This window comes from Lagenorhynchus albirostris, chromosome 11 (assembly GCF_949774975.1).
Source record: "Lagenorhynchus albirostris chromosome 11, mLagAlb1.1, whole genome shotgun sequence".
Classification (NCBI taxonomy): Eukaryota; Metazoa; Chordata; class Mammalia; order Artiodactyla; family Delphinidae; genus Lagenorhynchus; species Lagenorhynchus albirostris.
The window spans coordinates 25,030,311-25,174,489 of NC_083105.1; the positions used below are offsets into that span (position 1 = coordinate 25,030,311).

The window sequence follows — 144,179 nt, forward strand, 5'->3', positions numbered from 1 at the left end:
GAAACTTTGTACCCATTAAGATTTAACCCCCACCCTCCCACGTTTTCCCCTTTCCCCAGCTCTTGGGTAACCTCTCATATATCGTGGATTGGCCAAAAAGTTCGGTTGGGTTTTTCTGTAAGATGTTATACAGAAAAACCTGAATGAAGATTTTGGCCAATCCAGTACTTTTTGTCTTTGTGAATTTGTTTATTCTAGATATTTCATGTAAGTGGAATCATAGCACACTTGTTTTTTTGTGTCTGGCTTATTTCACCTGCATGATGTTTTCAAGGTTCATCCATGTTGTAGCATGTGTCAGAACTTCATTTGTTTTCATGCCTGAATAACGTTGTACGACTATACAACATTTGCTTATCCACTCATCTGTTGATAGACACTGTTTTTTTCCATTTTTGGCTGTTGTAAATAATGTCACTATGAACACTGGTATACAAGCATCTGTTTGAACCCTTGTTTTCAATTCTTTGGGTTTTATATACCTAGGAGTGGAATTGTTGGGTTAGTTAGTAATATTATGTTTAACTTTTTGAGGAACCGCCAAACTGTTTTCTACAGTGACCGTACCATTTTACATTCTCAGTAGTAATATATGAGGTCCAGTTTCTCCTCGTCCTTGCTTTTTAAATTTTCTCCCATTATATTCATTCTAATAGCTGTGAAGTGGTGTCTCATTGTGGTTTTGATTTGCATTTTCCTAATGACTGGGTGTTAAGCAGCTTTTCATGTGTTTACTGGCCATTTGTGTATCTGCTTTAGAGAAATGTCTATTCAAGTCCTTTGCCCTTTTTAAAATTTGGTTGGATGTCTTTTTGTTGTTGAGTTGTAGGAGTTCTTTATATATTCTGGATTAGACTCTTATGAGGTATATGAGTTGTAATTATTTTCTCCTGTGGGTTGTGTTCACTTTCTTGATGTCCTATTGATATATACAGAAGTTTTTAATTTTAATGAAGTCCAGTTTATTTTTTCTTTTGTTGCCTCTGGTGTTGGTGGCATATTTAAGTTGGTATTGCCAAATCCAAGAACATGAATATTTTCCCCCATTTTAAGAGTTTTATAGTTTTAGCACTTACATTTAGGGCCTTGATCCATTTTGAATTAATTTTTGTCTGTGGTGTAAAGTGAATGTCCAACCTTATTCTTTTGCATATGAGTATGTAGTTTTCCTAGCCCTACTTGTTGAAAGAACTGTCTTTTTCCCACTGGATGGTCTTGGCATCCATGTTGAAAATTAGTTGACCATAGGTATGAGGGTTTATTTCAGGGCTCTCAATTCTGTTCTCTCAGTCTACATCTCTGTCCTTCTGCCAGTACCGCAATGTTTTAATTAATTGTAGCTTTATAAGTTTTGAAATCAAGAAGTGTAAGTCCTCCACCTTTGTTTTCCTTTTTCAAGATTGTTTTGTATATTCAAGGTTCCTTGAAATTCCATGTAAATTTTAGGATGGGATTTTCTATTTCTGGGGAAAATAAGTTTCTTTGGGATTGTGATAGGAATTGCATTGAATTGGTAGATCACTCTCGGTAGTACTGTGATCTTAACAATATTAAGTGCTCTAATCCATGAACGTGGGATGGCTTTAATTTCCTGATATTATTTGTAGCTAAAAGAATAAATGGTAATTTCGTTTTTCCCATTCTCCTTACCTCCCTATCTCAGTACAGAATGACAGATAGAACTTCGTATTTAAGAGATCACAGGACCACTTTTCAAATCCATTCCCTTCCACCCAACTCAACCTCAATAAGTATATTTGTTTCCTTAAATATCTGTGTTTAAATAAGATTTATATATACATAGTGTGTCTCGATGTGCAATATTTAGCTAGATAACAATTCATTTTCCAACTTATACCCTATAGAATGGTGGAATTTGGATCATCCCAAGTAAATGGAAGTAAACCAATCCACTTGCCTCTTCACACCTTTTATCACAAAGTATTTATTGAACAAAAATAACAGTAAAAATGATACATATATGAAAGTTGAATGAAGATTTGCAGTCATAGAAAAGATGTGTACAAAGAGACCAACGTTTAGGTTACAGATCTATAAAACTTTACCATACATAGCATTTTAACACTGATCAAGCAAACATATAAAAAGGGGGAAACAAAGTTATTTCTTACGTTTTTTGAAACCTATTTTCTGACTAAAATAATTGTTTAAAAAAACAAACCAACCAACCCAACACACAGAATGAGTCAGAGCTATAAGTGTTATACTTCAATACCTCCATTTCTCTATTTGTGTTATAGTGAGTTTTTTGATCCATCGAAAATTATTGTATTTTTCCATTTCTAATAAGTGGAGCTAGAGTGTATGTTAATCATAGTATTTGGAGGAAGGGAGTTCAAGAATCAGATTTACATTCAACATTTACATTTAAAATAATATTTTTGGTTGAGGTTTTTGCACATTGACTTAGTTTCTCTGTGAGAATCTTGAATTTGAGGTGTGCTCTTATCTGACAAAACAGGGGTTTTTTTTTAATGCTCTTTTTTTGTTTTTTTCTACCTAACATACAGCTTTGGACCAGTAGTTACCTATAGCTAGGCATGGGGAACTAGAACTGGACTGAGCACCAATCATTGTTCTACCTTTAATGAACTATGTAGCCTTAGGCAACTCCCACTTCTCCTGTGCAGTTGTCCTTACCTGGAAATGGTGGTTGGATGCATTCTCAAAGGCCTCTTCTAACATTTTATGTTTGGTGAATACCAGTCCCCTGGACCAGCTTTTATTTTAAATGTACAGAATTATCCTTAGCCTATAAGGGAGTGACAGTAGTGTCTATTTGGAGATTTTTGGAACCAGGCCCATTATTTTATATTCAAAGATGCATATTGGAGTGTTTGGATTTTTTTCCTCAGATAAGGGCATACATCCCCAAACACAGAGATGCTCAATTCCAATTGAAAATCTCACTTTGTAAGTGTCAAAACAAAATTTTAGATTTCCTGAAAATTCAAGAAATATTTGTTTTGGCAACCTTTATTTTTTACCCTTTCTCATAATCCCTGCCATTTAATGCCTCATTTGGATCAATGAATTATTTAGCCACATTTCAAATTGGTTTCTGTTACAGTTAAGGATGATAATTAACTTAATCTTGAATTGGAAGCACTGGGCACTTTCCAGTTCTTTTATCTTACATTAGAACTTTACTACTTCATATACAGAGTGGCACTGTAGACTAGTGCCTGGTGATTTTTTGAAGGAACAGAAAATATGTTTCTATTATCATTGCTCTAAACTACACTGCACAGAAGAATTTACTGCTGAGTATTCCAAATTGTTATATAATCAGTTCAGTTCCACAATGATGAGGCTCCTGAAGAATTTTATATTTCTTTGATCAGTTTTCCTTCATTCTCACCATAAACAGTAATACATAAAGCAGTGTATCCTACACCTCTCAATTTCCACAAGCAAGGCTATACCTATACACATGAAGACACCTGGTGTTACAAAATTGTTTCTACAAAATTGTTTCTTTGTTATTTGTATTCATCACCAGTCTGTGAACCTCTTCCAAAGCATAGGATTTTTAAATGTTAATTATAGTTTCAGGGGTTTAGAGAAACCCTAACATAATGATACAGTAAATGCATCAGAGAGGTATGATTCTCTATGGAAAACTGGGAGAACCAGGTTAATTTTTTTAAACAAGAATGTGCTAAACTAGGAAATATTCCAGGGGCATGTATAGAGTGAACTTTATAGCTTTTCCAGCTCAGGTTTTTGTTTGGAAGGAGTCTAAAAGATTGTAAACAGGAAGCTAGCCTTTCAACGTTCATTTCTCAAAAAATGCACTTTAGAATATTTTCTTTTATGAAAGTTTATTGTCTAAATATGGCTTAGTTTTTTTCTTATAAAAACATTACTTGGACATTATATTCACTGAATTTCAGTTCAAAAGAGGTCCTAAGGCAATTCTCATACAGTTGAAAGCAAAAAAGAATATGAATCTGCTTTCATTATTGTCTACTTGTGAAAAATAATGAAATTCCACTAGAGAGCTGTTTGATACTAATTTTTGTCTTTCAATTTCTCTTAATACTAAAAAATATATAAATCATTTACATTAAACTAAATGCAAAGGAAGGCACAGCTGGTTATAGTGTATATAAGCACAGTTCAGCATATGCAGAATTAAAGAGGAAAAAAGCTTCACATCCTTATTAGTTACATTGAAAACCATTAAGAAAAGTTCTTCACTGTCAACAGTGTTCAACACTTAAGAGCTAAGAAGATATAAAAAACAAAAACATTAAAATTCACTTAATGCAAAACAGATTTTCATATATACTTGAATATAAAAACGTTTTTAAAATGGTAACATAAATCTAGACCATCCATGTTATGAAAAGTGCAAACCAAATTAACAGACGGGTTTCACAACGTCCTTCTCATGACACAGGTAAACTAGCCCATGGGGACAAATTTGTTTCATCAGTTAATGAGTCTTTAATTGTGGCCAGATGTCATCAGGATTTCTGAGAGTTCGAAGAAAGCAGTACTGGAGAAGCAGCTCTGTCCAGACTGGGGATTGGCACTGGCATGTGGCCATTAAGCAGTGTCGGGAACTGTAGTGGACAAAAGATTTTTTAAAATAGTTATTGCAAATCCATCGGGAAGACCTGAGTTCTTTACATTCCTAGACAGACCACAGTGGATCAGTTCTCTCATCACCCCTGTGATTGATAGAGGTCAGTTGCCAATCATTTTACAGAATGTGTGATTGGAAGATGACAATGAAATCAAGGGTTACATACAGCAAACAGAGGCTAAGGCTTAGGAAATGTCCCTAATTATTTTATGTGCCTAGGCTACTAGAAAAAAATATGTACTTTATATGTTGCTAAAGTATGTTCTAATACTATTTCTAAAAGATTCCAATCTACTCAGAATGATAATTTGCTTTAAATATTAAGAAAAATTAATTTTGAAAACCAGGAAACTGACTCTTTGCATGTAAATCAGTAACTTCTCATACTGTATTTTGAAATTGGCTGTCAGTTTTCCAGAGTACTACAATGATGCTTCTCGGTAACTGTTAAAAATGAGGAAGGTTCTTATCTTTAAAGATATTATTTTCTAAATCTTTTAAGTATTCTTTCTAATTAAAATGATAAACAATATCAAACTGAGTAGAGAGATCACCCATAAGTGCCAAAACTTAAGGACTAAAGTTAATTTGTCTTGTTGGTAACTAGGATGATAAATAGGACAAAGGTATATGATTTGATACCTTTCAGGTCTAAAATACAGCAGCTATACTCCCATTTCATTTTAACGAAATAATTAAAGACCTTTTAAAACTGTTGGAAACTAGGTTTTCATTGTCCAGGATGCTGTGTGTCACAATGCTCCTCTCCTGGGCTGTCTTCTAGTTTAATTCCTATTTAGTCTAGATAAGCTAAATGTTAAACTTCACTTCATCAGTAAGTGTCAAACTACAGAGCCAGGCATGTGTTAGAAGTACAATATTTGTAGAACAAGTAAATATATTTTTGCAATTTTCAGACTATTTCAGTAATTGTTATGTGTCTAGTCCCTTACAGTTTATCAGTGGTTGTCATTTCATTTGATATCTAGAGCCTATAAAAGTTCGGTTATCCCCATTTCATGGATGAGAAAAACGGATTTCAGTTAAGTTCTGTTTGGCTGAAGGTCATAGCTTAGAAGCAGTAAAGCCAAGTTTAAACTCTGACTGAAGGATACTGTGCTTTCTGTACCAAACTGCCCAACTTATTTTTGTCAGGGGTTGGGGGATGGTGCTCTTTAATTACTATTCCAGTTTCTTTAATGGTTATATTCAAGGTTTTTGTATCTTTCCTGACACTTGGAATTTTAATGTTACATAGAATTTTATCCATTTCAGCTGGGTTATCAAGTCTATTTGCATTTAGCTTATATTCTTTTTATTTAAGGCATGCTCCTAACTATTCCCATTAAGAGTGAACATTGGAAGAAGAGCAGATTTTGAATTTTCATTCTTTGAGTTTATTTACATCTTCTCTCAGTTTTTGTCCATCTTATTGGTATTTTCAAAAGAATCAGCTTTGGTTTTGTTACTGATTTCTGTCCTGTGCTCTTTATTTCTATACACTCAGTTGTCATAGTTTCTTCTTGGTTAGCCTGGCTTTTCTGACATATTTCATAGTCCTCTTTATTGCCCCACCCCCCCCCAAATCATCCACACACAGTCCCTTTTCTTAAATTACAGCATTCCCCAACTTTTGTCCTCAGCCTTCCTTTCTCCTATACTGGACTCAACAAACATTTCCTGATGTCAGTTAGATATCCCCACCAATGCCGCTTCCCCACTCACTCTTACGTCAAGAAGAGTGGTGTTAAGGAGCTCAACCCTAAACATGAATCAGGGCTCTGCCACTTATTAACATGTGATCTTGGGTAAGTTGAGCAACATCTCTGGGCCTTAGTTATCTTTTCTTTTTCTCGTGAAATTGGTTATATTTTCAAATAGAACTACTGGGACTATTAAATAAAAAGCCATGAAAAAGTGTGCTTAGAACAATGTCTGGCATACAGCAGCCCTCAAAAAAATGGTAACTGTTGTTATCAATAGCATTCCCAGTCTTCTGATCACTGAGTAATCCTTGCCTCTTCCTAATTTTCACTACCTACTTCTTACACTCAACTAAGTCATCCTCTCAATTTTACCTCTGGAATGTCTTCTAAATATACTACTGTTTTCAACTGTTCTTATCTAAAAGATGATTCTTCCCTCAGAATTTGGAATAGTATAAATTTCCTCATGTTTTCCTGCCCCTTACGCTTTCTCTTCTGTCCTTTCTCCACACTGTGATATCAGCGCTATCTTTCTAAAATAGAGATGTTATGCTATTTCCAGCTTAGAAAGCCTTCCATGGTTATCACTTAACAACTCCTTGGTATGCTATTCAAATCCCACAGCTGCTTTTCCAACCAGTCTCCTATCACCCAGTTCCTTCCAGAACAGACTATGTACTTTCATATCCAAATGATACAGATCTATTCATTTAGAATATACTTTGCCAAAATCCTGTCCCGTCTTCCTAGCTCAGGTGACACTTCTGCCTTGGAGCTTCTGTCCAGTCCCCAGCTGGAAAGAGCTACTCCTATTGGGTTCCTGTAGCACTTCGTTTACACATCTATTATTCACATATTGTATATCCCCACAGTCCCTGCCTCAGAGCATTGCAAATATTTGCTGGGTTAGATTTGTTGAATTAAAAATTACAGAAAACATTCTCAATTGAAAATTACCTTGTTTCAAGATATAGCTGTACCGACTAGGTGTATTCCAAATCTGATCAAAATCTGTTTCAGAAGTGGAACAGACATCCTAAAGACAAGCTTAAAATGCTAAACAGTCCAGTTGTAACCCATCTCTATTTATAAATCCAGGTTGTATATTTAGATTTAGCACAATGTCTTTGGCATCTCTCTCTTCACTAAAACGTGTCTAGATTCCAAAGCATACCTCTTCTAGAAAGGGTGATATATCTTCACTCTCCTTCCCTTAAAATTTTCAGTATCTGCTCTCAATTACTATAGTAATATCAGGGGACCTTCTGTGGCAGAACCCCTCAGCTCTGTCAACTGTTACCCTAAGGATTCTGATCTTTTCTGATCATCATAGCAGGAAATCTGCCAGCATCATTTAAAACTTACTATAGGCCAAGTCTAATTTGTTTCCTCCTCTAACACATTCACATAGCATATGTGATAGAGGCTTGCTATTTTTAAAGAAACTTATTTTCATTAGTTTAAAAAGGGGCACTGTTGATAGTAATCTGAATTCTGAAACCCATCATTTGAAATGTCTTAATTATTAAAAATCAAATTCTTCTTCTTCGTCTTACCATGTTGTTTACCATTTTCAAAACTGCTAATTTCAGCTTTCACCAGCTCAATGCTCTTATCATAGGAAGAGTAATAATACTCTAAAAGGTACAAAATTGTTTTTCCTTAGTCTCGTGGATCCCAATCCCAAAAAGAGGGCCCAAGGCCATGCGACCTGTCAGCCATCCAAACCTGGTTGCACTTTCCTTTTCAGGAATTGTTTTGCATGGTTCCAGGAGAAGAGGACAGGTCCAGTTTGTGAAATCAAAATTCTGAGCAGGTAGCCTTTAAATGCAGCATTTCTTCTGCAGAATTCTAAATGTCAATTAGGAACCGCTGGTCCTCAGTGGTTCTCAAAGTGTGGTTCCTGGAGCAGCAGCATCACTAGGAACTTGAAAGAATGTTTTTATCAGGCCCCATCCTAGGCCTTCTGAATCAGAAATGGGGGGTGGGGCTCAGCAAACTGCATTTTAACCCACCCTCCAGCTGATTCTGTTGCACGTTAACTTTGAGGACCACTGGTCTACAGTAGTGACTGAAGAGGAGGGATATGCCGATCTCCCAATTCCCAGAGCTCCTGATACCCTACTAATGTGTAGAATCACTATGGACACGAACCACTGTTCCTGTTGGGAGTAACGGGCTGGAAAAGGTTTAGTGTCTAAGGCAAGAGATCTCAAAGAACTCCCAACCAGCAGTTCTCCATGGCTTCCTTCGGAGGTCACCAAGCCCTGCACCAGTCAGGTGGCAGAATTCCCAGTAAGGAGGGAAGTAAGAGTCCGTTCATTATTCACAAGTATCTAGGGAAGCCTAGAGAGGCCCTGTGTTAGGTTCTAGGATTAGAGAGTAGTATTACAGTCCCTACCGCCATGGAGCTGGCTGTACGTATGCACCATACAACTAACTCCTTTCTGCTCTACTCGGGAACTCTCTGCTGCTCCCATCTGGACACTTCCAGGAAATAAGGTCTGTTAGTTCCCCCACCAAAAGATTACTAATCTAATCTAAAACTTGCCTAATACTGCACTTGCTCACTGGTTTTTGCTCACTATTTCTAGTTTTTGTTTCCTTGCCTGAGTTAAAATGGCTAAGAATCACCACATTGGCTGTGCCTGACCATATCCTCAGTTTCTTGTGATGAGACGAAGGGCCAGGAAGAGAAACCTGATTACTCCAGGGATATAGTCACATCATGACACCCTACCTCAACCCTATTAGGAAACCAGAGAAGCAAGATAGTAATCAAAACCTCTTTAGCTCCACCTTTCTCCCAATGAGACCCTAAATACCAGCATGTACAGCCCATGGCACAGAAGTAGATATTAAACTTGACAAGCAAAATGAACAACTCAGAAAAGCACTGGAGGCCTGATCTTTTCAACACTTAACTTTCTTAGACATCTCTTGATGAATGCTGAGGCATCCATTCCTTAGTCAGCCAGTGATACTTACTGTGTGCCAAGAAATGTGCTAGATGCCAGGCGCACACCACAGCAAACAAGATGGCCTCTTGAGGGCCCACAGTTTAGTGGGGAGATTGCGAGATGAATACAAAGTGGCAAGCGCTAGATGCAACGAGAGCAAAAGAACCACAACTAACTTGGGGTAAGCCATGTTGGGGGGCGGGGGCAGACGTGGGATGCAGGGTGAATGAGAAAGACCAGGCTAGAATCAGGTCAAGAGGGGGTTTGTACTTTATCCAGTTTCGCTTCATCCTATCCCTAGGATCCCTCCTATACTACATTCACATATTCAAACAGTGACATCTTGGTCACTGAGTAATTACTTGGTCACCAAGTAATCTTGGAGAGTAATCCTCTCCAAGAGGAAATACTGATTTCCACACAATAGCAAGTGATGCTACTGCAGGATTCTAGTGTGGGAATGACTAATGAATGTGCTTACCTAGTACAGGGAGTTTTACAAGATAAAACAGCGGAGGCTTAATTCATTTTTAACCAAATGACCTGGAAGCTTTTTTTTTTTTTTGGAACAAGAACTTGATTCTGATTCATAGAATTATGCAGGTAACTTTTCTATTACAGTTTGGAGAAGCTGTTCACTATTTTTCAATTTATTTTGTGATGTCACTATGTTGACTAATAGATTAGTATTTATTTATATATTTTTATTTGTATGTATTAGTATTAGTCTTTTATGAGATTTTATAAAATACAATTAAAAATTTTTTTTCCTTAATAAGTTTCCAGTTTTCATAGTCAGTGAAAATATCCAAAACACTTCAAGAACTAACTGTTCTATTTATGGGTATCTGACGTGAGAACTCCACCTCAGTGAAAATACGTGCCTCTGAAGACAGCCTTTTGCAGCCACGTGAACATGAATTCCTTTTGGAAACTTAAACAGTGAGCTCTGCCCTACATTTAGTGAAAATATTACCTTGCAGGATTTACTGGGGAAACACATCCCTTAGAAATTCCACATTTAAAAGTTCGTTTCCAAATGCTCACCTGGAACAGCGTGTTTGGCCCTTGCAGCCGGGCAGGACTCAGTGGAGCAACTGGACTAAGGCTGCTCCAGAAATGTATGCTGGACAGCAGTGGGCTCGGGGTCAGAAGCAATCCATTTGGTGTCTGGGAAAGAAGCACACACACAGTTTTTGATACAGGTACCACCTGACTCCAGCTGTGGTCAGTAGTGTGGCCAGGGGCATTATTAGCCACAAACCAAGAAACAAGCTTCACCATTTTAGGAAAATCTGACAACTTTGTTATTTCTGCAGGGCTGTGCAGCTTAATTTATTTCAATGCTAACTGTATGAGCAATTTTATAAAGGAAGAAAGTATGGAAACGTTACCTTCCTTAAGCATTCTAGTAGAAAACTCAAGTCCCTAGCAACTTTTGTCCAGGTGCTCTTCAATCTCTTCAATCCTCCTCACGCATTAAACAAGATTTATTGTACAAGTAAATGGGATCCCATGAAAGGGGATTTATCTATATTTTTTCTTATCTATATTTTCTTATTTTTCTACAGTGGACATCCATTCCTTTGGCTACACACACACACACATTTTTTAAAGGGCCTCCCAAGCTTCACTTTCCCTATCAACAGCCCTTTAATACTTCAGGATCTGCTGCTAAAATACCCTGTAGCAGCTTCATCAAAAGCTCTGAACTGGGTTTTCCAGATTTCACTCCGGATACGGGGTTCATGAGAATTCATCTCCCTGGCAATGGTTTGGAGGGGGGAAAAAAACAAATCCTTTCTTGTCAGATTGGGTATAAAGCCAGAACTCTGGGCTTCCTGGGAGAGTGCCAAGGATTGCATTTGCTTGCATACACGCAGCAGGAGTCCTGGCCTGCAAGCCAGCCAGAGTGCAGAAGAAACAACACTTACCGCCCCAGCTGGCAAGTCTGCATAGCTTTTATTCTCAGCGGAGCCAAGCGCCCTGGCCAGGGTGGTTTTGTACCTTAGCTGACTAGGAGGGGCCCCTCGGTGGTTCTGTGATGTCGGTAAGGTGCTCTGTGTAGGAAGAACGACAGCAAGGGCGCCAGCATTTCAGATTGCATCATGCTAGATGCTGACGTGCTCTTTTTTCCTAGAAGTGGCCTTAGCAGCTTCGTTCATTATCCAGAACATTTAGCTTAAACCTAAGTTGAAAGGTCTGCTCTGTTCAGTGGAAAGGAGACAAACATCCAAAGGTTCTCAAACAAGCTGCTGAAAAGACTCAAATTATTTGAGTCTTTGGTTCTACAGCATTTCCTACATATTGAATGACCTATGAGGTTACTAGGATAAATACTTGTTTTGGATAAGTTTCCCATTTGTTCTAATTCAAGGCAATTTCACAAACCTGCCAGGCCATCCGGCCTAACGGTTCAGGCTTAGTGTCTCCGCATGGGCTCTGCCAGGGTTCCAATCTCAGAACCACTACTTACTAGCTAGGTAACCTTTCTATGCCTCAGTTTCCTAATCTGCAAGACAGGGAGAAAAATGCCTACTTTTTTGACATTACAGGATTGTTAGGAAGCATAAATGATCTATGTAAAGCTCTTAATATGTGCCTGGAGCAATGCTCAGTAAGTGTTCAGGACTGTTATCATTAGTAATTAATTAAAAGTGTACCTGAGGAACTGCATTTCACCTATTCATGGGAGAAATCCTCAACTGTATATGGAAAAGTACTTAATGTTCTGAAATAGACAAACCAACCTAGTCAGCTGGTGCTTTAAGGTTCCTCTCAGTCATGTTAGGGTCAAGTCCACAGCTCAGGTGACCTGAGAACTAGTATTTGCATGTTACTCTGAATCCAGGTCCCAACCACAGTGTGCCACATTGACATTTACTAACCAATGTGTCCAGGGCCTCCTAGTTTACCTACCAATGAAAGTCTCACAGCTCTAAAGAGACAGTGAATCTGCTAAACTACAAAACATAGCCAGCTCCCTTTCTCTCATCCATGGCCATAAATATATATCCATTTCTTTTTAATCCTCTGAGCAACATACGAGGTGTAGAATATATTTTCATAGTCTAAAATTCATACCCATGTCTGAATTTGAGATGTTTTGCATATTTGTTTCTAAGGGATACAGGATATACTCAGAATACAGTAGCCTTCTGTTTCTCATGTTAAATACATTCGAAATGTCTTCTATAATACATGCAAATAAATACTGTAAAATGACTTCATTCACTCCTCTCCCTCCCATCCCTGTTCTGCCTGAAGATCCTGTGGCCGTAGAGGAAAAAACTGGTTGGTTGCTCTTTTAGGGAAAATTCCTATAAAGCCTGGCCTGGGTTCTCTCTGGTATCATGTGAGCTTTCACAGCCTCTCTCCACAAGCACCTTGAGTCATGGAGGGTAAGCTGAGCCCGAGGTAGAGGCTAAAGAAAGAAGCCACCAGCAAAACGCACGCTTCCTCTTCCTTCACTGAAGAATGTCTTAGCAAATGAGCTCTTCTGAATGGCAGATAGGGACTTATTGATCCTGGCACCTGCCAGGGAAGGGGATGCCCTAGGGCCTAAAGGCAATGGGTGTTCATTTTCAAGGGGAAAGACCCTCCTCTCAGGACCTCGTTTCATCCTGCCCACTCAGTTCTTCTTACACTTAATACTGAGTCTTCTAGAAAGCCCTCATATTTGAGCTAAACCTGGTGAGCGAACATTGTCCAGACACACCCCTCCTGAGTGCCCTCCTCCTGGATCATGCCCTCTGACCATCAAAATGCCCTCCACCTCCTCAAAGGAGATTCCTGATTTCCCCTCAACCAGACGGCACAAACTCACCATCTTCTTTCCAAATCCAGTGTTTATGACACATCCATTTCTATCAACAGGAGCACCATTTACCCACTCAACAAACACTGACCGAGTACACAGTATGTATCAGGCGCCAGAGAAACAATGGTAAAACAAGACACCATCCCTGTACTCACAGCCCTGTCTACAACCCCGTGTCCAGTGTTTATGACACATCCATTTCTATCAACAGGAGCACCATTTATCTACCCACTCAACAAACACTGACCGAGTACATAGTATGTATCAGGCGCCAGAGAAACAATGGTAGAACAAGACACTATCCCTGTACTCACAGCCCTGTCTACGACCCCGCGTCCAGTCACTGAGGCGCAAAATGCCTTCCCCTCACCCCCTGCCACACCCTCTGGGCATGGCCTGTGGACACTTCCTGGAACTGACTCTCCTGTTTACCCCCTCATTTCCAGTCTTGCTGCATCCGAGCCCCTATCAACTTAGGTGGCAGCTGCCTCTGATCTCTCCCTTCCCGTCTGTTCTGAGCACTGCCACTGAATCAGTCCCCTTAAGACACTGTGTTTAGTTTCAGGGAAGAAAAGAGTACAACCTCCCTGGCCATAATTCTAGGTTCCCCCATAGCCTAGTTTCATGTGAAAGCCCCCCCCCGCCCCCCGCGCATGCCCCCACCCCCAGCTTTGGTTGAAGTGTCCTGAGCACCACACGATTCCAACCTACTCGTTCTTCAGCACTCATTCCAGAACTGTCCTGACCACTCAGCCCATGGTCCCCTGGGCTAGAGCCGTTCCACAAGTGATCGCATCTGCTTCTGCAGTTAGTAACCTTCCCTTGACCATCCCCAGCCTCTCTCCTTAGCCCCAACTGCAGCTGGGTGTTTCCTCCTGAATGTCCTTCAGGCTCCTCAAACTCAGCACAGCCCAAACCGGACCTGTAACCTTTCCCCATGAGCTTCTTTCCTTCCATGAAACTCATACTCAACTTCTGGCTCTCCCCTAGCACCTCCACACCCATCACCGAGTCCTGTTGGTGGCAGTCCCTGTGTCCCCCAGAACCATCGCTTTTCGCCTCATGCCACTGTCACAGCCTTAGGTCCTCATTGTCTTTCACCTAGAATTTTACAGTCACATCCTAACTGCTTCCAGCCTCTCCCCTCCCTAATCCACGTCATCAGGACGGTTTCTAAAACACAATTCTCAACTATGTCACTCAGGCTCCATCTTCCACCACTTCCTATACCTTTGGAATGTATCCTCCCCTCTTACTGAACTACTGTTCTGCCCTAGTGCACAAGGCTGTTGCACATCTTTATGCTTTGGCTCAAGGTGTTCCTCTGCCTACAGTGCCCCGTTCACCCCATGTGCCAGATAAATTGCTGCTGATCCTTTAACACCCTGCCCAAGTGTGATCACCCCTTCCACGAACACCTTTTCAACACCCTTCCCCATCCCCAAGAAAGTTAATACCTCTTCCTTAGTATTCCTTTTATACCTAAGAATTCCATTTGTACTGTGTCTGGGATACTATATTAACCAACTTAAGTTACGAGTTCCCTCCCAACTAACGGACTATCTAATTCACGTTTGCGCCCCCGGCTCCAAGCAAAGCCTGTGACACATGATAGGTGCTCAGTCTGGGTTTGTTGAATTGAACTACATGTTCTTTCCCCCTTCTGTTCCTAAGGTACTTCTCTGCACTGTGTATCTGGCTCTTGCCGTGTGCCATCTTGTGCGTGTGTATGCCTTGTCATGGCTAGGTCCTAAGGTCATAAAAATAGGCACTTGTACTTTTGGTGTCCTTCCTGTGATTTGCAAATAATGCTAAATAATTACTTGTTGATAGATTCTAACAGGAATTTTTGTTTCCCTTGACTTACACCTTCAACAGCTATTAATTTCCCATCAAGAGTCTAAATTCCTCAGTGAGTTCCCAGGGCTCTCTATAATTTCACACCACCCCACGTTATATATTGCCCTTATTCTTTACCTACTGGACAGCAAGCTTGTAAGCTCATGAGAACAGGAACTGTGTCTGTCTTGCTCACCTCTGTATCTCCAGGTGCCTAGCCGATGGTTGGGCAGGTTGTAGCAACAAACATCTCTAATCTTAATCTCCCATGGATGCCAACAGAATCCATGACAGTGCCATTTTGTGGTTTAAAAAAATCCTCAAAAGGTTGACAGTGAACCTCTGGAAACTCCTAGAGTTGTCTGAATTCAAATAAAAACACGGTTTTAAGAACTTCCAAAAAGAAGTAGAGTCACACACAAGTTTGTGTAGCACTGAATGTGCTGATCTGAAGGGAAAGAGGACAAAGAGGAGAATTCCTTATTGGTCCAGGGGAGCTACGGTAAGAGTTAGGGGGAAAAATAGAATAAGGGTAGAACCGGGGAGAAGTCGGCAGATCCACAAAGGATCTACAGGAAAGACGGGCCCCAGGGTGGAGAGAGGGAGGGCGACGATCACACTTGTTCATCTTAGGCAATCCAGAGCTGGGAGAAGCAAGAACCTTCAGCTGGAGTGTCAAGTCACCCAAAAGTCTACCGATGACATCCTCCACTGAACAGAGCCCCTAAAAGGACATCCTCCTTCTGTAGGGCCAGTATGGAGAAAGCTGCAGGCTGAGCTAGGGCAGTGTTACGGAGTGGGATGAAGGGAAAAAAAAACAAACTTACTTCCTTTTGTGATCATGGCGAAAGAGACAATAAGATGCAAACCACTCCGGAGCTGAGCCAGGAGGCAGTCTACCCACACGCTCCTCACCACACGCATCCATTTTCCTCCCAATTCCCACCTTATGATCTGGGCTCAAGGTTGTCACATCCATCAGTAAATGCAGGAAGGAGGTTTTAGCATTTCAGTCCTCAGCAAGCTGTCTCTACTCAGTTAGTGTTAACCCAAAGCCGCTACTAATAAAACAGCCCGGGGCATGCATGCTCAGACTCTGATGTGAGTTCACGCCCTGGTGCCCGCACGTATCTGAGTTCAACATCTTAGACATCACGTGTGAGATGAACAGAGGCCTTGGCATAAATGGAGGGACGTGCAATGAGCCAGCCTCCGATTCTGAACTAACTTTACACTGGTAAGACAGGAGGAGGGAGAGACCTAACAGAAGAGGCAAATGGAAGGAAGAGGGACAGGTGACACCCAGATGCAGAAGATACAGGGAATCAGAAGTTCCAGCTGGCACCCTCTGGGCTTCCATGGTGCCTGGCTGGAAACCAGGAGGGTTTCACATCCTGGCTCCTCCCCCCACCCCCATCGCAATTTCTGTAGCTCATGCCATCAGAGATAACATGCTTGTTTTTCTAGCAACAGCCCGGTATGACCTCGGTGGCCGAGCTCCAGCTACCTCCCTCCTCGGTGCCAGCTGGCTTTTGTGTTCTCATTTGTTTCTCACAGTCCACGCTGGGGCTGCCTCGTGGTGATCATCGTGTCTGTCTACATTTGTCATCGTTTCTCAAAGACTCATGAGACTAATCTCAACTGCATTTTGTATGGGTGCCAGCAGATGCGCCCCAAGTTTTCTTGATGGGAGTGGCGGTTCCGATGTTGGGGGAGTGGCAGGATGCCGATGCTTTTTCATGCCCGTCATGCTGTAGCTTGAAATTTCAAATCTGAATTTGGGCCTACACGAGGTATGTGGTTTCATGAGGTCCTTCCTCGGGGGGCACTGTAACCACAGGACCCTAAGCAGGCTGAGAGATGCTTAATCCTACCCTTCCTCCTGCCATGCTTCTAGCTGAAACTAACTGGGAATTATTCTTGGAATAAATGAATCAGTAAAATATAAATCATTCTTGGAGTAAATACAAGTTCCTGGGAACTTCATTTTCAGGGTATCAAATTATTACAGCACACTTTTATCTCTTTTAAAGCTAGCCACGAAGAAAGTTGATAGGCGGTCCCCACAGGTAACCAAATGTTTCTGCGTACACACTGCACACCCCACAGAAAGTGCAGCTTCTGCGACAGAAAGTGCTAAGGGAGGAGAGAAGCCAGTGAGCCGGGGAGTGAGGCACCACTGCTGCCTGTGAGAGAAACGCCCCACGCTCCCTTGGGTAGAGGAACCCCCCCAGAGTTGACCTGGGGGCCAACAGGAGTCCTTTGCTCCCGTCCCTGGGGGCGATTTCAGGGAGATGGGCTCACCCCTCAGTTTGAGGCCCAGTGGACTTCAGGAGAACTGCTGAGGGAGCTGATGCTGTTTCTGACTGTGCACTGGAGGGAGAACCAGGGGCTGGTGGATTAGTTTCTGGGGCACCTGAAACAGCTCCTGTTCTCTGAGAATCCAAATCCTACACTGACTCGAGGCCCCCCCAAAATCCTAAAAGACTCAAGGCTTGTCAAGTCGAGATAAAACCACTTGACTCTCCTGTCTGCTCTCAGAGAACCCACCTGGGGGAACACCCCACCCCTGGGTCCTGCCCTTCCTCTGCTCTCTCTGGTTTCTCCCTCCTGGCCTTACCTCTCCCTCCCTGTCAGCCACAGGCGCTCCAGGTACAGAGCTGAGCCCACTAGAAGGTGAGGGGATCTCAAGTCCTGAGACTCCGCCATCTCCCAAGGGCAGCCGTTGACTCCTTTAGCTCTGAATGGCTTCAGACACTACCTAGCCCCCAACGCCACCCCCTCACACCTGATCCAAGGCCCAGCCTGCCACTTCCCCTCCCCTGTCCTAGTCCAGACCCTGCCCTGTGCCTCTCTCTCCCCTCGGGAAGCGCCCTCCCACATCTTGGACGTCATGGCGCTCGTTCACAGGTCGAGGCCCCGCCCTCACAGCCTGGGAGGACCAGCCAGTGCATCTCCCTAAGGCACAGGTCCTCTGTTAAACATCTGGCTTTCCCGTGCTTCCCACTCCCTGCTGGCAGGCCATCCTAGTAGACGCCGTCTCCCAGTCCTGAGCTTTGCATCCATTCCTCCACATCCACCCTCTGTCCCTAACTCGTGTCACTGTCCCCCCTCCCCTCGGCCCAGCCACACATCCTCAGTCCCGCTGCCCGGAGCCTCCCTAAATTCGCTATGTCCAGGCCCATAACCACAGGGCTAGCCCGAGCCGCTTTCCTCCCACGCCCGAGCCGCTTTCCTCCGACGCAACTACAGGACTGGCACGTGTTCAGAGACGGTGATACACAGAGAAAGCAGGGACCGAAATCAGAGTTGGCCTGGGCCTGGCTCTAGGCCTCTCTACACCTCACAGCTGGAAACACAGAGGAGGCCGGGGAGGAGATCCTCAGATTGCACCCCCTGGCCCGCTTCTCTGAGCGACATCGGAAGCCGCTGTGCCTGAGCCATTTACTCAGCGGTCCTTAGTCACTGGACAGTTTTGCTTGGTCAGGAAATGCCCCACGTAAGAGCACACACGCGAGCCCTTAGCCCTCCCCTCCGTGGCAGCCTGCCGTCACCACCAGCTCACAAGCTGAGTCGACACGAAATCCCTGGGCCACAATCATCTGGGAGAAGCCATGGAGAGGAAAATGCCCAAGAGCTGCTTTCAGTTGTCTGCAGACTCCACGGACGTCTCATGATCAGGGACAAGTGGGCATTTTCCCAGGGCACATGCCGAGAGCATTTTACTTAAAGAGCATGGCTTCTGGAGCGGACTAACCGGGTTCAAGTTCACCTCTGTGGCCTATTAGCTGTGTGACCTTGGATGAGTTACTTTACCTCCATGCCTCATTTACCTCTGTTGGGAAAATGGGACAATAATAGTATCTCCTTCACGGGCCTGTGATGAAAAATAACTGAGACGGTGCATGGACGGTGTTTAGAACAGTACCTGGCACACATGAGCAGCTCAATTATGCTGCCACTAATGATGGTGACGGCAAGGACACCTACAGCGATGGGGACAGAGGCAGGGGACAGAGAGCTCCTACCCACCTCAAGCATGACCTCACCCTGGTGCCGCAAAGTCACATGATACTAAAACCTGCCGGTTGTAGCCAGCTCTCTTCCCACGGCCGTTATCCCCTTTAATCCTCACAACAATCCATTGCACAGATGTGGAAACTGGCTCAGAGAGCAAGTACCCGCAGTCACGTTTCCACCCAGCAGTGCAGCCAGGGACTGAATCCAGGTCTGTGACCCCAAAGCCAATGCACTTAACCTCTGCCACTGAAACGCATCCAGTTTTCCAGAGGAAGCAGAAGTAGGTTTACCAGTACCTGCTCTGCGTTTGCCCTGCAGCTGCCAGCTGGACAAGGGTGAGCATCTGAATACCGTATTTAGAGGAAAAGGCCGCCTTCATGTTGGAGTTAGTAGCACCGAAGACTTTTCCTGCTCCATGAGTTTGCTTTCCTCTCCCCTATGCTGTGGACCTGGGCTTTCTCAGACTAGCACTGTTTTTTACTGAAGCTTCTCTTTCTCACCGTTTGATGTGGCCCCTGCATTTCTTATTAGAGACTACAGGACAACCCAGCTCCCCACTGACGACTGCAATGGCCGTACTGGTTAGCATCTATTTCCTTATTAACAGAAAACAAATGGCTACATACCAAGGGCCCCCCAGAGAGGATTCTCCCATAACATTCTCATAAAGCCCAGGCGCCTTCTGAAACGTCACCGGCCTGCTCAGCTTTCCCTAGGAAATCACTGTTTGGATCTGCTTTGACGGCCAGTGTGCGTATTCCATCTTACGATCGCTTTAGGCCCCTAAAAGCTAGAAACCAATCAAGCATCCCACTGTAGCCAATACCCTAAGCCTTTCCTCTTGTGTATGCTCCCACCTGGGCATGGAAAAGTAATTTCCCCGCACAGTGACACGGTGACTTTGCCACAGGGACCCTCGGATTATCCTTTGAGGGGCAGAAGGAAGTTGCTTCGGTTGCTCTTTCCTCCCTTCCGCTAAGCCACTGAGTCTGGGGGCGGCCAGGATGATGGAGACGGCTCTTACCTGGGCGGTGAAGAAGGCTGGGGTGAGGGATCCCGAGGGAAGGGCCGGGCTGTTGAGGGCAATGGAGCCGATATCGGTGCCGGAGAGCACCAGCGGGGGCGCGGAGATTTCCAAGCCTTTGGGTTTTTTGGCCTTTGGGGGAAGAGATGGAGACCTGGTCTTGGAGCCCGATGACAGGTTCAAGGGCTCTAGGGAATCCGAGTCATGGCAGGCGGCCTCCAGGAAGAGGCTTCTGTGTTCGGAAGGGAGGGGCGAGTTCGGGGACAGGGACGGGGACCGAGAGGAGGAGGGTGACGCAGACGAGATGCTGGCGGCGGCGTTTGGCAACATTAACGAGGAGATCTTGGCGGAGACGGACGAGGCCAGGAAGGCCTCCGACGTGGAGGGCAGGGACACCACGGGCCTGCTGATGTGCTTGTCGGTTTTGTTGGTCACAAACCTGATGACAGTCCTGACTTCTTCCACGGGAGGGCTGTCTTCCGGAGGCTCCTCCGGTTTCTCCGTCTTGATGGCCTTGAGGGACTCGGGTGGGTTCTGCAGGGAGTTGATGGTGAAGGACGAGTACAGGCCCGAGTGGATGTACTCGTTGCGGCTGGCGCTCTTGAGGGCGGACAGGCCGTGTCTGTGGGCCTCGCGGCTCTCGGGGGGCGCCTTGCACTCGCTGTCCTGCAGCAAAAGGCTCTCCCGGCTGATCTCCACCGCGTGAGGGTCCATTTTCAGTATCTCCGGGAAAGAGACGAATTTATACACAAACTTCTGCCCGATCACCTTCTTGATGATGTTCTGTGAACACAAAAGCAGACGTGGAAAAGATGAGCGCATCAGAGAAACTGGTAAGAGGCTCATTCTTGTGGGGGACCTTGCTGGCAGAAGCACTGAAACAGTCCTGAATGGCACATGTCAGCTAAGGCGTAATGGAAGGAGGACTAAAGCTGAGGGCAGAAGAATCTGATTTGCATTCCAGTTCTGCTAATTACAAATGGTGTGATCTTCGGCAAATGGGTGGTCATTTTTAGTTTCCTCATCTGTGAAGTGAGGATTATTATACCTAAGAACATAGTAACAGTTGCCAATTATTAAGCACTTACTCTGTTGCTGGTATTGTTTATGCATTAGCTCATATAATCTGTACAGCGATCCTAAAAGAAAGGGATGATTCAACTCCCATTTTAGACCTTAGTAAAATAAGCTTAGAGCGTTTAAATAACCCACAGAGCCACATGGTAGGTAAGTGGTAGAGGCAGCATTTCCTTTACCATAATATAGTATTGTCTTACCTACCTCTGGGACTTGTGAGAATTCAATGAAATAATAATGGGAAAGCATTCTGTAAGCTGGAAAGCATTATAGAAATGTAAGTTATTATCACCAAAACACCACAGTGTTTTCTTAAATCATGCAGCCATTTTTTTCCTTTTTAATTCTCTGCCAAGAAAGCCGCTGGAGGAAAAAACAAAGCGTCTACTTGGATGTTCACGACATTCATACAGTATTTCCAGTTGCTGGTATCTACTTCTGGCTCTTCAGTTTATGGCTCCCATCCTCAAACATTAGGATGTAAATGAAAACCAATAATCATTGCAAAAGTTTCCACCCCCCATTGGGAGAACGGACTTCATTTTAAAGGCTGTACTGTTCTTGAGATTTATTAAATCTGAACATTAGCAAAGTCTATCAAATGTTTGCTGGGCCCGGGGTACTCAAGGCAGACAAAGATGGTCTCCCTCAAGCACAGAGAGGTAGCGGCACCGTCCTGTGGGAAGAGGACTTCCTTACAAACTGTTCCTCTTAAAACCTGGGTATGGGGGCTTCCCTGGTGGAGCAGTGGTTGAGAGTCCGCCTGCCGATGCAGGGGACACGGGTTCGTGCCCCGGTCCGGGAAGATCCCACATGCCGCGGAGCGGCTGGGCCCATGAGCCACGGCCGCTGAGCCTGCGCGTCCGGAGCCTGTGCTCCGCAACGGGAGAGGCCACAACAGTGGGAGGCCCACGTACCGAAAAAATAAAAAATAAAAACCTGGGTATGAATGAGGGTAAAAAAAAAAAAATCATTTGGGGGAGAAGAGCTTGAAAAGTAGCTGCTGTTGAGCATCTACTCTGTCCTGGGTGTTATGCACAAGTGATCCCATTTGAGCTCACATGAACCCACTTGTAGGCTGGAAGGTATCATCCTTATGACGTAAGCTCAGAGATGGGAAGTGATGTGCCCAAGGGCCACAAGATCTACTAATTCTAAAGCCTAAGGTTTTTCCCATTTCCACACAAAGTTGGAGGGAGAGAATCAAAGAGCCCCCTTAGTAGAGACGACGTTTTAAAATTAGTTCATCTCAAATTTTTAAAAACTGAGATACAATTGACATATAACATTAGTTTCAGGTGTACAGCATAATGATTGACATTTGTGTATACTGCAAAATGACCACCACAGTAAGTCTGGTTCACATCCATCAACACACACACACACATTTTTTATTTCCCTTGTTATGAGAACTTTTAAGATCTACCCTCTTAGCAACTTTCAAATATATGAGAGGAAACTGAATTAAATTTTGATGTTCATCTTGTGATCATTTTGGTGTATAAATATATTATGCTTTTGCTTCCCCTCTTGTTACATTACAACCTCTGCTAACTTGCCTTTGTCCTCCTTAAATGCATCCTCAAATCCCAGAAGTGAATTTATCCAGCAGTCAGGAGGGATGGGCATAATCACCAAGCCACTGAGATTTTCAAGGAAGAATTCTTCAGGGCAGGCATCTAAGGGAGGGACACACAAGGTCCCCAGGCAGCACCAGAAAACCCAATAACGCGAATCCTGGCGAAACTTTGCTCAGTACCAGCACACAGGAGGTTCAAACCTGAGTACGTGAGATTCAAAGCTGAACAGTTCCAGTGCATGGCATCCTGGCCTGCAATTTAACCCACCAAATCCCATTTACTCCATCTGACCTCATTTTCACACTCGACACTAGCAAAACTGAAAACCACTTAGAGAAACTTCAGAGAGATCTAGTAAACTTCAGAGTTCCACCTGGGCCTAACTGGCATCATCTCTGCACACCAGGCCTGAGTAGACAACGCGCCTGAGAGAAATCAGCTCCCGAAAGGAAAGGGTTAAATAAGGGTGTTACTGGTGCCACCTGACCCATAAAAAGAAAGCATGCTTGCCTGGTGTGTTCCTCTGCTAAACTTCTAAGGTATTTTTGTTTCCCACTCATAATATTCTTCTCCCTGGAGGAAAACTTCATTTTATTCTCAGCCAGTTTGAACACTCATCTAAACTGAGTGAATCATTAAAGCCTAAATAATTACACAGAAGAAAAGAGAAACTGTATGGGCTGAATCCTTTCTTCTGCCAGGTCTTGGAAATTTTTTTTTTTTTTAACAGAACCAACCTTTAATTTTATTATGGGTATTCAGAACATAATGTCTGAGCAGGGATTACGTTCACAAGCAAACCAAGAAGTCATTTGGGGCTGTGATAAAAATGATAAAAGTGGTTGGAAATTGAAAGGCAATCTCAGATAGAGAGCTGGGCCTCAATGTGTTAAAAAGAACATAAGGAACAACCCACACGACTATCAACTGAGAAATAAACAAAATAGGGGACAGTCATACGATAGAATGTCATCCCGCCATAGAAGGGAATGAAGGCACTGGTACAGCTATAGCACGGACACACCTTGAATGTGTTCTGCTAAGTGAAAGGAACCAGACACGAAAGGCCACATATTGTATGATGGACTCTGTCTACATATACAATATCCAGAAGAGACAAATCTATAGAGACAAAGTGGACGAGTCGTCTCCTAGGGGATGACTAGGTGGGATGGGGGAATCGAGGGGTGACAGCTGAAAGGTAAGACATTTGGGGGGGTGGTAGTGAAAATGCTCTAAAATTGATGATGGATGTACAGCTCTATAAAGACACTCAAAGCACATTGACTTGTATGCCTTAAATGGGTGAATTAGCTGGTATGTGAGTTATACTTCAGTAAAGCTTTTATTTAGACAGAGAACGTGAGGAATCCTTTTTCTCGGCTTTACTGAGATATAACTGACATATAACATTGTGTAAGTTTGAGGTGTACAGTGTGATCTGATGCACGTATAGATCACAAAATAATTTACTTAACCACGATAAGGTTAGTTACCACATCCTTCACCCATGTAATTACTATTTTGTTGTTGTTGTTGTGAGAAGATTTAAGGTCTACTCTCTCTGCAACTTTCATGTATATATTACAGTATCATTAACTCTAGCCACCACGCTGTACATTAGAGCCCCCAAATTTACTCATGTCGCTGCTAGAAACTGGTACCCTATGACCAACATCTCCCTGGTTCCCCACCTCAGCCCCTGGTAACCATCAATCTACTCTGTGAGTTTCTGTGAGTTCAGCTTTTGTGGATTCCACATGACTGAGATCATACAGTATTTGTCTTTCTCTGACTGACTTATTTCACTTAGCATAATGCCCTCAAGGTCCATCCAGAACATAAGGAATTTTAAGAATTTTGGCAGGCTTAAAGGGAAGATGGTGGGAACTTTTGATGGCTGGATGGCAACTACCATAACATGCTAACCCCCACTCTGAACAGAAAACAGAAGACACTGCACAGGGCCCTGAACTCCGCTGATGCAGTAAGGGCCCTTCAGCAGCTGCTGCCTTCCTGAGGAGAGCTGCTTGGACACCAAGATAGTTTTTTTAGGGAAAGGCTACATGGTGACAGGGATGGAGACAACTGAAGGAGCTGACGACCGAAGGAGAAACAAACAGCTTTTGGAAAGAACCAGGGAGGGTCTTGCTTCTCTAGAAACCAACAGGGAAGATGGATTAGATGCGGCTACCTGGACAATTTGAAACCTCTGCAAAGATGGAAGGCTGGGAAGGGCTGGGAGGAGGCGGGAGGGTGGGGTGCAGGAAGGAGGTCAGAGTGTGCAGGCCAGCTGTTTGGGAGCCCAACTCCACACCGGGAATATCTGCTCACATGAGGGGAGCCAGTGAGGAAAGCCCCCCACCAGGATGCCCAAGGCCAGAGATCTAGGTGGGTAAGTGGACCCAGAGGAGGTGGGTACCTGGCAGCTGAACTGACAGCCCCTTCGTACCCGACTTCCAGGGCAGACCCCAGGAGTGTACTGGGGGCATGTGTGTTTGAAGATCTCTCTGTAGCCTCCAAAGGGAGGTTTCCCTGCAAGAGTCTGGCCTATGAGGGGCTTGCTGAGAAAACGCACAATACAGGGAAATGACATCAGGTAGTATTTGCGGACTATTATCTATGAGGCTGTGTACTAAGAACTTGACCACCTTCAAGTCATTTAATCCTCTGAAAGATTGGAGCTGTTATTATTCCCATTTTAGAGATGGGCAAACTGAGGCTCAGAGAGTATAGATCACCCCCAATCACGAGTGTGTACTTGGGCAGTCTGACTCCAGAGCACTTGGCCACAACGGAAGGTGACACAAGACTCGGGCTGACACAGCCCAGGACACGAGAGCACTTGGGGATGGGCTCTTATTATGAAAAGTGACAAGGATATTTAGAAGAAGCCTGGTTTTTCCACCCCTTCCTCCCAGACTCACACATATTTGTTGTTTACGGTTGCCTGGTAACCTGACAAACGCTGTCTGTGTCCAGTTGGGCCGAGTTGACTCTCAAGCACGGTTTCAGGGCAACAGTTGCACACATCTTCCCTCCACATGTGGAGGACCAGCCTCTGTTCATAATTTCCCATCGAATGTGTATTCACAACCAGGGTGGACTTCTGACCGGGCATTCCGTGTGAGGTTACAGGCGGCAAGGACGGGACCAACTTCAGCGACGGGGGAAAGCAACATCCACTCAACGCACCCCAAGCGGCAGTTCCAGCAGAAGTGGAAGCTCGGGTCCCCAAACCACTCCCTCCATTACCACTGCCCAGTGGGTGTTTTAAGACTGCTGGGGCCTACAGGGCAAGCAGTCCATCTGGGGCAGGACTGTGGCCGCCTTGTGCAAAGGAACCCTTCCTGACGCACCAGCTACCTGTGGTCCCATGAGAGTCTCCCTAGGTTATTTCACCCTAACAAGACAGACAGTGCTGAGAGAGTGGGTCCTGTTTCCACTTCCCTCAGTGTCACCTGCTGCCCTGAGGGTTCCAGGCTTACACATAGGTGTGTCCATGGGTGTGTTTAAATATGTGTACATTACACCTAACTCTGCCTTCTCCTCCCATGGAAGAAGAAGGAGCTTGTGTAAATAATCCCATACAGTGGAGAACTCAGACATATGTCTATTAAGTATTATGGTTGAAAAAAAATTACAGTGCAGGGTAATGAAGAGATGCTTGTGGAATTGAATTTACTGTCTTAATTTTGATGTTATGAAGGATACCATTAAGTTCGCTCCATGTTTATTGAATGAATGACTCTCATTGTGGAGAGAACTGACTGAGGCAGGAAGCCAGAGGCTTCACCCCATGACAGACAATTTTCCACGGCTAATTCCCAGGCTGGTTAAAGCTCCACGGGATGCATCCAATACGTATACTTTCGCATCTGCTTTCTTGCTGGCATTTTTAAGTGGAAAACTCCCAGACAGACGCTGGGGGCTAATGCAAACCTCCACAGCCTCACACCTTCTGTGAGAGCTTAATAAACTGTAATTCCACGTATCCCGGCAAATATCTGTTGCCTCTGTCGGCTCTGGCCTGGCACCCCAATTTTTTTTTTTTTTTTTTTGCAGTACGCGGGCCTCTCACTGTTGTGGCCTCTCCCGTTGCGGAGCACAGGCTCCGGACGCGCAGGCTCAGCGGCCGTGGCTCACGGGCCCAGCCGCTCCGCGGCATGTGGGATCTTCCCGGACCGGGGCACGAACCTGTGTCCCCTGCATCGGCAGGCGGACTCTCAACCACTGCGCCACCAGGGAAGCCCGCACCCCAATTTTGATGTAAGGTCATGCTTGGGGCTTTCCTGTGCTCGGACTTCTTTCCCCAGCTCTCATTCCTTCCCGGTGCTGCCCTTCCCTCGGGGGTTGTTCCTGACCCCAGGAGGAGCCGGACCAGCTGTGGGTTCCCCATCAGTAGGGCTGCGGCTCCCTTCATCCTCCACCATTTCAGGGCTCCCAGTAACTGCAGGACCCCTGCCCCCACCATCCCCGATTTCACAACTTTCCTATCGTGTTCTCGAAACTGAGAGATGTCTGCGGCTCACGACAGACAGCCCATCCTTTTCTGAACCCAACACTGGCAGCAGGGCTGGGTACAGAGGACAGAGTGGTGGATCTTTGCATAAATTCCCACTTGACCTGGCCACCAGGGCTGCCACTGGGATGACAAGGAGCGGTTCCAGAGTCACGGCCTGAGGTCAAATGCCACCCTGTCTCTTATCAGTCATCTCCTCATCTATAAAATGAGGGGACCGACCTCGCATCCACCTTGCAGGACTGACTGTGTAATCCACGTAACGCTTAGCAGAATGCCTGCGACAGCCACACGTGATAGGCCCACATTATATATCAGCTCTTAGCATTATTATTTTTACACTCCCATGGAAGCAAAACCGAAACAAAATGTAAAAACCACCCTCTATCAGCTGTAATGACAACTGAAGAGTTCAAATTAAGCCTCTTAGAAGGCTGTACTTATTCCCACGGGTCTGGGTGACCAGTTGGGTCGTCCGGCAGACAGAAACACACCTGGTTTACACATCTCGACCAAGGAGGGGAAACATGATGTTCTATTTAGTTGGGTTAAGACAAGAAATAGACGCGAGGCTTCAGTCCGTCATGCCTCGTGTGGCCAGCACTTGACATCCACTGTGAAGAAAACCTCACACACGCCAACTGATTCAGGACTGGGGGGAAGAGAGGCCCTCCCGCAGAGAGCAGCAGACGCGAGCAACTGGGGAATCCAAGCGTCCCGCTCAGAATGCTCCAGCAGCTTCAGCCGAGATGCCGCACGTCCAGCCTGACAACTGGTGCAAACACTAACCGGACACCCCAGCCAATCTCGTTGTTCTCTGATGCCTCTCAGAACAGGAAACGCACTGCCCAGGCTGGAGGGAGCAGCCCAGATCCATGGCGTCTGCTGTGGCTGCGGCCCTCGGGGAGGGTGATGCAGGCAGCTGGCCCTGGGCGCCTGTCACCGAGATCCTGGGGCGGGGAAGTGCGAAGGATATACTTGGGGGACTTTCGTCTGGCCGGGGTAGATAGCCTACCTGAAAGGAACCCGTGGCCAGAAAGGGCAAGAGAAAGAAGCAGGCATTTGCGAGGGTCTGTCACGTGGTGTACGTGCACTGCCTGGCAAGATGGGCACTGTGATCCCTTTTTTTTTTTTAATTTAATTTTATTTTTTGGCTGCGTTGGGTCTTTGTTGCTGTGTACGGGCGGGGGCTACTCTTTGTTGCAGTGTGTGGGCTTCTCATTGTGGTGGCTTCTCTTTGTTGCAGAGCACAGGCTCTAGGCACATGGGCTGCAGTAGCTGTGGCTCGCGGGCTCTAGAGCACAGGCTCAGTAGTCGTGGCACACGGGCTTAGCTGCTCTGCGGCATGTGGGATCTTCCTGGACCAGGGCTCGAACCCATGTCCCCTGCATTGGCAGGCGGATTCTTAACCACTGCGCCACCAGGGAAGCCCCTGTGATCCCATTTTTAAGATGAAAAAGTCGAGGCTCTTGGTTGGAAGTGAGGTTATACCCAATTTCCCAGCCCACAGGGGTGGGTTCAATACTGGGTGAGCCTTACGACAGAATTCCACAGAGGTCTTTTAGAGGACAATACATCATTAACATTTCCCCATGTCTTTAAATTAAAATTAGGGGGAAAAGCAGCATGCCTGGGAGGCTTCCGTTATTTTAGTGAAATCATTTTACATGTATCAAATAAAAGGAGAAAAATTAACCTTGAAAGGTGTATAATAAAATTTGACAGAGGTAGGATTACCACTGATTTGCAAATGTTTTTGCTTATCTGCATTTTCACATTAAAAAAACTATGTTTCATATGTTCTGCTTGTCAAATTAAGAGAAGGAAAGCTGGCTCTGAAAAGCTCAGGCACCCAAGATCACGTAGCTTGTAGCTGGAGGAGCTGAAGTTGGAACCCAATTCTACCCAGAGCCAAGACCAAAGCCTTCTGTGTTCCACCACCACACCCTCTCCCAGAAAGCAGCTGAGCTGGCTGAGAGGCTGCTGCTTAAGCCAGGCTGCCAGGACCACGGGCTCTGCATTCCAGAGGAATCTCGGGGTAACTGCGGCGAGCCTGGGAAAACCAGCTCCACGCTCAGGAAGCTAGGGCACTTCTAGCTCCTCCTGAGGAAGGCCGGCCTTCCTGAGCTGTTCTTTAACCCCACTAGAGCTGCCTCTGCCCACCTGCAGGGCAGAGGAGGTGCCTGCTTTGATGGGACACCCTACTTGAGGCACCGGGGACCCAGCGGTCCCACCACAGCAGGATGGACATCAGAAGCCCACCTCTAAGTGGGTGACACCCAAGGGTGACAGGAAAATAACGGGAAGCTGATGTCCACATACAGGGCCTGGTTACGGTCCCCGCCGAGCAGCAGAAGGGCTTGGAGGGAGCACGGAGGGTGATGGGCAACCCCTCCCAGTATCCACAGGCCTGAGCAGAGCTGCTCACACAAAGAGACAGGCCCAGGGCCTTGACGGGCCAGAGGCGAAGTGCGACCAGCACTGGGATGAACGGACCCGGGTTTGAATCCCAGCTTCACTACTTCCTATGACCTTGAAAAGGTACTGAACTTCTGCCGGCTTCGGTTTGCTCACCTCAATTCAATGAGTTAGAAACACATTTAATATGAAATGTTGATATTCTCAAAGCAACATTTTTACATGAATTTAGGAAAATGAATTTTAAACAATCTTCAAAACACGATAAAGGATGGTGGTGTCTTTGAAAAACATACAAACGAAGTTAAGAAGGGACAGGAGATGTATTAGTTGCTTTCCCCAAATTAGATAGTTTATTCCTAAAAGGGAAATAAAAATATCTCCTAGGGCAGTTTTTTCTAAAAGGCCAGTGTATGTCAGTGCCTCACTCAGAGAAGTCCTCAAAACACGAGCTCTCACCCAGTGGAATTTCACCTACAAGCAATGATCTAATTGAATAGCATCCTCATTATATCACACTGTCTTCTCGTTTTATTCTGCCTTCAAGGAATCAAAATTCCTTATATGGGTACTTTGGTTTACAGTTACAGAAGGCTTATGCAGCATCTCATGTAAGCCTCACAACACTCTGAAACCCATTTCACAGATAAGGGAGCCGGGGCTCCAAGCTGGGTTCACAACCTAGTAAGTAGCAAAGCTGAGCCTCCAGGCCCCCGGCTTCGCAGCCAACACCCTGTGTTCAGCTCCTTGTTTTGGGTTCCCGTCCAGACCACGATCTGACTCATTCTTTCCCGACACAGAACCTAACTGTCCTCTCTCCAAAGTCAGAACAAGGACTCACTGTAGGAGTCATGCTCCGAGTTCCTCCTCCGTAACACGCAAACATGCTTTCAACAAACACTGAAGATGCGTTTGTGTGGAAAGCTCCTTGCTGGGCTCTGAGGAACAGCAAGGGAAGGGAATCTGGCCTCTGGCCTCATCCTCTAAGTGTCTGATGGTTGCTTGCATGGCAGTGGCAGGCCCTGCCTCTTCTCGTCCCTGCCACCTGAACCCGAGGGGACGCAGAGGTTGGCTGGCTGTACTGGGCTCTGCTAGGAATCTGCTGTGGGCAGGCTCGCCTCCCAACGGCGGCCGTAGAGCAGCTATGAAAGGGCTCCTGCGACCCACCCATAAGTCTGAGCTCCCTCCCCTGGGGCAGTCCTTCTCCTCGGTCCTGAGTTGAATGGCACTCCCTCCACCCAAAATCCACACCCACCCTCAAATGAGACCTTATCTGGAAATAGGGTCTTTGCACATGTAATCAGCTAAGGATGTCAGGACGGAATCACCCTGGAGTTGGGGTGGGCACTAAATTAAATGACTGATGTCCCTACAAGAAAAGGAAAAATCCAGAGAGACACACGGGACGAAGGCCATGGGAAGACTGGGGCAGAGATTGGCAGGTGCAGCTATAGGTCAAGGAACCAAGGATTTCCGGAAGCCACCAGAAGATGGAAAAGGCAACGAAGGATGTTCCCCTAGAGCCTTCAGAGGGAGCGCGGCCCTGCTGAAACCTCGATTTCAGACTTCTGGCCTTCAGATCTTTTAGAGAATAAATGTCTATCGTTTTGAGCCACCAACGTGCGTGCTAATTTGTTACGGCAGCCCTAGGAAACGCCTTCCTCTTCCTCAACGTCTCTGTCCACCGGGGCAGGGAGGCCTGGCCTTTCCTTTCCAGAGCTTGGCCCGCCTTCACGCCGTCACATTGCTGAGGGCACTGGGTCCAGCGCAGCCTGGGCCGTCCTGGGTCTAGAGCTGAAGCTTGGAGTGCGCACATTCGCACACACGCGCGATCACACCCAGCCCCACTTCCAACTTCTAAGAATAACGTGCTGCCAATAAAGGGCTCCAACTCTGTCTCGGAATTGGCCGACTCCCGGGGGAGGTTTCCTTGTGGTTTGGGTTGAGATCTCTATTCTCTGGCACTGTAAAGCTGCAGGGCCAACCGTCCTTCCAAATTCTCTCCTGGCCTGGAGTGAAGGGCTCCTCTCCCTGCTGCCCAGGGGGCGCCCACCCCACCCGAGAGGCCCAGACTGCATGATGTTAAGGGCATTTTCCCACCGCTCTGGGCCCGCGGCTGCTTCTCACTGGATGGGGAGTCTTGTCTCCCCCTGGCTCCCTTTCAACACTCAAGGGTATTTTTATTAAAGGCCTCTGGAATGTTAATAAAATGTAAAACTGCTCCCCTACTTCCCCTGCGGGTGGGGCAGTTGCAGGGGGAGCAGTCGGGATGGGGCCAGATGGTGAAGGGACTTTGGAGCCTTTCCTGGAGGCTGCAGGGAGCTGGGCAGGTGCACAGGCGGAGGGGTGCCGTGCTCCAGTCTGGCTCTCTTCAGGAAGTGTCATCTGGATGCAAAGGAAGGGCAGGGTGTTCCGGGGCATCCAGAACTACCACCTCACGTTTTCAGTAGTTTTTCCCATTATCATCTCCAACAACAAACACTGGAAGCTGGACCCCTCTGCCTGCCTGCCCTGGGGCAGTAATCCGCAATATGAGAAATATGGGATTCAAGCCTGAGTTCCTGGCTCTGCAACTGTGTGACCCTCCAGCTTCGCAGTCCTGAGCGTGGGCCTTGGGGTCAAGACTCCGAGGCAGAAAGCTCTGCTGCTCACCGGCTGCTTCATCCTGAACCTGTTAGTTAACCTCTCTGAGACTCAGTATCCCCACCTCTAAAATGGGCCCACTGCCAACAGAGACGACAGGCAGTTCACGTGTTAGGGAACGAGTCTCTAAATGTAAAAATATCTACCACAGGGCCTGGCTCAAGACAGATGCTCCGTACATGTGAGCTTCCCCTCCTTCTGTCACAGATTTGGGGTAGGAACTGAGATAAACTGTTGCTGGAGCCCAGGCAGGAGATGGAGAGGAGGCCACTCAGAGGAGCAGCTGGGCCTGGTGGGTGGATGGTGGGTGGCGGGCAGTATGCTGCGAACGTCAGGGATTTTGTCAGTTTGTCTACACAGCCACTAAATTTTCCTGCAGCTAGAAGCCCAGAAGCGGGAAGGTTCATGCTGGTAAACTGGTGTGGGCTTGGGTAACGGCCTGACGTAGGGGATTCAGCCGGGCTGCCAAGCACAGCAGCCTCATCAACACGGCGCTGAAGTTATTCCCAAGACTCTGGGTGTTTCTTAGCAACGGCCCTATTTGGGGGAACACTGAGTGCCACAAGGAAGCTGTCTTGGAAGCTTGTGCAAGACAGGCGACACTCCCAATCAACACGCAGGGTCCCCCCCGCAGCCTGGCTGCCTCAGGCCAGCTGCTCTCTCCCGGGGCAATGTGGCCAGGCTGGAATCCCTCCACGAGGCCAGCAGCTACCCCACAGGTCTCCAGGCTGCATCCAGGACCAAAAGCTTGCAGAGAGGCCCTGATTAACCCCTCAGCCCCGAGGCAAAGCCCAGTTGCCATCTGTTGTACTCCAAACCATCCAAGCAGCTGACGGGACGCAAAAGAGAAAAAGACACCCAACAAAACACGCCAGGCCCTCAACACTCAGACCCGGGGCTGAGCACAGAGGGCGCCTTTGAGATACAAAAGACCCCCGAATGGAGTCCGGGATAGACGGGTCTCCTGTGGCATTCTGCAGCCAACCAAGGTGTTCTAGAAAGTTCCAGGATATAAGTGCTCGCTGGACTTTTGTTCTTTCTCCACTCTGACAGACGATACATCATATTATCTTCACAAAATTTATTTGGGGGAATTAAAGGGTTCTGCCAGGGCCAGTTGAGCTCAGACATGTACCATTAACACGAACGTTTTCCTGTCGTGATTGCACACCCAATTTAAAATGGATTATCCAATTAAGCTAAGAAGGTGATGCGTTCCGCTTCCAGGAGTATGTTGCCAATGACTCCGTCTTGCCTGTTCTCCCCTAAAACCCTTCCAATTAAGTAAAGACCGCTCGGCACATCGTGAGGATAAGCCGGGAGGTTGCTGTGGTCACAGGAGGATTTTTCATCGTATCACCATTTCAATCTCCTGATGAGAAGGGAGCTGGCAAAGCTTTCAGCCTCCCCCCTGGGATGAATATTCACCGCCAACAACAACAAGGACAAAAGCTCTGTTGGACAGAAAAGGATGAAGGATTGTGTAAGCTTCCAGGTCTCCTTCGGCAGCAACACAGAGAGTCATGGCTTGGGCTCCCTTGAGCAGAAGTCAGTTGGCCGGTGTTCGCAAGAGGCAGACGCCACCATTTCCCTTCTCTCCCCCTCCCCCTCGGGCAGTTCTAGAGCGGGGCGTGCAGGCCTGACGCTGAAGGTGTGACAGCACCAGCTCAGCCCGCAGAGAGCCATCGATTTGTGCTAACCAGCCAAAAAGATCAGGGCTGTGGGGTCGGACTGTGGCACCATCAATGTCACGAAGAGTAAGAGGAGACAAAGATCTGTATTTCTAAAATGCAAACCTGACCACGGCACTCTCTCGCCACCTGTAGCGGCTTCTCCATTGCCCTTGACATCAAGTTCCAACCCTTTAGCACGATACTCTCCACCCTCATTCCCCACTCACTCTTCCAACCTCATCCCTCCCTCATTCCCTAAATAAACACTCAAACTCTTTCACACCTCCTGGCCTTTGCACATGCTGTTCCCTTTCTCAGTAAATCCGTTCCCAACTTTTGGCAGCCTGGTAAATGCATTCTTATTCCTCAAGACCTGGGTCAGATGTCTTGACCTCTGGTAACTTTGTCTCTGCCTTTACTTCTCTCCCCATCTCTCCTGGAAGATAGATGCTGGAATCATGGCCAAGCCAGCGCTTTACAAGATGTCGCTATTATAATTGGTTTGCACGTTTGTCTCCCCAGCCAGCTGCTCAGCCACTCACGGGGAGGTGGTATGTTTTCAAAGGAATGACTGAACCACAGAAGAATAGGCAGAGGTGAGAGAAAGGGGCCATGTCACCTGGAGACGGATGTACAGGAGTATCTCAGAGATACTGCAGGCTCGGTTCCAGATCACTGCAATAAAGCGACTATCCAATAAAGCAACTACTGCAGTAAAGTGAGACACAAAGTTTGTGGTTCCACAGTACATATAAACGTTATGTTTACACTGTACTGTAGCCTATTAAGTGTGCAAGAGCATTAGATCTAAAAAAAGAGTACATACGTTAATTAAAAAATACTTTATTGATAAAAAAATGCTAACCACCATGTGAGCCTTCAGCAAGTCAACCTTTTTGAAATAGTAACATCGAAGATCACTGATCACAGTAACAAACAAAATACTAATGGAAAACTTTGAAATACTGTGAGAATTACAACTTGCTCCACACACAGTTGCCACAAACTTTCAATTTGTAAAAAATGCAGTATCTGCAAAGCGCAATGAAACAAGGTATGCCTGAATAATTAAAAACCACCCGGAAGCTGTTCAAGAAGAGAATAAGTGCTGTGAATCCCAGCCGTCCTCCATGCTCGTCACACTTGGGCCAATGGGTGTGGGCAGGCGTCAGGGCCAGTGATGGCTGTGCGCTGGGTACAGAGCCCTTTCTTCCCCACCCCAGGACAAGAGATTTAAAACCCAAGTCTGCTTGAGGTTATTAAGAGTTGTTAAGGTTTTTAATAAATAAAATCTCTGCAAGAGATCCTTATTATTACATCAGGCTGTAAAAGTACCTTCTGGAAGACTCAGTTTAAAACTAAGAAGAGAAGAAAGCTCTACCCCACGTGAGCCGCCAGAACTACCGTGAACCAACGCATCTCTGAAGGCTTACAGCAAGACTGAGGGAAACAAGCTGGCAGAGGGTGACGGTGAAATACCCAGGCACGAACTAAATGTTCCCTTTAGGTCTCTGTCAGCTCTGGTTTCTGCCCTTCATGGGCTCAGACACAGGCGTCCTCCCATTACCTGCATGTTTCCAAGCTGAACAGGGGCCTCCAGTCCATGTCTGAAGAATAAAATATGCTGCGTCCTGGTCTGGGCATCACTCCTTTCTTGGAGTTCAAGTTGGTTCTGCCCAGTCGCCTCTTCAAAGCTCTGAGAGGGGCAGCAGGTCGTTGGCAGTGCCTGGCTGCAAAACCCGACCTCCCCAGCCTTCCCTCACTCATGGGAAATCGGCAATCCACAGAAACACAGGTGGGGTAAGGAGCCTCAGGGACCACCACCAGACCTTAGCCATTGCTAATCCAGGGCTGGAGCCATCGAGGTCGGTCGGCTTTTCTCCCAGTCTACGTCATGTATTTAAATTAATTTGCTGAGCAGGGAACCGCTGAATTGCTAGACTCTGAAACCCTCTAAGGCAGGACTCATCTGCTTGATTTTTGCTTCTACCCCAGGGGACCCAGCACAGCGCCTGTGGCCCACAGGGGGTACACTGTGACGTGCCTGTCATAGAGTCTAATTTCACACCTGCGGTTGAATCTAGCTGCTGTCCATGTCACGGGGAGCAGTGTTCCTTCAGGATTCGTTGAATCCAAAGCTCTCCCTTGGTGTGTAATTTTGAAAATCTAAATGGAAGTCCAGGAGTGTCAGAAATATATACACATTTTTATGGGTTGAAGTGTGTTCCCCCAAAAAGGTAGGGCGAAACCCTAGTCCCAGTACCTGTGAATGTGACCTCGCAGATGTGAGTTAAGATGAGGTCATGAGCGTGAACTGCAATTCAATAGACCTAGCGTCCTTTTAAGAGGGAAATTTGGACACAAAGACACACAGGGACCACCATGGGATGGCAGAGGCAGAGATCGGAGCTACAAGCCAACGAACACCAAGGACTGACGACGACCACCAAAGCTGGGAAGAGGCAAGGAAGGATTCTACCCAGAGTCTCAGAAGGAATGTGGCCCTGCGGACACCCTGATTTCAACTTCTAGCCTCCAGAACTGTGAGAGAATAAACTTCTGTTGTTTTAAGCCTCCCACTTGGTGGTAATCTGTTCCAGCAGCCCTAGATAATTAATACAGTACAATAACCCAGAGGTAGTAAGTTTTTGTTGTTTGACACCTATTTAGCCTTGGCTTTCATGATAGAAGAGATTTGAATTTGGGTGGCGGCCACTTCATTATGTTATCCGTTTGCTCATTCATTTGCTTCCAGTATTTACTGAGCACCTAATACGTGCCAGACCCTGTGCACAGTACCAGAGTGACGAAAGTGGCTAAGCCAGGAGCCCACGGTGAAGACGGCTTTGTGAGGATGACGGCCATAGACACGACGGTACCACCAGGCAGTTAAGTCTTGCAAACGCGGATATCAGAATTGACCGGCATTTGCTACGTGTCCTTACCAGGTGCTGAGCGCCTCACGCACATGGTCACACGTACTCCTCACACAATCCCACGGAGGAAGGTGCTATTCGGTGCCCACTCCCCCATCGGGGATCTGAGACTCAGGGAAGGAGGCACAGCAGGACTTTACCCTGGACAGCACTGACCGCAAAGGGAGGTGTTTGATTCAGAGGGGCAGGAAGTGTCATTTAAACATGAAAGCATCTTTGAAAGCTGAATTTTCGAAAGAGCCAAAATAGATATCATTAAAAAGCACCACAAAGCACTCCTGAGTGCCCACAAGTGAGAAGAGCCGTAACACCCAGGATCTGACGCCCCTCCCCGCGTGTAGGATGCCGGCACAAAGGTCCTAACTTTCTTCTTGGTACCTGCCTGAATTTTTCAAATTAGCGATAAGGAAACTATCCTCTGTTATTACTCTGGCTAACACTTGCAGCACGTAACGTGTCTGGGCACTGTTCTCAGCCCTGAGCACGTGTTAACTCAGCTCATCCGCACCGTAACCCTCTGACTAGACTCTACTCTTATACCCGTTTTATAGAAAAGGAAGCTGAGACCAGGAGAGATGAGGCAAAGCACTCACAGTCATGGAGCTGGATTCAAATCCCGACTATGCAGCCCAGAGTTCCTGCTATTATCATAGTTATCACTGTGATAATCTGCCCCTCGGAGGAGAGGGAGGGATGTTTTAAGGAACAATGATTCAAGCACCTCAGCCCCAACCTGATACCATTAGCCCATACATTGTTCTCTGACGCCTTCTGCAAAGTTTTGCACACATTTTCCACTTTTTTTTTCTCTGCCCATTTCTAAATATTCTGGAATGAGCTAAAAATATGACATATAACATACAAAAATAATGATATCCTCATGCCTACCTACTCTGGCAGGAAATGTCCCTATTAGGACAGACCAAGGGATGTGCAATTTCAGCCAACAGTGAAGAGATGATAGCAGGCCGAAAAGAGGAAACACAACAGGGACAAAGACGCAGCTGTCAAGGTAGGGAGTCGCTGAATTTATGCCACGCACGCGCAGAGTAGGCTCTGGCTAAGTGTCAAAGGGAGGGGGAGGGGCGGAAGGGGGAAAGAGGGGTGGGGGACGGGAGAGAAGGGGACTGAAGATGACACCGAAAGGCAGACAGGGTCACAGGAGGGCTGGGTGACCGTGAGAAGCACGTGCAGTGCAGGATGGGGCACAGCAAGGGGTGCCCATGTGGCCAGGGGCTCCACAATCACAAAGACCTTCCTCGAATCTGTCTCTCCAGTGAGAGACCAAACCATTTAAGACTGCCATTTCTGTGGGTCAAAAACGATCAGATAGGGCTTCCCTGGTGGCGCAGTGGTTGAGAATCTGCCTGCCAATGCAGGGGACACAGGCTCGAGCCCTGGTCTGGGAAGATCCCACATGCCGTGGAGCAACTAGGCCCGTGAGCCACAACTACTGAGCCTGCGCGTCTGGAGCCTGTGCTCCGCAACAAGAGAGGCTGCAATAGTGAGAGGCCCGCGCACTGCGATGAAGAGTGGCCCCCGCTTGCCACAACTGGAGAAAGCCCTCGCACAGAAACGAAGACCCAACACAGCCATAAATAAATAAATAAATAAATTTTAAAAAAACAAACAAACAAAACGATCAGATATTGGCAATTTCACACTATTCAACTTACACATACAGTCCCTAAGCAACGCTGGCAAAACTGAAAAAAGTAAGTGTCCATCACAAAACGTAACATACAATTTTTTAACCTTCCTTCACCATTTCTCTTCCTCCCTTTCTCCCCGCTTTCTGCCCGTCCTCTCCCCTCGCTCTCGCCCGACTCCTCTCTTCTCCTTCATCCTCCTCCCTCCTCTTCTTTTCACGTACAACTATATTCGGTGTCTAATGACCACTCCTACTCATCACTTGACAAGGTTTCATGAGAAAGGTTCAAACGGCCGTGTGTACGTGCATGCGTACGGTGTACACGTTTCCAAGGAAGGACGAAGGGTGTCTTCTCCTGGTGGCCAAGCCTGCACGACACCCTGGACAAGAGCCACTCCTGCCCTGTCAGGGCCAGCTGGCTGCACGAAGGTCACGTGGCTGGACCTTAGCTCAGCCCCAGCAGAAGAGGAAAGGCATACCTGGGGTGAGCAGGCCACACTGGCCACTTGGACCTGGGGCTTCACAGTAAATACAAGTTTCTAAGGTTGAGATACCCTTTGTGCTGCCTGACTGCCTACCTGGAACTCAGGTATTCAGAGGCAAAGGAAATGAACAGCACAGAAGGCAATGCACAGGCCTCTGGCCAGGAATGTGGGCATCCTGGCTCTACCACTTCCTGGCTGCAGGAGCTTGGGCAAGGTTTCCATCAAACGCCCCTACGTTCTTATCTGTAAAATGACGAGATGCCAGCAGGACTGTCTCAGGGGGCTGTGATAGTTTAAAGGAGGCCAGGGGTAGGGAGTGCTCGGCACACAGTCCCTTAGACACAGAAAGTACCAAAACATGGTGGGTGATTGAAGGCTCTGACACTGCTTTCCCTCGAGATTTTCAACACCTGCCCAAGGGAGATCAGATGTAGTCTGAACAGCACAGCTTTGCCTGTCTTTTGGGGAGTCATCTTCAGCCCATGATCCCTCTTTGTGCTGAAGATACACAATCCTCAGCCCCAATGCCTGGGCCACGTGAAAAGGTGAAACCGAGTCACAGACACCAAATTCCTTTTCTGTGACACCCTGATTGAAAACAATAAAATTCCTTTTTTTTTTCGGTCAGTCTCAAAGCCATGCTCTTAGGCACCTTGCCAGCCAGCAAGATGACTGTTTTCCTTCAGAGGGCCCCAATTCCCATTGTGTAAACTTAGAACCTGGGGGAAAAAAATGCAAAGCAATAAACCATCTGCGAGGCTTTCAGACAGTGCAATTTGTGAGAAGTGCTTTCACATCTTGGTAAGACGCTGCATTAAGCCAGCATTAATTAATTGCTACATTAAAGAGAAGCACCTTTAACATTTCAATGGCAATCATGCGCAGTTACGATCGTACAAAGGAACACTTTATAATTAATGATGCTCCCACTTCCTGCAATGTGCAATCCTCTGTCTTGAATTCCAAAGAGGTTGGCAGGAGGGAGGCACCAAACACAGATCAGGAACTAATATTTAAATCCGTTTTTAATTCACCTTGCAACAAGAAGAGTAAAACCAGAACAGATGCTTATACTTATTAGGACTCCAAATCTTTACGTCTATGAGGCTAAACATTCAGCCACAACAGATCAACACAGAAATGGTCAACAATGACAGGCCTGAAATGATTACCCCTAAAGAGCAATAATGTTGCCCTCCCAGGCACATCAACTGCTTTTCCAGAAATGCACTACTACTCACCCCTACAGTCCTGGCTTTGGAAACTATGCTGTGTTATCATTAACAAAGCACTCTGACTTATCTCTGTGACTTAAAAATGAGAATGGTTTTTCTTTTAATTAGGGAAGTTTCCCACGAAGTCGCGATCCCCAGGTACCAGGCATTGTTCTAAGCGCTTAACGTGTGTTGGCTTGTTTAGTTCTTCTCGGCAATCCTGAACCCACCCTATTACGAGCCCCATCTTATACGTGAGGATAGTGGGTGCCCAAATGTTCAATAAACTGTCCCAGGTGCCATCCCCCCGACTCCTGCAAAGCCTGTGTGAGTGAATCACAAACCGGACAGACTTTCTAGATTGTCACATACATTCTGTCACTCAAGCAACTACCCACGAGGGAGGCCCCAGAACCTTCCCGCATCTCATTTCTGTTGTTATTAGCAAAATCCTGCAGCAACACAGAAGAAGGTGCAGAGGGAACAGAATTTGACCCACGATAACACCTTAAGGGCTTCCAGGAAAAAAAAAAAAAATCCCTATGGCATCGTTCTTCTTATAAAACAACAGCAACACAACCCACATAAATTGCCTCTATTTGCCAATAGCGTTACGGTACCCTACTTTCCACTTCCACGGATGGATGTGAAGGCGGCTCCCGCCCCGTGACAGCCTCCCGTAAGGGCAAGGGCTTACCTTGTCATAATAGTATCGCAGGGCTCTGCTCAGCTTGTCGTAGTTCATGTTTGTTTTGTTTTTCCGGAGTCCCCACAGCTTGGCCACTTCTTCTGCTTTGAGGAGCTTGAATTCACCATCGTTGGAGGTCCAGCAGATCAGGTGCTCATGTTTCTGGTCCAGCAGCAACTGCAACAGGAACTGCCACAGCGTGATTGCACTCTCCATACCTGAGGAGGGAGGGGCCGCGTCAGTGCAGGTGCCAGGTCTGGGGGGATCGGGGGCTCAGGGTGGGCACCTCAGCACCTTCCCCTGCCCCCAGTGAACCTAATCGAAAGTTGCTTTCATTTCCATCCCAACAGGCCACTCTGAATCAGGTGCCTTCTGGCTGCATTTCTGTAAAGAGCCACAATTCAGAAATACAGGGAAGCCCTGTGACCTTCGTATGCGCCACACACATCCCGGCAGGTAACGGGGTTGCGTCGAGAATAATGTGAAAAAATGATTAATGAACTGCCCATTCCTAGAATCAGTCCTCACACAAACTATCCCCCACGTTAATCATTGTTAATGCCCGCGATGATTAACATGTTCCCGCCCATCCTATCAACTCCTTTGCTGCTCAGCCTCTAGGCCATTATTTGTGTGAAACGCTGGACCCCGTGATAAGTGCATTTACGTGGGGCCTGGGGTACTTCCATCAGTGTGTCCGCACGGGGAGCTTCGTGAGGAAGGGACTTTGTTGGATTACTTTGTATTCCCAGCACTCTGATAACCCAGCCCAATGCCCGAGTGCAGCGTGCGCCTGACTGATACATGTTTACAGACCTGAGGTATGGGTCACTGCCACTTGAAGAGTCATTCTCTTTCCCAGGCACTTGTCATGTGGCAGATAAAAGCCCCATCTGTCACAAGCACAGACATGGGAAAAGCATTTTTTTCTCCACTGTGAGAGGAAAGCCTATAAAATCTTATCTTTTTCCCTTGACTCTGGTGTGGACTTTGTAGGTGCCGTTCCTTCTGCCTAAAATGCTGTTCCCTAGCTTTGGAGCCTGGTGAACTCCTACTCATCCATCATGACCCAGTTTATACGGGACCTTCTTGAGGAAATTTTTCCCCACTCTCCCAGGCAGTTACCAACTTCAGACATCTGAGGACTTTCATGGCAATGGGTACTGATTCTAGAAATAACAACAACAACAACAACAACAGTAATAACAACCGTTTGTCTTATCAACATTCGTACATAAGGAAAGAAGAGGCAGTTGGGCTGGCCTCAAGAGATTCACCGCAGATCGACTGTCATGACTGGACACGTGAAGTGCCCTGGGTTTTGATCTGGGAAAAATGGGGGTAGGATCCTAGTGCTGGGCTGAGGGAGCCAGGGATGACCAGAGGGTGGGAAATTGCCTTCTGGCACAGATGGAAGCTTCAAAGGCCAGTTGTGAGGTGGGGACGAAGCCAGAGAGAACTTGGATCATACCCTATTACTGCAAGGAGGAAACCCTGAAGCCCCACGAGGTAGCCAGGGGGACGGGAACAAGGGAGCAGTGAGAAAGATGCACGACTCTGGGAGACCCAGAAGCCAGAATAACAGCCTTAGGGAGTCTTATTTGTACCAATATTTTTGTCAACTCCACACCTCTCCTGCATTTCTCTTAAAGGGGCAGCTTTCAGACTGACAAATCATTTTTCTTCCTTTCCACATGGGGATGGATGTGAAAATACCTAGTCCTCCAATAAGTCTTCATTTCCTTATTTCCTTTCACATGTTTCGCCAAAAGAATACATTTTATTGTTTCCCTGAGCCATGTGGGTTTCTCAGCTAAAGGGAAGCAGATTAGGAATGTTCTTCAAACACCCACAGGGTACTTTATTTATGGCTCTTTAAAGGAGATATTCTCTACAGAAATCAATCTTCACCACAATGGCCACTCAGTCTGTAAGACAGTAAGTCATTTCACTGTTAGATCAAAACCGCCTTTGCATCTCATGAGTCTCGTAAGCACAACGGCGGTGGCGCTGCATCCGCAGCAGCCTGCCAGCTCCAGCTCCTCATATGAGCTTCCTATTATTTGAGGACAAGCCGCAACTTTCTTCTCATATTGGCACTAAGAATTGTTAACAGTTGTCTCAAACTCTTCGGCGTGTTCTCGGCCAAACACTTCAGACAGTAAGCTTTCAAAGATCTTTAAAATGTTAAAGGGCAGAAGGCTGCCAGTGGGTTTAGAGGTCTGGACAGAAAGGCTTTCTGGGTCTGTGGCTCAGATGCCAGGTAGGATAGTGGTCGGCCACCTGCACCTCCCCCACCTTTAATTGACGCGAGCCATCCTGCTCCAGATGGGACAGGAGGACGACGTAAACACCTGCATCTGTTTTACACTTAGTGCTTCTACCAACCAGGACTCCTCAGAGCTTCTTGTGCTTCCTGGAATCCCTTTCCTTGGCGTTCCAAGCCCGTGTATCAGAGCCATGTGCCTTGGGCATAAATGATGAGGACCTGTATGGTAGACTGGATAAATGTTCTCCATTCTTCACCCCTTCTCCCTTTCAAGTGACCATGAAGCAGTGCCCCAGAGCGGGTGGAGTACTTTCTTCCCATCCCACTGAAATTTGGGCTTGGCCACGTGATTTGATTTAGCCAATAGAATGATGAGTAGAAATGACAATGTGCCAATTCTCAGCTGAGGTCTAAGAGGCTTCCCACGTTTGCACTTTTCCTCTTGTGCTCCTGTTACTGCCGTGAAGCTGCTGCCCAAAAATGAAAGGCGCGCGGAGCCAGCCTGAGCTCAACCAAAAGCCTGGAGCCAAGTCCCACAACACACAGTCTGAAGCAGCATCCCTGAGGTTAACCAATGAGGAAAATAAATACTGCTGTTTGCCAGTGACTCCCGGGGCTGTTTGTTATGCGGCACCATTGTAGCAAGAGTTGACAATTACAGTGCCCGACATCTTGGTCTAAAATAATCCTCTCTTTGCTGGAGTGCACTATCTTTACGCTGTAAACTTACATTCACAATCATGAGGTGTGTCTAGACACGAGAAAGCATGCTATGTAGGGGGACTGCCCGATCACATCTTTACTCAGAGGGTTATGAGTGGGCCACAAAAATGACCATGGGTGCGATGGCCACGGCCTACGGCAAAGGCAGAAGGAGGAAAGAGGGAAAGAAAAGGGAGACATAACAGAGTAGAAAGTGAAAAGGCAGAGGAGCAAATGGTGGGGATGTGGACCCCCTCATTAGGGCCCTCCCAGACTTCTGGAATAAATGAACTGGGCTGAGGGGAGGCACGAGCTGAAAGCTAGCAATCACAGAGCTGCCCCGACAAACTCAGAGCTTTGGTGAGGCTGGGTGGGCTGAGGAACAACCCCTCTGCCCCCTTACTCTCCCACACCAAGGTGTCAGAGCCAGGCTACGGCTGCGGATGGGAGGATCCGTCAGAGGGTGGATGTGAGTAACAGGGCTGACTAAGGCATGAAGCCACCTCTGCCTAAAGCACGTCAAGTCGGTGCTGAGGGCCTCGTTCTCCTTCTCCAGCTCTTCGGCCTCTCCTCCACCCTGGTGGGTCCACCAGTTTCAACGGGTGTGCAGTCACACCAATCTTTACTGTTAGAAATCCGGCCACACATTACTCAGAGACGAGTCTCAAAAATATTTCCCTGTGAGCGTACTGCATCTACAAACATCTGGCATCCCCTTCTACACTCGGCAGAAGTCATTCTGGGAGACAGTGGGCCCCCAGGGTGGCGCTGGATGCCCCCATCCTCTCTGGCCGGAGCCAGTGGTGTGATGGAAACGGGCAAGTGTACGTGGGGGAGTGGGGACACGGGGAGGGAGGGAAACAGGAGGGCGGAGGGGGGATGGGTCACCAGCTGACGTCACTGCTGCGGTTCCTGCCATCACTGTTTCTTTGATTTTAGTTCCCACCTTAACTTATTTTAACTATGATTAAGTTTCATCATTTACACAGTTGTCTTCACATACAATCACGCTTCAACGTTCTGTGACACATCTCTGCCAGCTACAAACTTTGCCCCCTCCCGGACGTTGGCGAAGAAAAAGAGTCTAACATCGTGACTGGGGAATACAGTCTCCCCCGTAACCACCAACACATATTAGCAAATTCATCCAAATGAAGATTTCTCTCACCAGAAAGAAAAATTAAGAAAATTAATTTTTAATTTAATTAAAAAGAAAATTTTTCTTTTTAATTAATTAAAGAAAATTAATTTTTCTTTAATTAATTAAATTAATTAAATTTCTTTAATTAATTTAATTTCTTTAATTAATTAAAGAAAATTAATTTTTAATTTAATTAAAAATTAATTAAATTCCTTGATGCCTAGAATCCTTAATAAAGTCCTATATCCTAACATGTGGGTACAATCAAGTCCCAGTTATCGGGCTGCCATCATAAGGAATGTGTGTAATTCAGACAACATCCTGTGGCTCTTATTAAATAAAAAGTTCAAGAAAGTGTTGATACTTGAGATTTGTTTGATATGTTATTATACAAACCGCGGTCTGCTTTAAGTTAAAATATTTCATCAGCCTAGCCTCACTGAGCCGATTTCCCACAAATCTCCACTTAAAATACACAGAATACATAAAAGAAATGCTATTCATCAAAAAAATTTTCCCAAATCAAATTTTTGGCTACCTAGAAAATGCTGCTTTTTTTTTCCCCGGACCTTACTTTGAATGGATGAAATTTTATCAGGTATTGTAAGGCCATTCTTTTTTTTTTTTTATCAGGTATTGTAAGGCCATTCTTTTTTTTTTTTTTTTTTACAGTTGATAAAATTTAATTTTCAATATGAACACATGATCCTTTGAAATCTTAAAATCTCATGAAATGATACGATAGCTGCAAAACCATCAACTGACGATTTTTAAATTATTTTTCATTTCATAGAAAGCACATGATTCTATTCTATTTTTTTCCTTTTTAATTTTTTTGATTGATTCTTTAAATTCTATAGTGCTTGTAATGCCATTCTTAATGCAAAATCAAACTCTGCACGTTTACATTGAGGAGGATCCACTTCTAAAGCATCACTGCTCTCACAGGAAGAGGTGTCCTTCCGCATTAGATACTTTCTGCACCCCGCTGCCTGCACCCTCAATCCCGCGGCCTGCTGTGGATGGTCTCTCTCTCACCACTTCTGTTGGAACTAACCCAAGACCACAGTCACAGCAGCTGGCAAGACCTCATCCAGGCCTCTCCAGAGAACAAAGCTACCTGCTATTTGCCCCAACTGCTCCTTTTCTTTTGTAATTTATAGCCTAGATCTTGCCGCTGTGGAGCACAGTTAGATCATTTTAAAGAGTTTGTCAAATCTGAATAATACACACACCTGTTTTTTTTTTTTTTTCTTTTTTTGCGGTACGCGGGCCTCTCACTGTTGTGGCCTCTCCCGTTGCGGAGCACAGGCTCCGGACGCGCAGGCTCAGCGGCCATGGCTCACAGGCCCAGCCGCTCTGCGGCATGTGGGATCCTCCCAGACCGGGGCACGAACCCGTGACCCCTGCATCAGCAGGCGGACTCTCAACCACTGCGCCACCAGGGAAGCCACACACACCTCCTTTCAAAGGAGCAAGAGGTATGTGTATTATGTTCCCATGTTGACAAATCATTTTCACTAATTTTTTTTATTATAGTCTCCCTTCAATATAAAGAAGAAAAATGGATATAAACACCTCAAGGTTTATAGTTCCTATACAGCCAGATAAAATTCACAAATAAGACTGCTCCCACCCTATTCGAATTAACAATTAATTCTGTGTATAACACATGATGTTTTGTTGAAAGACAACCAACAAAAAGGTTATGGCAATGTAAGTTATTTTGAGTAAGATGTGTTTATATGATTATACCCTACAAAGAGGAGAGAGACCCAATTCTCTCTTCACTTTTTTCAATTTTTTTTTGAGTGTCCATTTCATGCCAAGACACCCTCTGGGTATTTGGGACACATCAGAGAACAAAGGAGGTGAAGACCTCTGTCCTCATGGAGCTTACATTCCAAAGGGAGAAGACAGGCCATAAACAACAAACATATGTGTATTAAAATACACAGTATGTTGGAAGAATAGTGTTATGGGGAAATGCAACCAGAGCAGGATAAGGGGGTGGGGAGCCTGGGGTGTATGAGCAGAAGGTCATGAAAGGCCTCACTGAGAAACTAAGAGTTGAGAAATAACTTAAAAAATAATTTTCAAAATGGGTGAAATCATGGCTCTCCTACAGATATAAAATGAAGACATGTTAAAGATTTTATTTCACTCATTAGTCAAGCAGGAACTTGGCAGATGTTCTAACGAGTTCAAAAAAGAATCTGAATAATAAAGGCATTTATAAATTAGGAATATTGAAATGAATGCACAAATAGGGGTGAGAGAGGAATCAACTGAACACTATAAGATAGAATAGAATTTGCATATCTATAGACAATAATTATTTTGCTATCAGTTATCTATAATTAACAGGATTATAAAATAGCTTCCATAAAATCAGAATCACATCATCCAAAGGGGTTTTTCTCTAGAGACTAGATAATGCAGTTTTTCATGGAAGCACAATTATTTTCTACAGCTTGCAGCAGGCGAGAGGGTGAACCACTTCTGTCTACTTGGAAGGTTACATAATGGGTGAAGCAGATTCAGAGCCAGACTCTCTGGGTTCAAATGCAAGTACCAGTCCTGTCTGCCTGTGGGACTTTGGGTAAGTTACTTAACCCTTCTGTGCCTCAATATCCCCCATAAGGAAAATGGGGATGATGATAATAAAAGTATCTCCTTTACAGGGTGGTTACAAGGATTACATGAGTTACTAAGAATGCACTTGAACTACACCTGGCACATAATAAGTGTTATTCAAATATTTCCTGTTATTTTTTAAGCAACAGGGAAACCTCTGCATAGAACACGTTGTGAGGACACGTGGCCTTCACCTAGCTCAAAGGCATCATCTAGCTACTGTATCCACCTTGGTTCCTTGTTCATTAGGCAGCGACTCCAATACGGGCACTGAAATCCAAGGGAGAATGTTCAGCTATTTGGTGACTATCCTTTATAAGGTGACCTGGAATACATTTATGTGAGTTTTTTTTTTAAAGACTATCATCAAAAAATGAAAGAACATTACCAGATATACACTACTATATATAAAATAGATAAATAACAAAGACCTACTGTATAACACAGGGAACTATATTCAATATCTTGTAATATGTAAATTGATACAGCCACTATGGAGAACAGCATGGAGGTTCCTTAAAAAACTACAAATAGAACTACCATACGACCCAGCAATCCCACTACTGGGCATATACCCCGAGAAAACCATAATTCAAAAAGAGTCATGTACCACAATGTTCACTGCAGCTCTATTTACAATAGCCAGGACATGGAAGCAACCTAAGTGTCCATCGACAGATGAATGGATAAAGAAGATGTGGCACATATATACAATGGAATATTACTCAGCCATAAAAGAAAGGAAATTGAGTTATTTGTAGTGAGGTGGATGGACCTAGAGTCTGTCATACAGAGTGAAGTAAGTCAGAAAGAGAAAAACAAATACCGTATGCTAACACATATGTATGGAATCTAAAAAAAAAGGTTCTGAAGAACCTAGGGGCAGGACAGGAATAAAGACGCAGACGTAGAGAATGGACTTGAGGACACGGGGAGGGGGAAGGGTAAGCTGGGATGAAGTGAGAGGGTGGCATGGACATATATACACTACCAAATGTAAAATAGCTAGCTAGTGGGAAACAGCCACATAGCACAGGGAGATCAGCTCGGTGCTTTGTGACCACCTAGAGGGGTGGGATAGGGAGGGTGGGAGGGAGATGCAAGAGGGAGGAGATATGGGGACATATGTATACGTATAGCTGATTCACTTTGTTGTACAGCAGAAACACACCATTGTAAAGCAATTATACTCCAATAAAGATGTTAAAAAATATATCTTGTAATAACCTACAATGGGAAAGAATCTGAAAAAGAATAAATATATATATAACTGAATCACTTTGCTGTACACCTGAAACTAACACAACACTGTTAATCAACTATACTTCAATTTTTTAAAAAATGGAAGAACAGATTTAAAAAAAAATTCTGGCAGAAAACTCAGATCCCTGATTACATATTTGCTGCCTTCAGCTTAAGAAACACTGGTTTAAAATGCTTAGCCTGAGGCCTCCAAGTTGCTGTGACCCCAGCAAAGATGGCCCTTGAGTGCTCACACTTCCCTTGGAGCTAGTTCTGTCCCCATCTATCTTGTGCCCCTGGAGCAGGGAAGGGAGTCAAGTAGATGAGAACTGTTGGGTCAGAAAGAAGAAAGAGAAGTGTTCTAAAACGACAACCCAAGGGATAGCCATGACAACACTGCTTATGAAGATGGAGCCCACCTGGGTCCATTCCCTGGGCTGGTCGTGGTGGAGGTGGTCCAAGTGTAGAGCTTGTCCACGGGCACAGAGCTGGAGGGACACTTAGGCAGACTCCGAGCGGTTACTTTCCACCCTCGTCTGTGTTTTCAACTCCTTGTTTTTAAAGAATGCAAATAGTATCATTGATTCATCCTTTAATTTCTGGATAGAGGTTCAAAGAAAAGGATGCTACAGACTGTATATACTGATTACTCTCATCATCGCTGGTGCACCTTTTGGCCCATGTGAGAGCCGTCAGGCCACGTGGCCCTATCACAGCCTTGGCAACTCCCTCGGGTCAAGGGTACCAGCCACCAATGCTCTGGGCACACTAACTAGCTAAAGCCAGGCAGACTTCCACTGAGGGTGGTGGTGGGGAGCTGAACACCCTCCACTCCTCAGGAGCAGAAACAGGGCCAACGCTCGTGAAACAGGGTGGGAACAGTGAAATGCAGTCACCATCCTCGTGCTAAGTCAGGTGCCTCAAACAATAAGTACAAAGTGCAGGACAGACAAGATCAAAAGGTCCTCCCAAATGGACATAATTTACACTCACACATTCATGTGAACACACTCATCCCAGGGGTCCTTACAGCACTTTATCATAGTCTGTCCTCCAGTGTTATCATTCATTCATTAATCTGTCTTTTCCGATTATAAGAGCCTTCTCTTGGTCTTCTCTGTACATGTTGGGTATTATCTATTAAGCCTTTACCATATACCAAGCACTTTGCATTATCTCACTGAATTCCCACAACAGCCCTCTGAGTTAAGTAAAATTACTGTTCCCTCCTTGCAGATGAGGAAATTGAGGCCCAACTGTGGAAGAGCACAGTCTACTCTCTGTGTGGCCAACATCAGTGCAAACTGTTGGTCACCAGTCCATGGTATGTTAAGTATAGGAATTGAGAGTAAATATTTAGAGACTTCACTGCCATTTGTCATTGTCACCACATCCAAGTATGTGATCAGTAGGCTTGTCTGGTCAGCACAAACTATGGAATAGTCAGAAACATGAAGAAGGACAATGCTAAAATGTGTGATGTTCAAGGTTAGTTTTTCAACTGTAACCCCAAAGTGTATACAAATCTAGAATTCATGGGTTTCATTAAAAGATGATTTAACTGTAACTGTATTACGTTACAGGATAAACTGTTGGAACTGGCAACTAATGAAGGAATGAAGATGGAGTTTAAAATTCAGCAAACTTGCTGCATTTTAGATGAAAGTTAAAAAACGAATATCCTGAGTTTGCCGAAATGGGTTTAAAAATCTCTTCTTTCTGTCTGGTCAACATACCTCCGTGAGACGGGCTTCTCTCAAGTGTAATTAAAACAAAACACAGAAACAGTTTATATACCTCGTCTCCTGAAAGTAGCACTGTTTATCCAACCTAGATTAATTAGTCAACCTAAACACTTTCCTACATGAAAAGCGAAGTATTCATAAATATGGTGTTTGCTTAAAGTGTGCTTATAGGCATTTAATACAGGGAATCTCTATTTCACTTATGACTTTTTCCTTTGGCTAAAATTACAGAACGACAAAAGTTATCAGTATGAATAGTGATCTTCTATATAACTGCCTTTATATGCATTTTCATTGAATATGTAGCTTTTATTTATTTATTTTTGCGGTACGCGGGCCTCACTGTTGTGGCCTCTCCCGTTGCGGAGCACAGGCTCCAGACGCGCAGGCTCAGCGGCCATGGCTCACGGGCCCAGCCACTCCGCGGCATGTGGGATCTTCCCGGACCGGGGCACGAACCCGTGTCCCCCCAGTCCGCAGGCTGCGCCACCAGGGAAGCCCCGAATATGTAGCTTTTTGTAATTATTTCCCCAATTATGTTTATTCTTATTTATTGAAATATAATCTTACGTCTGCCTAATCTATAATAAAAACTGGGGGCTTGTATTTTGGTATCTTTGTTTTTAATTTTATTTTCCTAGTAATTTATTTTTATGGTATCCAAAATTATCAGTCCACAATGTACTGGAAATTTAAAACACCGGTCCTTCTCCACAGATGGTTTGAAAAGCACTGCTCTTGAATGTTGACTCCACGAGTCCCAAACTTTGTTTTGCTTGCTGACGCAGCCCTAACTCTTAGATCACTGCCGGGTCATAGTAGGTGCTCAAGAAACATCTGTCGAATAAATGAATGAATAAAACTGAGGTTAGTATAGGCCACAGCCCATGCCCTTAGCCACTCTGTTATACCGCCTCCTACCAAGGGTATAGAGGTCACATCAGGATCAGGATTAGGGTCAGACTAGCTAGAGAAGGCTTTCTAGAAGAGTCAGCTTGAGCACAGCCTTAAACAAAAGGTGAGGAAAATTTGAAAAGGGTGAGAGGATTTGATCAAACCCTCTCCTTCAAAAGCTGAAAGCTAGAGTTACGGAACTGCTGCTGTCCAGAGAGCAAGCCCAGAATTTCTCCCCTTTCCTTGCTAACATTTAGCTTCTGTTGGGTCCTAAAAACCAGGTTCTGGTACAGATTTACAATTCACTGAGTTGTGTCCTCAGGAGTGAGTCTTGGGTAGGAGAGCATTTGAGGTTCTGCAGGCCAGAAGGCAAGAGAAGAATATTCTCCCACCTTAAAAAAGAAAAGGGTGAGAGGACAGAGGCAGATGTTCCCCGCAGTGGGCAGGGCCGGGGTGGGGGTCAGCAATGGCAAAGGCAAAAGCAAGGCTCAGTGTAGGGGCCTGGATGAAACGGCTCTGCGATCTACCCAGAGACAACCTCCAGCTTGTGCCTGAAAAACAAAGGCCACCCTAGATGCAGAGAACAAACTAGTAGCTACCAGGAGGGAGGGGGAAGCAGGGAAGGACAAGATACGGGTACAAACTACTGTGCATAAAATAAATAAGCGTGGGGCAGAGACAAGATGGCAAAGTAGAAGGACGTGAGCACACCCCCCTCACGAAAACACCAAAATCACAACTAACTGCTGAACAACCATCGACAGAATAAATAAGCTACAAGGAACAGCACAGGGAATATAGCCAATGTTTTATAATAACTATAAATAGGGTTTAATCTATAAAATTTGGAATCACTCTGTTGTACACTGGAAACTAATATTGTAAATCAACTCTACCTCAATTAAAACAACAACGACGACTAAGTCCAGAGGTTACTGTGCTGCTTCAAAATCCACCAAGCCTCCAGCAGCGGCCAGGCTGCCAGGAGAGTTAGCCCTGCCCCATGACCGCCAGCATCACCACCATGTCACCCTGCAGCCAGGAGGGCTCCCAGTGAAGCTGATGGTAGATCCTAATGCCCCAGGGACCACCACCTTGCACAAGTCTAGGGGCCCCAGGGATTATGTATTTATAGCTTGGTGGGGGCCTGTACAAAGAGGATTTCCCCAAATTGTTTAAGCTTCAGCCCCATCCCCCGACACCTAGTCCTGCCCCGGCCCCTTCTCGGGCCGCCTCCTCCCTCATAGAAGTTGCTTTCCTCTCCTTGGAGGCAGGCATTCTATCTGCCACAAGGTGGCGCCAGACATCATAACGTGAGACGGGACTGCACAGAGCATGTACGCAAAGCGTGAGGTTTTTGCTTCCATTCTTAGAAGCTGAAAAGCCCACTTATTTGCTCTTCTTTATATCCGTGGCAACCTAACACTTCTCTTTGCATGTTTCTGGTTTCATTTTTTAAGTTACACTGAGGTGGGGCCTGAGGGGGGTCAGATTATCTTTATAAATCCTACATATTGTGGGAACTAGAGAAACTAGCCAACTTAAAAACACCAATTAGGGGCTTCCCTGGTGGCGCAGTGGTTGGGAGTCCGCCTGCTGATGCAGGGGACACGGGTTCGTGCCCCGGTCCGGGAGGATCCCACGTGCCGCGGAGCGGCTGGGCCTGTGAGCCATGGCCGCTGAGCCTGCGCGTCCGGAGCCTGTGCTCCGCGGCGGGAGAGGCCACAACAGTGAGAGGCCCCCGTAACGCAAAAAACAAAACAAAACAAAACAAAACAAAAAAAACACCAATTAGTCAGAAACGAGAGAGCCCAAGGAAAGGAGAAAAACTCCTGTGTAAGAAATAAACAAAGTAGGTGCTCCAAGTTCATGTCTTTTTACTTGTTAAAAACTGCACGGTTACAGAAGTGAATATGGATTTGAACACTTAGTACTGAAAATTCTCTGAAGTCCAATTCCTCTGTCCAGAGCAACATCTATTGAGAGTTTCTGTATTGTTATGTTATCAGCGTCCAAGAGAAACGTCAGGAACCATCGCACTCCCGATGCAGGGGGCCCAGGTTCGATCCCTGGTCAGGGAACTAGATGCCCCATGCCTCAACGAAGATGCCGCGTACCGCAACTAAGACCTGAAGCAGCCAAATAAATAAATAAATATTTTTTAAAAACAAACAAAAACAAACACCTGTACTTAAGGCAAGGAATTGAAAAACAACAATTTGTACTATTTGTGGTCTGCGATAACTCAGCACAGAATAATTTTAGGGCACCAAGTCAATAAGGATTAATATTTGGTAACTAAGCAGCACAAACTGAAGTCTTTTTTTTGTTATTTTTGAGAAGGTGAAACTAAGATTATTAACATTTTCAGAAGACATCTTAATTATTGTCAAACACTGCATGTAAAAAAAAATGCTAATCGGTGAGGCCAAGTTCATGTCCCTCAAAGCTCTCTTATCTATTAAAAAATGTTTATATTCTCATTCATTCTGTGAATATCTACAGATTGTCCATGCTTTGAAGAGCAGAGTGAACAGGAAAAGAGGGAAAGCAGCCATCGCTCAGCCTACTTTTTTACCCTTTAGAGTTCACAATGTTTTTCAAATCCGGTTTTTCAAATAACTCCTCTATCTGAGGACAGAGAAAGATTTTTCCGGGGAAATCAGTGATAGCCACTGTAATAACAACATCTGCCCTTTACTGTGTGATCCACCCCTCCTTCCTTCTGAAACTCTGTTCTCTGTGGGTAAATGAGAAGCAGTTCAACTGGTTTGTTGGAGACTTTTACATGGGTGAATTTCCTTTGGAAAAGTAACTGGATGGCCACATTAACGCCAGCTGGGAAAGTGCATTCCAGCCATTCTACTTCCTCCCACATCTGTATATGCAGGCCATTCCCCCCCACCCCATGATTGCACATCCAGCCCTATCTTATCCCACATTTTCAGGCTAGGCCCACATGCAGATGGGAAAGGGCCTCTTCTCACTCTAGGCTGCCTCACATGGATACCCCTTGGGTCCCTAATTTGGCAATATCCCAAAACTTCCTAATGTTCCTGGTACTGAGTTTGCTCTTCATGGGCCAGAAGAAGAGGTGGTGATCGGTCCACGGGGTTAAAAAAAATAATAAATGGTTGTCCCAGAAGCACCCACCTATTTCTCTGCACCTGAAAGAAACAAGTCGATTTGAAAGAGATAGTGTATGGGAGCAGCTGGGCACAGTGCCCTGAACATTGTGAGCCTTCAACAAGGCTTAGATGCTGCCTGCATCTGTGCCTTCTATGAACCTTTCAACAAGGCTCCCACAGATGGAGCTATTTCTTGTTAGCCATCATTCCATCAGCGTCACCCAGCAATTCCAACACAGCACCTGGCAAACCACAGGCATTCAATAAAAAAGTGTGCCGTGAATCTCAAGTTCTTGGGATCTCGATTTCTTGTAACATCTGACTTCAGAGACTTCTATCACATGCTAAAGAGCCCAGACACAGTAGAATTTTATTCTTCTCTTTTTTTCCTTGGGAGAAAGATGGACTTGTCCACTTCTCCATCATCTCTCCACATGGCTCACAATCAGGTAGCCACACAAATAGTGTACGATCTGTAGTCCTCCACATATGTACACATCTCCATTTAATCTCTTCCTTGAAAGCATCAGACATAATTTTATTAAGCAGTTAAAGGAACACAAGCCTGCTAGATCAAAGCGGCCAACTGGTCACCCAGCTTTCCCAAAGTGGGGCTGTAGTTCATTACAGCCAGTCAGTTACTCGCATCCACCTCCCCTGTATGTCAACATGCCCGGGAAACAGACTCAGAAGCTCTGGGCACTGCAGGGAAAATCTTTCCAGGTAACCAATGGTATTAAAAAAGCAGATGTCTTGAAAGATGATTAGGACTGTAAAAAATCAGAGGTTCCTACAACCTGAGACAGACCCCAGGTGCCCCCATGGAGTCTCACAGAGAAGTACAAGCTCTGCTGACAATGCTTTTTCTTTAAACAGATGGGCTGCTCCTTCCCAGACATTTTTGGACTAAACCCGAACCTTCACTTTCTTTGCAATTGTTTTTGTTGTCTGTGTTGTTTGTGAGGATCTTAATTCTGGCTTGAAGCACGTCCCCTTTCAGCTCTCATACTTGGTAACATTTGGCTTCCTCTTCTGCAGGTTGTAGGCAGGAAACTGGAAAATGGGCCACAGGAAACCTGGCCTCCTACATCTGTCCCACTTTGTAATTGCAGCTCTGGTTTCATTTTGCCTTGTGTGTCAGCTCTGTTTTAACCCTCAACACGACGGCCAAACTCTGCTTTCTGTAAGAACACTGCTACTCTTATTGCCCAAGGAAACTCACTGAGACTTTTTTTTCTTCCCCAGAGTAATTAACCATATGAATTCAGCGTGGAAAAAAATACTGAACGAATTCTCCTAACAGTAGTCATTTGGATCAAAAGAGTATGGAGGGCTTCCCTGGTGGCGCAGTGCTTGAGAGTCCGCCTGCTGATGCAGGGGACACGGGTTCGTGCCCCGGTCCGGGAAGATCCCACATGCCGTGGAGCGGCTGGGCCCGTGAGCCATGGCCGCTGAGCCTGCGCGTCCGGAGCCTGTGCTCCGCAACGGGAGAGGCCACAGCAGTGAGAGGCCCGCGTATCTCAAAAAAAAAAAAAAAAAGAGTATGGAGCTAGAAAACTGATACATTCAATGAGATAAAACTACTAATAAGTCCCCAGTGAAAATTCAAGACTACTTCATAATACTGCACACAGAAGTTTTATCAGTATGATTATTAGTGGTCCAAGGCTGCCTGACAAATTTTGACTTTTGAGGCTTTGATAAATAACATATGAAAATAAAATATAATCATTCTTCATTATAATCTCTCTCATTATGATGCTATTTCAAATTATGTTTCTTAACCATATCACCAACTATTAGGTTCAACCATATGAAATTTTTTTTATGGGTCAAAAATAGTCAAATACCAGCAGTCTCGTACGGTCAACCTAAAGCATACAATTACACCCAGAGAACACACACACACACACACACACACACACACACACACACACACACACACACACACACACACACACACACACACACACACACACACACACACTCATCCCCAGGGCAGTATCTTCTTCCTGTGTTTGGTCCATGGACCCTTTCTGAGACTCTAACATTCTCTAGTAGAGGAAAAAAGATATATCTAAATCCTAAAGGTAATTTATAAATCTCAAAGAGTTCCATTCTAAAGGAAATGTTAGCTATATCGTCCCCCACCAGTCAATACTGAGTGTCCATGGAATTCTCAAGAATGGGGCTCCTACCAAAAAAAAATCCATTACTTACTTAAATAGGAGCTTTTCTTTTTTAACGCTAACATTTGATGAGCATTTACTATGTACCAGGCATTGTGTTGAGCACTTGATACACGTTATCTGAATTTGATACTGCATGACTTAACAAGGTAGAATAAGACGCTCTGGCCACGGGAGTATTTTGGGAAAACAGAGACTTGTATACAGGGCACGTGGCTCCAAAGTCCAGCTTCTTAATCACCACACGTAGTTTCCCCAGCAGAGGCTTCATTTCTTATATGCACATCTCACTGCTACTAAGAGAAAAGTCCCATTTTAACACAGAGGGCGATACAACATTCCTATGAGAAATCAAAGCAGGAAGTTTTCTTGTTCATCTCTGGCTTGCCTCATCTGTGACTCCAGTTGTTCCAACTGGTTCTGTTTTTAAGAAAATTTGAACCCATCCCACCTTTACTTTTTTTAAAAACCCGGTTCCCCTTTAAAAAGATCTGCTATTGGTTTAAATACATAGCTGTGTCATCCAATGCTAAATAATCGAGGTTGCCTCTTGATGAAGACAGGAGGTGAGAAGCTGTGCCTTCTGTAACCTAGCTCCTTCTCAACGGGAAAGACTCATCCTCTTGTTCGGTGTGTGCACACTGTATGGTGGAACAAGAGGAAGAAAGTGGAAAATGAAAGGTAGGTGATGTCGCCGGCCCTGGAGTGGGGCCCCAAACCTGCGTGCATTTCACGTAACAATGACACGTACCATGAGAAACACTGCACTGCGAACGGGGACAGGATGGGGATCCCACTGAAACAACAAGACTGATGGGACTTGGTAAGCACCCAGCAGGGGCTAAAAATTTTTCCTTTAGAAACAAACACCTCTGGGGAAGCCCTCTTTCAGGTTCTAAGAAAGCCATATTTGGGATTTCATGGCATCCCATGACACGCACATAAAATTTAAAAAGGTGTTTTGCATTCAGTAAAACTTTACTTAAGATCTTGCTAACTGTTCTTGAATTTGAGCTTCAGTTTAATGAGCTCCCTAATTTCCAGTGGGTATTTCCCCACACACACTAACCTCTGATTCTTATATTTCATAGGCCTTTGAATGGAAAATCTTTTACCTACATTTTTGTACTGTTAATGTTAATAAAATTCGATCCTGTGTGCAAGGGGAAACATTGGAAGTCAGAACATATAAATTCTCATCGTAGCCATGACCTTAAAGAGTTGCATGGGGCTTCCCTGGTGGCGCAGTGGTTGAGAGTCCGCCTGCCGATGCAGGGGACACGGGTTCGTGTCCCGGTCCGGGAAGATCCCACATGCCGCGGAGCGGCTGGGCCCGTGAGCCATGGCCACTGAGCCTGCGCATCCGGAGCCCGCGACGGGAGAGGCCACAACAGTGAGAGGCCCACGTACCGCGGGGGGCGGGGGGGAGAGTTGCATGACCTCAGGCAGGGATGTTAACTTCTGTTTCAACTTCTTAAGCAAAGCCAACCCTATCCCCTCTCCATACATGAAGGTCAGCAAACTCAAAGACTTTTTACAATTAAGAGTATTTCAAAAGTAAAAATCTAAGATATCCTTTTGATCAATACATCGTGTAAGGGATCTTCAAAATAAAAATGGAATAATGCCTCCAGCTTCATATAAAGCCTTCACAGAGAGATTTTTTAAATCTGTGGTTTTGCCTTCACATCAGAAAATGTTTATTTGCTCACTTTGTTTAGTTTTACAAAAATCGAAAAGAAAGGAAATCTTCCATGCCACTTCTACTAGAATGAAACCATAACCTTTCAGATAAACTTGAAACCTTTTCTGTGCTAAATAATAAGCTGGAGAAGGCCACAAGTATATACCCAGTGCGGTAAGAACACGTCTGCATGACACAAAATGATGGTAGTTTTTCCACATCCAGAAACTGAAGCATTTCCTGCCAGAGCATCCTCCAAGCTCTTCTATTGTGTGGAAACTGTAAAATCTTTCTAAATCAGGACTTCCTCCTATTATGCTTTGGAGGCGTCTTTCTGGGAAGGGTAGATCCAAGGCAAAAGGTAGGAATTCCTGCAGCACCACCCAGTGGAAACATTAGGAAAAAAAAAGCAAGATAAAACACGTTTAATAAAAGAAAATTCATGTCCTAAGCTCTGCTAATTAAAAATCTGGACAGTGCGCTTTTTCCTTCAATGGCAACCAGCAATAGGTTTTGCTTCACAATAGTGCCCTTTTTCCTCGGTGCCGTTCCTTAAACGCCAACCACACAAATGATCGTCAACATCACATCTGCCTTGTCTCGCTCACATGTGTGCACACACACTGGGCCAGGGAGGAAGGAGTTCCGGGTGGGGTCAGGTGTGGCCCGAGACACCATCCCTTCCTCTCAGAAGGATGCCCCAGGGACCGTGGGGACCGGGAAATCTGCACAGCTGTGCTCAGCGTCCCAGTCCAGCTGCAGCGTCGGTCATTTCCTGGCAGAAAGGTAAGATCTGCGCATCTTTCCCTTTCCCTGGTCTGAATACACCTGGTCTGAGCCACCTCCAACACCTGCAGGCACTTCTACCTACCTCCCTCAGTCCCCCCAGAGGGAAAGGCTCAGAGCCTTTCCTCCCCCTGTGGCCCTTATCTCTGGTCCCCCCGCAGCTCTCTCCATGGTGACCATCGCTTCTGCTCCCCTGTCCGACCAAAGCCTCCCACAGGTCGTTTCAGTCTCTGTCTACTTCACTTATGCCCTCATCAGAACACGTCTCTTCACCAGCGGCTGCGTCTCACACACGCACGACACATCAGGCTACTGATCTTGGGAACGGGATCGGAGCAATAGGAAACCCCGACCATCTCCCTCCAGCTTTCCTTCCCAGAGAGCCCTGGCAGCAGCCAGGAGAGGGAGAGAGCTGTCGTCGTCTTCCCGGAGAAACTGAGAACTCTCTCGTCTTCTCTACAGAATTTAAAATAATAAAGTATCATTTCTTCAATCACGTCTGGATGCTTAAGTCACTAAAGAAAATGGTCCCTAACATCAGCACTCCTGGGAAAGCTATCTTTCCCTCTTCCTGGAATAAGTCCACCGAAACCATTTTACATGTCTTTTAAAAATAGAAAATGATACTAGTTAGTGGATCTTGATATTGTTTAGAAATATATGACCTGTGTTAAAACGTTACAATAGAGCATATTTGAACTGGTAGTTTGCAAATGGCTAATAGTATTATAAACCTTTTTTCCCCCTTTTCTGAAGTGTAACAGTTCACAAAATGTGCTGGTTTCTGGAAATGTCAAGATTTGGAAAATACTGACATTAGCTAGTCTTCGGGCCCCACTATATATAGTACTGTTGCAAAAATGTTACGAGTTACTGATATTTGTGTGACACCTTCTTTAGGGATTTTGGAGAAGCACTAAGGCTGCCTTCCAGGGGTGGTTACCTAAGCAAAGAACTGCACTCTTCCAGATCCTGTGGTCACTTTAGCATCACCGCTTTTCTTCGGTGCTCTTCTCGGCAAAACTCTTGCATGGTTTACAAAATGCAAATGCTAGGCCTCCACATTTATACATAAATCTGGTATGATAATATATTCACGTTGGAAGGGATCTATAAAAAACAGTGACTCTGCAGACTTCAAAATATCATCACCTGCTCATGTGGTGGACATCTGTGGGGGATTTTAGCTGCATCTAAAGTCATGAAGGTAGACTCTCCCTTCTGTAGCTTTACTGTCTCCATATACATATCTCTCTCCCACATTTTTGTACAGGCATCAAGTTTAGCTACATATAACAAGTACGGTGCCAAAATGCAGTTTCTTCTAAATTTAAATAACTGCTAATAAAGTTCTTTTTAACGTGAAGCAAAACTACAATGGGGTTAAGTTAAAACAGCAAGCAAGAGGCATCTTGTTTTTCACAGAACGTCCATTTAAAATCTAGCCTGACTTGTAGACAAACTACAGTAAGTGGAACACATTTAAAATATCTTGCTGTTTCTGTTGAGCACAATTGTTTGTAAAAAAAAAAAAAAAAACTGTTGCAAAAATAGACAGTGAGTGATTTCAAAACTAAACAATCTCCTCCAATACATTACACTTAAAACTTGTTGATTAACCCCCAGACTGCAATGGATACGTGAACAAAATAACATTGAAACTGTCATCAAGTGGAAGACCGAGAGTTCATCCTTTCGTGTCAGGTTGATGTTGTGCACGCACATTTCCTTCAAGAAGTCAACAAAAGCATCCCACAGAAAAGAATGGCTGTTGGTGGCATCAGCGTCCAGCATCAGATATGTACCTAAAGCCCCCTCCCAGCCCTTAATTCCCATTCGGGAATCTGCCCTCCACTAAGTTGGCTTCAGCCCTTTTTTTAAATGTCACATACAACTTGTTCCTCTGCTTACTCTTCCAGTAATTGTTCCACGTGAAAATATTAACTGTACAAAACAAATGCCAGCTTCCGCTTTAGATGATCTTTCCCCTTTGCTCAAGAAAATCACCCTTTCTGTATTTTAATCATCCGGTACATGTACGATCTTCTACATCAAGGTCTCAAAGTTTCTACTTTCCTAAAGACAAATTGGTAGGTCTTAATATTTAGGTTCAAAAAAAACAAAACAAAACAAAAACAAAGGATGTGGCAAAGCCTAGAGGAAGATGCCGTTCTTGTGGTTCAGCTCTGATTTAAATCAAAGCAGGGCAATGCTCTTGAGAGTGAGACACGGAGCTTTTGAGAGCCCAAGTACTCTTGGGTCATTTTGTTTGATTCAAGACATCTTTTAACATCATATACTTTGGTGATCAAAGTAATTCACTTTAAGAAGTTGTTGGGGACTTCCCTGGTGGTCCAGTGGTTAAGACTCCACGCTCCCAGTGTAGCGGGGCACGGGTTCAATCCCTGGTCGGGGAACTAAGATCCCACATGCTGCGCAGTGTGGTCAAAAAATAAATAAAATAAACAGTAAAACAGGAGAAGAGATCTTTTTTTTTTTCAAGTACACTGAAAAACTGTTAACTCTCTTCAGAAGTACTCAATGTCATAAACGCAGAATTGAGAATTAGGGCTAAAGAGCCTAAAGAAGTGAACGAAGCAAAGTTAGGAATGCTGAGCGGCTGGCTGAGCGATGCTTCTGGTTTTGCTTCGACTATCAGAGGTGAAGTGGGCCCATCAGCAGGCATTCCTCCGTCCTCTATAGGCTCAGCACAGATGTGACAGCATCTCTCTCTCTGCCTGGGGTTTAATCAGTTCCAACCCTGTCTCAGAATGTCACTTGGAGAATGTGGAGATGTTTGTCCTAAAATGTTTTTAAAAAGAAAAACACAAAACAAACAAAAAAACCCAGCCATGCTCTACTACCCAACACCCTCTGGTCTAAATGGTCAGTAACTGGAGCTTGAAAAACAGGCAGGAACATTAGCGAAAATAACTTCCCCACAACACTCATGAATTCTAGATTCCAGAGGATTTCAAAACGCAAGACCATACAAGAAGATGAAGGAGCCGCCTCCACATACAGTCTTCAAATACTACTAAATGGTTTGGTCCCTTCCTATATGTTCTGTATGGGGTTTGCTGAAATGATGAGGCATCTGAGCTTTCTCCTCTCCTGAAAACTGTAACAAAAATCCAAGTTCTGTCTTGAGTTCTCACAATGAAATAATGATTCTTTGGGATAGAGAGCTTTAGCAAACATTCCTTTATGCTCTAATCCTCTGTACAGAAGTGGGGCATGAATCTTACATGAGAGGGCTGACTCTACAGAGAAGGAACAAAAACTGAGATCACATACTGTCCCATTCTCTCAGACTCATGCATTCCTCTTGTAGCTACATGTGTGGAGGCACACCCAAATACACAGACACACACACTCCTCATCTGCCAATGCTTATCTCCAACAACCAATGGCTTATGTTTTAGCCTCTAAATGCAAACCTTCCAAACTCCAGTAAGGGGATAGGGGGGAAGTTACATTTCCAGTTCACTGAGTATTAACCAGAGATGTATTCTTCTTAACTACTAGTGCTAGGAAATTGTTCTTACATCTACAGCCCTTCCCCTTGCCTAATAGAGCTAACAGAGCATCCTGATCATTCTGGGCCCCAGGATCACCATTCTGAAAATGATGAGAACTTACAGGTGGAGACAACGCAGGAATCCCTGCAGTTAATTCCTACGGACAGACCCTACAGTTACCCAGGAGCACATCCTGGAATAAATTCTAGGGCTTATTCTGTTGTGGTGGTGGTGGTTGTCTTAATCTCTCTTCTGACAATTAAGTGCAGGGAGAAAAAAAATCTGCTTAATTACACATTATGGTTAATCAAGGTTTGACTATCAACAAACCACTCCTTGGCAAAACCCAGCTGAAATTAACAGCAGATCTAGCCCTCGACCAAAAACAATTTAGGTATTTAATCATTCATCCTTTCATCATCACACAGGCAGTGTCATTATTTTAAAACTCGATCAGAAGTGTCATTTATTAATTATAAAAGGTTATGGACAAAAGCTACACACACAGTTTTAGTATAAGTGAGGAAGCAGTTTTAACAGTGAATATTATTATGGAACTCAGTCCAAGGGATCTATGAAAATGTGGTCAACTGAAGTCTTGATAAAGGACTATGATCCTTGCTGTAGAACGATTAATTTTAACATGGAAAGAACTGTACATTGAGGTTCTTTCAGGCAGTACTATCCTATAAATTACCTAGCTGCTAACCAACCATTCTGAGTATAACACTGATATCAACAATAGGGCTAAAGTTTGTCCTCTCAGATGTTAACACACCTGATCTCTGTACATTCACTTTTCCTACAAATCTGGACAAAAATTCTGGAAAATGATATATCCTCTATACAGGATCTTCTTGGCTGTCTCTTTGGTTTAACCAAGAAATATGCTTCTTATTAATTCAAATAATTGACTGTCTAGGAAAGAGTTGGATTTAGGCATAGCAATAAGGTGCTTTATCAATTCCACTGGCAAAATGCAAGGAGAGGAGCTATGGTGACAAAGTTTTCCCCCTTCAGATTGCTTTTAACTCAACGAATGCCAGGTATTGTACAAAGGGCTGGGATAAACACAAGGATGAGAATAGCAGATGAAGCCCAGAGGGAGCTTACAGACTGATGGGCAAGACAGATGGGAAACACATCTTGATACATACACGCACAGATATCCCTCAGTTTCCGAATCTAATGAATTCCAGGGTTTGGACAGTGACTCCAGATAGCAAAGGGTAGCCTGCTATCAAATCTACTTGGTTCCTGAGTTCTGGATAAGGAATGTTAATGAATAATGAGAAACACCAGCCCTATCTCCAGATATATGTATCTGAAACTGGTACCTGTGCTTGGATAGTAAGAATCTGCAGAGGGAGAATTCAGGTAACATGGAAACCTGTAAATAAAGCCTGTGGCAAGGACTCCGAAGGCCAGGGATGGATGACTGGGGAGATCTAACCTGGAGGACCAGCAAAGGCTTCCCCAGGGAAGAGATGGTTGAGCTGAGACCTGACAGATGACTACACACTGGCTCGAAAGTGGAGTGAGAGAAATCGATGGGAGTGGAGGACCTGGAGGGAATTCCCAGAAGAGAGAACAGCACTTAGAAGGGCCCAGTGGCCAGGGGGCACATTACACATTTGAGGAATTGAGGAAAGGCCAGTGTAGTTGGCCTAAATCACAGCATGCTGCTTACATTAAGATTTTTGGTCTCTATCCCAGCTGAAGCCACTGGGAGATTGTAAGCAGAGGAGCGAAAAGGTCGGATCTGCTCTAGCTTGTGGGTGGAGAAGGGACCAGAGGGAGGGGGTGAGGGGAAATGTGGACCCCTCAGATCCAGCGTTGGAAGATGGACAGCATTTTCAAAGACTATCAGGAGGAAAGAGTAGGGACCTGACCTGGTGATCAAAATCCTGGGGCCTGCTCAGCACCCAACCTGGAGACAGTCGCTGTCTCTGCCCAGTCACTGCCCTAGAACGAGGCAGTCGTCTTTAGAAATGAGTGGTGCCTGTCACAAACCTCAAAAAGAGGAGGAAAGGAAGCACTGCAGCTAATGCTGACCTTCCCTCAGGTGTTCCTTATTCAATAAGGGGCCGACATGGGATTGAAGGGGAAACTTAAGGGGAATCCCTTTTTCTACCCCAAAAGAGTTTTTAAAAATTGCTGTATATGTCTCAAAGTCAGCTTTTGGGGGATGACAGCAAACATTCGCTCTACACTTTCACAACTCCTAGAAGAATCCAAGTTCTTTATTCTAGAACAGAGCATAGACGAATAGGGCTTTGGGATGCAAGGGATCGTCCCTACCTCTCTACTCCAGCCACTTTGCCCTCCAGCCAGGGAAACTGAGGTCCAGGGACATTAAGTGATATCCTCTAAACACAATTGGTTTTAAGGGAATCTACGTTTTCCCCGCAGCATACATATTACTTTTGGTTAGTGTAAGTGATATTAAATAGTGTAGAAAGGATTTTTCCTCTTATTGGATGATGAGGAAATCCACACTTTCTGATGATTTATTTTTAACCAAGTAGATTAAATAAAAATACTGCAGTATCTTATCCAGCTGCTCTGGGGTATAATAACATGGTAGAGTCATGGAATTGCCGTAATACAATTAAAAATAGCCAGGGAATGTTTTGGGGTGATGGAAGTATTCTCTACTTAGAGGTAGGGGGTGGGGATTACATAGGTGTATACAATAACATTTAAGATCTGGGCAGTTTCATGTACATAAGTTATACAACAGTGAAAGAAAGTAGAAGACATCAAGAGTCTCAGATTCATTCTATTGTTTGGAGTAAATGACCCCTAACCTCACCAAACAGTGTAAGAGAAGGTATCAGATACATGTGTTTTATACCTACTCCATCACTCCCATATTTATACCTGGAACATTAGGAATTGTTCTTAGGTATGGTAGCTTTAAAAAGACTTAGGATACTGTGTGCTTTAAAACTTCTTTTTAAAGCATGTATGTGAGTAAATTCATTTTAGTCCGAATTCAGATCAGAATATATTAGTATAACCATCATCTTAATTTCTTTAAAAATATGCAAATAACTCTCACAGCCAATTATAAAATAACCCCATTTAATTCCTAATTTAATAATTACTTTCCAGCAACTGTAAATTAAAACACATAAAGTGGTCAGTGAGTAATTCCTAGTGGCAAATCAACCAAGTTACAACTTACTGAAATGATCAATTCAAAGTTTATTTTTAAACTGCTGACATATATGTAAGTTTCCAGTAATGGATGAAAGGCCATTTTCATTTTGGTTGTGGGTAGGAATAATGGGGAGTCAAATTTCTGCTTAAAAGACTGAAGGCCCTTAGGATTTGTTAACGGTGCACCCCAGACATAGAAAACAAACTTATGGTTACCAAAGGGGAAAGGGGGGTGGGAAGGGATAAATTAGAAGGTTGGGATTAACATATTACATGCTACTATATATAAATAGATAACCAACAAGGACCTACTGTATAGCACAGGGAACTATACTCAACATTTTGTAATAACCTATAAGGGAAAAGAATCTGCAAAAGAATTTATATAGGTATGTATACGTGTAACTGAATCACTGAGCTGTATACCTAAAATTAGCATGATACTGTAAATCAACTATACCTTAATAAAAAATAAAACAAAAACAGTGTGCGCGCACGCACACACACACTCTGATAATTCAATTTACTGGGGCTGTACTATAAGTGGCAAAACTGGAGTTTTCATGTTCTCACTGCCACGGTTTCAACCAAAAAGCTACATGATCTCAGTTCAAACTGGCCATGGGCAATAGTACTCTTGAACTGAAAATCTACTTCAAATACCAATTTCAAAGTTTGGAAACTTTACTGATATAAAGTGAAACAGTAATAAGTAAGAGTCACCAAGTGTGCAAGAGGCACCTTCCTCCCTCCTTTATAGTTAGAGAAGTTCAAGGTGTATTTTTGGTCTAACCTAGTTTCTCTGTTTTCATCACTCAACATTCTACTTTGATGTGTCGCACCCTGGACTTCCTTTTACTACATCTTGATATTCTACTGCAAATCATGACTCATCCTTAAATCATAGAGAAACTCATCAAAATCCCAAACTGCACAGCACATATGAATTCAGTCTTTCAAGAGGGCAGCATTCTTAGAACATTACTTGGAGCCACAGAGACAAAAACACTGAACAAGTTCATGTAGAAATTATGTCAATCCACTGTTGAGTCAACACATTTATTAGATCAATAAATACGAGCTCTATGTGTGGTAATTTTGGTCTTAGTACCAGTTATTAAACTGTGTTACATGATATGTTAACTGAAAATAAGCTACAAAACAGAAAGTATAGTGTGACTCCAATTAAAAATTTTATGTGTGCATGTGCAGCTGTGTGTATATGTATTTTAAAAGACCAGAAAAATATACACCAAAATGTTAACAGAGGGATTATGGGAGATGTTTTTTTTTCTTTGTGGTTTTCTGCATCTTCCTAAGATAATTCATATTAATATTTTTTGTAACAGCAAAAAACAACTAACCTTAAGAAAATATTGCTATACTAATGTAATCTCAAATATGTCATCAATCTACAAAGGCAAAGGGGAATTACGGATAAATAATAAAACATAAAATACTCTTGCCTTAAACATACAGAAAAATTTGCCATGAGTGGAGTCCTTCATATAAGTGACCAGGACCGCTCATCTATATGTGCAGGTACTGGCCCTTAGGGGCAGAAGCCAGCTGCCTACAGCCAGGTCACAGCCAGAATAGAAGAAATGGGTTCTCTGTCCAAAGTTTAATGAGGAACCCCAGGTCTAGGAAACATGAAAATGGCTGAATCATTCCCTGGGACTGGAAGGGAGTAAAGCCGTTAATTAGTAAGCAGTAATTCACCATCAGCGAAAAAAGACTTTACTCCAGGAAGTCACATCCTTAGATAATATTTTTAAAGTGTTTTGGGTTTGTTTTGTCTTAGGTAATGTTTTGCAACCATATTGGTTTTTTGAATCCTATAGATACATAATTGGGTAGCACAGGGCGCACAAAATCCGATACGTGACAGCTAAGAAAGGAATATTTTAATTTATACGCACTGCCTGGAAGCCCTTTAAAACCGATTTCAGGAAAAGTTCTAAAAAGTTATTACAAATATAAATTTCAATATATGATCTCAGGGTTATTGTACATTACCAGGTTTGAATTAGTAAATTTTTTTTAAATAAGAAAAAGAGGAAGGCTTTAATAAATGTTTAGCAAACTTCAAAATTCAAATGGGGCTGCTCTCCCCCATGTGGGCTGTTGCCATTCTGGTCTAAAAAGCATTAGTACCAAGTGAGTGAGGTTCAGAGATGGTCTCATTCAGCTCACAAAGGTACACCATCACACTGTCATTATTTACATGTCATTCCACACATATTACTGACCGAAAAGAGAGAAAATTCATGCACACTGTGTTAGTCACATGGCAGAAAAGTGCCAGTGATGACTTTTAAATGTTCTATTCCTTGAATGAATGCGTATCAAAGTTGTCATCACCATTAATGTAAACAAGGGTTTCTCAATCTGGGTACTCCTGACATTTGGAGCTAGAAAATTCTTTGTGGGCATTGCTGGATGTTTAGCAGTATCCCTGACCTCTACTCACTAGATGCCAGTAGAACCCCCTCTGATTATAACAACCAAAATGTCCCCAGATACTGCCAAAAGTCCCTTGGGGAGCAGAATTACTCCCAGTTGATAACTATTGCTATAAATGAACATTATTCATTCCAAATAATAACTTATTGGAATGAAGAACTCTAATTATCCCCTTTTTATTTTGAAGGAAATGTAGTCTTGAAAGGAGAATACTTAACAACCTTCATCCTTAAGGAATAGTCATGCAAAGTGATGTTGGCTTTGGAAAGCTTTTTTCCTTATCTATTTAATGTAAGTCCTGTTATCCTACTCACAGCTTTCAACAATTTATTGAGCATCTACTCTGCACCAGATGCGGTGTTAGGCACATCCTGTACTCACGTCCACTGACTCACACCCTGCTCGGGCTGTTTGGGTTGTTTTTAGGACATGCTTTGCCACCAGAAAAGAAACACGGACACCTTAAAAAACCCTCAAGAGAGCAGAGTGTCCTTGTCAATAAAGGAGCCCCACAGTTCCAATCAGGTTCCTTAAAATTCTTTACCCTTTTTAGTAATTCTACACATTTCCAACATTTAAAGGTTTTATAAAAAAAAAAAAAGGCCAGAAGGCCTTTGCTATATTTGGCATAGAATGACCATCAGGGGTCTTTGCAGGCAGGATCATTACTGGAAACTCCAAAAACAATTAGGGACAGTCTTCTTAACTGTCTGACCCACGTGCCCTCCTAACACAATTTGTAATTTTATAATCTCCATAAATTGAAACTCATAACTGACCTTTCCCAAATAAGTGTGTGTCACAGAGAGACAGAAGAAAAGGGAGAGAGATCGGAGGGTATTTTGTTTGGCAGTAGGGCTCAGAAATCAATTTGAGCTCATTAATAGATGCCCGGAACATGCTTGGTTTCTCGTCACCTCCGCCCTCCCCCGCCAGGAGTGAAGCACAGACGTGAGAGGATGGGTGTGTTTGAGGTGCTTGAGCAATAGAACACACACACACACACACACACACACACACACACACACACACACCTGGGAGAGAAAAACCTGTAAGTTCGAAATCCAAAATGACTTCAAAGTTTTCAAGATGCTGCCCTGAAAAGGTTCGTTGGGCGGCTGCCCCTCTAAGTAAATAAAGCCGTAACTTGTCTCCCTCTCCAGCGCAGGGCTCCCCCGGCTGACAGTGGCTGCACAAAACCCCTCCTGTGCCGAGCAGCGGAAACTCCTAATGAGATTAGTTGGTGTGTGTGCAGACATTACTTAGCAATGACTACAGGGGCTCTCTCTTCCTGCAGCAGCCAGTGGAAAATTCAGGGAACTTTTTCCCCCGCAGCAGCAGAATCCCTTTAACCCTCTTCCCCAGCCAACTCCAAAAACAACTCAGCCTCCCCCAGCGTCCCCCCTCCTGGCCGGGGTGCTGGGGGGAGTTAAAGACCCGCCAGGGACTTCCAAAAGCGGGAGGGTGGGAGGGGGCCGGCGGGGAAGGGGCGGGTGACCCCTCGAACACTACAAAGGAAACTGTAAAAGGCACAAATACATAAACCTGAGAAGGAGCAAACCACAGTTTCTTTGTGAGCTCCTCTAGTGAGTCATTTTCAAGATGCTGTCTGCTGCCAGTTTCAAAGCGGAAGCGCATGGCAATTAGTCTTGCCGTTTCCAGACAAGCCAGAAACTCTCCCGACACTCGTTTCTTTTTTTTTTTTTTCCTTCTAAAAAGCCCCTTTTGCAGTTTCTGAAATAACATTTCTTTCTCCCACCTCCATCCGCCGCCTAACTGCAGCTTGTCCTCAGGACGATTCGGTTCAGAAAACGTAACAAAACCGAGACCTCTAATTTTTTTTTTTTTTAGCCCTCCAAAATTGTAATTCCTCCCCCCAAAAGTTACGGAAGCATTACAGGCCAACATTCAGATGCAAGCTGAAGAGCCCCATCCCAAAGTGCTGGGGGCTCCAAGACCACCTCCTGCCCGGTCCTCCTCCAAAACCGTGTCCAGTAATGACTCCACCGGCTTTTAAAGGTCCGGCTGGGCGTGCGCCTGGGGCGGGGACCCGGGCGGGGGTCACCTGCCGAGCGAGAGGGGACGCGGCCCCCAGCCCCGCGGCTCGGCTCCCCACGCCCTCCGCTCCCCTCTCCACCCCTGTCCTCTCCCTGAATTCGACCGTCGGTGCCCACTGCCACCCCGAGGAGAGCCACAGCCCCGGCTAGGTCAGCGGTGGTCCAGCCTCCAGGCACGCAGCCCGCTCCAGTCACCGTTCCTCCCAGAGGGACCCCAAGTCTCACCGCCGCCCGCTCCCCCGCGCGCCCCCTCCTCCCGGCTCACAGCGCAGCCCAGGGCGGGGTGTGCCATCGCCGGGTGGCCGCAGCCCCCGGGCCGGCGCGCGGACCCGGCGCAGGAGCATCCCAGCTGCGCCCACTCCCCGCGGCCGCCCCCAGCCCCGGGCCTGCAGCCTCCGACGCGGTGCCCACCCGCCCCACCCCCACCAAGCCAGAGAGAAGAAAGAAAGAAAAAACCAAGCCCCACGAAACTTTGCAACTGTCCGAGCAACAGGCACGGACCCAACTACATACCCAGATGCGGGGGAGTTTTCAAGATCCTTCTTCGGGGGAATTTCTAGGAGGAACCGGGCGAAAGTCCCCGACTTTCCATGCTGACAGGCGTCTGCAGACGGTCTGTTGCTCTTGTAATGAGATCCTGATTTTTTCCCCCTTTTTTTTTCTTTCTCTCGCTCCTCTTTTTTTTTTTTTTTTTTTTTTTCCTCTGGTGTGTGTGAGAGCAGGAAGTTGGAGCAGTCAGGCCGAGCCGGCTCACTTCCTTTACTGCATTATTCCCCAGGCGGTGTGCAGTCTGTGTAAACAGGCTTTTCCGCCCCGCGCCGCGCGCACCGGCCGCGGCTGTGCGCCGGGGCTGGCCGCCGAGGCCCGCGCATACTCCGCCGCCTGGGGCCCCGCACCGTGCCCCCGCCCGCCGCGCTCCACGCTTCCTGCTCGGCCACCCCCGGGGAGGAGCCTCCGGACCCCGGGCGACTCCGCGTGGCCGCAGCCCCTCCCCACGGGGGGGGGCGGGCAGCTCGGCCAGAAACGCAGAGAAGCCGCCACCGGCGCGCCAAGGGGCTGAGCTTGGGTTGTGGCGAGACGGGGGATCCCTCTTCTGCCCCCGGGGGTCCCTGTGCTGGGGACCGCCCTGGGCCCAGCAGTAGGGTCTTGCCCTGCTCGGTCGGTCGGTCTGGGCGGGGAGGCCCGAAGTGGGGAGGCCGCTGGACTCGCTGTTTTCTGTCAGCTGGGACGGAAGAGTTGTAGGGCCAGGGGGCATCGGGAGTGGGGCCCGGGTGCTCTGGGCCAAGGGCTGCTTTGCTTGTGGGTGGGGGTGTGATTGCTTAGGATGAGAAGATGTTGCATGTGCAGAAAAGGAGGCACGGGTTTTGTCAGGGGATGGACACAGTTCCTGTCTGGGATTTAAAAAAAAAAAAAAGCCAGCGCTCAGAGTAGGGGGCCCACTTTGGGGAAAAGGATGAGAAGCCGTAAACTGGAAGGCAGGATTCTCCAGGAAGAGCCCTTTCTGGCCGTTCGCTATGGCCCCGCCACAGGCCCAACCTTTCCTGCCTGCTAAGGGACTCCGGAGCGAAATGAGCAGCGGCCACAGCGCCGAGTGACTGAGGCTTCCGAGGGAGGCTCCGTGCTCTCAAAACTGGACTCCACAACACACTATCCCTCAAGGACCGCCCACCCCGAAGGGCTCAGGCCAGGCTCTGACGGGAGAGCTTGTCCACTGCCCTGAGGCTTAGAGGAGGGAGGAGGGTGCCGGTGGAAGAGTCCCTCATCCCAGCCCTGTGCGCCAGCCCCAACTGCTCCCCTTTTGGACCCCCTCCACTCCCATACCTCCGCCCCTTAGCAGCGCAGACCAGCGGCTCCCAAACTTGAGCGTGCACCAGCATCACGTGGGGGGCTTGTTAAAACACAGGTTTTAACCTCACCGCCAGCGTTCCTAATTCAATACGTCGGGGGTGGTTCTTAGCCCTGGCTAAAGTTAGAATCACCTGGGGAGTGTTTTGAAAACTACTGATCTCTATACACAACCCAAACCAATTAAGTCAGCTTCCCTGGGAGCCGGGGGCGTGAGTGCTTTCCAAAGGATGGCATTCTAAGAGCTCCTCCACTTTTATTTGTTTCTTATTTCTGCAACCTTTCTGATGATTTGTTTACGAATCTCTCACTAATTACTAACTGTGGGCCTCTAAGGGCAGGGTTGTATTTTACTCTAGTTAGTACCAGGTCAGGGCACCTGACTCACAGGACAGTCCAGTTGGCAGCATTTGATTTGGGGCTGGCATGGATAGTTCAGTGAGAAGTGGGACAAGGCCCACCAGACCTCTGAGAAGGGTGGGAAAACATGAGGTGTGGGGGGCTGGGGGAAAGGTAGGGGAGTAGAGAAGAAGGAGAAGATATGGGGGAGAGGGCTGTTTATCAACCCCTGATTTTCCACAGCTAATTTCACACTTCAGGGATTATTGTTTTAATCCCTAGTGGGCTTCTCCTGTCACTCAGCAGAGCTCACTCTGTGTCCCTGTATGATCCAGCTGTGGACTGGGAGAATGTAAACTTATTTTATTTTCCTTCTCAGGGAGAAAATATCTCACACATACAACTCAGAACACTGTGTGGCTTTATCTAAAAAGTGTATACCAAAGCCAAGCATATCTTAAACCAGTGACTTTCATGATTTTTATTGTACATCTTCACAACAAATCTTTGTTGAATCCTAATATGTGAGAGAAAAGGTGTACATGTTTTCATCAGGCTTTAATTGTTCTGAAGAAATGCCTTTGTCTAAGGCACCCCTGAAACACTCATGGGCAGCCTTGGCGTTTCCCAGACCATATGAAGACCTCCTTAAGTTTTCCTGGTGTTTTAGGTTGTCCATACCACTATGCCAAGCTCTTTGTTAGAATGAATAACTCAGAGCTGACACTGCTCTTCCCCAAGGCACGGGGAACAAATTTTACTTGTAGGTGTCTGCAGCTTCTGTACCTTGCATAAGACAGCTTCTGCTGTCTTTGCTCAGGCTGCTATAATAAATGCCTTAGACTGGGTGGCTTAAACAGCAGACATTTATTTCTCACAGTTCTGGAGGCTGGGAGGTCTAAGATCAAGGTGCCAGCAGATTTGGTTCTTGGTGAGGGCCCTCTTCCTGGCTTGTAAAGGGCCACCTCTTGCTGTGTCCCCACATGGTCTTTCCTCCATACACATATGTGGAAGGAGAAAGAGAGAGGAAGCAAACTTTTTGGTGTCTCTTTCCATAAAGGGCACTAATCCCATCATGGGAGCTCCACCCTCAGGACCTCAACTAAACCTAATTATCTCCCAAAGGCCCAGCTTCTTAATACCATCACATTGGGGGTTAGGGTTTTAACATGAATTTAGTGGAGACATTAACATTCAGTTCATAATGTCTGCTATTTGTTTTTTGTGCTTTCCTTCTCACTATCAAAAAAGTAGCCAAGAGATGTGGCATTTAGTGTTGTGTGATCCACACTATTTTTATGCTTCTGTTATAAAACAGATAGGAGTTAGGATTATATGGGTTATGAGTAAAATTTCTTCAGGAATCCTTTATAGCAGGTGACAGGATCATTCATTTCTGCTAGCCAAGAGAGAATGAGGCTCTCTCAGCTTTGATAAGAACAGCAGACATCTTACCAGAGATTGGAGTTAGTCAGTGTGATGTGTTGGAGGGTGCTTGGGGCAGGATGGAGGAGGATCAGCTCAAATAAACCCTACAGATGAAGAGTGGAGGTGGGGGCTGAGTCTCCTGAAGAAAATCAAAACCCTGGTTCCAAAAGAAGGGGTGTATTGGCCAGGTTTTGCTAGTATAATACTGTGTAACAAACAACCCTAACACTCACTGGCTTGCTTAAACAACAAATGGGTCATGGTTGGCTGGGTTCATGTTTGCTTCACATGTTTTTCTCATTCTGGGACCCAAGCTGAAGGAACGGGCTCAATATGGGACACGTGGATTTCTGGAAGGGCAGGAGCTCCAGAGAAGTGAGTGGAGACACATGGAGCCTCTCAAAACCTCTGCTTAGGACTAGCACACCCTCATGTCAACTCACAACCCAGTGGGGAAAGCAAGTCATATGGCCAAGACTAAAGTCAATGGGACAGGGAGAAGGAAAAGGAGGGAAAAAGGGAGAATTCTGAACAAATAATATAATCTACCACAAGAGAAAATGGATGTCGGGTATACAAAAACAACAAATCTCTTTGTTCCCTCATAATTTAACATTCCATAATGTATAACAGAATGGGATGCTGTGGATGGTTTAAAAAAATACAGATGGATAAGGAAGTATAATTAGATAGGACAGGAAAAAAATGAGTTTTAGAATATATCAAACTAAAATATTTTAGAACACAGCAGAACAAATAATATATGAAACGTATGAATTGATGGTATTAAACTTATGAATTGATGAATTTCGGTAGAAACTCAAAAGCGGTTTGCCTCAGTACTTTGGAGACTGCCTCAATGTTGAGGGGGATGCGGGTAGGAGTTGGGAATAGACAGCCAAAGCCTGATGGGAAGGCAGCCCATCAGGTGGCAAGTATACATTTGGAATCAGGAATTTGGGGATCCAGTCCCATACTGATTTCTTCTAGCTCTGTGACCTTGACTAAGTCACTCACCCTCTCTGAGCCTGCATGAACATCAGTTTTTACTGATTTTTACAGTGAATGCCAATTTTACATTAAAACAACATGTGTTATGGACTAGGATTCAAAAAATTTCATGAACCTCATTTGAAAGAGTATTTAAAATAATTTTATAGACTTGCAGGAAGACCCCACTGGGAGTCTGCATTCTCCCTTTTGCATTGTTAGAGAACTTTTAGTGGGGACATTTGAGAAGCATTGATTTGGACCATCTTTTTCGCCCTCAGACTGGTCATCGATAGGCCAGAGGTTGGCAAACTGCAGGCCCACCGCCCGTTTCTATGACTTTCAAGGTAAGAATTAACTATTTTCTTTTTAAAAAAATGTTTGTGGTAAAAATCATAACATAAAATTTACCATCTTAATTGTTTTTAAGTGTTCAGTACAGTAGGGTGTTAAGTATATTCACATTGTGGTGCTACTGATCTGTAGAATCTTTTCAAAAGTTTCAAAACTGAAACTCTCCCCCCATTAAACACAATGCTCCCTTCTCTCTTACCCCAGCCCCTGGCAACCACCATTCTACTTTCTGTTTCTATGAATTTGACTACTTTAGGTACCTCATATAAGTGGGATTATATACAGTATTTATCTTTTTTGTGACTGGTTTATTTCACTTAGCATAATGTCAAAAGTTCATCCATGGTGCATCATGTGACAGGAGTTCCTTCCTTTTCAAGGCTGAATAATATTCCATTGTGTTTATACACCACATTTCTTTTTTAACCATTCATCGGTTGATGGACATTTGGGTTGTTTCTACCTCCTGGCTCTAGTGAACAATAAGAATTTACGTGTTTAAGCAGTTGAAAACAAATCAAAGGAAGAATAATATTTCATAATATGTAAAAATTATTGAAATTCAAATTTCAGTGTTCATAAATAAAGTTTTGCTGGAACAGAGCCACGCTCACTCACTTACGCATTACCCAACACTGCTTTTGCGCTACAGTGGCAGAGCTGAATAGTTGTGACAAAGACTGTTATGGTCTATAAAGCTGAAAATATTTACTTTCTGATTCTTTACAGAAAAAGTTTGTCATCCCCTGGCATAGGCCATTTGAGACAAATGAGATTCTGCCCCATTTTTTGGTTTGGTTTTAACTGCATTTTCTTTCCGATTCTGAAGAAGGCCTTTCCTTGCCATATGGGGTAAAAATCTTAGTGTCTTTAACAAACTTCACATCCAGGAACTTCATCTTCAGAGGAAACCAAGTTGTTGTGCTTCATTTAATTCCTCTTATTCGATCTTCTTCTGAGGTGGAGAATAGCTGGCTTGGACTCTCCTAGCCCCGGAGACAGCCTTTCAGACTTTTCTCTGGTCTCTGAGTAAACCTGAGTTCCCAGCCCCGGTTACACGTCAGAACCATACGTACCAGGGCCTCACCCCTGAGATTCTGAGGTTGGGTCCGAGAATCTCTATATCTCCAATGCTCCACCCAGATGACCGCTCTCCTTATGAAACCCTTGTAAATGTCTTACTCACCCTTTAGACTAAGCTCAAACCCCACCTCATCCAAGAAGTCTTCCAAGACCCACCAGATGAAGTCCATGGCCCATTTCTCCTGCATCCCCACCACACAGGGTTTGAACTTTACCACTTAGCATTAACCCACATGCCTGCAAAAAAAGTGCTAATTTTTTTTAATCAATCAATTCATCAGTAATATTGGGTTGGCCAAAAAGTTCGTTTGGTTTTTTCTGTAAGATGGCTCTAGTAGCACTTAGTAGCCTTTAACTTAATTGGAAAAATTTTATTAGATTGTATTGTGACAGCTGTCATATCAGTGTGCATTTTTTAAAAAAACTTATCAAAATTGGTGAGTTTTTGTGTAGCCGTTTTAAGATGGAAGAAAATAAAGCAACATTTTTGGCATATTATGCTTTATTACTTCAAGAAAGGTAAAAACGCAACTGAAACGCAAAGAAAGATACGTGCAGTGTATGGAGAAGGTGTTATGACTGATCGAACGCGTCAAAAGTGGTCTGTGAAGTTTCGTGCTGGAGATTTCTCACTGGACGATGCTCCACAGTCGGGTAGACCAGTTGAAGTTGATAGCGATTAAATCAAGACATTAACTGAGAACAGTCAACGTTATACCACGCGGGAGATAGCCAACATCCTCAAAATATTCAAATCAAGCGCTGAGAATCATTTGCACCAGCTTGGTTACATGAATCGCTTTGATGTTTGGGTTCCACATAAGTTAAGCAAAAAAAAAACTTCTTGAACATATTTCCCCATGCAATTCTCTGCTTAAAAGTAATGAAAACGTTCCGTTTTTAAAACAAATTGTGACAGGCAATGAAAAGTGGATACTGTACAATAATGTGGAATGGAAGAGATCATGGGGCAAGCGAAATGAACCGCCAACAACCACACCAAACGCCGGTCTTCATCCAAAGAAGGTGATGTTGTGTATATGGTGGGATTGGAAGGGAAACCTCTATTATGAGCTCCTTCCGGAAAACCGAACGATTAATTCCAACAAGTACTGCTCCTGATTAGGCCAACTGAAAGAAGCACTCGACGAAAAGCATCCAGAATTAGCCAACAGAAAACGCATAATCTTCCATCAGGGTAATGCAAGACCGCATGTTTCTTTGATGACCAGGCAAACACTGTTACAGCTTGTCTGGGAAGTTCTGATTCATCAGCCATATTCACTAGACATTGCACCTTCGGATTTCCATTTATTTTGGTCTTTACAAAATTCTCTTAATGGAAAAAATTTCAATTCCCTGGAAGACTATAAAAGGCACCTGGAACATTTCTGTGCTCAAAAAGATCAAAAGTTTTGGGAAGATGGAATTATGAAGTTCCTGACAAAATGGCAGAAGGTAGTGGAACAAAAGGGTGACTACGTTGTTTAATAAAGTTCTTGGTGAAAATGAAAAATGTGTCTTTTATTTTTACTTAAAAACCGAAGGAACTTTTTGGCCAACCTAAAAGGAGCGATAACGCCATGAAGTTTTGTAAATGATATTGTACGGTACTCAGGCATGTGAACAATCACTAGGAGGGAGAATAACTGATGACATTTGGAAGGAATTAACACTGATTCCAAGCTTTAGATTTTTTTAATTCACAATTGATTGAAATTTATTAATACTTTGTATTCTCACACTTTGTATCCCCAAATCCACATTGTAGCATTACAAAGGAAAGGAGATTAAAACACAGCGATAAGGTGTCACAACTCAGAAAACTGTGAGTCACTGCTGTCATTTCCAGGATGCACACAACTGAGAAACTGTCCTGACCAGCTACTGGTCAAAATCATTTCCTACATAATAGAAATCTGACTTGTCCAGAAAGGTACAAATGGTCTTGGGCCTTTTTTCTTTCAGTGATGCCCAGAGTGCCTGTGTAAACAGCTGCTTTGGATTTTAAATGTGTAGATCAAGAAACAGGGCACTTTATCTCTTGTTTTGATCCTAGAAGGTGTTGGGCAAGACTTTGAAGGAAACTGCAGTCTTTCTTTTCCCACAGCATCACAGTCACAGAAACCCAGGCAATGCCCCATGGGCAGGAGGTCGTGCTGTGCTTTAATGGCAAAGATGGGCAAGGGGTGGTTTGGGGAGTTTCAAGACCAACTCCTTGATGGTGGAAAAATCTAATGAATTGGAGGTTGATTATCACCTTTGAAAAATCCTGAAACTCAAATGAGAATAGTGCTTTGAGAGCAGCAAAGGAAGGCCTGGGGCCATGACCAGGCTTGCCAGAGATGATGGTAGCACAGGGGTCTTCAGAGGGAGTAGAAGCTCCCAGGCACAAGCATAATAATTTAATTCCTTCCCAAGGGTCTGTTTGCATGGGGGGACAGGCCTTGTTTGGGGAGGCAGGAGCCAAGGGGGGATTTTGATGCAAAATCAAAACAGATTAAGTTGTTTCCTGCGAAATTTAGGGGTATTCTGAACCCAGGCACTCCTTCTGCCTGGGGTCCAGCACCAAGATGAGAGGGCATGCGACCTGACATTCCTTGTCGCCATGAGGAAGCCCCTGAACAAGGAAGCCAGAGAACAAAGAACAGGAGGGAATAAGCCTTCATGTTTCTGTCTGGAAGGATCTCCAGTAGGAAAGGGAGAGGGAAGTTCTCTGACTGGCAAGTTTAGGAATAGAAACTGCAACACTTGGCTCAGCTCCCACCTGCCCTCTCTTTTGGGACCCGCTTGTCCCAAGAACACACGGTCTCTGTTCTCCGTGCTGCGGGTGCCTGCAGTTTTCCAGCCCGGCCCAGGTAGGTAAGTTTAATCCGGGGCCGAAATGCCAGCCAGCCCACTGTGCCTGTAGATGGGAGGATCATCCTCCAATCTAGCTGTTATCAGTAGTAAGACGATTATTTTCATCTCCACCAGCCTGGCACCTGCTTTCTCTCTCAGCTGTTTCTGAAATTGGACAGGAAAGAGAGGAGTAATTTGGTGGGCTGGGGGTTTACCTAGCCAGCTCGTGTAAGACACCGCAATTGGAATTCTCAGAAATAACCAGAGAAGACTGGGTTTAGGGGCCGTGGAGGTGCAGTACTGAGTACCCCCATGAGCATGTAGAGGTTCAACAATGTCATTAGTGGGGTGTCCATGGTCATAGGACCTCACGTGTACCCACAGGCTGATGAGACTACAGATGTAACCCAGGATGGAGGAGAAGAGAAACGCCATCTACAGGCTGCTGTCCGGAACCAGGCACCGTGGTTTGGAGGTAAAGGAAGCTGGGGCAATGGCGTGTTATTGAACTAGCTTTAAATTAACTAGGATTTCTGTAGACTCCTGTGAGGGCTCTGAGGACAGAAGCAGATGCTGGGGTGAAATGAATGGGAGAAGCGTCTTCTCCCCGGAAAGTGTCAGTGGATACTCTTAAGAAGGGGTGAGACTTGGTAATATTACAGTCATTCCCCCCTTCATCTCCACAGCAATACACATTTCTTGAATAAATATCATAGATACTCAAGGAGAAAAAATAATTATTAGAAAATATGTATAATGCCTCACAGTGTAAAAAGTGTCATTAAATAGATGAATTCAATTGGTCTCTAATAGTATGAATCCTGTTTTACATTTGATACTACTGAGGAGTAGGAATGTCAATTTGTGTGTTCAAGATCACACAGTAAATGATGGGGTTGGGACTAAAGCCCAGGTTTTCTGACCAAAACCCAAATCCTTTCTGGTATTCTTTGCTGAGTTATAATAGAGGACCACACAAAGTAGAGAGAAGAAACCCAGGATGGAGAGGCAGGGAAACTGCTGGGAGTGCAAGTGCTACCACTGATTTGTCCTATGGCTTTTCTTAGACTCAGCGTCTTCCCTCGTCAAACTGTAAACTGAGGGCGTTGGACCAGAGCATGTCTGAGACCCTGACAGGCTGTGAAGGTCCTGGCTGGTTCTCAGCATTAACTCACCTTCCACGGTACTTAATCACAGCAGTTCTGCCTAAGAAGCCCCCGGTCACAGAATCTGCTCAGCAGAAGGCTGGGGTGCTTTAATCTGCCCCCTAGAGCAGTGGATTGAAAACTTTAACTCCTACCCCCAGGAGGAAATGCAGTTTACATCTAAGCCCTATACACACATGTAAAGAATTGAAACAGCCTTCACAAAACAATAGTTGTTTTTAATGTTTACTATGTGTGATGTATTTTGATATTTTCTATCCTGTTTTATTTGCTTAGAAAATGTCGGCTGCAGCCCACCAATCTGACTTCATGATCCATGAATGGTTTGAGAGGCACAGATTGCTGAAAACTGATGGGTAGTGGTGGGGCAGACCATAGGACAGCGGGATCACAGCAGCCAGATGAGGTCGAGTAGGAGACGCGGCTTCATATAAAAGGGAGAGCATGTGTCTGTGTATGTGTGAGTCAGCGCCCTTCTGAACATCCCCCTGCACTTTCGCATTGTCTGTCATCCCACCAAGCACATTCCCACCTCTGTCATGAAGCTATCTTCCCCAAATGCAATATTTAACAGGTACTTCTGAATGTCTTAGCTTTGTTTATCACTGTCTTGATTTATCAGCCCACCAGCCAACGTATTTCTTGAGGAACCTGCACTGTGTCTGTAGCCAGCTGCTGTACTGTTGGCCCTCAGTGTCTGTGGGTTCTGCATCTGCAGATTCAACCAAACACAGATTGAAAATATTTGGGGGAAAAAATTCCAGAAAGTTCAAAAAAGCAAAACTTGAATTTGCTGTGCACCCAGCAACTATTTACATAGTATTTACAACTACTTACATAGCATTTACATTGTAGTAGTATTATAAGTAATCTAGAGATGATTTACAATATATGGGAGATACAATGGAATATCATCAGTCAGCCATAAAAAAGAATGAAATAATGCCATTTGCAGTGACATGGATGGATCTAGAGATTATCATACTAAGTGAAGTAAGTCAGACAGAAAAGACAAATATCATATGATCTCACTTATATGTGGAATCTAAAAAATGATACAAATGAACTTACAAAACAGAAACAGACTCACAGACATAGAAAACAAACTTATGGTTACCAAAGGGGAAAGAGAGTGAGGGATAGATTAGGAGTTTAGGATTAATAGATAGACACTACTATATATAAAACAGAAAAACAAGGCCCTACTGTATAGCACAGGGAACTATATTCAATATCTGGTAATAATCTATAATGGAAAAGAATCTGTAAAAGAATATATATATATATATATCTGAATCATTTTACTGTACACCTGAAACTAATACCGCATTGTAAATCAACTATACTTCAATTAATAAATAAGTAAATCAATCAATCGATCAATAAGTAAATTTCAGAAACTGATTTTAAAAAACATATGGGAGGATGTGCATAGGTTATATGTAAGTACTACACAAATACCAATGGACAACTGTACTTACCATGGTGGGACGTGTGATATGTTAAGGGGGTGGGGGCACAGGACAAGACCCAGATGTCACCACGGGAAGGCTGGTTTGGCTGGTTGTCCATGGATAGCATCACCTTGGTGATGGTCTTAGCCTGAGCTGACAGGTTCAGAAAGTGGACCTACACCTCTGAGCACGGCCTCACCACACAAGGCCTCATATTTAGCTCTGACATTGTCGCCAAATGACCTTATTCTTACAGGTACAGAGACAGCCTGATAAAGTTGAAAGTAGAAGGCGTTCATCACATATCCTTAACCGTACATCCCATCCTCCAACCACTGCTTAAAGTGCACTAAGAATTAATATTTTTGTAGGTCCTTAATTATATTGTCACTAGCACAATAATATTGCATTGTTTTGTATGTTAACAATTAAAATGTAAAATGTTACAATATACCACAAGTTTTATACCCTTCTTTTAGCATCTGTTCAGTTTTTAATATACCCAGAACCTCAACAGACAGCAGTGGTCTATGCCTTTCCCAACTCTGAGAGGCCCCACCCCCAGGGAAGACCAGATTCTTGGTAACACAGCTTTCCTGAAACATCTACAAGTGAATTTGCTTATAATGGAGAACATTCCTTTCTCAAAGTGACAGAAATGCTTGCCTCTACTGCCCAGAGGACCCCTGTACGTAACCAGGAAGCCAAATCAACATTTGAGAATTTGTTGCTCGGTGGTCAACAATGAAAGCACAGGAGGTGAATTTCTTATCATGGAGGGTCATCTCTGGAAATGACAAAGCGCCCACTCCTCCCATACATTTCCCCACGCTACATTCTGCTGGACAGGCAAGCCAAAGGTGGCCTTTCTCCTTGCGCTCCATTCCCATTTACACCCTATTCTGTCCACACATCCTTTCTTTGGACATTAAAGTCCAGCAAAGTAACTGCTCCAGGGGACCTGAAGGCGTCTGGTGTTTTTCCCATCACATGTGGATTTAACCTTTTTGGTTTAATTTTCTGAGAGAAAACTCACTTCCAAGCCCCGGAGTGAACCTCTCTGCAGGCTCCACACACTCCCAATGTGCATGGTACGAAGTAGACACTGTGCCTGACCTTGAGGATTTACCAAACTAAAATGGCAGTTTAAGCCAAGAAGCCTGTCCTAAACAGATAACTTGGAAGCAGCATGGTTTGGTGGAGAGAACCATGATTTAACAGCATAGACTCTCATTCCAACCCTGTCGTGTGATTTTGGAAAAGACACTTACATTCCTGTATTGAAAATGGTAGGCCTGAGGTGGGAGGTGGTTCAGAAAACCTCTCATGACTGAAACCCACTCATTCATTGATTCATTCATTCATTCATCATATAGGAATTAGCACCTCCTGCGTATCAGAGAATGAGTCACAACCAAATGGCAAGATAAGTAACACATGATTCCTGCCTTCAAGGAACTTTCAATCTGTAACTTACAGCTCTAAAATCTCGCTCTTCAAAATACAATGATAATCAGAAAACTTATTAGCACAGGGTGGTCAACCATCTTAATAAGGCCACATGCTACATGGGAAGGTCTCCCACAGTGCAGTCAGATGGCCCTAGGTTCAAGTTCAATTCCATGCCCTTGGGCAAGTTCCCTTATCCCTTCCAGTCTCCATTTCCTTGTCCCTAGAATGGGCATAATAAGATCTGCTTTGAAGCGTTGGGAGGATTAGAGATAAAATATACAAAGTATCCCACACATAGTTAGCATTTAATAAACCACCCTCCCACTTCCACTCTTAACCCTCAACATCCATTCTCCAAGAAGCTAGATTGTTCTCTTAAAAATGTAAATCACGTCATATCATTTAGTATCCTTCCATGTGCCCCCTCAAATTAATAGATTCCTGACTCTGTATTGTGGCCTACGGGCCATGATCTGGCCTCTGCCTTCTCCCTGCTCTGTCTCCTTCCTATCCCCTCACTGCTCCCTCCAAGAGACCACATACCTCCTCTCTGTTTTCTCAAATAAGATAAGTTTGTCCCCACCTCGGGGCCTTTGCTCTCTGCATTTTCTGAAGAGTTATTAGTTTCTCACCAATCAGGTATCAGCTCAAATGCCACATTGTCAAAGAGGCGCTTCCTGGCCATACATCTCCCAGTTCAGTCCCTCTGTCACATTTTCTAGTTTACTTTTATACCACCAGCCTCTAATTTTCTTGTTTATTTCCTTGTGTATTGTCTGCCCTACCTCCCTCAAGAATGTAAATTCCCCAGAGGTAGATTCCTTGTGTCTCTTATTCACTATGTCCCCAAAACTGAGGCAGTGCCTGGCATATAACAGGTGCTTGAAAAACATGCTTTGAATTTATGTTGTAAAAATTACCATTATCATCTCATGGTTGGAATTTATCTTCCACAGATAATGTCTGAATCTTGAGCCAAAAGAGGGAACTAGTTTCATGTCTGAAACACAAAGCTGAGAAGAACGTGTGGAAAACTCAGGAATCAGGAGGAAGGAGGGTATGAGCTCTGAGAGGCCTTTCAATGCAATATATATAAAGAGTTCTGGATTTGGAGTAAGAAGTCTGAATTCTAGGCCTAATTTTACCAGGAGCTACTATTCCTTAACTTCTCAGGCCTTCATTTCTTCATACGTGTAAGAAAGAAAAGGTTGAACTAACTAGGCCCTTCCATGCCTTTAGAACAGGGCCACTTTGGGAAGCCCAGAAGCATACGCATGAGATGCTAAAGGAAAGCAGCTGAGAAGGGAGTGATGCGTGAGCCCCTCTCCGTGCAGAACCACTCAGATCCTGTGACTGATCCACTCCATGGCCAGACTGTCCCTCACCACACTGCTTCCCAGGCAGGGCCTGGTGGACGGCTGCTGCTCACAAGGTATTGGCTGAATGAAGGAATGTCCTATGGAACCACAGGGAGGAGGAAGTGACAACTCAGTGACTCAGAAGAAAGGACCACTGAGTCACCAAGCCACTTCCTGTCTTGCTCAGTGTCCTTCCATGGTGGGAAGGTGGCAAAGAGCTTAAGCTCTAGTGGGTCCAGATGCAATGACATTGCAAAGCGAAGGCCTTCAGGGTCAGGGGTTGGGGGAGGAGGGGAGGAAATGAAACAGTCACTTAACCTTTGAGTTCTCTGCAGCCAACCCTAACATACAACTAAATGATCACACAGCCGATTCCTGACACAGGGGCTGTATCAGCTATCTGGTCCTGTGTAACATACCACCACTTGGTTGGTTAAAGCAACAACCATTATATTTGCTCACGGCTCTGTTGGTCAGCAGTTTTGGCTGGGCTCAGTGCAGTGGTTCCTCTGCTGGTCTTGTCTGGGGTGGGTCATAAGACTGTTCCTCTGGCAGCTCAGCTGGGGTTGGATGGTCCAAGATGGCCTCTTTTACATTGTCTGCTGGTTGGTGCCGGCTGCTGGCTGATCCTCTCTGTTCACGTGAGCTTTCCTCCTCAAAGAGGCTGGCCTAGGCTTGCTCACATGGCCACAGCATCATTCCAAGAGAGTGACAGTGGAAGCTGCAAGACCTCTTAATGCTTAGACTCAAACAGAATGTCACTTGTGCTGCTTTCTATTAATGCAAGTCAAAGGGCTAGCCCACTTTCAAGGGGAGAGGAAATAGATTCTACCTCTTTTTTTTTTAATAAATTTATTTATTTTATTTTTTTGTCTGTGTTGGGTCTTCGTTGCTGTGCGTGGGCTTTCTCTAGTTGCGGCGAGCGGACGCTACTCTTCGTCGTGGTGCGCAGGCTTCTCATTGCGGTGGCCTCTCTTGTTGCGGAGCACGGGCTCCAGGCATGCGGGCTTCAGCAGATGTGGCGCGCGGGCTTCAGTGGTTGTGGCGCACGGGCTTAGTTACTCCGCGGCATGTGGGATCTTCCCCGACCAGGGCTCGAACCCGTGTCCCCTGCATTGGCAGGCAGGTTCTTAACCACTGCACCACCAGGGAAGCCCTAGATTCTACCTCTTGATAGGAGGAAAAGCAAAGTCATGTTGTGAAGGACGTGAACAGGCAGGGATGGGAGAAATTGTGGCCATCCTTGAAAACAATCTACTGCAAAGACCCAGGGGCTCATATAGGCCTCTCATTACACAAATGAGAAGACTCCAACACACACAGGCTAAGTGACTTGGTCAAGTTCAGAGAGTCAGTGGCACATCCAGAATGGGAACCCAGGTCTCCTGCGACTCAGTTCAATGTTTTCATACTTCAAAGACCTCTTCCACCTAAAGTGTCTATCTTCTTTCTCCAAACCTAGTGGCAGAGCCAGTCTTTGGAGCTACCCCGCTTCTCAGGCTTCCTCCTCTGGATTAGCTGACCGGTACAATCACAGATTTAGGAACAGAGCACCAAAGCCTGGCTGCAGCTGCCTTTGTTCTGTGAGTCTCCTTAATAGGAAAGGAGACTCCACTCCATCTTCTGGCCTCTTGAGAGCTTGCCAGGCTCCCAGGCCATATAGCTAGATTTGACAGCAAAATCTCACATCACTGGGTTCTGTTACAGCCATTTAATAAGACAGTGCTTTGTAGCTGTGGTAGTTTTTAAAGCAATATGTCTCTAGTATGTCTTGCAAGGGTAGTAAACCAATCTGTTAGACACAATACAATTATCAAGAATTAGTTTATCAGAATAGCTTCTGAAAGTGAAGACTAGAGGGAATAACAATAATCATCTAATATTTATTGAGCTTTAACTACATCCAGGCACTGGGCTCAGCATCTGCACGTACTAGCTCATTTAATTCTCATAACTACCACGTGACATAGGTCTTATTGCTATCCCCATTCCTAAAACTGGTCTCTCAAATGTCACCTTAGTGTCCAATTGCCAAATCCAAGGTCTTATTTGCAACCTTTAACCTTTGCAACTCTGCATAATTTGAAAATACTCATTTATTCATTCAGCCCTACATTCATTCTATTAGGTGATAAGACCTGGTCCAGGTGTAGGCGATAGAGCAATAAACAAGTCAGAAACATTTCTTGCCCCGACAGACCTTCCTGTATAGTGGGATGGACAGGCATTGTGTAAGTAGCAGCCCGCAGGATGGGTGTTATGAAGAGAGATCTGGGGAAGGACTCTGAGAGGTGAGTCTCTCTCCCCTTGGTTTCTGGGAATTGCATCTCTCCAGATTCTAGTTCCTATTCCTCTGACCACCCCTTTGCTGATTCCCAGGGTTTGGAGCTTGTCTCCTCTCCTTCTGGCTTCCTATGCTTTCCCTGGGAGCTCTCCTAAAAGCTCGTGGCTTCAACAGCTGCTGAGGATTCCCAGACTAGCTCTCCAGTCACATCAGCATTCCAGCTCCCTATGGATGTCGTAATTGACATGACCAGAATCCTGCCTCGGCCATTCATAACCCCTTGCTGTTATTTTTAGTTATGCCTTCACCCACCCCAGCCTTTTCAGCCAGCTATAATCCCATTCACCTTCAGGGCACAGCTCACAGCCATTCTCCAGACAGTCTACCCCACCCTCTCCAGGTGGAGCCAGTCACTTTTTTCTCTGAACTCCCGTATTTCCCCCGGCTACTCCCATACTTATCACTTTCTAGAATAATTAGCTTTGTCTGTGCCTGTCTCCTCTACTAGACTGTGTGTTCCCTGAAGGCAGGGTCCAGGACTCGTTCATCTACATGCCCCTATGTTTTGCAGAGCAGTAAAAGCCCAAACACTTTATTGAACTGTTGAACTCAATTTGGATCTAGGAAACTCTTCCAATTTCCCAGTCGAAGGCAGCGCTTTTTAATGTGACCACAACACTTCTGTTAGCGATTCTGTTAGGGTTAGCTGAGTGTGCCTGGCTCAACCACGAGATCGCTGGCAATCTCTTTGCACATTTTCTTTGTCTTTTGTCCACCAACAGCCTCCAGTACCAGTCATATAATGAAAATGTTTGTGGTCCAGAATCATTCCACTGCCTTGGTCCATCCTTGGTCAAAGTTCATTCATTAATTCACCCATGTGTTCATGTACTTATTTAACAAGCACTAACCGAGGGCCTTATTTGAGCCAGGCATTACTCAAGGCAAACCCTGCCCTCAATAAATTTAAATTTTCGTGGAGGACGTGGACAATAAACAAGCAAATACACAAGTAAACAAGGAAATATCAGATTGATAAGTGCTAGGAAAGGAATAAACAGGGAGATAAGATAGCAGAAGGGGTGGCATTTTGGGTAGAAGGCACAAAGAAGTCCAGAAGAGACTTGAGGAGGGGAACAGGGAGGGCAACAGTCCTGACACAGGCAGAAAAAAAGGGGCATATTGAGAAGTTGAAAGGAGCACAGGTGCCTTGGGTGGAATGCACACACGGGGCATGATACAGGTAAGCAGGGGCCAGGGCACCAGGAGTCCTGCGGGCACGGAAGGACTTTTGATTTTATTAAAAGCAAAATGGGGAACCATTAAGGGATTTTATGCAGAGGAGAGACACAATATGATTTATTTTGTAAAAACAGTTCTCTAAAAAAATGCAGGCAGGGGCTTCCCTGGTGGCACAGTGGTTGAGAGTCCGCCTGCCGATGCAGGGGACACGGGTTCGTGCCCCGGTCCGGGAGGATCCCACATGCCGCAGAGCAGCTGGGCCCGTGAGCCATGGCCGCTGAGCCTGCGCGTCCGGAACCTGTGCTCCGCAACGGGAGGGGCCGCAGCAGTGAGAGGCCCGCGTACCGCAAAAAAAAAAATGTAGGCAGGACAGAGTGAGAGCAGAAAGACCAGTTACAAGATTGTTACAAGGGTGCAGATTAAGTTTACTGCTGGTTGGAGCAGACGCTGGCCTCACAGAGGGAGAGAAGATGACTCCTATAGACACCAGGCTTCAGTCTGTCTGCTCTTGCTACTTCTGGGAACCATCTACCCAGCCGGGAGAGCTCTTAGCGATGCCACTGCGTGCCGGGGGCCCAGGAAAAATCCACATGGGGTGCGTGAGAGGTACCCAGAGCTGGCCGGGAGCCCACGTCCTCTGGTCTCTGTCTCCTTGGCCCCGTTTTTTCTGGCTCAGCCCCATAAGAAGGAGAGCCCTGCTTCTGTGCCAGCCCTTCAGAGGTCTGGAGAGATTGGAAGGGCACAGGAATGCCTGGAAGCCGACACTGCCGCGGGATTTGGCAGGTGTGGGCAGCCGTGGTGGTCGTCTGGGCGCCTACCAGCCGCCTTAGCTGTAGATCCCTACTCCATTTTCCTAGGCTGCTGTCCTATCTTGACTTACTCTCACTCTCTCTAAGAGCTTCACTGTTGCCCTGACTGCTAAAACACAGTTCGTTAATGTTGTTTTTTCCCCACAAAACCAAGGAGTGTTTTTAAATCAATTAAACAGAGTTGAAGTGCACCTGCCAACTGTTAAGAGCTGCTAAAAGGTGCCCAGTGCCACTGGCCTCACCTCTTCACCTACTCCCACTCGCCTCACCCTCCCTGCTCCTCCAGGGACCAGCCTCCTTCCTCCTGGGGACCTGGTGCTCTCCCCTGCTTACCTAACTCCTCCTTTAAATCTCAGCTGTTATATCACTTCCTTCTCAAGCCCTCCCTGAGGGCTGCCTGCCAGTCTCTGTGCCCTGATTAAATGCACTCTAAGCACTAGGGACTTTTCATAGGACTCATGGTTATTATAGTTACATACTTACCCAGCAGGGTGGAAATATACACACTACAGTTCAGGTTTTCTTTTCCTTCTTTTTTTTTTCTTAAAGGTCACTTAAATTTTTAATTTTTATAACTAGTCTCCCATTCCTGCTGACGGTGGGGAGGAAAAAAACCCTTCAACTTGCCAATAGAAGGTAATAGCCTCTTCTAGTTTAAAACCATCTGTTTCCCTCCAATAATCAGTTACTTCAAGGTTGACGCTATCAGGGATTCTCCCTTCCCTCCCACATGCTTTGCCCGCTGGTCCTGCTTCCCAAGATGGGGCCTGGCTGCAGGGAGGGGTGGGTCAGGGGGCCTCAGGACGCTGGGCAGGGCCCAGGTGGGCTGCCCTAGGCTGAGGAGGGTCCCTCCCCACCTGGCTGTCAGCCCCCTGACAGCCACACCCCAGGACACACCCAGCCTTGCACACACCCAGCTCCGGGAGACCCCAGGGATCCCCTCCTGCCCACCACACACCCGGCTCAGCTCTTGTTGGCCCCCGGTCCCCCCAGGACACCTTAGACACCATGTACACCCCCAGTGCCTCCACGCCTGTGATTTGGGGGGTCAGCTCCACCCTCCAGCCCTCGACTGCCAGGCCACGTCTTAGTTTGCTTGAGAGCTCACATTCTTGGCCCCCTCTTGGGGAACTTCTATTTCCCCTGCATGCCACACACAGGCCAAGAGGAAATGGGGGGCAATCTAGGGTCCCTTGCCGCAGAAACACCACCACCACCACTTTGACTCTGCTGTGATGAGGAACCTGGAGAGGGCTTCCTCTAAGTTCCGAGCAGAAAGCAGAGCCCAGTCTCCTCCGATCTGACTCCCTCTCTGTGCCACCTGGACTTTTCTCATCCCTGTCCGGATGTTTGTTCAGGATGAAGGGACCCAAGTCTTTTTCTCCCTCCATCCTCCTCCTCCAGGTGGAATAGAGCTCTTCCCTTCTCTTCCAGTCTTGCTGGATCCTGCGACCCCATGATATGGTCTCCGTAGACTCAGTGTGAGTCCCTGAAGCCCACGATCCAGGTTTGCCTCTCCATGTGTAAAGGCAAGCTTTGGAAATTAACCTGCACCTTCTACCCCCTCACATACACACACCTGCCCCCCAACTTACACTTTTTCTTTCTCCCACAATGCCTGCCTTTTAGGATTATTGTCTTGTGGATCTAAAACTCGAGCATGACCCTCAAGGCTGGGCAGTGATTTCTTTCTCCTAGCTGGCATCCACCCTCTCTGAATTCATCCATTCATGGACAGGGGCTACATAGTTTTCAGGAAACAAAAAGCACCTCAGCTTCATGTTTCGAAAAATAACTTCCTATTATAATAGTTTGTGTGATTCTTTGCTGCAGGTCTATCTCTACATCTCTTTGCTCAGCCCCGTCTTCTTTGTGACTAATGCATGTCCATGTGACTAACATATTTTGTCACGTGGTTTAAGTGAATGGTTTAACTTTATAATAATCATAAAATGTCAAAATTGCCAGGTACCATACAGATCATTTAGTCCAATGCCTTTATTTTAGGAGAAGGAACTTAAGGCCAGGGTGATTCAATTTATTGTTCAAAGTCACACAAATAATGCCAGGTGTGGACCTGGAATCTCTAATTCTTCTATCCTCAATTTATTCCTTCTCCAATTCGCCCAAGGGTCTTTGCATCAGATTTCACTTGCCTCTGTCTCCTAAGCCAAATTTATGTAATTTCATAGAGAACTAGTTGTCTCAATCGACTAGTTTATGGAGATAAACCCTCTTCCCCCTTCTCGTTTTCTTCATCGGGCAGATAGATACATAGATATGTCATTTTCAGAATGGAAATAGTTTAAAGTTTCATGATTACAAAAATCAAACATTCTTATTATAATACAAAACTGTAAGGAAATCTCTACACTGTGTTCCTAGCATTTAACGTAGTGCCAGTAAACACTGAATTCTTGTTGAATGAATATTAATGAAGAAAATAAAAAACACGTGTAATTGTGCTACCCAGAAATGATGATTTATTCAGTGTATATACTTCAGTGCACATGCTTTCTATTTGCACACATATACACATCATAAAAAATAGAATTAGATATTTATTTTTCTCTTATCAGATTCTTTAAACACACCAAAACATATTTTAAAAAGTAATGGCCCATTCGAGGAGGTCACCTTGGGAGACTATGCTCTTATTTTAAAGATGCTATTGTTGCTAATACGCTTATGGAATTGCCTTCCAAGATTGTTGCTAATTATTTTATTCCCAGTATGAACAAATATTCATCCTTTAATGGATTTTACTTTGGAACAGAGATATTATTTGAATAACAGCGAAAAAAGTGGGTGTTACTGTTTTGGGTCAAAAACAAAATGTGAATATAAAATAATGAGATTGACTTTTACTGTGTGACTCATAAATTGCTTTGAAGATTAGCCCCCATAGGGAATCCCAAAATATTTCTAGCAGGGGCATCATGGGAAAAGGGGCCTATCTTCCAAGGGGATCGCTCAGCAGGTTTGCACCTGAATGTAAAAATTCCAGTAGATGAGTTTTAAAAGACAACCATATTGGTTTAGAGTAGTATTTTGTATAATATTGGGCTTTTATAGAAAATTATTTGTAGTTGCAGGGAATTTAGCTTAATAATTGGGTTGTTTGGGTTTTAAGTAGAAATTTGAGGTCTTATATGATTTGGACTTGAGGGGATCAAGGATTTTCTTCCCAATTGTTAAAAGCTTTCTCCAGTAGTTGCTTTAAATTTGCCCATGATTGTTTCAATTCTCTCTTCACTGTTATCTTTTAATTTTTTGGTACTTAGTAACAATTCGCAAGAGACGTAAGCTCCGCACATATATCTGCATCCTAATATATGTGTTATCAGAGCAAAAGTACATCCTATTTTTAGGAAGAGTCAGTTGACGGGCCAGGCAGGTCACATAAATGAGTGAAAAGGGCTGAAGAGGGCTGTCTGTAAGAAAACAACAGTGTCAGCCTGATGACAAATGGCAAACGAGGATCAGCCTCAGTGTTGGAAGGCAATAGGGAGTGGTGGGGACTGGGGAAAGTCAAAGAACACATTCCCATGGAAAGGGGGCTGATTTTTGCCATGGGGGAATATAAGCTCAGGGTTATTAGAACTTCTGATTTTTAATTGTGACAAGCTGGGAATCTGGGTTTTTATCTTATCTCTCTTGATTTTTAAATGTCAGCAAATAATTCAAGCATACCAGAGAGGCCGAGGAGCATACTGATCAAGAACTCTTACTCTGGAGCCAGACAGCTTGGGTTCAAATTCCGCCTCTGCCATTTATTAATTAACTGTGCCACTTTAGGCAAGTTACTCCACCTCTCTGTGCCTTGGTTTTCTCATCTGTAAAATGGGGCTGGTCATAATAGTTTTGATGTGACGATTAAGTGAGTTAGTACATGTAAATTGTATACTTGCCTGGTGTGTAGTTAGCGCTACAGAAATGTTAGCTTTTGCTATTTAAAATGAGAAATCACTGTATGGGCTTAATAAAACACATCTGCAGGCACCCATAGACTTCCAGTTTGGGTGCTCAGGTCTAGAATCAGGAAAGAAAGCTTCTGTAACCAGTTTGCATAAAATTATACTCACCATCTCAGCATACTCCAAAGCACACTAAGTCTTTGAAATAGACTGTGAAGGTCAATTGACCCTTAGTAACTCTCCAATTTGCTGGTGAACACAGCTGTCCCAGTAGTCACTCAGCTGACCCACAGGAGTGGGAGACCTTTCCATTTTACCTGGGCAGGCTCTATAGGTACGGCTGTTTAAGTTGTTAACATATTAAAACACTTTCATACTGGTCCATAAATGCTGTCCTAGACAACTGCATCTATGACTTGGCTACCCTGGTGACCTCAGCCTCTCCCCCAGTGGCCCCTGTCCCTCAGACCCTGCTTCCGCTCCATGGACTGGCATCTGTTCTGATTGGTTAGTGTCCACACCATACCACTTGTGAAATATTTTATTTACCACCTCTGTGCTTAGGTGCAGCAAAGCCAAATAAGTTGCAGATCCAACTTTCATTCATTCAATTTTCATTTAATGAAAAGTTTTGTTCTGCTAAAACTTGTTATTTAACCTCTCTGAGCCTTAGTTTCCTTGTCTGTAAAATGGGGATAATATTAGTAACTACTTCTTGAGTTGTGATAAATGAGAGAATCCATGTAAAATGCTTAGCACGGGACCTGAAACGTGGCAACCCACCCACACCATAAATGCTACTAGGCTATTAATTTAGGTACTCTAACAGAAGGCCATGCCTTGAATCCCTTTTACCTTTGGGAAGACTTCATCTGGCTTACTATTCAAGGCCTATGGATTTATAACTCTATATGTTAAATCACTAACAATTAGAGAAATGCAAATCAAAACTACAGTGAGGTATCACCTCACACTGGTCAGAATGGCCATCATCAAAAAGTCTAAAAACAAAAAATGCTGGAGAGGGTGTGGAGAAAAGGGAACCCTCTTGCACTGCTGGTGGGAATGTAAATTGATACAGCCTCTATGGAGAACAGCATGGAGGTTCCTTAAAAAACTACAAATAGAACTACCATACGACCCAGCAATCCCACTACTGGGCATATACCCCGAGAAAACCATAATTCAAAAAGAGTCATGTACCACAATGTTCACTGCAGCTCTATTTACAATAGCCAGGACATGGAAGCAACCTAAGTGTCCATCGACAGATGAATGGATAAAGAAGATGTGGCACATATATACAATGGAATATTACTCAGCCATAAAAAGTAAAGAAACTGAGTTATTTGTAGTGAGGTGGATGGACCTAAAGTCTGTCATACCGAGTGAAGTAAGTCAGAAAGAGAAAAACAAATACTGTATGCTAACACATATATATGGAATCTAAAAAAAAAAAAAAAAATTTCTGAAGAACCTAGGGGCAGGACAGGAATAAAGACGCAGATGTAGAGAATGGACTTGAGGACACGGGGAGGGGGAAGGGTGAGCTGAGACGAAGTGAGAGAGTGGCATGGACATATATACACTACCAAATGTAAAATAGCTAGCTAGTGAAAAGCAGCCACATAGCACAGGGAGCTCAGCTCTGTGCTTTGTGACCACTTAACGGGGTGGGATAGGGAGGGTAGGATAGGGAGGGTGGGAGGGAGACACAAGAGGGAGGTGATATGGGGATATATGTATACATAAAGCTGATTCACTTTGTTGTACAGCAGAAACTAACACAACATTGTAAAGCAATTATACTCCAATAAAGATGTTAAAAAAATAAAAACTCTGTATGTTAAAAAAATCTTAACACAATTAAATATAAATAATATTAGTAAAATTCTATTTTATTTATTATTATAGATTACAGAAGCATATAAACACATTATAATTCATTTGGCCAATAAAGAGCATGGGAAAAAGTCTAATATCTCACCAATCTAGAATATCAGCTTCTAAACAGCATATTTAAACATGATTAAGAAGAACTTTTCAAGTGATTCAAGTACAATTTCACACCTTTCTGACATTTGGCCAGACTGTCAGCCCCCTGAAGGCAGGGTCATGTCCATCTTGGCCACTGCTGTGTCCTCAGCACCTGTAGAGTGCCTGGCCATGATCAGCACTCAATAAATATTTATTGAATGATGCTTGAACGCTGAGTGAATGAATGAATGAAGACTGGGGAAAAAGCAGAACAAGAGAGCCCAGGGGAGACCCTGGCTGGGCACCTGCTCATCTTGGAGTACGGTAGACCTGAGTCCACAGGTAGCTGCGCCCCTGCTGGGCCAGGTGGGGAACAGAGCACCGGGCTGTCTCTCTCCTGGCTCATTGTCCTTAACATAACCTTGCTGCTTCCAGCCCCATTTCACATCCTGTCTCTGATTAGAAGGGCCCTTCCTCCCTCCCACTGCTTCCCTTCAGTGGGAACTAATACCCTCCTGGGACCTATGTGGGACTTTAGCTCAGGTCAGTTGAGACTCAAAGACCCTTACACCATGTCTCTCTCTGAGTAGCTGCTAATTTAGAGCAGCAGGCCCTAGACTGTTGGTTTCTAGAGATGGGAGGCTGTGCTTCGTACATCATCACATTCTCTGTTATTTGGGCTGTTATTTGGCTTTCATGCAACGGCACAGCTGTAGTGGTTACTGAAATATTGAAATGCACTACAAAGCAACTAAAGGGTTAACACTTGGCCCAGGGGTGGGGGACCTCCAGCAGAATGTCCAGCAAGGTCTCCAAGAGCCAATGTCTTGCTGTGAAATGTACTGAAAACCACCCCTGATTGTCCTTAAAATGTAACCCAGTGCCTGGCACCTTATTCTATAAATGAACAAATACATGAATGAATGAGTGAATGAATGCATGGAGGGATGTAGATAACGGTTTTCCCAGAAATTTGTACTGCATGAAGGAGTTCTCCATCAACTGTTTTCTGAAAATGCAGGTACTCCTTCCACGCCGCAGAGGATTCTGAGCACATCTTAACCAGCATTTTAAACTGCTTTCAGAAGTCAAGGTCACCCTCATACTTGTACCTGGGCTTTTACATAACACACGTCAATCACCTGTCTGGGGCAACTGTCAGGAAAGCTTTCTGTTGTAACACATCCCGAGCGCAAGCCATATTTTGCTTTACATACTTAAGTGAAGAATTGGCCCCTGGCTGAACGTAATGGGAATCATTTGTTCTGGAAAAAGCAATTCAGAAAAAGATATCACCTAAAAAGCTAGAGCAACCCACTCAGAACTCTATCCTCTGATGGGCTGTGAAAGATACTTGTGCTTTAGAGCTGTTGGGGGGTGGGGGAGATCAGGGGTGCTTCAATTTCCCATAATGGCATCTTCTAGGAAGTCTGTCTCTTCACTGTAACCATTTGCTTCTGCAATGTGTGATCGGCCCCATCTGAGAAGCAACAAATGTTCCTTTTAGCGTCTGGCAGCCCCCATTAGAGACAGTTTGTAAGTGGCTTCTACAATTCCTAGCCAAGTTGAAGACATTTCAATCAGTGGGAAAAGTAGAGAGAAACTCCTTACACATCAGACGTTGCCCTTGAGAACACCCTTTCCCTCAAGGCCCCAAGCAGGGAAGGGGTAACAGTTTTCCATCATTCTTTGCCACCCATCTCTATAGCTTGAGGCGAAGGGGAGTCATTTTGGTTTCACACACAGGTACTAGGAATAGGGGGAGTGGACCCCCCCAAAGCTGCTCTCTCTTTTTATGTTGGCCCTTTTCTTTCACACTCAACCGTGGTATCACCGCTCCCTGTTTGAGCTGCGCTTTTCATAACTCAAGCCTAAAGCCAGGAGCCATGTGGCCTCAGGATGGGTTCAGAGATTCTTGTGGTAGCTTCTTCTGAGCCCTGGTAGGTTGAAGACAGCAGGGGGGCGGGGAGGGAAAATTCCAGCCCTTACTACCATGGCGATAGAGCTCTTCTCACATCAGTCAGGAGTGTGTTTCTTGTGGCACGTCTCTGGCCAAAACTGGGGACGCAAACCTAAGCCCTTGCCTTGTTGTGGGAAGCAGCGATTTGGTCACTTTCAACTTTCGTTCAAAGCTTCCTAAAAGGGAGCCACCCTATCCCACACGGGACTTCAGGGAAGCTATGCCCTCCCCAGAAATGACAAATGGAAAAGACAGAACAGACTCCAGCCAGGCCGGGATACAGTCTCTGGAAAGAGGTTGTTTTTGTCTCCACTGCCACAGAAAACACATCCTCTTAACTTATTAAGTAGGGAAACAGCACAATCACACACGCTGGAGGTTACCAAGGTGAACAGAATCCGAGATTAAAATCTGCCAGCCCAGTGGCGCGTGGAAGCATGGAAGGCCCAGAGAGGAAATCTAGTTCACGATTGGTAAATTTTTTTGGATGCTGTTTATGTTTGAATTTTTCTCTGTTTTCCTGTAGAAACTTCCGTACCCTCTTCCTGTGTCCCTGCAAAAGGCCTGGACAATGCAGTCCCAGCACTGCTGTAGGACATAGGCGGGGTCCCACCTTCCTCCTTCCTGCAGGGATATCCTTTCCTATAGAAGAGGTAAGAATGTAAGGTTCATGTGAAAATGTGATTATATTCCTTATCTCAGTCATTTCGTGATTTGCTGTTTGGTGACAATAAGTCAGCCTGGCCACGTTCACAATAGAAGTGGCCCCAGTTCCTAGTTTTGGCTCCCGCTGTTTTCTCAGCTGAAGAGGGCAAACGGCTGTTAAAAACGCAGCTTGTTTTCCAGGATCTTATCAAGAGTTCATGTCTAAGGCCAGAAAGAGAAGGGAGGGCTCCATTTTTTTTTTTCCCTCTCCTCATTGTTTCCAACTGAATTGGCAGGAAATGGGAGTCCTCTACCTGTCCCTCTTGGGAGCAAAACTGATTCGATTCCATTTTTCAGATGTATCCGCTACCACCAGAAGCTGGGGACATTTCCGCTTACCCCCAAACGAGTGTGTCCTGCATTTACACAAATGACATCTTTCAAAATTGGAAATGAATCAAACCTCAATGGAGAGCTTTGGGCTTGGTGATTGCCATAAATTGCCTCCCAACATCTCAGATTTGTTTGATTTTCTCATTTACCCCTTGATAAAGTGCCTTTGGGGGCTGTAGACCTTGACTGACTCTAACAAGTGTGCAAGTGTGTGTGTGTGTGTGTGTGTGTGTGTGTGTGTGCGTGTGTACCGTTGATGGCATAGACACTCAGAGAATTGAAATCCTTCATACCGGGTTTTGCATCGGTTAAAACGGTTCACGTTAATAGCTGCCTGAGAGCGTACATGACAGACGGGGCAACGTAGAATCCAGACAGAAGAGAAGTCAGTTTCTCAAGAATCATGGTGTGTTTGTAATTGACCCAGTATTTTCCATTTAACCCAGTTCAGCCAATTCAGTCAATTTGGATAAGATTCAAGGTTCATCTAGATGCTTCATTTCATATAAAATCAACCTCAGATGATTATATTTTAAGGGAATTGGTTGTTTTACTGCCTATAGATAAACTTTAAACATAGGAATTATATAAACCACAGTATTCCATAAACAGAAGAATCTTTCAATGTCAACCTTTCACCTTGGAGCGTAGACACAGAACCTGGACAGTTCCTAGATGGAATCATGAAACAAGCCATTTTTAACTACCCTCAAGAGCATAAGAACTGGAAAAAGCAATTTGAACCCACTCTAGTGGGGTCTTGGTTTTCCCAGGCCTCATCTTCCTCAATCCAGGGCCCTGCTTCTGATCAAAGAGACTCTGCCCCCACCCAGTCTTGTTCTGGAACTTCCAGCTCCTTCTGCTATGTGAGGATATTTGCAGGTAGGGAGAAACTTTCCTGGCTCTCTTCCTGTGGGTCCCAGGTGGCCCATAGGGCAGTGCTCGTCCCGGGGTACCCAACTGATGTTTCAGATACAGAAGTCCAATTGATCTGCCAAGAGCTACCCCAGAGAGTTTTTCCATCCAAGTGAGGCAAGCAACTTTAGATCAGCCTCCAAGGGATTAGATTTGTGGGAGAAAAATACTTAACATCCTTGTATTGTATTAACTGATGCTTCCCCCCAATTCCCACATTTCCTTTCTCTCCTTGGTGCTTCCCTCATGTCCCTACTCCCTTTGAAGCAGTTGGGCTCTTCTGTGCTGACCGCCTCAGAGAAAGGATGTTACAGTGGAAAACAGAGCCGGGAAAAGATTCTTCCTGACTTTTGGAATTTCAAAAGCTTAGGTAGGCCATTAGGGAAATGAAAAAGACCCACAGAGAGGACAAAACATTTGGCAGAAATATCATGAGTGAGAACAAAATTCCTCACCAGCCCTACAAAATGAGCTCCAAGAATTGGGGAGAACCAGAGGGGAGAGAAAAACTGCTGGGGTCTGGAAAAAAGAGTGCCCGATCTGAAGGGACTCCAGAGGCATGAGCAGAAACAGCCTCCACAGACCACCCATTATCCACTCACATGACCCTGTGCATCACCCATGCCCAGGCGCTACACTAGTTACTCTGTCCTTTGGCGTTCAGTGAAGGCTTCTCGCTGACTCTTTAGCAGGAATAATAACTGACTGTGTCCCCGAGCTTGGCTGTGTTGTTGTAGCTGGACTTAGGCCATGTGATCAACCCAACATACAATATCCCAGGGCACCTCCCCCAAGGAGGAGGGGGTCCTGGGGCACCTGGCAAGGTAGTGCTATGGAAGGAAAAGTCCCTTGTGTCTACAATTGGAGGCTGAATGAAACCAGCTCAAGATTTTCCCTGAACAAAAATGGTGGTTAAGCTCCCCAAGTCCTCTCGGTTATATGACATTCTAGTTCTTTGAAAGGGAACCGCACTGCTCTTCTACGCTGAAGAACTTTGGACTGATTCCCACAGAGCTGGTCCAGTGATCTATTTGGGTGATTCTACCCCGTCTCGCATTCCAAGCCTCTGAGCTAACCTTGAACTTGATCTTGATCTTGGATAACTGCCTGGTTCTCATGCCCCTCACCCTAGAACCCTGCCCTCCCCAGTTCCCAGGCCAGGGTTTGCGCAGCTTTCATCTCTTCCACTTCCTGGGGTGTCAGTCCCAATGCCCCAGCCACCCTCCTTCTCATGGGCACGTCAATCGCACACCTAGAGGTTCCCTAACTTCTGTGACCCTCAGCTCCACCACACCTCATCTTCCCTAAGACGGAGTGAGTTACAGACAAAACGGAGTCCTCAGGGCCACACCATAAGTACCAGAAAGTGGAGGTTGCACCTGGAATGAGTCAAGGTATTATACTAACAGAACCAGGTTGGGCCAGTGGCTGGCCTGGATCCCTTCTTATCAACATGGAGTTCCTCTCATGTGACTGGTGTGGTCAGACCATCCTAAGACCAAGCATACTCTCCTCTTCACAAGGCGGGAGGGTAGTAGGGTGGCTTCAGACCCTAAGGAAAGGCTTCTCCTGTAATCTAGAGGTAAGTTCCAGACGGCCACAGGATGGGCCTGCGGGAAAGTGTCAATAGCTGAGGTTTTAAACTAGAGAAGAAAGGGTGCAGCCAAACCAGAAAATGCTTCAGTGTGAAAGTTCTCTGATCATGTCTATACTAAGAAGATGAACATGGAAAACATAAAGTAGAAGGAACACTTCCGGCTTATGTCACACACTTAGCACATTGTTCATCTTTGCACGTTCCCCTGCACATCCCTGCTTCATAGAGACGAAGGCTTAATTAATGTTGATAAAGTGTTCTACAGGTCTCAGATGAACATTCTTATAAAACTGCAAGAATGAGCACCACTACTGACCCCAATTAGCCTGAAGTCAAGTGAGTTTTAACTAGTTTTAAAGATCTAGGAATGTTGGTGCGTGTTTCAAAGGCTACCACTACCTGAGGGGAAGACATTAACCATGAAAGGAGATTTTTCATGGTGAAGTTATAAAAGTAATCGGAGTAAAAAAAAAAAAAAGGGAGCAAACATCAAGGGATTATGAGCGACCGTGAAAGCAGACAAGTTAGCAAAAACAAAGCAGGTCCTCCACCGAGGTGACAGTATGACTGATTTTTATGTAAGATTTTTCAGATCAAGTCTATTAAAAGATCTGTCGGCTCTGTGAACTTTCACTGCGGTGCCCTTTCTCTGCATTGACTGCTGGTTGAAATTAATGGGGGTGTGGGCTGTGGGTGAAAAGCTTTTATTAAAATGCAGAAATTTTTGTGGTAAATTATGGTAGCTGGAGTTTGTGGTTGGGGGAGGGGAATGTTCTAGAACATTTCTTCTAGCAACTGCCCTAGCAATCATATCCACCTTTGGAGGCTCACCACTTGTCTTCTCATCTTTAGTGACCTGGGGGCAAGTTATTTAACCTTTTTGTGCCTCAGTTTCCTCATCTGTAGGAAGGGAATAGTGAAAATGCCTACCTTATACGGTTGGTATGAGGAAAAATGAGTTAATACATGGAAAGCACTGGTACATGGAAAATAGTACTAAATGGTTTACTATCATTATTACGATTAACCTTGTTATAATTGTACTCTGCCCTTGGACAGGGAATCTTTTGGAGACTGAATAGGCTCTAAATAGGGCCCAGAGAAGGTCTAGGACTCAGGGAAGAACAACGGAGAAGGAAAGATGCCAGGTGGAAGGAGAGTGGATCTGCTGTGAAGATTTTCTTGGACAGGTTTTCACCTGTTCCAAAAGATTTTTCATGCTATTCCACCTCATTTGAAGCCGTTATCAAAATAGTATTTGGCCTATAGAACCAAACTGTTTGCAACCATATTCAAGCCCTGTTTGTAGCCCAATATTTTGAAGCAACGTGGGACACGACAGCATTATTTGGCCCTTCTCTCTTGGTTGTCACGGGATTTTCTGAAAAGGGTATTTTAGATAATGGAAAGGAGATGGATAGTAATAACATTTGTCAATTATTTCTAGCCCTCCTCCTGCTGGGCACATGATGGGATTATACTTCTGGTTCCCTTTGGGGCATTGGACGGGGTCAAGTGGCTAGTTCTGGCCCACGAGTTGTGAAAAGCAGTGAGGTGTGTCTCTTCCAGGTTGAAGCATTCAATAGCCAATGCAAGACCTACCAATCCTCTCCTTCCCTCTTGCTTGGAAGCCAGCAGCTTTGGGAGGTGGTGACTGTTCATCAGCCTGCATTCCTCAGTGACCGGTCATGATGAGCAGAACCACCTCATGCCCACCCCCTTCCAACCGATCCCCAATGAACACGAGAGAGAAATAGACTGTTATTGTTTAAAGCCGCTATTTAGGGGAGTATTTGTTATTGCAGCATAACCCCATCTCCCGTGACTGATACAGATGTCTTTAGTGTAAAAAGCTACTTGTACACTGAAACAGTGAATTACAATAGTGAAAAGCCATCCCGACTACTGCCCCCAGGTAAATCTTTGTGAAACACATCTTGTGTTATGAGATTCATCTTACAGCCTGGTATGAGATTCCAGCTCCTTGGCTTTGCCCCTCAGTCTCAAATTTGACTTTCTGTCTCACAACTTCAGTAAAGAAACATTCTCAGTTTAGACTGCACTCTTTTTTTTTTTTTTTTTTTTTTTTTTTTGCGGTACGCGGGCCTCTCACTGTTGTGGCCTCTCCCGTTGAGGAGCACAGGCTCCGCACGCGCAGGCTCAGTGGCCATGGCTCACGGGCCCAGCCGCTCCGCGGCATGTGGGATCCTCCCGGACCGGGGCACGAACCCGTGTCCCCTGCATTGGCAGGCGGACTCTCAACCACTGCGCCACCAAGGAAGCCCGTGCACTCATTTATTTTTTAAATTAATTAATTCATTCTTGGCTGTGCTGGGTCTTCGTTTCTGTGCGAGGGCTTTCTCTAGTTGCAGCAAGCGGGGGCCACTCTTCATCGCGGTGCGCGGGCATCTCACTATCGCGGCCTCTCTTGTTGTGGAGCACAGGCTCCAGACGCGCAGGCTCAGTAGTTGTGGCTCACGGGCCCAGTTGCTCGGCGGCACGTGGGATTTTCCCAGACCAGGGCTCGAACCCGTGTCCCCTGCATTGGCAGGCAGATTCTCAACCACTGTGCCACCAGGGAAGCCCCGAAGAAAGTATTTTGATTCTCCTTATTCAATGGATGAGAAAACTGAAGGACAGAGAAGTGAAGCAATTCACCCAGAGTTAGTAAATGTCAGAGTCAGGATTTGAACCCAGGTAGTTTAGCTCCATGTTGTGTGCTCTTAATCACTGAACTACAATACAAACAAATAATTTTAAAAAGCCTGTTCTCCCTTCAAGACACAGTTCAACTCTCACTTCAGTGATGCAACCTCTGACCACATCAGGCCATTCATTCATTCAACAAACATTTACTAAATACTTATTATGGTCAAAGGGTCTGTTTGGAATATTGAAAAGTATATAAGTCAAATAAACCACAATTCCTGCTGTTTAAGAGCAAGGGAAGATAAAGTGACCTCAGAAACTAGAACAGGAAATGCTAAGAGACAGAGACAAGATTCTGTAAGAGCTCAGACAAAAAGAGAAGACACTTCCAACTCTGGAAGCAGAGGCAAGCCTTGAAGGCAAGAAGGACATCGAGAAAAGCAAATCAGGGCTTCCCTGGTGGCGCAGTGGTTAAGAGTCCACCTGCCGATGCAGGGGACACGGGTTCGTGCCCCGGTCCGGGAAGATCCCACATGCCGCGGAGCGGCTGGGCCCGTGAGCCATGGCCGCTGAGCCTGCGCGTCCGGAGCCTGTGCTCCGCAATGGGAGAGGCCACAACAGTGAGAGGCCCAAAAAAAGAAAAGCAAATCATTCTCTTTGGAGTGAGGGGGAGTAATAGACAAAGCTGCAGAGATGGGGAGGGGAAGGACTCGACAGCCTGCTAAGGGTCATGGCCTTGGTTTGGGAGGAAATAAGACCCCATGAGAAAATTTGGAATAGTGCAGTGATAGAATCAGAACAACTGAATGATAATAGCAAATATTTAAAAAGTGTCAGACAGGATGTTAAATACTTTCACAGAGAGTAACTCATTAAATCCTCAGAACAACCCTAAGAGGAAATTACTAATACTTTCCAATTTTTACAGGGAGGGAGCTGAAATGACTGGCTAGTTGGGTAGCACAGCTGGGATTTGAACCCAAGGAGTCCAGGTCCAATGTTTGCACCTTTAACCACTTTATTTTACTACCTTTTGCTGGAGAAATCTCTCTGGTACCACTACTTAGGGTAGCGTGGGGGAGGAGAGAGCCTTAAGGCACAGGAAAGCTGGTTAGGAGGCTATTACATGCCTCCAGGCCACCACCTCAAACTCGCATAACATTTTGTCCAAAGTATTTATTTAGTCCTTTATTCTATTGTCAGCTTTTCTTATGTGTATTAGTGTTCTCAAGTGGATAAGAAACAATCCATTGCAGCACTATTTATAATAGCCAGGATGTGGAAGCAACCTACATGTCCGTCGACAGATGAATGGGTAAAGAAGATGTGGTACATATATACAATGGCATATTACTCAGCCATAAAAAGGAACGAAATTGGGTCATTTGTAGAGAAGTGGATGAACCTAGAGAGTGTCATACAGAGTGAAGTAAGTCATAAAGAGAAAAACAAATATCATATATTAACACATATATGTGGAATCTAGAAAAATGGTGCAGATGAACCTATTTGAAGGGCAGGAATAGAGACACAGACGTAGGGAATGGATGTGTGGACATGGGGCTGGGAAGGGGGGTGGAATGAATTTGGAGGTTAGGATTGACATATATACACTACCACGTGTAAAACAGATAGCTAGTGGGAACCTGCTGTAGAGTGCAGGGAGTTCAGCTCAGTGCTCTGAGGTGACCTAGATGGGTGGGATCAGGGTGGGGGGGTGGGAGGGAGGTCCAAGAGGGAGGGGATACATGTATACGTAAAGCTGATTCACTTCGTTGTACAGCAGAAACTAACACAACATTGTAAAGCAATTATACCCCAATTTAAAAAAAAAAAGGAACGATCAAAAGCATGTTGTTTCTATAACCCCTGAAACATTTAAACAAACATGCACACATATGTCACGTAAAAGGGCTTGAATTTATAATTTCTAATATTCTGTCATTCTCTGGTTCCATAGGGAGTAGATCTTGATAACAGTTAGAGTAGCGAACTCCAGTGCATGGCACCTTGCAGTTTTACACTTTCCTCCAGAGCACCATTCTAATTCTGATCTTTAGAATGAACTTCTGAGGCGGAAGAGCAAGCATTTCTTTTTGCAGAAGAGAAAATCGATGAGGTGAGGCTAAGTGAACGACCCAAAGTTGCAGAGCTTCCAAGCAATAGAATCTGGACTCAAACCCAGGTATTTGATTCCAAGTCCAGTGCTCTTTTGAAAGCTGAAGAAAAGACCATGATTCCCTATGACAGAGCTCTCCTAAAAACACAACCTAATCTTCATATTAAAGCTTGCTTCTGAGAAACCCAGTGTTTCAGAAATTGCATTCACCTTTTCAGCATCTAAAGGGGTGGGCAGGTAGCACGAAACCTGCTTTTAAAGTGGACAAACCTCAGCACAACTTATGGGCGCATCAGAGCTCGAGTGACCAGGAGCTGGACTGTAGACCCCAGTGGGCTGCTGTCACCACCCACCACATTACTTAGATTGTAGCTTCCCACACATTCAATTTTAAGGTCACATTAATTTTGCTGCCCTGGCATTCATCCATATACACTTTGATGTGGATAGACTTGGATATGAAGTCACCCTCTTTGACTCACTTCTACTTCAAAGAAACGAATTATAAATGAACCCACCCCAGGTATGTCAAAACACTGGAAATCATGGGCCATTCCCTGCTAATGTTTGCAAGACACCCTCCTGGACATGATTACATGAAATACGGTTTGTGGAAGTGTCTAGCACAGTGCCAGGCATGTACTAGTCTTTGGATAGACAATCATTTCTGAGCACCGCTTGGGCCAGGCTCTGTTCTAGGTGCTGGGAATAGAGGAGCAAACAAAACAGGTGAGGCTCCTGTCCTCAAGGAGCCCAGCTGGGGAAGACAGAGAATGAATGAGGAGATAAACAAGAAGGTGTATCAGGTTCCAGAAAGAGCTATGAAGAAAATGAAACAGGTGACATGGTGGAAAGTGACTGTGAAATGACTTTAGATATAGTAGCTAGGGGAGGTCTTGTGACAAGAAGTCTTTCCTTTAAGGGCCAGTCATCCAAATGGCTGCAGGAATGTCATGGGCTCAGCCTGTGAGGGATGAAAGAAGGTGACGTGGCTGGAACGCAAACAAGGGAAAGAGGCTAAGACAACATTCTAGAAAGGAGGTGGCGGCCAGATCATGGAAGGTCTTCGTAGGCTGGAGAGAGGCGTGTGAATCTGGAAGTGAATGGGGAGGTTAAGTCAGAACGGCTTGACCTGACCTATGTTGGGAAAAGCTGACTCTAGCTGTTGGGTGGAGAGTAGAGTGCAGGGAAACATGTCTTAGAAAACCTAGGCTGCTACAACAAAATGCCATAGATTGGGTGGCTTAAACAACAGATATTTGTTTCCCAGAGTTCCGGGAAGTCCAAGGTCAAGGAGGAAGCAGATTCGGTCCTTTGTCAGGACCGACTTCCTGGCTTAGAGATGGCCATCTTATTGCTGTGTCCTCACATGACAAAGAAAATAAGCTCTGGTCTCTCTTCCTCTTCTTCTAAGGGCATTAGTCCCATCATGGAGAGTCCACTCTCATGACCTCACCTAAATCTAATTACCTCCCCAAGGCCCCACCTAATACTATCACATTGGGGGTTAGAGCTTCAACATGTGGCTTTTGGGGAGACACAAACATTCAGTTCATAACAGGGCAGGTGGAAACAGTGAGAAGAGGCAGCTGCAGAGGTCCAGGTGAGAGATGGTGAGGCCTGGACCAGGGTGGATGTAACTGGATGGAGAGATGCAGACAGATTCCGGTTGTCCTTTGGCGTTGAAGCCCACAGGACAGACCCTGAATGCATGTTTCCACATGTGTTTACCTTTCTTCCTTTCCTCCCTTGCTATCTCCTTCATTTCATTTGTTGAGCTTTGGCAAAGGGTATTTCCACAGTAATTTACATCTTTTTCTTTAAATGCACGGATGATAATTACATCCAAAGCCAACTCAAATGGATTCAACAAAACTTTGCTGAGAAGAGAATATGTAGTGTGGGAAGCACACAACCTTCTCACATCAGATGCTCTTTCTACTCATTTCAGTTCATTTCAGCAATGGGTTGTGATTGGCGGTTATGAGCCAGGCACTAGGATTGGTCCTGGCAGTTCAGATGAAAAAGACACAGACCTAGCCTTCAACGATCTCACAGCCCAAGAATGGAGACAGATGGGCAAGGAAACAAGGTACTATATAGGGAGACAAGCGAAACACAGATATATGTAAGATATAGGACAGAAACAATGCAGGGGGAGAAAGGAACACTCAGAGAGAGAGGAAGAGGAGAAAGCTTCCAGAGGAGGTGCCTGCTGGCCCGAGTGTCAGGGAAGGACAGTTTCCTGGTAGACAAGGAGTGGGTGCAGGGCAGGGGGAACAGTACAGGCAAATACACGGAGGAACAAAACAGCAGGGTTTATGTGAAGAAGCCTAGGCTGCTCGGAATTGGTAGAGCCAGTATAACAACAGAGGGAGACGAGGCTATCAACGTAAGCAGGACCCGGATCATACAGGGCCTCATTTACTATAATTAACGAGCTTGTACTCTATTCTGTAAGTGACGGGGAGTCAGAGGAGTGTTTCACACGGGATGACACCTTCAGATTTCATTCAATTCTACGCATTCGCCAAGTGCATACCTTTAAAATGCACACAGACTCATGCACATTATTTGAGAATATTTGCAAAGCTGTGTGAGTGAGAGACTTTAAAAACATGTGGCTCCAGGGAAAGTATATCATTTGGAAAGGGCAGGGAAGGAAGAGAGGAAAAACTACAGCAGCTCAGGGAGAGATTCTCGGCCCCGTTCCAGCCCCCAGGAAAGGTCCGACGCAGGAAAAGCAGCCCGTCTGTTTTGTCTGCAAGCGTCTGAGGCGAGCCCAGCTCCTCCACAGAACAGAGCAATTCATGCAGAATGTCGAGACGAGAGGTGCCCATTTTCCAGGGGCTGCACTGCCAATTCCAGTTGCAGTAAGAAGGTGACAGGAGCCTGGAGGCCCGGCTGTGTCAAGGTACACATTTCCAGTGGGCACACCATTAAGGCCATTGAGTAAAAACTCCTAATTGTGCTCAGAGGATTTTCACAGAGCTTGGCATCTTGGACCAGCTGTGGAATGTGCAGCTCCCAGGCCTGGCCGAGTGGAGCTTCCTAGCATCTTGGAGGGTCTCGAGAAGTGGCGTGAAAGTCGGCCCCGATGCATGAAAACGAAATTCATTTGAATTCCACTTGGATTTTATTTTTTCAGATGCCACATAAAACTTGGGAAAGGGGATGTCGTAAACCAGAGTCACAAGAGGATGGCATCACTCTGTGATGTTCCTGCTGTGAAGAGTGCACGGGGAAGGTCAAGGTTTCAACATGGAAACATCCCCCCGAGGCCTCCAAATGTTGTTGTTGGCATTCTGGGTTGCTTGTAGAAACTGTAGGGGGGCAGCCCTCATCTTTGTAGTGGGCAGAGAGGCAAAACCGGGCTCAGGGCATGGCCAGGAAAGGAAATGGAAATTGTTCTATTATTTGGACTGAAAATGCTCAAACATTCTCTATTGTCAGCTGCTACAAAAATCTTATAAATCTGCAATGTCCAGCAGGGTAGCAGCCAGCTGCATTGTTAATTGAACTTAAACTTGCATTAGCCACATTTCAAGTGCTCCGTAGCCACAGTGGCCAATGGCTACTCCATCGGACAGTGCAGATGGAGACCATTTCCATCGTGGCAGAAAGTTCTACTGGACAGTGCTGTTTTAGACACTGGCTTCTCGGTGCTTTTTCCTCAGATCATAGACTCTGAGTGCTACTTCATATAATGTTGTGATAAGAGTAATAATTACATTAATAATAATGATGATGATGGGTGGGCTCTGCCAGGCACTGTGCTAAAGTCTCTCTGTATCTGGCAGGTTAATTCATTGAGAAGTTAATTCTTTTCATCATTGCCTTTTCCCTCTCCCCACCCCAAAATCCAAGAGAGAAGGGACCATCGGCTCCTGTGTAAGGAGAGGTTGGTGCTGCAGAGCCAAAAGTCAAAGTCAGCTGAACATAACATTCTCCTTCTCTTTGGCCAAAAAGCTAAGCTCGTGGAGGAGATTGTGCTGCATCTCGTGGACGGGGAGAGGAATGAGGGGAGAAACAAGCAGGAGAGAAGGAGGATGGAGCAAGTCACCTAGACTGAAAAGAGGGCAAAGGTCAGAAAGTCCTTTTGGCAGTGGAAACAAAACCCCACTCCCTGGAGAGGAATGGCTGCTGGTAAGACTCCCAGAGAGGAATAACTGTCCCTGCGAAGGCTGCACTCAGGCTCTGGCTCCCAGCCCTTGCAAAAGCTTCTACACCCCAAGCATGACACAGAAGTCCTGGAATTACTGAGCTTTAAGGGATCACGAGCTGGGCCACCACTAGTCCATGTGGTGCCTTTGTGCTAATTAGAAAAAGGCAAACTTCTTCTGCATATAAAATATTTAAAGTCAGTATTTTACTGATATGGGCTGAATTGTGACACCCCCATTCATATGTTGAAGCCGTAACCCCCAGTACCTCAGAATGTGACTGTATTTAGAGACAGAGTCTTTAAAGAGGTGATTAGATTAAAATGAGGCCATAGGGTGGGACCTAATCCAATCTGACTGATGTCCTTATAGGAAGAGGAAATTTGGACACACAGAGAGACCACAGGAGCCCACATGCACAGAAAGACCATGGGAAGAAGCAGCAAGCCAAAGAGAGAGACCACAGAGGAAACCAGCCCTGCCAGCACTTTGATCTTGGACTTCCAGCCTCCAGAACTGTGAGAAAATAAATTCCTGTTGTTTAAGCCACCCAGCCCGGGTTACTTTGTTATGGCCCCAGGAGACTAATACAATTATTGTGCAGTCTGACCAGCTCTCCCTGCTTAGTCTCTGCAGAGCCCGTCCTGACTGCGTGCTCACTCCTGTTCACATACACGCTGTACACCTGGACAGGTGCTGAGGTGAAGAGAGCCTGTCAGGTTTAGAGGGAGGGACACATAGGAATGGGGCCTCTGAGGGCTGTGGACGGGAAGAAGGAGCAACTGCTGGAAAGAGGTGTAGCACGGCACGGCCCCATGTGCCAGTGAGTGTGTGCGTCTGTGGTCTACTGAACACGTGCAGAGCTGAGCGGGCTTTGCTGCTCCAGGACTCGGCAGCCAGAGGCCTGGGCTCCCCGTGCCCACTCTCACAGTCCCACAAACCTTAGTACAGGTCTCTGCTGTGAAGGGCACCCCTTTAGAGGAGACGCTGGCCAGCAGATGGGCTTGGACGATGAGGCAATCAGCAGCAGTGAGATGCTGGAGGCCAAAGAGCACAGTTCTTACTCTAGCGAGACCCTGGAGAAGTGAACTGCCACCGTGTTTCCTGCCAACCCCGTGGAATGGGAGATTGGAGGCAACTTTAATTTTATTCAATGAAAATAGATTAGGTGACCCTTCTTGCACTGTAAGTTTGTGAAATAAGATTCATGCTTTATGTATGATTCAGAAGCAGGAGCTGTGGCCATTGTCTACCAGAAGCCCAGCAGGCAAGGAGCCTGGGGAATAAGTACCCCAACGCAATTTTTCCACCCTCTGACCTCTGCTGTGAGAATCCTTAGAGTCAAGCCCAACCAGAAGTGCAGAGCAGGGTGAGAAGGATAAAGAGTGACACTAGGCCAAACAGGGAAATCCAGCACACCTCTTAAACATGGATCAATTTATCTAGATCTCCAGAGATTCTCCAGTTAGGCCCAATTATTATCCCCATTTTATAAATACAGAATCTTAGGCTTGGGGAGGAGTTTAAATGATTTGTCTCATTAGATTCTAGAATGTACGCTCCATAAAGGCAGTGAAGTTGTTTGTCTTGTATCCCGTTATATCCCCAGGGCCTAAAAATATGCCTGGAGTACAGTAGGTGCTCATTATGTGTTTGTTGAATGACTAAAAGAGTAAACTCCTCCAAGATTCCACAAGTACCATGTGGTAGTGCAGGATCTGAACCCAGACTGTCTGATGGCAAAGCTCACAGGTCTAGAGATCACATCAGGGACTTCCCTGGTGGTGGCGCAGTGGTTAAGAATCCGCCTGCCAATGCAGGGGACACAGGTTCAAGCCCTGGTCCGGAAAGATCCCACGTGCTGCAGAGCAACTAAGCCCATGCGTCACAACTACTGAGCCTGCGATCTAGAGCCCGCGAGCCACCACTACTCAGCCCAAGTACTGCAACTACTGAAGCCCTTGCGCCTAGAGCCTGTGCTCCACAACAAGAGAAGCCTCTGCAATGAGAAGCTCGCGCACCACAACGAAGAGTAGCCCCCGCTCTCCGTAACTAGAGAAAGCCCGTGCACGGCAACGAAGACCCAATGCACCAAAAAAAAAAAAAAGGATCACATCAATGTTCCTAAACCAAGGTCTGTAGATCCTGTACGTCTAAGAGTTTGCCACGATAATTGAAAACGCCTGTGATTTTGTGTATTCATTTCAAACATAGTCTTAAAGCGCTAATATTAGCATAGCCTGGATCACCTATCCCATAAACAGGGACAGTTTTCCCAAGTCTGGGTCTGCGTTCACTGTCATATTGGCACAAAGCAGTAGCACTGTAATCGTCTTGGGCTAATGAGAAAGGAACGTGGATAGACCTAATTCCTAAGTGATACCTATGAAAACCAAGCGACATCATGGAACGCTGTACAAACAAGAAAAGCTGGGGGACGGGCTGGGAGGTGGCACATGCAAAAGAACTGGCACCAGGAGGTCAGAGCCATAGTCTCCTCATGGTCAGTAATTTACATTACTGCAAACACCATCTTTCATGCTAATGTTGTTATTCTGAATTATACTGATTGTGTAACAGTTTGGGCTTTTTAAATTCACTTTGATTTTATAGTTGCATAGGAGTTTAAGCATAACTTTACGCTTACATAGTTTGGGACAAAATACAATTTAAGTCAACCTTTAAAGGTTTCTTCCTTTAAAAGATGCCTGGGTATTAGTCAAGTATAGGAAATGCTTGTGCTATATGCTATAAACTGTGGTATGAACTGCTTGCAGTAGGAACCCAACGGAAGCAGCCCAGACGTAACTAGAGATGTCTGGGAAAAAAGAAAAACCTTGATTTTCCCTTCCCAAAGCTGGAAATAGTTATTATTTATTGAGCACCTATTAGTCCCTGTACTGAGTTCTTTACGTGTGGTATGGACTGAATTTTGTCCCTCCAAAAATCCTGTGTTAAACCCCTAACCCACAATTCGATGGTATTTGGAGATGGGGCCTTTGGGAGGTAATTAGGTTTAGGTGAGATCATGAGGGTGGGGCCCTTATGTTGGGATTAGTAACCTTATAAGAAGAGACACCACAGAACTTGCTCCCACTCTTTCTCTCTTAGTCATGTGAGGACACAGCAAGAAGGTGGCTATCCACAAGCCAGGAAGAAGAACCTGATCAAGAATTGAATCTGCCAGTACCTTGATCTTGGACTTTCCAGCCTCCAGAACTGTGAGAAAAAGATGTCTGTTGTTTAAGCCACTCAGTCTACGGTATTTTGTTATAGCAGCCAGAACTGACTAATACAACATGTGTCATCTCAAACCCTCCTAACAACTTTGCAATGTAATTATTATTTCCCCATTTCACAGACAAGGAAGCTGAGCGTCAGGGAGGGTGTAATTTGTCCAAGCACACACTAGAAAAAGGAAAATAAGGATTAATTTATAAAAGTTGTGAATAAAGATTTATAGATTTTAAAAAGATTCTCTACCTTCTAAGTCTCGATTAATAGGTGACAAGGATTATTCCTACCATTTATGGTGAATATCATACTGTTAATACGGATAGAAACACTTCCTAGTCCCACATGATACTTTCTAAAATTTTTTTCAACTTTATACAGATCTGTGGACCATTTATTACTAACATGGATGCTAACTAGGGTAAAACCGACTGTTTAGCTCTAATTACTTTAAACTATGAGCATCTTTGAACCTAACTTCTCTTCCCACTGAAAGCATTCCTATGTGAGCAAGAAACTATATCTGCTATATGTCTTCTATACTCACATGGCTAAAGCTCAGCTTGGCATTGCATAAAGCTGGGGCTGTTCTCGCTACTCTAACCCCTTGTAATGAGTCTCCAAATCACCAGCAACACCCACGCTGATAGACAGCACTACGGGTCAACCTCAAAGACAGAAGCAATTAATGATACCATCGCTTGTAGCTGTATAGTGCTTCAGAGTCCACAAGGAAAATATGTCAGAAAATATGTCACATAACTTCAAATCAGGGGTATTAGTCTCAACTTAAAGATGAGAAAAATTGAGTCTCAAAAAGGTTAAATGATGTGTTGAGGTGTTGAACCCGGATTTTTGGACTGACTCTAAATCTAGTGCTCATTTACTATTCTGTTGGTTTCCCTAGTCTGAGGAGCATGGACCTCTCAGAGGCCATTGCATGCTTGTAAAAGAATCTAATACCAGCACATGTTCAAATTACTAGGAATGTAAACTCCAGGATGGCAGGGGTTCTCAAAGCAGTTAAGAGCTGGGGATCTGGACCTGGACTGCTGGATTCAAATCCCAGCTCCTCCATTAGCTAGCTGTGTGACTTGGGGCAAGTACCTTAACCTCTCTGTGCCCTCATCTTAAAATTTTTATATTAATATTTAGTAATTTATAGTAACATTAATAGCATCTACATTATTGTGTTTTAGGAATAAATTAATGAATACACATAACACCTTTAACGTAATGCTTAATACAATGAGTACATAGAAAGTACTCAGTATATACAAACTATAATTATTGTTGTTTACCACTGAATTATTCAGCATCTAGATTAATGCCTGACACCTAGTGCATCCTTCAATTACTTGTTGGATGAATTAAGTAAATAAGTATTTTAAAAGAGGATTCCAAAGATAATATCGTGAAGAGGGAACCCTTAAAACATTTTTACTTTAAAAAGTAAAAACAAAATATCTCCCTGTGACAGTGACATCTAACCTTGAATTTACAACGTTTCTAGATGATTTCAAATACCCAGAAAAAAGTTAATTTCGAATCACTTTGGCTTTTAAAAATAATTTCACATCAGCGGCTAGCACAATTGGATGGCATACAATAGGCAGTCACTACATATTTGTTTTTGATGAGAAATATATTATTTTGTATCTGTTTGGGGGCAGGAACAAAGGAGAGGACAGGATCACAGTTTCTGGAAAATAATTTCTGCAGAAACTTGGCAAAAAGAACTCAGACGGCTGGTCTCGACATGACTGATACTGTTTGAATGTTTCTTGTTGAGCGTCAGTCCTTGTATTAGTAGAGGTAAACTCTATTCTGAGAATGGAAATTCAAGAGACTTTTTTTTTCCTCCTTTCCTAGAGGCAGGACTTCTGCTTTTCTGCAGTAATTTGAAAATCAGGAGAGGGAAAGTCGAGGTGGGTTCCACCCAGGCGAGAGGTACAAGGCTGGGCACGCAGGATGTCTGCAAAGCACTGCATGTCGGTTAACCCAAAAAGCTCTTAAGCTGCAGCTTTCGTGATTCAGAAGACACGATAACTTGGGGCAGCCAGCGATCACGGGTGTAAACTGCCCACCAGCAGGCAGAGAAAATGCGAGCAACTTTTCTAATATCAAGACTTATTGCTGCTCAGGGAGTTTTTGTTCTGTGGAATGCTATTTCTCTCTTTGCACTCGACCCCACGTCTCTTTTCTTATTAGACAGTTTTGACTTTTATGAATTTACTTAGAAAATTACGTTCTCAGAGTAATCGGGAGTTCCTCTTTCTAGGATGGATTTGACCCTCCTGCCCTCCCCCACTGGGAATTTTCCCTGAGACAGGTTTGCAAAAAAGCACCCGGAATCTTTTCAACACACCATGACTGTTCACAAGGCACAATTGTTTGTCTTCAACTTGGAATTCATCTCCATTGAGCCAGGAACAAAATAAGGCGACAGAGGTTTTAAAATTCAGACAGGAAGTTCTGCCCTTTTGACCTGGGAAACCAAGAGGAAGGTGAGGAGGAAGACGATAAAGAAAAATACCGGCGGGGCAGGCAGGGGGTGGGGGGTGGGGGCGGGGGGGGGGAGTCCTGATATCTGTGCCTCTTATATACCTTCCATGTTTTGCCAACAAAAATTTTTAAGGTAGAAGTGGTCTTTTTAAAAGCTACTGATGAACACCAAGTGAGTCAGAAGACACCCCCAGCCCTGACCCAGGCAAGCTCCTTGTCATAAAATCCTTTTTTGCACAGATACGACTAAGGCAAGTAGCTGGAAGAGAGAGGTGGGCGAAGCAACTTTGAAAAGAGTTGTGTCCTGAACCCTTCCAACAGAGATGTTCTTTCCACACTCACGTCCTCCATTTCCCACCTTTTTGCTCCCCACCAGCCGTATGTTCACATCTTTCCCCTTCCTTCCTGTGTGGTCACTCCTGCCCCTTGTCTATTTCTGGCTCACTTCAACCCGCTCCCTCCTGCAATTCTTGCTGCTTCCTTCCTCCTCCCTCTTCCTCTGCTCTACCCTGGCCATCCCTCCCAAATCAATTTCTCTCTGTTTAAACCACATTTGTCCCACTTCTTTCATTTCTACCATTTGTTCTCAGTAGGATTTTCTAAAAAAAAAGCACCTCTTCCCTGTGGGTAGTATCAGAGGCTACTTTACAAACTGTGGTTTAGCTGGCGCGGGGGTTACTCTTCTAGGTAAATGTTCCACTGACATCTGAGACTGAAGTAGGCTAAAACTAAATTCATCGCCTCCACCCCCAATTCCTCTCACTCCCACTATGACTCCTCTGGTCCTTCTTTTTCTCATCTGCCTGGATCTCCTCAAACTAGATCCCTCCCTCTCCTGCTTCCCCCAAGGCCTGTTGATATCTCTGCAAGTTCTTTTAAATGTTTTTCTTCCCCTCTGTTCCCATTGTCCTAGTTCAAGACTTCATCATTTCTCACCTGAACTGTTTTCATCCCTCCTAATCCTGCACCGGTACCTTCGTTCCATTTCCCATCAGACTGGACTCTCTAAAACCCAGACCTGATTGCATCACTTCCCTGACTTAAAACTTTTCAGTGGCTCCCTGTACCTAAGGGCTAATCCACATCCTACGTCAAGACATCAAGGCTCTTCACCATCTGGCTCCGACTTATTTTTCCAGCCCCGTCTCCCACCAACCACATGCGGGGTCCTACGTCACCAGGCATTGAATAAAAAAAGCATTGTCTTAGGATGTTTTCTTCCATGATTATAGCAGCTGTGGTTCATACTCAGGGCTCCAAGCTGAAAATATACTGTCTCCTGACCCAGGGAAATGCTGAGGCATGGCTGCCCTGAGGGGTCCATCTGGGTCCTAGCCAGGACCCTGAAACTAACTAGCTGTGTGACGTTTGACCGGCCCTGGCTTCTTCAGGCCTAGGTATCCTCATTAACACCGCAAGGCCAAGATGACTTCAAAACTACCCTCAGTGTTAAAGATGACGGATAAGATGTGCAGACTCTCCAAGCCAGACTTCATGGGCTGTGATACTTTGCTGAGTTATCCAGGTACTAACTCTGACCTCTCAGTGCTGCCCATTTGAAGCCACCATCTCATTCAGGGATGAGATCAGATCCTGAGAGAACTGACTCATACTGCCCAGACTCAGACAAGTTGGATTTGTCCCAGAAAGCTCCTTTACGAATATGCAGTAGCAAGAAGACTCCCATCTGCTACCCAGAACACCTTTTCCCTACCTGAATTGTGTATGTGTATTAATAAACTATCTAGATTTTTTTCTTACTAAGTTAAATTAGTTATCAAAGATTATTTGGGCTTATGGATTCAGAGCAAAAAGGGCTCATGATCCAGAGGCTAGTGTTTCCTGGCTGTAATAGGGTCTGATGAATTCCCTTTGTTTCACGTGTCTGTCAGAAGTGTCTGACTGCAAGCGGTAGAAACTGACCCTGGGTGCACACAGCGAGAAAGGAGGATTCTTGGGAGGATCGTGGGTAGCTCACAGAGGCTTTCCCTGACCATCCTGTCTGAAGTGGCCTATCCAGCAGGTCTCCAACACACCACCCCACCTCTCTCTTTCACAGGACTTTTCTAGTGCGCAGTGATCTTCTTTACTTGTTTGTCATCAGTCTTCCTTATTAGACTGCTCACTCCATGAAGGCAGGGACGTTGTCATCCTTGTTTGTACTCCAGAACCTAGGACAGTGCCCAGCATACACAGTTTGCTCAACAATATTTGTGGGATGAATCAATGAGTAGAAAGGAGAAGATGAAAAATTAAGCCCTGGGAATGACAGGAAACAGGGATATCCAGTAGCAGGAACTTCTGAACCTTCTTTGTAGGCATTACCATGGGATGACTCAACTCCAGCTGTATTTGTCCCTCTGTGTTTCTGCTCCAGGTTCACATGCCTAGAATGGAGAATTCAATCAGCTCAAATGAGAATCACATGCCCACTGTAGAGTTCTGGGGTTGGTTGCAGAGCCTCACGTGGAAGGTAGGAGGGCAGATTCTCAAAGAAATGGCTACCAGGCAGACGTCCACTGCTTAGTGATTACTTTTCTTAGAGACTTGTCAATTGGATATAGCAATTCTGCTCCCTAGAGATATCTTTAGAAAAGCTCGTTTGCCTACTGTCACTTTTCTTGTCTCCATGGGTTCCATCTAAATCGGTCTCATCCACTCAAAATTCTCACCTGCTCAAAAGAGGTAGATATACTCACTCTGCAGACAAGATCTATTTACTCTCTGCCTGGCATATCCCAGTACATCTTTTTGTACATTTGTTTCTTATTTTCTAACTCATGAATAAAACATACAGCTACTTTACATTTGAAAAATGTGTGTGCTTTTGCTTAACTCAAATTCCTTATTTTCTGTAAACCCACATTTGGATTACTTTGTTGTGGCTAATACTGTTGTTTACCCAACAGCCACTTGGGGCTGAAATTCACTCAATCCCAGGGATGAATCACAATGGAAGCCTCTCACTTCTTTGCCTGTGATTGGACTAAACATGACATATAACCCAAATCTGGGATATGAAAAATAATGCAAAGTCTGCTGGGAATTTCTGGAAAGATTTTCCTCCCTGAGGAGTCACATGAAGAGAAGGGTTTTCTGTACTTTTTCTTCCTTCTTCTTTCCTTCTTGGTGGGAATGCTGTCATATAGGGATATGATACTTGGAGCAATGGCAGCCATCTTGCAAATATGAGGTGATAAATGTAAGGGCATCATGCAGAAGATGGTTGGGTAGGAGAATGTATAGGCCTGGTTTCTTGATTGATTTCACTCTTGAAACACAGAAATCAACTCTGGATTTCTTAAGTAAATAATAGGTATCCATATGGCTTAAACTATTCTTTGTTGGGCTTTTCTGTAAATTGCAGTCAAAAGCATTCCTACCTGATAGATCTGTGACAAACAACTCCTTCTTGATCTTAACTCTTACTCCTTGGATTTGCCACGTTAGAGGTGCTTCTATTTCCTAGTAATAGGGGTTCTACTGAGCATTAATGAGAGAGTACATCTGAGGAAAGCCTAAAAATTCACTATGTTCTGTTATAAACACTCTTCACTATTTATATCTACTTCTTATAAAATGAGCATTGTGAATATTTGCTTAAACAAATACTGTGGCTATTCATACAGATATCTCATACATAAATGTGTATATATATATATATATACACACACATATATAATCTATTTTTTGTTCAATGTCACATTACAAATTAATAGTCTCCAATCTGGTATGATTTTAGAATTTCTATACAGAAGGGCCTTAAAACTGACAATTAGGGGCTTCCCTGGTGGTGCAGTGGTTGAGAGTCCGCCTGCCGATGCGAGGGACACGGGTTCGTGCCCCGGTGCGGGAGGATCCCACATGCCGCGGAGCGGCTGGGCCCGTGAGCCATGGCCGCTGGGCCTGCGCGTCTGGAGCCTGTGCTCCGCAATGGGAGAGGCCACAACAGTGAGAGGCCAACTGCCTAAGGATTCCAACTTTCCTCCTGGAAGTCAAGGTATAGGTTTTGACGGTTTTACAGCATGGGCCTCCAAGATAGAAAACTTGATGGAATAACACGACTTTAATCTGCATTCTCATCGAAGCTGCCTTAATGTCTTAATCACTTTACGTTGCAACGCTGGGTGGATGATACTAGCATCTCACATGAGAAGAGATTCAGGCTCAGAGAGCTTAAGTGGCGGCTCAAAACACACAGTTAGCCAGCAGAACCAGTTCTACGACCTTGATCTTCTGATGCTTACTCTTCCCACTGCACCTGGTTGTTCTCATGTTAGTGAAGGGGTCTCTAGGATCTAGAATAGTGTGGCTAAAAAGGAATGCTCCTGTCCATTAAGAGGAGCCTTTTGAAGAGCGTACCTTTTACTACCAGAGAAGAGAAACAGAGAACAAGAGGGTCTGGGGAAAGAAATGGGTCATCCAACCACTCAATGGATCTGGAAGGGGGTTGCCCACTAAACACCCCGCTGCACATTGTGGCCATGTATTTCTCCAGAGTATTAACTGCCTTCTGTCCCATATTTGCCGAAATGATACTGTCGGGTCTCAACTAGGACAAGCACACCAGGAGGGACTTCAGATCTATGAAGCAGAAAAGAGGACTGGGCATGCCCTACACCACTCCCTGTATAAGTGGTTTGGAGGAGCGTTTCCGATTCCTCTATAGGAATGTGATCTGAGAGCAGGGGTCTGTGTCCTTAAGAAAGGAAGAGGGTCTTCAGGAGCAGGCTGGTGGACCCAGGGAGCAGAGGGCTTAAGTCAAAGACAGCCTAGGTTTTCCAAGCCCAAAAGGCAATCGAGCTCCTGTAGAGACACGGAAAGTTAGAACAGAGCCAGAATGGAGCAAAGGGAAAAGAAAGCAAAAGGAAAACTCATGTTGACAGACGGACTGACTGAAAAGGGTCATACATAAACGTGAAGAGAAGGAGCTTCTGACTTCTCAGCTCAGGACCAGGGTAATGATGTAATCAGCATAAGTGAGACACAGTGGCCTGGCAAATGTGCCAAGAATGTGGGCTGAAGGGGCCTGGGTTATTCCAGGTTGCCACGAGTTTTAGCCAAAAGTAATAGAGCTAGGCAGGGAAAGCAGGAGGCCTTGTGCCTCAAGGATGTCCGTGCATACTCTGAGGTCCAGGACAAAGGAGTCTTGTTCATTTCCTTACTATATTGGCCAGTGAGTAGAGTTAGCAGTAGAGTGTAGCCCTTAAAGGTATAAAATATGGAATCAGACAGACTGGAGTTCAAATCCTGGCTCCACCATTTACTTGCTGTGTGGCTTTGGCAAAGTGACTTAACCTCTCTGTGCCTCACAGTCTTCATCTGCGGGCTAATCAGAGCGCCTTATTGATAAGGTGGTGTGAGAATTAAATACAACATGTTCTAAAAAGGTGCTTAGTCTAGTGGCTGATACGTAGTAAGAACTCGATCTTAACCTATTCTTTTTTATAATAAAGTATATATTGAGGTAAACAGTGACGGGATAAAAGCAGGAGAGTGATAAACACAGATTCTACACACATAATAAAAATGCACAGGATGAACGAATGGGAAAGAAGTGAAGACTAAGATTAGGGTCTAGACCATCAGTAACTGAGAAGAAAGCAGCTGGAGACATCTCAGATACGTTCACCAAGGGAACTTTTGGTTTGTATTAGGTTAGGATCAGGTGAGAAATTTTGAACCCCCCAAATTATCACCTGGAAAAAAAATACTGCGTGACACAGATTTTCAAATAAGTGCTCACATGGGGAGATAATTTCTTTCTTTATAAAAACAACAGTTGGGCTTCCCCGGTTGTGCAGTGGTTGAGAGTCCGCCTGCCGATGCAGGGGACACGGGTTCGTGCTCCGGTCTAGGAAGATCCCACATGCCGCGGAGCGGCTGGGCCCGTGAGCCATGGCCACTGGGCCTGCGCGTCCGGAGCCTGTGCTTCGCAACGGGAGAGGCCACAACAGTGAGAGGCCCGCGTACCGCAAAAAAAAAAAAAAAAAAAAAAAAAAGTTGTAACATTTTTTTTTTTTACATCTTTATTGGAGTATAACTGCTTTACAATGGTGTGAGTTGTAACATTTTAATACCACTTCCTAACAGTATGACCAAAGGCAAGCTATTAAATTTCCTCACACCTTCTTTTCCTCCTCAATAATAAAATGAGGGATAATAATAGTACTGACTTCAGAAAGCGGTAGTGAGAATCAAATCCATTAATACGTGTAAAGCTTCTAAAAAGCGGTGGTAGACCCATTTATACTATACCACAAAAGCAATCCCTGTGGATTATGCAAACATTACCACCCACCTACCACCCTGCTATCTAATAGCCACGTTTAATATTTTGTATATATTCTTCCAACCTTTCCTCATGCACATAGTCATCTAAATATGCATTTGTTTCTCGCAGAAGGGATCATTCTGTAATGTTCTCTTAGGCTCTGCTTTTCCACTTAGCCACATATGGCGAAGATCTTTTCACTTGTCAGCCTCCACCCACCTTAGGGCTCACTGTCATCCTCTTTGGCAATTCACCCTGGGTCTCAGCAGGGGCAGTCCCGGTTTCAGCTGTTTCTTCTCATTTCCTGCTTCTTCTCACTCTCCCAGCTGTGCCTGGTACCTCTACCCGCTCACCTGCTGCCTTCCTGGTTCTCCAGGCCCACTGCCCACCCTCCGCAATGGAATGTGGCTAAGCTACCCTAAAGGAGGGCAGGGAAGTTTTACTTCTTTTTATTGCTTACCTCTCAATTTTCCAAACAGCACCAATCAAGGTTGTGTGTATTTGATCGAATTTTCCAAAGGATGAAAAGTAAGAAATAAAATGTCGAGAGAAAAACACTTAAAATTTAGTGTCAGCGCTGTTTCTTGAGTCTCAGCGGGGGGAAATTATACCCTTCCTAGGAAATCCCTTCACTGGCACACCCCAGCCCCACTGCTGGCCCCCAACTTCCAGGCTGGGAAACAAGCTTCCTCCTGGCTCCTCTCTGCTGTGGGCACACTGTTACCAAGGCAAACTGGCAATCCTCGGGTGATATTCAATCACCAGAGATGGTCTGGCCAACGAGTTGCTTAAAATTTTCTTTCGAATGAGTTGTCATCATTTGAAACCAGGAGATGTTATGTACAAACCTACCTTTCTGGTTTCTCTTGAATGATGAAAAGCTTTGGCAACGTGGAGCCCGCATTCCTGCATGGCAACAATTTGGGAGCTGAGTACTCTTCCGCCAGATAGATAGAACATGTGTCCGCCAGGTGGCCGTGGGTCCCACCGCTTCCTATCGTTAGACACTGGGGCGCATCACTTGTTTATTTACCTGCCTGGCTCCTCTAGGAATTTGAGTCGAAGTGGAGAAAAACTATTGTATGCTATCAGCTCCCCGCATCCACTGAGAACCTGCCTTAGAATCTTCCCCTCCACCCAGAGGGTAGCTGTCATCTGGGTGAGTTCAGTGTCTAAAAGTCCTGTCCACACCCCACCTGAGGCCAAGGCCAGCTGGGTGAAAGCCATCTGCTCTGGGGTGGCGTCTAAGAAGGAGGGTCCCTGGGGAGAGGGTACACTGAGGGGCTCTGAACACCAGGAGGGAAAGGTGGGGTCATTGTTAGACCAGTCAGAGCCATTACTTAAAAGTGGAGTGAAGCATGCACGGAATCTGAGGAGAGAGGCAAAGGCAATGGCGAAGCTGGTGAAACTGATGGCAGAGAGGGTTAGTGCAGACAGGACGGGACAAGGCATGGCTCGGGGCGGTCAGGACTTAATCCTGGGACAGGACCCGTGAGGTTTTCCCCATTTTATGGGACGCCGGCAAGGTCATGGGAGCAGAAGGTCCACGCAGTTGTGTGGGGTGACCTCACCTCTACTGTCCTTGGGCAGCCGCTTATGTCACCACATCCTGGGCCTTGTCATCACCCAGGGGTGTTCTCTGCCAGAAATCTTAAACTCTAACCTCGAGGCTTCAGACCTCTGACACCTCACCTTTCAGCTCTCTTGTTGAGGACTCCATCCAAGACTACTAACCCTCTTTGCTTCCCTTTCTTCCTGCCAGGCCTGGATTCCACCGGTTATCAGTTTGAACGTGTGTGCTCTGTTCCTTCACAACTTTCTCTTCCAGCGCCTGCCCTGCAAACCACCAACCTTCACTCAACCAATAACCCACTCTCCACCCTACGCTGGGTCACTGGGTGCTGCTGAGCCAACCAATGCCTCACCCCACACCCAACTCCATGAAGCCTCTACCGCGCTAAGTCTAGGACCTGAAAAGCTCCCTCTACCCCACCTCCAACTTGTCCACATCTGCACCCGTCTGATTTCTGTCCCTCCTACCTCAGAGAGTCCTTGCTCCTACCCTTGGGACCCATCTTCTCCTATCTCCTCTAGGACTCTGTGCTTTCAATAATCCTTTCTGTCCTCTGTCTTTAACTTCTCCCTCCCTCCGGAGTCCTGCTCAGCCCCATCCTTTTTTCTTTTTTTTTTTTGCGGTACGCGGGCCCCTCACTGCTGTGGCCTCTCCCATTGCGGAGCACAGGCTCTGGACACGCAGGCTCAGTGGCCATGGCTCACGGGCCCAGCTGCTCCGCGGCATGTGGGATCTTCCCAGACCGGGGCACGAACCCGTGTCCCCTGCATCGGCAGGCGGACTCTCAACCACTGCGCCCTCAGGGAAGCCCCCAGCCCCATCTTTGAAGAAAAGTGCCCGGGAACTTCGGTGGAAATGACTACAGAATGATAACATTCAGGGTTCTAAGGAAGGAAGGAGAGAAATCAGCGAGATAAAGAAAACAGGCTGCAGGAAGGTGCATTTCTTCAAGCTCAGGGTTTTGGCAAGAAAAGCTAATGGGAATGAAATCTGAGGGACAAAGGGTTTGAGGGAACAGGATGCCCTTTTCACATCATATACTAAATTCGTCATAATGCCCTTCTTGTGTATATTATGTAGCTCACATGCAGCGTTTCATCCAATTTTCACTTCAGTCCAGTGCGATAGGCGTGGGTGAGACCAAGTGGGTGAGGAATGGCTTTGGGCATCCAGAAGGTACTGGCACTGAGCTGGGGTGAGACCAGATAAGAAGGAGAAGGAAATCCCTAGTGGCTCAAGAAAGAAGGAGAAGGAAATCCCTAGCGGCTGCAGCCAACAGGGTAAAGCAGGGAAGTGCTGGTGCTCCTGGCAGGAGAGATCATTCGCATGGAAAGGATGCAGCTGAAACAGATTTCTTAGACCTGGGAGTGCCTGCATGAAGAAAGAAATTCATCTTTAAGGTAGACCTCGGGGGGACAACTGAAGGTGGAAAATGATGCCATTGTTAAAGGTTGATGTGATCACTAAGTTAAAAACCAGTGCTTCCGTCTATCAGATAAAAAGAGAGGACCCAGGGAACGAGCCCTCTCAGAGAAACGTTGAAACGAAGGGCAGCGTGAACAACTACCAAAGCACAGCCTTTGCAAAAAGAGCTCCACCGCCATCTAACCAAACAGGTGTCCCCTTGAATGTGCTCTGGAGGTGAAAGCCAGGAGGCTTAACCCTCCTTACAGGACTTCCCCAGCCATCTAGAGCCTCCCTGCACCTCTGTTTTCTTCATCTTGATAATCCCACCGCCCAGGCTCCCTCACAGATGTAGCAGGAATCAAATGTGACCGCACATGGGAAAGCGCTTTGGGAATTACAAAGTCTTAAGCAAATGTAACCCAACCCCACTGACAGTGGAGAAAGCTGGTAAAGGAGACTAAAACAGCCACTGCACCGTTGAAGGGGGCCGAACAGGTCTGGATGTGAGGATGGTGTGAGCAGAGACAACAGCAAGGGGAAGTGAAACTCTGAAGACTGGGGGCAGGGGGATGGGGGGGTGGCGTGGCAGTGGGGAAGGAACAGCTTTTTAAAGACACACAAGGAAACTGCCATCTCAACTAATGAAGTAAACCCAGATCCTTCAAGGTCGACGTCGGAGGGGATTCTCCACTGGGCTTTCCTTCTCAGCCACCTGAGTGGAACAGTGGGTTTTATTTAAAGAAGACTGCAGAGTTCTTACAAGATGAAATCTGCACCTTATACAAAGGGAAAGCATGACCCCAGAAATTACAAATCGTCCACCATGTAAAGAAGAGGCTTATCAGATGATGGATGATGGAAGGAGCAGAGGCTTTGGATCCTGGCTGATCTGGGTTCAGATATGCCCCTTGGTAGCTGACTGGTACTTCATTCTTAATTTAACCACTCAATATTTATAAAATGGAAGTGATAATGTTGATCTAAAAGCATGGGATTAGATAATATGGGAAAAGCACCTCAGCACGTGATGAGTGCTCAGTCCGACAATTCCCGGGATGCTGGGTTAGTAAAGAATGAGGTTCTGGGACTTCCCTTGTGGTGCAGTGGTTAAGAATCCACCTGCCAGTACAGGGGACTCGGGTTCGATCCCTGGTCCAGGAAGATCCCACATGCCGCAGAGAAACTAAGCCCATGCGCCACAACTACTGAGCCTGTGCTCTAGAGCATGCAAGCCACAACTACTGAAGCCCGTGCACCCTAGAGCCCATGCATCACAACTTCTGAGCCCATGCACCGCAACTACTGAAGCCCGTGCAATCTAGGGCCTGTGTGCTGCAACTACTGAAGTCCATGCACCTAGAGCCCGTGCTCTGCAACAAGAGAAGCCACCACAATGAGAAGCCCATGCACTGCAACGAAGAGTAGCCCTGGCTCACTGCAACTAGAAAAAGCCTGCACATAGCAACAAAGACCCAACACAGCCAAAAAAAAAAAAAAAAAAAGAATGAGGTTCTATCATGAGCAAATTTTCTTGAACCAATTTACCTTCTGTCTGGAAAGGGAAGTCATACAAATGGAACAGTGGTTCTCAGCTTGGGGTTGATTTTGCCCCCTGCCCCCAGGGGACATGTGGCAATGTCTGCGGACATTTTTGGTTGTCATAACTGGGTGGAGGATTGCTACTGGATTCCAGTGGGTAGAAGCCAAGGATTCTGCTAAACATCCTACAACACACAGGACAGACTCTTAGAATAAAGAATTCTCTGGCTCCAAATATCAATAGTGTCAAGATCGAGGAATGCTGGCCTCCTGGCCTAAACCTGGGTCTTCATTGTTCCTTCCACAGTGTTTAGTCAATAGGCCAAGTCAACCCAACTGCATCTGTGGAGGTTCGTGCTCTGAAGCAGCCAGTGAGGGGAAATATTCACGTGACACAAATGTGCTAGTTTAGGGCTGTTAACAATCTTTGTTTGAGGCTGGAGTAATTCATTTAGATTGTGTTTATTGGTCACAGAGGACACCAGGTTTGGGGATGTGTTAATATTTTGGAGGAGGGAAATTATGTCCAAAGTCACCTTGACAAACAAGAATAGTAGTTTTCCAAAAGCAGAATGGAATCCTTATTGGGGAAAAATTAGTGAGGCTCACGGGTCATGGAAATGACCTGAAGGTCACAGAGGACGAAAATTTAAACATGGCCTATGGTTGAGACAGACTCCTGCAACGTTTCTGAGACTGAGCAAGGCCATTTTAAACTGCTCAGTGCAGAGCTTTGTATTTTTAAAAGAGATATGGAGAAACCCAAAGAAAAGGAACAATAAGAGCTGGAAAATAAAGAGTTCTAAATACAGGCAAAAGGAGTTTGGGTTTTTTAACACGGAAAGGAGAGGACTGAATGTGCGAGGATTTGAACAAGAAAGGTTATCACAAGGAGAAAAATGGCCAGCTGTTTTCCATCTCCATGGAAGAGCAAATTATAGGAAATGGGCTGAGATTACAGCACAATGGTGGTTATGAATACGAAAGCATTTCCTAATTGGACACTGGAACAGACTTCAGAGGAAAACAGTTCAATTCCCATTACTCAAGTTCGCTAAAAATAGGTTAAGTATTGACCTGACCACAGACAGGGGACTGGACGTGATGACTTCTTGAGTCCCTTGGTTTAATCATTTTGCCTCTGCCTTCACAAGGCACAGCTAATTTGCTGATGAGTGAAAAATTCAGTTGTTTCACTGGATGGCCTATAGAAGCGAGTTTCCTAAACAACCCATCTATCTGATGGATTTTCATTGATTGTATTATTAAATTGACTGGTGGTTTTAGTCATTTGACAAAACCTTTGTAATTTTATAACTACAGAGCATCTGTAATTTTATAACATTTGTTTTACTCCTTGAACTTGAACCTATAAATTATATGATGCTTGTGGGTCATCAAGTCAGCCTTGCATTGATCATAATGTTTAGTAGCTCAGATTTATGAGACGCTGGTTTATGCTGATACTGTTACACACTTTGATGTCAACTGAACCAGTCATTCAGAGCAGAGTAAACAAGGTAAGGAAATGGTCCCAGGCTTTCGGTTTGTTTCAAGGGTGTGCTCTTTGCGTCCAGAGTGTATTATTGTATTCATGGGGGTTTTTGTTTTTTTGTTTTTGTCTGGCCCCACCGTGTGGCTGGCGGGATCTTAGTTCCCCGACCCGGGATTGAACCCGGGGCCCTCCACATTGAAAGCACAGAGCACTAACCACTGGACCGCCAGGGAATTCCCTATTGTATCTGCATTGAAGCCAATATCTGAGTTTGAATGTGGCAGGTGGGGGGTTGGGAAAAAAGATGCGATCCTGCTGTTTCTAGCATTGTACAGAAATGAATCCATTCCATTTACTAAATTGCTGATAGAAAAGTACCCAATCTATTGAAGCCTCACATCATGTAACATGAGCGTCAAGCTAGTGTGTTTCCTTGGACTCTCTTGTGCATATACTTTAACTTTTTAGGCTTACACCTTAAGCGGGAGCGGGAACATAGATTGACTTTGTCATCCACTGAGTTTTTAGCTTCTCTGCTAAAAAATGTTCCTCTGTAAATGTTCACATTAGAGGCACCAGTAATCAGTAGTTCCCTGGTGTTCTTAAAAGGTATAGAAAAGCAGTTAAATCGTTGATGTGAATACAAAATGCTGTGTATTCAATAAGAAATAAGCCTTGTCAAGGCAGAATTCTATACAAGGGTCTATTGACCTGGTTTTATCCCTGGGGCAGGATTGCCGGCTGTTCCCTAACAGCCAATCCTTCCTTCTTCCTTTAATAATACAGCCTCTGAGTTTTAGCCAAACCCATGACTGTTTCATTAAAGTCTACATTTTTTCAGCATTCCTTGCACTTAGGTGAGGTAAGGAGTAAGTTTTGACTGATGAGATGTGGGCAGAAGTGATGTGTGCCATTTCTGGTCCATGACCTTACAGGGGAAGGATAACACCACCCTCCATGTCTTCCTTCTCCCCTACCTATAGGCTGGGAGGCAGACGTGATGGCAGGATCTGGAGCAGCCACCTTCAACCATGAGATAGAAGTCCTCTGTTGAGGATAACAGAGAATCAAGATGGAAGAAGCTTGGGTTTCCATTATCATGGGGCCACTACATTAGCCTTGGACTATTTATGCTTTGACTATTACAGGACAGAAAAATAAACTTCTATTTGTTTAAGCTACTATTATTTTGACTTTTATAACAGTAGTCGAACTGGTATCCTAACTAATATCCTAACTCTCTGGGCTCTAACCAGAACCTTAACTTTCGTAATTCAAGTATTTTTCCATTCAGTAGAAAATACATATATTGCTTGAGATAGGGAGATAGATAGACAATACACACACAGGCACATGCACGCACACACACACAACAATATTTGAGATTTATTATTAACTAGGGACTTCATGAAGATCACCAGAGCATTGGTTGTAAAGAACTCACCCCACACTCTGTAATGTGAGCTATGTACAAACTTGCTTTATGTTTTTCTGTATAAAGAACTAACAGAGAGAGAATAAACGATAGCAAGCCTTCTAGGGAGGTGGCAAAGAGCACATGCTCAGGGGCCAGGCAGCCCAGCTGAACGACCAGGCTTAACCGCACTGAGTGTCCAGGTTTCCCCATCTGTACAAAAAGGCTAGTAATCGCTGTGAGGATTATACAAGTGGTTAGAACGCTGCCTGGCACACACTAAGCTCTGAATAAATACTCCCTACTATTGTAATTATTGGTTCCTCTTCACTAACGGCCAGAGATAATGTTAAAGAAATGTGCCTAAGGGAACAGCTCTACACTGCTCTTGATCTACTTCTATGTTTCACTCTTGGTCTTCTTCAAGACATCTGATCCAAAATGTTTGCTTCTTACCTCAAGTCCCTTATGCGTGAGTCCCAATCTTTGTTTATGCACACACTTCAGGTACTATCTGAACTACTCTATCATTGTATTTTTGTAAATTGATTTCTAAAAGAAGCTTGAACAGTAGCAATGACATTTTAGACAGAGCTGCAGCCCTCTGTCTTCCTCATTGGATCCCCTCTCCCTCCCTCCCTCCTCTCTCTTTCTCTTTCTTTCTATAAAGCAGCCTTATTAAGATATAACTCACATACATATAACTCACCTATGTAAGTAAACTATGCAACTCAATGGCTTTTAGTGTATTCACAGAGTTGTACAACCAGCACAATGTATTTTAGAACATTTTCATCACTCTGTGAAGAAACCATACCGTTAGCAGTCATTCCCCATTTGACCCTAGGCAACCACTAATCTACTCTCTATCTTTATAGATTTGTATATTCTGGACATTTCATATAAATGGTATCATACAGTATCTGGTCTTTTATGTCTGGCTTCTCTCACTAAGCACGATGTTTTCAAGGTTCATTCATGTCGTAGCATATATCAATACTTTACTCCTTTTTACAGCTGAATAGTATTCTATTATATGGATATACCACATTTTCTTTAACCATTCATCAAGTGATGGGCATTTCGGTTGTTTCCACTTTTTGTCCATTGAAGTGCAGAAGTTTTAAATTTTTATGAAGTCCAATTTATCTATTTTTCTTTTGGTGCTTATGTTTTTGTTGTCATATCTAAAAAGGCTTTGCTAAATGTAACATCATGGAAATACACTCCTATACTTTCTTCAAAGAGTTTTATAGTTTTGGCTCTTACATTTAGGGCTATGATTTAATTTTTAAATGTAGTATGAATGGGGTCCAGTTTCATTCTTTTGCATGTGGATATCCAGTTGTCCAGCTCCATTTGTTGAAAAGACTCTTCTCTCCCCCATTGAATTGTCTTAGCATCCTTGGCCACATGTCTTTCTACTTCCTCAAACAGACAAGCAGATTCCTGCCTCAGGGCCTTTGCACCATTAGTTTCCTTGGTATGGAACCTTCTTTCCCTGATTTTCACTGGCTGGCTCCTTCTCATGCTGCAGGTCTCAGCTCAGAAAGGCTAACCCTGAACACAGTGCCCAAAGCAGCCCATCCCCCACTCACCCAGCCCCTCACCATCCTTATTTTATTTTATTCTTAGTACTTAACACTGCCTGAACATATCTAATTTTTTAATAAAGTAGAGTTCCTTAAACCCTTTAAGTGGATGGATTTTCAAATCAAGGTAGTCCAGGAGTAGATAGTAGACACTGAATTTAGAACAAAGGATTCATGTAACTGTTGTGTGTATGTGTTTGGGGGGTGGGGGTGGGTATGACTGAGAGGAAGACCTGTGGATGAGGGTGAGAAATGAGTGGGTGAGTTCCAGGGCAATCTGGGTGAGCATCAGAATCAAGGAGCTATTCCTACACATTAGTCTTGGCAATGATTTCTCAGATTTGACACCAAAAGCACAGGCAACATAAGCACAAATAAACAAGTGGAACTAGATCAAACTATAAAGTTTCTATACAGCAAAGGAAACAATCAAAAAGATGAAAAGGCAATCTATGGAACGGGAGAACATATTTGCACACCATATACCCAATAAAGGGTTAATATACAAAAAATATAAGGAACTCATACAACTCAATAGCAATACAAAACAAAACAAAACAAAACCCCACTGAAAAATGGGCAAAGGGGCCTTCCCTGGTGGCACAGTGGTTAAGAATCTGTCTGCCAATGCAGGGGACACAGGTTTGTGCCCTGGCCCGGGAAGATCCCACATACTGCGGAGCAATTAAGCCTGTGTGCCACAACTACTGAGCCTGTGCTCTAGAGCCCAGGAGCCACAACTACTGAGCCCATGTGCCACAACTACTGAAGCCCACGAGCCTAGAGCCCATGCTTCGTAACAAGAGAAGCCACCGCAATAAGCCCATGCAACGCAACAAATAGTAGCCCCTGCTCACCACAACTAGAGAAAGCCCGCATGCAACAACAAAGATCAAATGCAGCCAAAAATAAATAAATAAATTTATTTTTTTTTAAAAAAGTTAAAAAAAAAGAAATGGGCAAAGGACCTGAACAGACATTTTCCCAAAGATAGCAAACAAATGGCCAACAGGTATATAAAAAGATGCTCAACATCACTAATCATCAGGGAAGTGCAAATCAAAGCCACAGTGAGATATCACCTCACACCTGTTAGGATGGCTATTATCAAGAAGTCGAAAGATAACAAGTGTTGGTGAGGATGTGGAGAAAAGGGATCCTTTGTACACTGTGGGGATATAAATTGGTATAGCCATTATGGAAAACAGTATGGAGGTTTCTTTAAAAATTAAAAATAGAAATACCATATGACCCAGCAATTCATTTCTACATATATATTTAAAGGAAATAAAATCATCATCTCCAAGGTATACTTGCATTACCATGTTCATTGCAGCTTTATTCACAATAGCCAAGATATGGAAACAAGTGTTTAATGACAAATGAGTGGATAAAGAAAATGTGATATATATATATCACACATACAATGGAATATTATTCAGCCTTGAAAAAGAAGGAAAGCCTGTCATTTTTGACAACATGAATGACACTGGAGGACATTATTCTAAGTGAAATAAGTCAGTCACAGAAAGACAAATACTGCATGATCTTATTTGTATAAAGAATCTTAAAAAAAAAAAAAAGTTGCATTCACAGCACAGAGAGTAGAGTAATGGTTACCAGGGTCTGGGCAGCAGGGCGGAAGAGGGAAGGAAAGATGTTGATCTAAAGGTACAATTTTCAGCTATAAGATGAGTGAATAAGTTCTGGAGACCTAATGTACAGCATGGTGACTATAGTTCATAATAATGTATTATATTTACTTGAAATTTGCTGAGAGTAGATCTCAAATGCTCTCACCACACACGCAAAAAAAAAAAAAAGGTAAATATGTGAGGTGACAGATATGTTAATTAGCTTGACTGTGGTAATCATTTCACAATGTATATGTATGTCAAAATATCAAGTTGTACACTCTAAATATATATAACTTCTGGTTGTCAATCAAACCTCAATAGAGCTGGGGAAGAAAGGTCATCATGTTATACTTGATTCAGAAAGCATCATCAATTGGATTCTAAAATTAGTAAAAGTTTGAAGAGGAAGTACCTGACACTTATTAATAAGTACCTGCACTTATTAATTACAAAGAGAAAAATAGTTATTTTACAGTAGAGAAACCTGGCAGACACCATCTTCATGATCAAAGTTAGTATCACCAGGAATGGAACAAACAGACATGATGTATCTCATGATACTGAAAAGAAACAGTATCATTTCTGTGGTATTCCTGCCAAAAATACATTGCCTGAATGGGAACCAGCAGAAAAGCTCAGACACACCCAAACTGAGGAACATTTTACAAAGTAACTAGTCAGTACTCCTAAAAAATGTCAAGGTCATGAAACAGAATCTGAGGAACCCTTACAGATGAAAGGAGACTAAAGAGACATGATAACCAAATGCAAATTGTGATTCTAGACTGGATCCTGGACCAGAAAAATAAATTGTTTTTGCTACAAAGGAAATTACTGAGACAGCTGGTGAAATTTGAATACGGACTGTAAATTAAAAGCTAATATTGTATCAATCTCAACTTCCTAATGTGAAAACTATACTGTTATCACACTGTGAGAGAATGTCCACATTCTTGGGAAATACACACTGAAGTATTTAGGAGTGAAGGGGCATCATATCTGAACTTACTCTCAGAAAAAATATACACACACACAGTGATACAATGATAAAAACAATTAGGTAATTATTAACAATTGGGATTTCTGAATGAAGAGCATATAGGAGTTCTTTGTATTTTTGCAACACTGTTATAAGTCCAAAATCATTTCAAAATAAAAAATTTCAAAACTAGAAATGAAAATGGGTATCTCACGTCTCGTTAATCCCATATAGGGATCTCCACGTTGGTGTCTGTCTTCCATAGTTCATGGAAGATTTATGATTACTTGGTAAAAATGGGTTGATGATTGTTGATTGGCAATCAGAGTGCTTTACTCATTCTCTTTCAAGTCTTAAGGGATTTTTTGAAAAGCAGCTACAATTTTTAACATATAAAGTTAGATGCTGGGACAAAGATTGTCCAAGGAACAATAAGTAAGCAAAAATTGGTCAGCTGGAACTGAAAAATCTCCACCAGCAGACCAGCCCTTCCTCTAGTGGAGTTTATTACAACTGGTGTAAAATGAATCACAGCCCAGAGGTTGCAGTAAGGGAGAATGAAAAGACAGCTGAGAATAGAGAACATCATGAGACCCTGAAATTCAATACTGTTAGTTAGAGACTCTGGGTATGGTTAACACCAAATTTGAATAGGTGCTATTTTGCCTTAAAAAACTTTTTTTAAAGAAAAAAAGATATTTATTTGCAATATAAACAAAGTCCCATTGCTGCTTCAGGATATATATGTATATATGTGTATATTTGTAAGGGTCACACGTTTTCCTTCATAAGATCATAAAACAAAACTAGCTACTTGGGCTTCCCGGGTGGCGCAGTGGTAGAGAGTACGCCTGCCGATGCAGGGAACACGGGTTTGTTTCCCGGTCCGCGAAGATCCCACATGCCGCGGAGCGGCTGGGCCCGTGAGCCATGGCCGCTGAGCCTGCGCGTCCGGAGCCTGTGCTCCGCGACGGGAGAGGCCACAACGGTGAGAGGCCCGCGTACCGCAAAAAAAAAAAAAAAGAACTAGCTACTCTCTCATCATACCCTCATTTACACAAATCTGATGCACCTTTCTGGGTTTTTTTTTTTTTAGCGGTACACGGGCCTCTCACCGTTGTGGCCTCTCCCGTTGCGGGTGCAGAGGCTCTGGACACGCAGGCTCAGCGGCCATGGCTCATGGGCCCAGCCGCTCCGCGGTATGTGGGATCTTCCCGGACCGGGGAACGAACCCGTGTCCCCTGCATCGGCAGGCGGACTCTCAACCACTGCGCCACCAGGGAAGCCCTCTGGGTTTTTCTTTTGACAAGTAAAAAAGAAAGAGAAAGAGAATCACATACAGCAGGGAAGCTTTTTGTCAATTTCTTGACCATAGCAAGATTTTAATCCAGTGTGTTAAAAGAATCCCTGAAAACCACCCCTGCGAGGTAAGATGCAGTGCGGCAGAATTTGATTTGCTAATTTTACTTAAAATATTCAAATTATATGAGAAAAATTTTAAAGATTATTACATAAACCACGTTTTTTTACATACTTCCAGCTGCCTCCGTTTAACTTTTTTTTCTAAATCAATACTCTCTGATATTAGTTTTGAGTTTAGCTCAGATATATCTAAACCTGAACATTGTATTTCTATTTCCTTTTCACATGAAACTTGTTAATTATATATTGTACAAATATTTTTCTCATGGATGGACCCTGAAGGTATGTTGCTAAGTGAATAAGTCAAACAGAGAAACACAAATACTGTCTGATCTCACTTATATGTAGAATCTAAAACAAGCAAACAAACAAACAAAAACCCCACCAAACTCAGAGAAAAAAGAGATCAAACTTGTGGTTACCAGAGGCATGGGGTACCAGAAGTGAGAATTGAATGAAGGCAGCAGAAAGTTACAAACTTCCAGTTATAAGATAAATAAGTACTAGGGATGTAATGTACAACATGATGATGATAGTTTACACTGCTGTGTAATATATAGGAAAATTGTTAAGAGAGCAGGTCCTAAAAGTTCTCATCCTAAGGAAAAAATTTTTTTTTCTTTTTATTGTATCTATATGAGATGACGGATGAGAACGAAACTTATTGTGGCAATCATTTTATAATATATGTAAATCAAACAATCATGCTGTATACCTTAAACTTATTCAGTGGTGTATGTCAATTATTTCTCAATAAAACTGTAAAAGCTTTTATTTCTATTGTGTCCAAAAAAAAAAAAAAAAAATCAAGGAGCTGTTTTGTTGCCCAAGGCTGGTTTTGTACATTCTCTCCACAATGGATTGAGCGATATAACTACTTCCATTTCCATCTCATATTTGTAATGCTACAATTCTAGCCTCTATTTCCATCAAATTCTAAAATTGCCAGAGGTTCTCCCTGCCCTGACCCAGTGGTGGGGATCTGGACCCCTCAGAAACTCCTATCCCTTGGATCAAACTTTATCTCCCTGTTTAGACCTAAGCTTTCTTCACGAGGCCAAAGCTCAAGGGGCCCCTGAGAGCACTAGGAGGCAGCCATTCTCTTTCCCTGAAATGCTGGTGACAGTCATTCTTTCTCACCAGGAAGTTGTGAAATCCTGTTGATCCTGCAGCACCTGGGAGTTGGAGGGAAGTGGATGAGTGAGGGGCAGAGGATGTCTGGCCCACGTTATTCTATCTGCTGAGCTCCTCACCACCAAGACACAAAGGAGCGTGTTCGAGCGCTTTTCTTGGGGGCTGTGGGGGAAGACAGTGATGACAAGCTCTAGGAAAACAATCCAATGGAAATTTTGTTTTTAAGGTTCTTGAGTGAGAGTTTGGCTTTTAGTTCTTGTTTTCATAGACTAACTCCTTGGAGGAAGTTTTAAAAATCATAAGGTCATGGGGCTTCCCTGGTGGCACAGTGGTTAAGAATCCGCCTGCCAATGCAGGGGACACGGGTTCGAGACCTGGTCTGGGAAGATCCCACATGCCGCGGAGCAACTAAGCCCATGCACCACAACTACTGAGCCCATGAGCCACAACTACTGAGCCTGTGTGCCACAACTACTGAGCCCATGTGCCACAGCTACTGAAGCCTGCGCACCTAGAGCCCATGCTCCACAACAAGAGAAGCCACCACAATGAGAAGCTCACGCACCACAACGAAGAGTAGCCCCCAATCGCCGCAACCAGAGAAAGCCCACATGCAGCAACGAAGACCCAACACAGCCAAAAATAAATAAATTAATTTAATTAATTAATTTTAAAAAATCATAGGTTATGAAATCAATGTCGTGGGCTATAACCATCAATTTTTTAAAAAATTCTAATAGAGGGACTTCCCTGGCGGTCCAGTGGTTAAGACTTCGCCTTCCAATGCGGGAGGTGCAGGTTCGATCCCTGGTCAGGGAGCTAAGATCTCACATGCCTCATGGCCAAAAAACCGAAATAAACATAAAACAGAAGCAATATTATAACAAATTCAATAAAGACTATGAAAATCATCCACATCAAAAAAAAATCTTAAAAAAAATAAAAATGTAATAGATTGTATTAGAATAGACAATATCAAAGTGCAATTAACCACGGACTCTGGAGCCAGACCTGTTGAATGTGAACCTGCACTGTGTGGTCACTTACTAGCTCTGTGGCCTTGAGCAAATTATTTAACTTCCCCAAGCCTCAGTGTCCTCACCTGAAGAGTAATACCTACATACTTCATAGAGTTAGCGTAGGATTAAATGAATTCATATACATAAAGTATTTGTTCGCTCACCTGTGGGTCAGTTGAGGATTGGGTAATTTAGGTTGGGCTCAGCTGGGCAGCTTTGCTTCAAGCTGCAGGTCCTGCCAAGTTTGGCCCCTTACTGCTGCACGCAGGTCTGTTCCACCTGTTGTTCAGTTTGGGGGTCCAGGCTAAAGGGGCAGCAGCTGCCTGGGAGTAGTCCTTCTCATCATAATGTTAAAGGCACAAAAGAGTAAGCCTCATCCCATAAACACATCTGAATCCTCTGCTTGCCTCATGTCTCCTAACATTCCACTGAAAGGCAAGATGCAGTGAAATGCACAATCCTATCGACCAAAGCCAGCCACACGACAGAGCCCAACATCAGTTAGGCAGGGAACAATAATCTACTGAACTAAACTGTTGAAAAAAAACCCAATAGTCATAGTGGAAAAAGCTTGAGGAGCACTGCTCTAAAGCAGGCCAAATCTGACCCACCACATGTTTTTTAAATAAAGTTTTATTGGAACACAGTCATGCCCATTTATTTGCATGTGGCAGCTTTTGTGATACAACGGCAGAGCTGAGCAGTTGTGAGAGGCCATATGACTTGCAAAGGTTAAAATATTTACTCTCTGGCCCTTTATCCCAAAAGTTGGCAGATCCCTCTTCTTAAAAATGAAAAGTTTAGGAATTGAGGAGAATTCAGCATCAAATCAAGTTACATAGTCACTGCACTCTTTCTACGCGCCAAACACTGGCAAGTGCTGCCCAATGACTATGCGGTTTGACCTGATGCTTGATTCGTAACCACTGCAAGAAGCGAGTACCTTCCTGGTTTGCAACAACTGTGGTGTGGTAAGAGACAGCCCCGTCCAGCTCTGGCCCTTGGGTCTGTAACAGAGCCTCATAGCTGGAATTTATACACTCACTTTCCTATTCCTGTCCTGTCAGGAATTCAGTATTGTGACTTTGGTTAGAAGACATATTACCTTTGGGGTAACGATCCTCCGAATGCTCCAAAAATTTAAGCCTAAAGAAAATGATGCCATCGTCCAAATAAAACAAGATATTTTAGAACTTCATTGGACCCCAAACCCTCAGACCCTGAAATCGTAGGCAGAAGCCCCCCACGAGTGCATGATCTACATGGAGCTGCTGAGGCTCAGCGTGGATGGGAGGAGGCTGGGCTCCGGGCCAGCCCGCTGAGTGGGCTTCTTCACTCTCTCACACCACAGTCCCCTCAGAAGCCCAGCGGCAAGTAGAAAATGCCAGGGCTCCTTGGAAATTAGTTTTGTCTTTGTGAGTTTTCTAATACACCAGAGGACAACTTTGTTGTACAAAAAAGATTGCTTTGGGGCTACTTTTTTTTTTTCCTTGTAAGCCATATTTGATTTACTGGAGTAACAAATTTGAATCCTACTCCTTCCTTTAAGCTTTTAAGCCACTTTTATAAATCTCATTGTGTTATTTATCAGGAAAATCACAACTTATTTTATGGGAGGCTTTAATTAGGGGTTGGTCTCAATTAGACTTAGTTAATTAAACTTTAAAGGTGTTTAACTGCATTTGTAAATTTGATATATTTGATTTGTTTTTCAGTGACAGCTAACACAGCTAACAGTGAAAATGATTTGTCTATTAGGACTGGGGAGAGTGGGACCCACTGGTAACCCAAATTAGAGTTTCATATGATAACCCTAACAGCATAAATTAAGTCTCTGGTAGAACAGGACAGGATTTGATTTGCTTTTCAGTGACATGCTCAGAAACTGTTCTAAACAATTTACATTGTTAACTCGTTTAATTCTCACAGCAGTTCAAGCAGATATCTCATGGTATTATCATCTTTGTTTCAAACACAGGGAAACTGAGGTACAGAGAGTAATTTTCAAAAGGTCATGTAGCTAATAATACCTGAACTACTTTGTGAAACATACAGTTTGGCTTCAGAATCCAGGTTTTGACTCTTATCCTCTATGTTAATTAGCTAACTCTGAATTAACCAACTTTAAAAAAGAAAAACAAAAAGAATCCTGGCTGCTTCAGTCATTCTTGTAAAACAATAAAATTAAACTTATAAATGTAGTGTATGTAACAGGTTCAAAATTCTTTTAAATGTTCCATAGTTGATTATAAACTTACATAATTGATCACTCTTACAAAAGCCTCTTAATATAGCAAATTGTCCTCCAATATACCAAATATACCAAATTCATTTAAATGAATATCTAAAACATATCTAAAACATCAAACACAGATTATTTCCAACTTAACATAAAAAACTTAATGCTACGGATGTGATTTACTTCATCATCTCTGTATTTAATTCCAAACCTTCCCTCGGTTGAAGACATTACACCACCAAGGAAACAACCGGGCTCCCCCGGGCTGTTGGGAGTGTGTCAAGAGGGAAAGAGCCTTGGGATCGATGCTGCCAAACGCCTCAATGAGGACTGAAAATTAACCATTGGATTTGGTCAAGTGAAGATCACCATGACCTTGACAAGAATAGGTTTTGGTGGTTTGATGGGTGAGAGTGTAAATAAAAGGGTTCAGGATAGAGGAGGAGGCGGCAACTCTTTTGCTGTATGGTAACTGGAAACTGGGCAACAGTTGAAGGGAGATGTAAGGCCAAGGAAGCTTTTCTAAAAAATACCGAATGTGTCGTAAGTAAGTTTGATAGAAATAATCCAGTTGAGGGCTTCCCTGGTGGCGCACTGGTTGAGAGTCCGCCTGCTGATGCAGGGGACGCGGGTTCGTGCTCCGGTCCGGGAGGATCCCACGTGCCGCGTAGCGGCTGGACCCGTGAGCCATGGCCGCTGAGCCTGCGCGTCCGGAGCCTGTGCTCCGCAACGGGAGAGGCCACAACGGTGAGAGGCCCGCATACCACAGAAAAAAAAAAAAAGAAAGAATCCAGTTGAGGGAGTGAGGGGAGCATGAATCCAGGATAAAGAAGCAACGATGTCCGTGTGCTGGCAGAGGGGGTGGAATCTAAATTTGGACCCGAGTAACTGGAAGGAAAGAAGGGCAAAAGGATACAGATGCTGGTATATGTGATGGAATCGGTGGAAGTGTCTTCTGATTGCTTGTTTCCTCGGGGAAATAGAAAGTAAGGTCATCAGTCTTGAGTGATGGGGAAGGGGATGTTGGAGATTTGAGGAGAAGGAAGATGTGAAATGATCCTCCAGGGAAGCAGGAGAGTCAAAGGACTGGGGAAATGCACTGGGATTGCCTGTTAGCATGAAGGGCTGCTGGTCTGTGGAGAGGATGAATGCCTCGGGACTGGATGAGAGCACCAGGCAATGAGTGAGGACAGCGGAGAGGACGGGGTGGGCAGAGCTTACTGTGGAGAGAGCCGAGACCATCGGATCTGTGAGCGACATTATTGATCCAGGGAACCACCAGGGTCAGAGTCCCCACTCCTCCAAAGTGAGTTAATAATTAACCACTTTCTAAGAGGATCAGAGTCAGTGTCTAACCACTTGGATAGAAAAATGCTTTAGGTGCTGCATTTCCCCACCAAAATGGATGTCTGGTACCTGCTCCCTTCCAAGACTATTATCTATATTTCCTGAAAGTCAAAGCCACAAGGGGCTTCAAATGCTGTTACTGGCAACACTGCAAAGTCCAACACAGCTGTAGCTACTCTTGCTGGGAGCCTTTCAGAACCAATAAATAAATTTTAATATCTCCACAGAGCTAATTTAAAATAGGCAAATTGCATTTACTCATGAAAAGCGTTATTTTTAAAATTCTGGTTTTCATTCTGATGCCAAATCCTTCTCAGCACAGTTGCTTCTGGTGGATCTTTTCCTCAGATCAGTCATCCCCTCCATCATGATCCTGTCCACACAGATTCTCACTCCATTCACTTCACTTCACTTTCTCAGTCAGAGGTTCCCATCTACACCAGGATCTCTCAGCCTCAGCACTACTGACATTTGGGGCTGGATATTCTTTGTTATCCGAAGAATTGTGGGCGCTGTCCTGTGCGTTGTAGAATGTTTTGCAACATCTCTGGCCCCCTCCCACTAAAGGCCAGCAGCGCATCACCACCACCCCTCCACACACACATACACCCAGGCTGTGACAACCAAAAATGTCTCCAGACATTGCCAAATGTCCCCTGAGGGTCAAAACGGTCCCTGGTTGAAAATGATTTGTCTATTAGGACTGGGGAGAGTGGGACCCACTGGTAACCCAAATTAGAGTTTCATATGATAACCCTAACAGCATAAATTAAGTCTCTGGTAGAACAGGACAGGATCTGACAACCTCAGAGGTAAGAAATTAGATGCTCTCCCTTCTGTACAGAATGTACAATTAGCTGGTTAATCCTTCTTAAAAAAGAAAAAAAGAACTTGTCACATTTCCAAACTTCTCACCAACTGATGTGAAGATTCCCAGGAGATGGTAATTAGTTACCAACTACATGAAGGATACAATGCATAGAATTTTTGAATTGAGAGAATGCAGGGAGAAAGTAAGAGAGAAGGGAGATGGGGAGGGAGGGAAGGAGGGAGGGAGGGAGGGAGGGAGGAAGGAAGGAAGGAAGGAAGGAAGGAAGGAAGGAAGGAAGGAAGGAAGGAAGGAAGGAAGGAAGGAAGGAAAAAACGCATAGCCCAAAAGCAAAGTAGGAGTTCAAGTTTGTACCAAATTGCACTTTGTACTCTTGTATTCCTACATTTAACTGTAGGAGTTCAGTTAAATACCAAATCTTAATCTACAACAGCAAAATGATGTCAAATCAGCCAACTCCCCATCGCCAACAGGATAAAATTCAAATACCCCAGGCTGGCAAGCAATGGCCCTAAATAATCTGAGAGTCTGTAACCTGCTCCTGCTACTGTGAATGCTTTACTCTATTCCTTCTTGTCCACTCACATTTCTACAGAGACACCTGGCTAATTCCTGCTGCGGGGCCTTTGCACACACACTTGCCCCATCCTCTCCAATATTTAACCTGCGAGGCCCCATCAATCCCTATCTCATTCATTTGCCTGCTCACTTTCACACACCTCAGAGCTGGGCTGGGGGCAAGAATGATAGCTGTTTAATAGTTCTACTGCGGTCACCACGGACCAGACACTGTTCTAAGCCATCTTTGCTCTGGACGCTGAAGAGGATTTCCTACTTTCCAAGGCCACCCAGTGTACCACCCACTGCTACCCCCACGAAACAGACACAGACCTACTGGGGCCAGTGCACATCTGCCATCCTGATAGTGGCCTTTGGTTCCCTTTGAGAGCAAAAGTGCAAAGACCAGACCCCCCAGCCAGGACAGAGATGGGTCTAAAGACTGGCCCGATTCAGCTGAGAAGGGACAGTGAGGACAGGGGTGGGGCGAGGGGAGCCGGACTCAAGTCACAGGGTGTGGGGGAAGTGCTTGTCAGCCCACAGTGACCTTCAGGGCTGGAGAGAGGAGGGAAGAGGAAGCACATTTTTGCTGCTCCTTGCTCAAGGCTTCCTGAAGGCGGGGCTCCCTGTTCTTTGCCGCAGGTCGAGCTTTCCTCTGGGCACACGGTTCTCACATACCCGCACGTGGGCGAGGTTCAAAGCTTGCAGCACCCAAGACGCCGCTAGTAACTCTGTCCCCAGATTCTTCTGGATGCCGAAAATGAGGCCTTGATTCCTATGTTGAGACGTTGGCTTCATAATAACTTCATTTCCCAGACTTGGAACCAAGCTGTCAGAACTGGCCCCAAACCCCAGCCTGCGTGAATGCCTCTAGAGTTTCTGGCTTCAGTATCAGGATTCACTTGAAATATAAAACGGCTTTGTTGAATACAGAATTGTCTCTCCTCAGCTTCCTTTCCTCTCTCCTCATTTCCTGTTTCTTCTCCTTGTCTCCCTCACATCTGCTCACTTATCAGAAAACTACAGCACTACTTTCAGGACGGTCCTCAGGCCCAGCCAGTGGGATGAGCCCCAGGCCTGAGCGTTTTGGGGTGTCCACAGCCAGGTCGCACCTCTCTCCCCAAACCGAGCATGATAACCTTGACCTTTTAGGGCAATCCTAATCCTCTTATAAAGGAACCTTGTCTGTTTGGGTTGTATGTGACTTTGCCAATCTGGTCCAATTCCCACACTCCGACGAAACAAGAGTAAGAAATATTAACCCTAAGATTGTGGAGGTGTAAGTCCCTGGAAACTAGCATCTCTGGCAAAATCAATATCCTTTTATGGACCCAGTTTCTGACTCTGTTCACTTTCCCTGCCTGCCCTCCCAACCCCTCTCGTCCCCAGATCCAATTAGAGTGGTACTGCGAAGCAGGATAGAGTGGCTGAGAATGCAGATTTTGGATTCAGACAGTGTTGCTCTTAACTCTTAATGCCATCACTTGGGCTACTCAGTTTCCCCATCTGTAAAATGGGGACAATGATAGCTATGCTGGAGGTTTGCTAGGAGGATGAAATGAGACGATGTATATGTAAAGAGAAGAGCATTTTATTCATCAGAATTCCTCTTAGGAAGGTAGAGCTGTGTTTGTTGAGAAAATACTTTGCTAGAAGTAAAAAGTGAGATCCTTAGGGCCGGAGGTGGGTGGAATGCTCCCAGCAAGACAAAGGGAGGATTTTGTTTGCAGCTCCAGAGAGGAAGTGTGTGTGGGGGGGGAGGGGCGGAAACCCTTTGCTCCAGAAGTGACCCCTCCTCATGACACTCACCTCCATCCACCAAAATCTTAAGTCAGGTTTACCAATCCATGGAATACTTGAAGTAATGAGGAAAACAGAGAAGGGGCTGAGTCTTGTCTCCAGGGAGCTGTGGGGCAAAACTGTGATAGCATTTCAGGATGAGACAGGTGAAGGCAGAGAACACCTGAAGACAGAAGACTCAGGGACCCTCTTGGGAAGGGACCATCAAGGGCCATGAATCTCAGAACCAGACTTCTCAGGGGTAGGGGGTACCCACTGACAATCTGGTTGAGCAGGCAAGAAATTGTAGCTTAGTGTTATTATTCCCTGGGTCTTCCCTTGCTGACCTGCAGTCTCAGTTTAGACATCACTTCCTTCAGGAAGCCCACTCTGATTTCCCAAATGTGGGTTACAGTCTTTAACTCTGAGCCCCTCCTGTGTGTTTTCATCATCGGAGTTTTCACCCTGAGTTATAATTGCTTATTTGGATGTCTGGTCTCCTACAACACTATACACTCCATCTGGTTAAAGCTAAATCTTTTACACCACTGTGTTCCCAGACCTGGCATAGCACCTTACACATTGTACATTCTCAATCTGTGTGTAGTACATGATGGTATAGTAGAAAAAGTAGAGTCTTTGGTAATCCTTCAAAAACTAGGTTCAGATCCTGACTCTAATACTTAAAAGCTGTGCAACTCTGGGCATGTTACCTAACCTCTCTGA

At 44.8% G+C, this 144,179-nt stretch overlaps 1 protein-coding gene and 1 long non-coding RNA gene across 3 annotated transcripts; one reads left to right on the forward strand and one right to left on the reverse strand.

Moving 5' to 3' along the window:
- Positions 1-1,925: 1,925 nt before the first annotated feature.
- On the reverse strand, positions 1,926-71,679 carry ELK3 (ETS transcription factor ELK3). Of its 2 annotated transcripts, XM_060164974.1 has the most exons (5): positions 71,011-71,679; positions 40,881-41,089; positions 19,985-20,767; positions 10,329-10,451; positions 1,926-4,592 (listed from the first exon to the last, which is right to left on the reverse strand). In XM_060164974.1, the coding sequence occupies exons 2-5, from the start codon at positions 41,085-41,087 to the stop codon at positions 4,494-4,496; spliced, it is 1,212 nt and encodes a 403-aa protein (XP_060020957.1). In that variant the 5' UTR covers positions 41,088-41,089; positions 71,011-71,679; the 3' UTR covers positions 1,926-4,493. The 2 variants fall into 2 exon arrangements, with proteins under 2 accessions (XP_060020957.1, XP_060020958.1); XM_060164975.1 differs by lacking the exon at positions 10,329-10,451.
- A 2,305-nt stretch (positions 71,680-73,984) lies between these two features.
- LOC132528793 (uncharacterized) lies at positions 73,985-78,013 on the forward strand. The gene is made up of 3 exons (XR_009543300.1): positions 73,985-74,484; positions 75,381-75,446; positions 77,052-78,013. It is a non-coding gene; the product is annotated as an uncharacterized LOC132528793 (long non-coding RNA).
- The last annotated feature ends 66,166 nt before the right edge of the window (positions 78,014-144,179 follow it).

Coding starts and splice junctions, on each gene's coding strand:
- ELK3 (XM_060164974.1), bottom strand. CDS start 41,087: ATGGAGAGTGCAATCACGCTGTGGCAGTTCCTGTTGCAGTTGCTGCTG. Junction 10,452..19,984: donor CAGCCTTCTTCACCGCCCAG/GTAAGAGCCGTC, acceptor CTTCTTTCCCAG/ACACCAAATGGATTGCTTCT. Junction 4,593..10,328: donor GGCCAAACACGCTGTTCCAG/GTGAGCATTTGG, acceptor TGTCCACTACAG/TTCCCGACACTGCTTAATGG.